Below are 144,179 nucleotides of genomic sequence, written 5' to 3'. Positions count from 1 at the left end.
CTCTTTTATTGTACTGGTTTTTGAGGCCTGATAATGGAATTTTTGATGGGTTCCTTGTATTGTCTCAGGCGAAGGAATTAGAAATTAGAAAAATAAGGAGACTGCAGAGGAAAATAGGAAGCTTGAGGAGCCCAAGGAAGAGTTGGGATATCCAAACTGCTTGCCAGGTATACTCCTCTTCAGAAGGGGATCTTTGCTACTCTTGAATTCCCCCCCCCCCCAAGTAGTTCTGTAACTGGACTGGTATTACTGGATCATCATTTAGTCTGTAGACCCCGTGCAACCTGTGGTTTATAGACCTGCCTAGGGATGTCCTGTAAAAGGGGGCTTAATTAGCACTTTTATCTGTCCATTAAGCAATCCAACTCAAGATCTCTTGCAATCAGGCTGGGTTGTAATGTTGAATCTTTAATAATCTCTAATTCATTTTAAGTGTTTCTATAATAATCCTTCTATTACACAGCCCGGTCTGCCATACCAGGACTCTGAGCAGCAATTTACTAGAAGTATTATTATTGCAGAAACAATTCTGTAACAGATTTGCAGCCCACTTTACTTGGATAATTATTGCTAAAGGCTGTTAAGGGTTTTTTTTTAATTGAAAAAAAGTTATTTTGTTTGATAGATGTGATCTTGATTTTGATCTCTGAGGTCACATTGGAGCTATCATCGATTTTCTCCTTGTCATTGTGGTGGGAGCTCTGCAGATAGAATGGGAAGGACCTGAGTTCACAGTTTGGCTCTGCCACTTGGCCAAGTCAGCCTTTCCAGGCCTCAGTTTCTTTGTCTTTAAAAGAATGGACGTTGGACGAGATGAACTTTAAGGTCTCTCGGCTCTACACCTAACCTCTTACTGTGATTGTACCGCCTAACCATTTTAACCTGGATTAATACCTGAAGAGAGATTTTTCAGAATAACAAGATTTCAGATTTGAAAGAACCCTCCAAGGGATTCTACTTCAACCAGTATCTGAGCAGGAGTTCCCTCTACATTATTCCAAACAAATGAACATTTAATTTTCCACTGGGAAAACTTTCAGTGTTGGGAGAGCTCACCATTTCCAGGGCCGTCCCATTCCATTTTTGGATTTCTTTATGGACAGATATCAAAGCTACAAAGATCCAAATCGAAACTTAAAAACCCCCCACAATATCAACAACAACAAAAAACCAATAACTAACATTTCTATAATGCTTACTATGTGCCAGGTACTATGCTAAGAGGTTTACAAATATCATCTCATTTGTCCCTCATGATAACCCTGGGAAGTAGGTGCTATTGTCATTCCCATTTTGCAGATGAGAAAACTGAGGCAAACAGATTAAGTGATTTACTCAGAGTCACACATCTAGGGAGTATCTGAAGTTGGATTTGAACTGAGATCTTCCTGCCTTGAGGTTCAGTGCTCTATCCAGTGTGACACATAGCTGTCTCAGACAATAGTGTTTGTTGTAATTTAGGGAATGCATTGGGGTTATGAACAAGTTATTCTTTTACCAAATATTTATTATTAACCTTTGTTGAGTCATTTTTCAGTTGTTTCCAACTCTTTGGGACCCCATTTGGGGTTTCCTTGACAAAGAAAGTAAGGTTCGCTATTTTCTTCTCCAGCTTATTTGACAGATGAGGAAACTGAAGCAAACAGGGTTAAGTGACTTGCCCAGGGTCATGCAGCTAGTAAGTGCCTGAGGTAGGATTTGAATTCAGGTCTTCCTGACTCCAGGCCTGGCACTTTATGCACTGAACCACCTAGTGCCTTATTATTTACCTGACATACACCAAGATCACATAGGTATATTGTTCTTCTCCTTATGGTTTATTTTGTATTATTGTTCTTTCTATCTCTCCTGTTAGAGTTTAATCTCCTTGAAGGCAGGGGGAGCATTTTTATTGAAGAATATCTTATTTTTTATTTTTTAAATTAATGTTAATTTTTTCCATTTACCAAAAACTGCTTTCTCTCTCCTCCTTTCCAATGAAAAAAAAAGAAAAACAAAGTCCCTGTGATGAATATGTACAATCAAGCAAAACAAAATTCTATGTTGACCATATGAAAAGGAAATATATCTCAACTTGTACTCTTGAGTTCATAACTTCTCAGTTAGGAGGTAGGCAGCATGTTTCATTATGAGTCCTAATGGATTCATGATTAGTCATTGTATTGATCATAGTTCTCAAGTCTTTCAAAATTTATTATTTGTTTACAATATAATTGTCATTGTATAAAATATTTTCCTGGTTCTGCTCATTTCACTCTATATCAATTCATACAAGTCTTCTCAGGTTTCTCTGAAATCATTTCCTATATAATTTTTTACAGCAAAATAGTATTCCATTATGTTTGTGTACTGTAATTTGTTCAGCCATTACCCCATTGATAGATTTCCCCTGTAGTTTCCAATTCTTTGCCACCCCAAAAAGAGCTGCCATAAATACTTTAAATCTATGGATTCTTCTCTGTTGTATTTAATCTCTTTGGTGGTATAGGCCTAGGAATTGTATTGTGATTCAAAGGGTATGCAATATTCCTGTCTTTTGAGGCATAGTTCTAAATTGCATTAAAATTTTTTTTTAAAGTTCTCTCATTGCCTCCTACCATGCTTAGCATGGAGGAGAGCCTTAATAAGTGTTCACTGATGAATAATAGTTGACATCTAGATAATGTTTTGGCTTTACATACACCATCTCATCTGAGGCTCACAACAGCCCTGTGAGCTAAGCCAGGAAACTGATGCTCTTGAGATGATGAGTGTCAAGCTCATTGTCCAGTGGGCATAGGATGCTTGATTTAAAACCAGGCCTTCTGCCATTTTATCTACTGTGCAGCTTGGAGAGAGAGATGGAGGCCAGATGATCTACTTCATAGTAGGGGGATAGGGAGTGGAATGGGGAATTCCTGGGTGAGGAGACTTTTTACACCAATGCAAGCTGGCATCATCTCTGCAACTTATGGTCTTTGAGACCTGCCCAGACCACCGAAGGGTTAAATGACTGACAGAGTCAGAGAGCCAGCATGAAGAAGAGTTGGTATTTGAACTCAGGTGTTCCTGGTTTAGATGCCAGCTCTCTGTGCGCCACACCACCTGACTTCTCTGAAGTAAAAATAATGGCTTAAGTAGATAAAGTACTTATCATGTGCTAGGCAGGTAACATGATTTTGTGGAGCACTATGTGCCAGGCACTGAGCTAAGCACTAGGGATAGAAATACAAGAAAGTGAAAGACAGCCCCCATCCTCAATAAGCTTACTTTTCTTTTCTTTTTTTTTTTTGTTTGTTTTTGGTGGGGCAATGGGGGTTAAGTGACTTGCCCAGGGTCACACAGCTAGTAAGTGTCAAGTGTCTGAGGTTGGATTTGAACTCAGGTCCTCCTGAATCCAGGGCTGGTGCTTTAACCACTGCGCCATCTAGCTGCCCCCAAGCTTACTTTTCTAATGAGGGAAGACAACGTGTAAAAGGCATAGAGAAATGTAGAAGTGAGTGGTGGGGAATGGGAAGAGAAGGAACCTGTGTGGCAGCATGGTGGGTGAGTTCCAGAGAGACAAGAGCACAGCTGGGAAGGGAGTGAAAGCTTGGCCAGCTTGGGCCTGTCCACAAAATGCAGGGCCCAGAAAGAACTCGCCAGAGCGAGAAGGTCTCAGGAGCAGAGGGAAGTCCCAGGGTGGGAAGGCACTATGCTAAAAATGGAGGGTACAAATACAGTCCCTAAAAGATAGTTCCTAACTGAAAAGAGCTATTGCAAGGGCTAAGACAGCATATTAAGGGGAATTAGAAACAGGGAAGCATGGCTACCAGCATTAGGGTAAGACTGCTAGACAGGAGTTGAAGAAGTTCACTTAATGAGGAGTGGAGCCCTGAGAAATGAAATGAAATCATGGTCTGGGCCAGGCACTCACCAGTCCAGAGAGTGGGCCCAATTGAATTTGTGACATTAATACCAAGTGAGATATCAAAGCAGTGCTTGCCAGTGTTGTTTGCCAGGAGGTCTGGCTCAGAGTTCACATAGAGGAGGGATTCCCTGTGGATGGTGAGAGCCTTCACACACTCCTGGGGGTGGATGACATCATGCTAGTTGCATGGAGCCCCAGCATGGCAGTGTTTCTTAAAGAGGGCCTTGGCCATTTAGTCAATAAGTCTGCACAGCGGAAGAATGAAGTGGATGAAGAATTCCTGTTGCTCAGATGACGGTGATTTGAGCAGGATCAGCAATCCACAGAATCAGTCTATCAGGACATGTAAATCTTGAATAGGCAGTATGCACCCAAAACGAGCTGGGCCCAAAAGTGAATAGGAGAGTGGGCTGGATTGCCTTTGGGACATTGCCCATTTCTTTTTATGACCACAAGTCTCTCCCGAAAACAAAGGTTCATCTCTTTCACATCAGTAATCTTTTGGTCATGGGAGTCATAGAATACCACAGTCTCCATGGGTCACTCAAAGGGCAGCAGGGAGAAAAATGCATAGTGGGCATAAGTAGACTCCAACTTATAAGCAATGAAGAATTACACGGACGAAATGGCTTTAAGCCATTACCTCCAGAGTTGGGGCTTGGGCCCTTAGGGAACGATGGCATCATCACGAGGGGATGGTGGTCTGACCCCAGTGAAGTGGGAAATGGATCACATCCTACCCTTGCTGTGATAGTCATGGGGCTCATCTCCATCATAGCCTCATCTAGCTTATCTCCAATTCCTCTGTTGCTCTGCCTCCTCCCTCTGCTGTGCAAGCTCCCAATCTCCCCCTGTTTGGGTGGGTTGTCAGCTCTTTGGGGGACCTAAAGTAAGCAGTACCCTCAGGGGCTGCATAGGGCCCCTTCTGGGATGGGCTTGGGGGGAAGAGCCCATCTCATCCATTTTCATATTGGGCAGGACAGAGCAAATTGCACAGTATGGGCAGGCACGGAGGGATGGCTTGTGATCCATGAATTTCTTGTAAGAAGACCTTTCAGAGAATGAGAACTTATCTTGTTCAAACTTTAAAAGTCAAAATTATAATATATTTAATAATTTATTAAGTTTTTTAAAAAAGAGCTATTGGGGCAGCTAGGTAGCGCAGTGGATAGAGCACTGGCCCTGGAGTCAAGAGTACCCGAGTTCAAATCCCACCTCAGACACTTAACACTTACTAGCTGTGTGACCCTGGGCAAGTCACTTAACCCCAATTACCTCACTTAAAAAAAAAAAGAGCTATCATCCCATTATCTTTCCCTCCAAACCCACTCGTCTTTCAGATTTTCCTGTTACTGTCAAAGATGCCCAGCGATCCAGGTTCTCTTGACCTCAGTGCCATGTTAGCCTTAAGCCTTTCTCTCACATCATAGCCACATATCCTGTGAATTGCTTTATCTTCTTCTTACTTCTCCTTCCACATCTCTCACATTGTGGCGTGGTAGATAGACCACTGGGTCTGGAGTCAGGAAGAACTGAGATCGAATCTGGCCTCAGACACTTACTAGCCGTGTGACCCTGGGCAAGTCACTTTGCCTCGATTTGCCTCAGTTTCTTCACTTACAAAATGGAGATCATAACAACACCTATCTTCCAGAGTTGTTGTGATGATCAAATGAGATAATAATTATAAAGCAATTAGCATAGTACATAAGAAGTGTAATATACATGTTAACTTATGTTATTGTGATCTGTCCTTTTCTTTCTGCTCACATGGCTGTCGTTCTAGTTTAGGCTCTAATCACCTTTCACCTGGATTATTGAAATAGTCTCCTAATTGGTTTCCCTGCCTCAATTCTCTCCCCTTTCCAATTCAGTTGCCAAAATAGTTTTCCTAAAGCACAGGTATGACTGACCATGCTTCTCCCTCTACTCAATAAGCTTTGATGGTTCCCTATTCATTCTAGGATCAAATGTTATTTCATCTTTCTCATCCTTTTAATTTCAATTTTGTAAGCTCTATAATACACATTATCGATATAGTAGCATATTTAGTATGTAATTCACAAATAGAATTAATTATAATGATAAATAAATATACACATATTGGGTGTGCATGCTCAAAAACTTTTTACTGATAAGTCTCCATGATCAAGAAAATTTGGAGTCATTGTCAGAAAGGTAGCATTGGAGGGATGTCTAACTGGAAAAGGAAGTGGATCAGTCACGTAGCAAAGGATAACAAACAGTCTGAATATACCATTGATACGCAGTGCCTCCAGGCTTGGAATGAATTCCCTTCTCACTTCTTAAGATTTCTTGTTTATTTCAAAATTCTGTTTAAGCACCACCTTCTCATAAGAAGGAAGCTTTTTCTTATCCTCCCAGATGCTATCCCCTCCCCCACCAAATTCAACTTGTATTTGTTTTGGATCTCTATATTTGATGTTGTCTTCCTGATTATAAGCCCCTTGAGGGCAGGAACCATTTCATTTTCATCTTTATATCTCTAGCTCCTAACACAGTGTCTGGCCTGGCACATAGGAGGGGTTTAATAAATGCTGGATGATGATGATGAAGTGAAGAAAAAGAAGGAGGAGGAGGATGACAACAACAACAATAACAATAACAGCAAGAAGGCCTGTCTTCTGGGATAAGGAATTTAGATTTTATCCTTTGAGTTGATATCATAGGGACTCTTAGAGATGATCAATTCCATACCTCTCATGTAAGTGTAGATGGAGGTTAAGTGAATTGCCTGGAGTCACACAGCTACTAAGTGTCTGAGGCTAGATTTGAACTCAGGTCTTCCCAACTCCAAGTCTAGGACTTTATGCACCATGCCACCCAGTTGTGGAAAAGCCTGATAGACCTATAGTAAAGAGACACCTAGATTCCAAGTCCCAGTCTTAGTACTTACTAGCCATAAATCACTTCTCCTGAGCCAACTCCTTTTCATCTGAGGATATGGGATAGCAATATCTATAATGTCTACCACATTGCATTGTGGAGAAAGCACTTTGTAAGCCTTAATGTGCTATAAATGAAAAATAGAAAACCATTAAGAGCTTACTGCATATGAAACATGCTGTGTCAAAGCATTGTTTATATATATTTAGATATAAAATTCATTGTTCATGTGAAAAATGAATTTTATATTTAGATATAAATCCATCATCCATCCATCTATCTATCCATCCATCTATCTGTCTGTCTGTCTGTCTGTCTGTCTGTCTGTCCGTCTGTCTGTCCGTCTGTCTATCCGTCTGTCTATCTGTCTATCTATCTATCTATCTATCTATCTATCTATCTATCTGTCTGTCTGTCTGTCTGTCTGTCTGTCTGTCTGTCTGTCTGTCTGTCTGTCCGTCTGTCTGTCTGTCCGTCCGTCTGTCTGTCTGTCCGTCTGTCTGTCTGTCCGTCTGTCTATCTATCTGTCTGTCTGTCTGTCTGTCTGTCTGTCTGTCTGTCTGTCTGTCTGTCTATCCATCCGTCTATCTATCCATCCGTCTATCTATCCATCCGTCTATCTATCTATCTATCTATCTATCTATCTATCTATCTATCTATCTGTCTATCTGTCTGTCTGTCTGTCTGTCTGTCTGTCTATCTGTCTATCTATCTATCTATCTATCTATCTATCTATCTATCTATCTATCTATCTATCTATCTATCTATCTATCTCCTGTTGTTATAGGTAGAGAGATGGGGCTAGAAATTGGGTCATGGCATCTTTTCTCCTGAATCCAAGATTAAATGGCAAGACTGGGGCTGGATGAGCCTTCCCACTACTTATTCCTGGAATAAGAGAGTACTTTGGGTGTGAAATAATTCCTTTTCTTTATTTTCTTAAGTAGTGAAAAGGACCCAAGTGGCAGCCCATTTGGGGGCAGGGATGTAGCTTCAGGAAAGACCCAGTTCCAGCGTTTTTCTCAACTTTCTGTAGGATGTGTACTTTTTTTTTGGGGGGGGAAGGGTTCTGCCTTACCGGGGATACCTGTTAAATGCTGGAGAGCAAGCAAAGGAGGGTACTTCATGGGAAGCACACTAAAATGGCTAGGAAAGTAATTTGAAGCATTTTTCCAATTTAAATGCAGATTATGTGGCACTTAGAAGGAGGGTTTGGGGGGAAATGTTTTGATTACCATGTTGACTAGAAAACAGGATAATTTGGAGGAAACAAATTAGATTTACTCAGGAAACCACAAAGACAGAGAAATAATAGTTGGGAGTTTTATAGGGTTATTTTTCTCTTGTTGTTTTGTGCCTTTGGCTCAGGATGCAATGTTCCCTAGATGTTTGTATTTATAAATTTACAAGCTGGAAGATGATGTCTAATAATGTGTTAAAATAAATTTTATAAGGCTTATTTCTTGTCAACTCAATATTTATCAAGACATTTTCCCTTCAGTAGCTTGTGAATGATTAAAAATTCTTACTTGGATAGGATTCTAATTAAAGAGAATTAGAAGAGAAAGGAAATAGACATTAAGGGGGAAGAGTCGGTGAACCCCCCAGCAAACCCAGCGTTCTAGGGATCCCTCATCTTTCTAGAGGAAAGACCTGCCCTACTGTTGAAAAGCCAGGGCCCTGCAATACAGCTTTTGAGCCTGTAACACCCGTCTGGCTTCTGAGAACAGGAAATAAGAGTGCCCTTGAAGCCGAACGAACCTGTGGGGTAATTCAGGGAGACAAGAGAGTGCTCTTAGGCCAAGAGGGGAAGAAGGGTCACCTCAGGGTGTGTTTTGAAAGTTCTGTTGAGTTTCTTAATGGATGTTTAAGGACATTAGTTCTATAAGTTGAAAGACATATCTCTAGAAGCACTCAAACTCCTTGGGCTCCTTCCCATTGGGAGCATCAGCATCATCTCAGATTTTGTTGATCTGAGTGGACAGCCAAAAGACCTTGGCCATCCCCCACACTCTGTTTCCCACCCCATTTCCCCCATGTCTATATTTGGAACCTCTGCAGCCTGGGTGGTCGGGTATTTTCTTCCTATTAGAAAATTCAGGAGATTGAAAATTACATAATTTGCCTCCTTGTTTGGGTTTGGGGGTGACCCCTCCCTATTCTACTCAATAGCTTCCTGGTTTGTTCTGTCTGGTGTGAAGAAGTGTGTGCTCTCCTTCAAACCTTACTCAGCTTTCCAGAATGGTTCCAGCTCCTTCCTGGAAAGTATGGGAGTGAGATTACTATCTCAAAAGGGGTTATGAAATCTTTCTCTTTTGTAGTACTTGTGCATTTTCCAGTTGATGCTGGATTCTCCCTTTCTAGGTAAACTGACAATCCCCATAGATAGGGTGTTTGCAGTATTTGTATACTAGGGAACAGTTTCGTCACCCCCTCCCCCTTTACCCATGCTATGTGATGAGTATTTTAGGCTAAATACACAGTCATGCAGTTACACACTTTGATTAACCAGTTTTACCTGAGATGGAAACATTTGCTGGGTTAAACTTTGGGAATTGAGGTTGCCTTGTAAGAGAATCTGGAAGGATGGCAGAGATGGGACAAGATGAGATTTCTTAGCTGCTCAGGTAATAGGCGTCATTTTGTTGTTATTGTTGACTGTGACCTGTGTGGGGGCTTCCCCACTCACTCCACTGATGTAGATGTCTATGTATGCCTTAGTCTGTGTTTTACTTAGCATCATAGATGGAGAGATGGAAGGGAGTTCAGAGGTCATCTAGCCCAATCCCCTTATTTTACAGTGTAGGAAATTAAGGCCCATAGAGCTTTATAAGGATTGGTAACAAAATGGCAGAATATAACCTTAGAAAGTTGCCCAAGATATCAAGAAATTAAATGACTTGTCCATGGTCACATAGCTAATATGTAACCTCATGGAGCACATATTCTACTAGCACACGCAACATAATCAACAATAATAACAACAACAACCCTAATAATAATGAGCATTTATATAGAACTCTAAGATTTACAAAGAACTTTACACATATCTCATTTGATCCTTACACCAACCCTGGGAGGCAGTTGCCATTTTTATCCTCCTTTTATAGATGAGGAAACTGAGGCAGACAGTGACTTGAAAAGAGATCTGAATTCAGGCCTTCCTGACTCCAAGTCCAGTGCTCTGTCCATTGTGCCACCCAGCTGCCTCTGTACATGTACACAAATGAGTAAATACAAACTAGATACAAACTAAAACAAAGTAATTTCAAGTGAGAGTGAGCATTAACATTAGGAAAGCTTGGTAGAGAGGGAATAACTAGCCACCAGTTTGACTAGAATGGAGCATGCATGGGAAGGAATAACATAACATAAAACTTGAAAAGTAGGTGGGAGGCAGATTGTGGAGGGTTTTGAATGCCAGGCTGAGAATTTTTAATTTTATCCTAGAGATAAGAGTAAACCACCAATTTTTTTGGGGGGGGGAGGGTGGTGGTTTTCAGGTGGGGTAGGGGATTTCCATGATCAGATCTCAGTATTAGGAATATCTGTTTGGCAGCTTTATGGAGGATAAGATGGAGAGAGGGAGGGACAACCAGGGAAAACGAGGCAAATTACAACATTTTCTCTGTCTATTGGACAGTTGATGTTGAGCCAAAATCTGTTTCCCAATTCATTGGTTGTATCTTCTAAAACCAAGTAGAATAAGTCTACTGATAACCTTTCACGTATTGAAGACAAGTAACAATGTCTTTTCTAAGTTTTATCTTTCCCCCAGTAAAGACTTCCAATTCCTTTATTTCATCCTCATGTGACATGGTGTGAGCCCCCTCACCTTTCTGGTTGCTTTCTATCTTTTCAGTACCCAACCTAAATTATGATGCCCTAAAAGGAACGCAACACTACATTTGTGGTCTGAGTACAATGAATGTATTACCTTCTTTGTTCTGTATACTAATGAGGTCTGAGATCATATTAGCTACCCACGGGGCACTCATATGAACTCCTTGCGGTCAACTAAACACCACTTCCCCATCCTCCTTCCCCCCCAACAAGGTTACTCACATTTTAGGTATCTCTGAATCATTATCTGCTTATCTAATTGAAGTCTTGCCCCTTCTCTCTATTCAAGGTTTATAGAAGCTAAAGGGAGAACAGACAAAGGGCAAAACTGCAACAATACAATAACTAGTAACTAGTTAACTTTATAACTAGTTTTGAACCTCAGGATGGCAAATTCAATCAAACAAGCACTGATTAAACATCTAGGGACAACTGTTAAAAGGAGTTTAGAGCTTAGCATCAGTGTCAAGAGAAGTGCTTCAAGTTTTAACTTTCAAGGGTTAAAAAAGTTTTTATTTTAAACAGCCATTAAAAAGAAAACCTCTAAGCAATCAAAGATACAAGATAAGGGGTTACATCCTACAAAATACTTAGCCTTTAGTAAGGCAGAACCCAATGAATTAACAAACAACAAAGTATTTTTGTTCTATATTTGAAGTTTGGAGAACTCTTGCTTCTTCCCCTTCCTCTCTCTCTCTCCCTCCCTCCCTCCCTCATTGTAGTCAGTGTATACAATTCTTCTACCTTTGCTATGAATTATTTCATATAAGTATTTCCATATGTAGCATTTTAATGGCACCATCAATACCCCTTCTATTAACATACTATAATTTAGTTATCCATTACCACTTGTTTACACATAAATAATTTCTACTATTTTGGCTATTACAAACAGAAAAGCTATGAATATTTTTCTTAATATGGGTCTTTTTCCCCCTTCTTAATGAAGTTTTTTTTTGGGGGGGGCGGAGAATGTTAGCTTGAGGCGGCTAGGGGGCTCCTGGGTAGAATGCTGGGCCTGGAGACAGGAAGACCTGAGTTTAAATTTGACCTCAGACATCCACTAGCTGTGTGACCCTTAGCAAGTCACTTAACCTCTGTTTGCCTTAATCTACTGGAGAAGGAAATGGCAAAACACTCCAGTATCTCTTCCAAGAAAACTCCATGAAGAATTGGACATGACTGAACAACTGAACAACAACCATGTTAGCTTAGCATAGTACTTGGAATATAGTAGATTCTTTTTTGGGGGGAGGGGAAGTGATTTGCTCAGGGTCACACAGCTAATAAGTGTCAAGCATCTGAGGCTGGGTTTGAACTCAGGTCCTTTTGAATCTATGGCTGGTGCTTTATCCACTGTGCCACCTAACTGCCCCCATATAGTAGATTCTTAATAAATGTTGATTGATGTTGTAGCAGTAAAATCAATAGGTTGAAAGCTAAAATCACTTTTGTGAGTCTGATTGTATGTTACTCCCTAAAATGTTTGCTCCTAAAGTATCCTTCAGGACAGTAAATTCCCATGCCTGTTTCCTTACAACCTTACTAAGCCCTAAGAATTTTCAGATATAAAGTCCTCAAGTCAGTATTTTAGAATCTGATCATTAGGGAGAGTTTATTTTCCTTTCAAATCAGAGCTTTGATTGAACTCAGAGACCAGAAGGGAGGAGCAAAAATAGGTGAAGTTACACAATGTCAGGGGATATAGACAACCTGCCACTCCTCCCCTCCCCATTAGAATGATATAAACCACCCTATTATCATTGTTCCAATTGCTACCTGTCAACACATACTTTCAAATTTGCATCTCCAGACTAGATTGCTTAGCTTCTTCCATATTCAATTATCTCTATTACATTTCTACTTCTGTGTCTTGAAAATACTTGAGACTCATCAAGTCTATAATTGAATTTGAATTCATCTACACTTATTCCCTCTGTGACTTTGGACAAGTCACATAATCTCTAAGGGCTTCCCTTTACTCCTCTGAAAAACGAGTTAGTTGGATTTGATGACCTCAGAGGTCCCTCCTTGTTTTGAACCTATGATGATCCTTACCAAGTTAATATTCTTTCTGTATTATTCTCACTGGCACTAAAATTCTCTCAGTTGACTAGGCTTGCAACCATGGACGAATTTGGGGAAAATTTTTTCCCATGGTCCTCTATATCATGAGTCACTAAATCCTATCAGTTCTTTTTCCGAAGTATCTCACACAGTCTGTCAAAGTCAGGGGGTATTTATGACCATGATCTTTAACTTGAACTACGTAAACAAACACAATGGGAATTGCCCTTCTTGATCAGAATGGTACTACAGACTGGCTTTGGAGTCAGAATCCCTGAGTTAAATTCCTGACTTTGGCATTTAGTACCTTTGTGACTTTGGACAGATCCCTTAACCTCAGTTTGCTCATAGATAAAAATGAAAGGTGTTGGCTTCCATGACTTCTAAGGTCCCTTCCAGATCTAATTATGTATGTGTTATATATTCCTCTTTTCTTTTCAAAATCAGCAAAGCTAAGCCCTCAAAGCCTGTGTCAAATATGTATTTTCTTAGACAAAAAATAATCACTTTTACAATATAACACTCATTTTTGAACATTGTATATCCTTCTTTCCTCCTGTACTCTATTAGGCATTCCTTATAATAAAGAATTTTTTTAAAAAGTGGGGGAGAATTGAGCAAAACAAAACAACACAATCCATCAACAAACTTTTATCAAGCGTAGACTATGTGCCAGGCACTGCACTGGGTGCTGGGGATACAAAAAGAAGCAAAATACAGTTTTTGCCTTCAAGGAGTTTATAATCTAATCAACTAGCAGCAAAGCTACTGGCTCCTATTCTGTGATGGAGGATTTAGCCCCTCTGTCATGTCTGATGTATGCGACATTTTCCACAGCTACAGACCCCACCTCTCCAAATAAAGAAGAGAGTTATGTTTTCTCATTTCTTTTCTATAGGCTGGGTTAGTCCTTGTAATGACACAGGGATCAGGGTTTTTTCTTTTTCTACTCACATTATTATAGTCATTTTGTATATTCTTTCCCAGGTTCTGCTTATGTCACTCTTCATCCGTTCATATGTCTTTTTTTTAAACTCAACCTGTGATTTGCCCTGTTTGGGGAGGGCCAGTAAGGAATTTCTGCCAACCATGTATGTAGTCCTAGAGAGCTGCCTGTGGCGGCCTGGTCATTGTGTGTCAGAAGTGGGACTTGAGCTCAGGTCTTCCTAACCCTGACGCCAGCTCTTCTTTCTTACACCACTTAGCTTCTCACGTATTCTTTTTTTTTTTTTTTTTAGGTAAGTTGGGGTGGCAGTGCATTAATATGATCTTTTAAAAACATTTTCTTTTTTATTGTAAACCAACCAATACAAATATTTTAATATAAAAAAGAATGAAAAAGGTTTGTATAAGAAGATGAATTTTTGTCATGTACTTAAAAGTAGCACATATATATTCAGTTTTACTTAAATTTGTTTAAAATTTTTTTAAAAATTTATTTAAAAAATTTAATTAATTTAAAAATTTTTAAATGTTTACTTTTATTTTTTAAAAAAAAATTTTATTGAGTGCTAACAAAGCTACTCAATTTGTTTGTGTGGGTTAACTGTTTGGTTCTGCTGAGCTGGAAAAAAATACCATGCCCTTTGCATTATTCGCTTCTCAGTCATTCAATAAACATTTATTAAGTACTTACTATATGCTGGGCACTGCACTAAGTGCTAGGGATACAAAGAAAGGCAAAAGACAGTCCCTGCTCTCTAGGAAGTATCTTGTTGCTTTACTTTGTCTTCAGTGGCACTGATTGTTTCTGTGAAATGGGCAGGGGGCTGCTCACAGACAGACCCACTTCGCTTCTTGGCAGTTGGTTATAAGGAGAATTTCTGTAGTAAAATGATATATTCCCATGTAATTCCATGATCAAATAAGAGATGTGATTAAGCTCCATAGTAAGGACTGAGAACTGATAAAAAATATAATGCAGGGAAACTTTTAAAATTAGGGGAATAAGTAATGGAAGGTGGTTTCCTGGAAGCATGAACTGCTGTGGCCAAGAAGGTCAACCAAATGTTGCAGTTGTCAAAGATGGTACAGAAACAGGACCAAAAAAGGTGAGTGTTGCTACTATATGGAATTAGGATATATCTGCCCCTAGAATATCCTATGTGCCTTCTCAAAGATATTCCTGGAGTGGGAAAAGTGGTAAAAAGGCAACCACAGTTATCAGGGGAATGGGCTGTGATAGGAGATGAGAACTCTATCTACATGGCTTTGTTTGTGAAATCCCAGGATCACTTGACCTATGTCTGAAGCTTAAAAGTCAGGTTCAAGATTTGTTTGTTTGTTTGTTTGTTTTCCGGGGCAATGGGGGTTAAGTGACTTGCCCAGGGTCACACAGCTAGTAATTGTCAAGTGTCTGAGGTCGGATTTGAACTCAGGAACTCCTGAATCCAGGGCCAGCGTTTTTTTTTGTTTTTTTTTTTTTTATGAGATATTTTATTTTTTCCGTTACATGTAAAGATAGTTCTCAACTTTTGTTTATACATGCTTTACAATTTCAGATTTTTCTCCCTCCCTCCCCTCCCTCCCCCCTCCCCTAGACAGCAGGTAATCTGATATAGGTTATATCTATATATCTCTATACATATACATATAGATATATATATACGCACACATATATATACACATAATAACATTAATCCTATTTCTGCATTAATCCTGTTACAAGAGAAAGAATCAGAGCAGTGATGCAAAACCTCAAAATAGGAAAAAAAAAAAACAACAGCACCCAAAACAAAAGAAATAATATGGTTCAATCAGCATCTATACTCCACAGTTCTTTCTTTCTTTCTTTTTTCTTGGATTTGGAGATCCTCTTCTATCATGAGTTCCCTGGAACTCTTCTGTACCATTGCATTGGTGAGAAGAATATAGTCCATCACAGTAGGTCAACACTCAATGTTGATGATACTGTGTACAATGTTCTTCTGGTTCTGCTCATCTCACTCATCATCAGCTCACGTAAGACCCTCCAGGTTTCTCTGAACTCTTCCTGCTCATCATTTCTTACAGCACAATAGTATTCCATTGTGTTCATATACCACAACTTGTCCAGCCATTCCCCAATTGATGGGCACCCCCTCAACTTCCAATTCCTTGCTACCACGTAAAGAGCAGCTATAAATATTTTTGTACATGTGGGTCCCTTTCCCCCTTCCATGATTTCTTTGGGCAAAAGACCTAAAAGTGGGATTGCTGGGTCAAAGGGTATGCACAGCTTTATCGCAGGGCCAGCGTTTTATCCACTGCACCACCTAGCCGCCCCAGGTTCAAGATTAATAAGCAGCTTAGTGTAGTTATTAACTTGGGTCATATGAACTTTAATAAAAAGTTTTGTTCACCATATTTCAATATTATTTATTTCCTTTGTGATCTCAGGGCAGCTAGGTAGCACAGTAGATAGAGCACTGGGCCTGGAATTGGGAACACTCATCTTTGTGAGTTAAAATCTGGCCTTAGACAGTTACTATCTATGTGACCCTGGGCAAGCCACTTAACCTTAGTTTCCTTATCTGAAAAATACTTTAAAATGCCTTGCGGGCAGCTAGGTGGCACAGTGGATAAAGCACAGCCCTGGATTCAGGGGGACCTGAATTAAAATCTGACCTCAGACACTTGACACTTACTTAGCTGTGTGACCCTGGGCAAGTCACTTAACTCTCATTGCAAATTACTTCTTGCTGAGCCTCATTGTCCTCATCTGTAAAATTGGATAGGAGGAGGTAAATGAATAGAAATAGATGATTGCTAAGGAATCATCTTCCTTGACTCTATGATTCCAGGATTTCAAACTATCTCTTTGATCCAAAAGATAAACTGAAGTTGAAAGTGTGATTATTATTATTATTTTTGCGGGGCAATGGGGGTTAAGTGACTTACCCAGGGTCACACAGCTAGTAAGTGTCAAGTGTCTGAGGCCGGATTTGAACTCAGGTCCTCCTGAATCCAGGGCCGGTGCTTTATCCACTGTGCCACCTAGCTGCCCCTGTGATATTTTTTAAAAAAGAAAGAAATTGGTTCTTATTTTTCCTCTGGTGAAAGTAACTACTTTCTCTGAAATATTTTATTGTGCATCTCAATTGTTTAAGAGCTCTTTTTTGTACCGTTGCTGGCTGCCATTCTATTTCATTCATACCTTCTGTAAATTCATAGGAGATGGGCTGGCTTCTATACACTTAAGGGGGTACGAGGTGTATTTAAAATATCATTCAATAACTTATTTTCAGAAGCCTGGTTAGGTTAGATCTCCTTTTTAAGGAGAACATACCTCTGTGTGGAATGAGAATTCATAGCTCTGGGAGCTCAAAAGATGTTACATGAGATAGAAAGAAATACCATTATTATCATCATTAGATAGAAAATTAGTATGTTCAAATGTTAGCGAGAGCCACTTGGGGTATTGTGAAAAGAGTAATACTCTGTAGTGTATGCATGGTGGGGACATCCTGAATGACCCTTATAGGTTATGGCTGAACATGTGACCAGTCACCAGTTGAATATCTTTGTCTCTTGGTTCCATTTCACATTAGCCAAAGGCCCTAGAGACAGCATCGTTCAGGAGGAAAGTTGCCCTCTTTCTTCTAAGTAAAGGCACTAGCTCTCCTGTCCCCTTCCCTCTTGTGTAATGGAACAATCCCAGGGGCGCATTGTTACTTCCTGGATATCTCCAGCTTGCAAGCCGTATGGCCCCTGTCACACCAGCCCCTTCTTGCCCTCCACTTCTACCCAATCAGCCTTTTGCCTTATGTAACAGTTGCTTTGAATTTCTCTTGGGCACAAATGGGGAAAACGTATTGTAATGTTTTAAAGTGAAGAAAACTGTGGTGTATTGTAAGTATTTTCATCTTCATTTTGATCAGTTGGATCGTCAAGGCTAAGAATAAATATTAGCTCATTAAGAATAGAACTTCAGGATCAGTTAAAAAGCACCTGACAGGGTATTGATAATCCAACAGGTTCCTGAACAGGAATTCCCAATGTAGTTTAAGATAACAACAGTGACCTTTAAGGCGGTACATATTATCACATCAGATCCTGGGGGGGGGGTGCTTTGATTGACCCTATTTTGCAGATGAGGAAAAAAGCTGAGAGAGGGGAAGTAACTTCCTCAGACAGAGCTAAAGAGTCTGCGGGTGGATTTGAACTTAGTTCTTCTAGACTCCAAGTCCAACAATCTTTATACTATAGCATCCTACTGTGTAACGTACGGTCACCCAGCCTGCTTCTTGAAGACCACCAGGGTGGTGTAACAGATCGAATTGTTAGGAAATAGTAATTCTTTGTGATGAGAGTTATACACTAATACAGGGGATCTTAATCTGGGGTCTATGAATTTTTTTCAATGAATGTTTTGATAACTATTCCTTAAAAAAAATTTTTTTAAAAACAAACATCTGCCTTTTCTCCCTCCTCTCCCCCTCCCCAATTGAGAAATCAAGAAAAGATAACTGAATTTCAATATAATTGGTTTCCTTTGTAATCATCAGTATTTTGTTTTGACATTTTCTGAGAAGGATTCTTTAGGCTTTACCAGACCTCCAAAGGGATCCAAGAACTGAAATAAAGATTAAAACCCCTACCCTCAAAGGTCACTGGCAAATAAGGCACTTGGAGGGCAAGGAGGTGGTCTAAATCCTAAAGCCAAGAACAAGACCAGACTTTTCCCTTCTGTGCTTTCTTAATTCTTGCTCCCCATCTTCTAGAGGTATCAGAATTTTACTGGTTGATAATCTCTTGAGTAATTCATTATACTGACTGGATAATGGAGAGAGGGGCAGGACTGACCTGGCCTGGTTTAGCCAAGGGCAGTATTGACATACTCTCTGACCTCCCCTTGGCATCTATTTGCCAGTTCACCTATGGCAACTAATTTTGGGACTTGGTAGCTCTATAATAATCTGCGATCTAAATCTGTAGTGAAGGGACTCAAGCTACCTTTCAGGAGCCTCAGCCACAGTCCACACATTTGTGAATGATGATTGAACGAAGGAAGATCTTGCCAGTCCAGTTCAGAACAATCTAATAAGCATTTTCAGGCATCTGCTTTGTGTGAGTTTCTTTGATAGGTGCAGAGGGTGTAAATAGTGACCTTTTCCTGTACTCAAGGAGTTTATGTTACTCTGGAATATCTAACAGGACAGGGCAGTTTTATATTCTTTAGTTCAACTCAACTTTAGTTAATGAAAGTCTAGTCTATGTGCTATGTGCCAGGTACTGTGCTAAGTGTTGGAGATACAAAAAGAGACAAAAGATACTCCCTTCCCTCAAGGAGCTTACAATGTAATGGGAGAAAATCTATCAAGTATGGTTAGGTAACACATAAAGGAGATCAGGAAAATTATATTTGCAGGAGGAAGGAAGCAAGTATATCAAAGCAACCATAGTCTCAAAGTGGAATAGTAATAGTAATGGTAATGGCAATGGCAATAGCAATGGCAACAATAATGGTAATAATAATGGTAATAATTAATAAGAATAGACATTGCTACAGTGCTTTAGAGTTTGCAGAGTACCTTTCCAACATTATCTCATTTGAGCTTCACTACTACCCTATGAGATAGATAATATAAGTACTATTAGTCTCATTTTAGAAATAAGGAAATACTGAGAGATTAAGTCATTTGCTCATAATTTCATTACCAATGATTACCAGTTTAAAAAAAAACCCAACAACAATTGAAGTCCCTTCTCTTTCTTGGGGGCCTCATCTCTAAGATGTTAACTCCTGGTCAATACTCCTTGGTACCCCATTTTCAAAGGCCAAAAGGTTGGCAAAGTGCTTCATACATATTATTACATTTCAGGCTTGTGGTCTGTTGGGTGGAGAAAGACACACCCCAGGGTCCTTTTTATACTTCTCTTAAGTAAAATGTGGTACGAACCTTGGAGTAAGTATTTGTTAAGTACCATCTCTGGGCAAGGTACTATGCTAGGACTGGGGAGGGCTACAGAGCAGAATTAAATGAAACCTTTCATAATGATAGTTAGCACTGATATAGCACTTTAAAATTTGCAAAATGCTTTACATGTTATCTCCTTTGAGTCTCCCAACAACACTGAGACAGTTAATCCCCATTTTAGAGATGGAAAAACTGAGGTTGAAAGGAGTTAAATGATTTGTCCAGGGTGGCACAGCTAGTAAGTGTCTGAGGCAAGATTCAAACTCAGGTCATCCTGACTCCAAGTCTAGCCTTCTATCCTCTGTACCACCTGACTGCCTCCATCCCCCTCTCAAAGAGTTGAAATTTCAGTAGGGAAGACACAAATCATCATCATAACAAATAAGTAGATAGGGGAGCAAATTTCTGTGAGATATCCAGGAAATGGGAGATCATTTAAGATTGGGGAGATTATGATGGTGAGATCTTGGAGGAGGGTAGGATTTCAGTTTGTAGAAATGGGGGGGGGCATCATTTTAGAAGCAGGGTGTGTCATAAAGGCAGGAAAAGACAGGAAAATTTGGGGGAATTAGCTCTTTGGGTACCAGAATGGTGTGTCATTAGGCTGGAGGCAGATTGTGGAGGATCTTGGAGGCTAAGCTATGGATTTTGAGTTGGAAGAAGGAAGGCTAGGTAAAAGTCCAGTGCAGTAGTCTATGTAAGCTATATAATGAGGTCCTGAACTAGAGCAGCAGCCATGGAAAAAACCAGGAGAGGAGGCGGAGAAACTATAGATGGAAGAATCAGGATTTGGCAAGTGATTGGTTTGGGGAGGTGAGAAAGGCTTCAGAGAAGATTCAAGTTTTGAGCTTGGGTGATGGGGAGAAAGGTGGTTTAATAGAAAAGACAGTAGGTAGGGGCAGGGTTTGAAGGAAAGTTGATAAGTTTGATTCCAGATATGTCAAGTTAGAGGTTTCCTAAAGCAGCAGGGAATTTAGGGGGCGATATCCCATAGGCAGTTGAAAAAAAATGATGTTCATTCTGATGTCTGTATGCTTTAGAGTTAAAAGGGACCTTAGAGAGCTTTTTGTCTATTCAGTTCATTTTGCTGACTGGGAAAATGATACCCACAGTTATTAACAAGATTAAGGTCAATCAATAAGCATTTATTAAGTACCTACTATGTACCAGGCAGGTGGTCATCTTCTTCTTCTTCTTCTTTTTTTTTTTTTTAGTGAGGTAATTGGGGTTAAGTGACTTGCCCAGGGTCACACAGCTAGTAAGTCTTAAGTGTCTGAGACTGGATTTGAACTCAGGTACTCCTGACTCCAGGGCCAGTGCTTTATCCACTGCGCCCCTGGTCATCTTCTTGAGTTCAAATCTAGCCTCAGACACTTACTAGCTGTGTGATCCTGGGCAAGTCACTTAACCCTGTTTACCTCAGTTTCCTCATCTATAAAATGAGCTGGAGAGGGAAATGGCAAATGACTCCAGTTTCTTTGCCAAGAAAATCCCAAATTCGGTCACAGGACATCCGACAGCTGAAAAAAGTATTAAACAACATGTGCTAGGTAATGGGGGTGCAGAAACAACCATGGAATAATCTTTCCTCTTGGCCCTAGCTTTTTAAACTGTGGGTCACAACCCCATAAGGGGTCTCGTAACTGAATGTGGGGACAACCATAAAAGGTTATGTCTACCTATTTTATATACCTATATGCCCGGAATTGTGCAACAATTTCTTGGGGGAAAAGGGCTCCCGAGTGGCAATAGTTTAAGAAGCCCTGCTCTAGGGAGCTTCCATTCTAGTAGGTCATACACATTAAGCAGCAGAGCTGAATGGAATCAGTCAAAGTACCACTGCCGATATTGAGAAGTGAGGGGTGGGGTGGGCTGAGGAGTTGGTGATGGTTAGTTTAGAGGACCCTGGAAGTTTGGCACTAAAGGGAAAGAGAGGTGGGCCACTGGCTTAGATGGAACAGGGTCAAGGCAAGAATTTTCCTTGTTGTCTATAACAGCAGAGAGCTGAGAGTGTTTCTAGGCCCCAAAGAATCAGAAGATGGGGAGAGATTCAAGAAAATTCAAAGAAAATTCAAGAAAATTCAAGAAAGCCAAAGGCTAATTGATGGGTCCAAGTCCCTAGAGAGGCAGGAGAGGATTAAGGGTGTAGGTTACAGAGGTGAAAGGAAGGTGTTTGACTTTCCCCAGAGTATTTAATCAGATAATCATGTTTAGGATAATTTGGATGGTAGGATTTAGAGCTCGAAGTGACTTTAGATATTATCTAATCCAAAACCTGAATTTCTAGAAGGGGAAACTGAGACCTAGTGAAGTGACCGGACCAAGGTCACCCAGGTAGTAAGTGGCAGGGAAGGGGGTTTGAACTCAGGGCTTCTGTGACTCCAGAATTCTTTCTATCACACCTACTGGTGCCTCTGGAATACTTTGAACAATGGTGGAATCAGCCAATCTCTTTCTCTCTCTCTTCCTCTCTCTCCCTCTCCCTCCTTTCCTCCCTCCCTGTTTCTGTCACTCTGTGTCTATGAATAGCAGTTGTCTAGTAGAAAACCCTTGGGTTTGGAGTTCAAATTCGGACTCCAATACTACCTGTGTGGCCTTGGACACATTACTTGGTCTCTGGGAGTCTCTCAGTATCCTCATCTGTAAAGTAAGGGGTCTCAATCAGATGACCTCAAGAGGGCCTTCAGCTCTAAGTCCTATGAATCCTGTCTCTTTTACCTACTTTGTGACCTTGGGCAAGTCATAATCCCTCTGGCCTCAGCTTCTTCATTTGTAACACGTTGGAGTTGTACTAGGTGATTCTAAGCTCCTTCTTAACCCTAAGTCTATAATCTTATGATTATGGATCCTGTGAACTTAAAAAAAACCAATCCAAGCAAGTCATATGAACTTTTTCTTCTGGTAGTCTCCTGGTGCTTATCACATGAGAGCTATCTGTGCCATTAGAGTTCACTGCTTCGTCATCATTTAGAAGCAGACGGCATTAATGGTGTTTATGATTTTGGTCTAAAATAATGGTAATTTGAAACAAAATTTTAGAGCTTTCACAAAAGTTCATGCATGGGTTTTTCACCCCCTACTTTTAATTTCTTTGTCTTCATTTATCCTGAATTATGCACTCTTCTCACCCTGAATCTGCCCTGACCTCCAAGGGTTCAAGTCATTAGAACTTGTCTAATCTAGGAAATCAGGATGGGGCTTGAGTAAACTAGATCATAGAATATAATTATTATTACTCTTACTTATACTGTTGGTCTTTGTGAAGATGTTTTGAACTCCTCGTATGACCCATTGCCTATTAAAAATACTTTTAAAAAAGGTTATATGAATATTTTAGCCACAGCCCATGATTACTGATGTTGGAGGACCTTCTCAGGAAATAGAAACGTTGGTGAACCATTCTGGGACATAAAGAATTCTTGGCTTAGGGGCAGCTAGGTGGCGCAGTGGATAAAGCACCGGCCCTGGATTCAGGAGGACCTGAGTTCAAATCCAGCCTCAGACACTTGACACTTACTAGCTGTGTGATCCTGGGCAAGTTTTTTGCCCTGCAAAAAAAAAAAAAAAAAGAATCCTTGGCCTAGACTATTCCAAGAAATTCAGGAAAGTTCAATTTGTTTGCAGACTGTAGTGGCCCTGAGGAAGGGATTGTTAACATGCTTTAGGGCAGCAGGGAGGGAAGGCAGAGAAGTCAGAGGAGGGCTTGAACAGACTAGAGATTGACAAGCAAGAAAAAAGGCACTTGCCAGGAGTAGCTTGGAACTGAGACCAGGTCAAACTGAAGTTGGGGCAGATGGTGAGAGTGAAGTTCACTCTTTTCTGCCCTTCCCCTCCCTCACTGCTACTCCCTCTTTGATTTTAAATCTCAACCATTTTTGTCAACAGTCCCAACTGACCTGCTGGCTGAGGGTAGGGTAGATAAAGGGAGAAAGTCAAAGAAGTGGCCATAAGTTTGTCATAGCCTTCCATATTGCCTTTGGAAAATGTTTATCTATGTTCCTATGTCATTTGATATTGCTAATAAATTACATGGCCGCTAGCTGTGTGACCCTGGGTAAGTCACTTAACCCTCATTGCCCCCCACAAAAAAAACAAATACATGTTCGGTAATAGTGATTTTGTCTAAGATAAGTCTATAAATTCATAACTTGGGATTGAGAGAGGACAATTGAGTCCATGGGAGAAGAGATTTCCCAATTCTGGCTCTGAGGTAGAGAGGTTTTCTGCATCTATGGTAATTTACTGAGAACATTCTGGAGCCCAACCACCAGGCTAGCTTTGAACCTGAAGAGAGATTTAGTAAGGAAGAAATCTGGAGCTGAGAGAGGGTGGGGCTGTCCCAGTGCATCTGAGAAACAGTGTTCTTAGTCTGCCCTCCCCACCTTCCCTCATTGCTACAGTTATCCTAGAAAGAACATGGCATCATGATGTGTGATTAGAATGATGGGCATGGAATCAGGCAGATCTGAATTCAAATCCTGCCTCCAACACCTACTAGCTAAAAAATCCTGTCCAAGTCACTTAGTCTCTGCCTCTGGAAGCTGAATCCCAACAACTAAGTCATTAACAGGGTGGTGAAGGTAGCTTCTATACCAGAATCAGGTATGATTATGTTGTCTCATATTCTAAGTAGAAGTTGGTCAAGACTTAGGATTTTATTGGTATAGAGAACTCTCCATGAGCAAACCCTCTACCAAAGCAAGTCCCCAGCTGTTCTGCAATTTATAGTCTTAGAGAATTTCTAGGTTCATTAAAAGGTAACATGATTGGCTTAAGGCTACATGGTCAGTAGGTGTCAGAGGTGGGGTTGCTAGGACCAAGGTCTTCCTGATTTTCAGACCAGCTCTCTATCCACTATGCATATTGCCACTCAAGTAGAAATTGGAATTTTTATTACATGATTTTAAAAATCCTTAAACACTAACAGTGTAGTGTAGTAGAGAGGATACTGAGTTTGGAGTCAAAGGACCTGGGTTCCAAAAAAAAAAAAGTCCTCTCTGGTCTCAGTTTCTTCATCTGTAAAATGAGGGGATTGGACAAGAGGATTTCTGAGTTATCTTCCAACTTTAGATCCTGTGTTCTTTTTTTTTTTTGTGGGGCAATGAGGGTTAAGTGACTTGCCCAGGGTCACCCAGCTAGTAAGTGTCAAGTGTCTGAGGCCGGGTTTGAACTCAGGTCCTCCTGAATCCAGGGCTGGTGCGCATCTGGAGCTTGGGCCTTTGCAAAGCTGGGGAAATTGAGAGGTGTGGTAGGGGAAGGGAGGTCTCAGGTCTTGGCTCATTTACTACTCATGTTTGATGGTAATTACTTAACATCTTGGTTACCTACACACAATGGTTGTATGCCTATTTTAATAATGGGAAAATGAGCATTTAAGATGTTTGACCAGTCATTATGTGGTTAAATAGTGACAGGTTTTGAATTTCACTTGTTGTATTTCATCGTGGACACTCATGTCAGCCAACTCTCCATACTATTTTCTAGGTGATTCTAAGCTCTGTATGAGTCAATGGTGTGTTGTCTCTGGCAAAGACCTAAAAAGGAGGCATAAAAATACTTTCACTATCTTGTGAGCTCCTTGAGGGCAGGGACTGCATTGTGCCTCTTTTTTCTTCTTTTTTTTTGAGGGGTGGGGGCAGGGCAATGAGGGTTAAGTGACTTGCCCAGGGTCACACAGCTAGTAAGTATCAAGTGTCTGAGGCTGGATTTGAACTCAGGTCCTCCTGAATCCAGGGCCAGTGCTTTATCCACTGCACCACCTAGCTGCCCCATTGTGCCTCTTTTTGTAACTCCAAAGATACATACTGCCTGGCACATAGGCACTTAATCATGTCTATCAACTGACTATCTGGGCCTTCATCAAATTGGTAACTCCCTGACACTGATGTAGATCTTTACTTTGTGAGAAAGGTTTCATGGATGATTCTGGCTAGACTAAAAACCATCCTGTAATGAGGTTACTATGCAGCTAGCTGCTCATCCTGTCTGTATCCGGGCAATCAGCACCGATTACTCTCTGCCAAGCAATTATTTCTCCCAGTGCCTCTTGGGGTTTAGGAAGGGCATAGAGTCCAGGACTGGGGATGGGGCAGAGTGTGGGATAGGGGAGGGTGATGATCATGTTGCTGTATCCTTCCCTGATCAGGCCACATCTGGAATATTCAATCTTGGGTGCTCCATTTTGGGAAGGCCATCGACTACTGGAATGTGTCTAGACAATGGCAACCAGGATGGCGAGGGGCCTGGAGATCATGCCTCTTAAGTATCTGTGAAGGAAGTGGGTTTGTTCAATCTGGATTAGAGGAGTTTGGGGGCCGGGTGGCAGAGCAGGGTGAGACACGACAGCTTTGGGAAGGGTGCTCATAGAGAAGCAGGGCCAGAGTCGTTGGCTTCATCCCAGAGGGCGGAACCACAAGTGATGGAGGGAAGTGGTCAAGAGGTAGATTCTACCTCCCTGGTAAGGAAGAACTTCCAGCAGGAAGAGCTGTCCAGAAGTGCAGTGGCTGCTTCAGGGACTGGAACTTTCTCATCATTTCAGGAGGAGTGTGGATGCACACTTGTTGAGGTTGTTGGGAATGGGCTGGGTTAAGTGGCCTCCCAAATCCCTTTTAGTTCTGGGGTTCTGTGACTTTGCAAGTCAGGAAAAAGTGGGAGGTAGGGGGGAGGTCCCAAGGGCATTGTAGTTATACAACCACATCTTTGGTATGAATTACTTCTATCCTGGTACATCACACAGTGGGGCATCCTTCCTTTAAAAGTAGAAATATTAGCATTGAAAATAGGTCCATTAGAGATAGAATTACAATGCTTTCCGAGAGGCAATGTGGTATAATGGATGGAGGGCCGGATCTGGAGTCAGCAGGATTTGGGGCACTTGCCAGTGGGCAAGTCACTTAACTGATCTGAGACTTGGCGTTCTCATCTAATAAAGGGGTAGGACTCAAAAGGCCTCTCAGGTCCCTTCTAGTTCTAAATCCTGTGTTCACATGATCCTTGGAATTTCACGTACCTTCATGGCACTTTGCAAAGCACTCCAATTCCCTGATGTCATGTGATTATCCTAACTCCATGAGGGAACTGCTACTGTTGACCCCCTTTTACAGATTGGGAAAGTGAAGCTCAGAGGAGTCAAGTGACTTATCGGTGGTCACCCAGCTAGAACGTGTCCGTGGAAGGATTGAAATTCAGGCCTTCCAGTGCTCCGGTACTGTTGCTATTCTGCCTCTTAATAATGTAATACATTCATTTCCGTTCAGCCTAAGGTGTTAGGGGCTGGGGTGACCAAAACCAAAAACAACAACAAAGCCAACCCCCAAACCAGCCTCTGCCCTCAAGGAGGTTACACTCTTCTTCCTAATAGCCAGGAACAAAACTAGGTCTATGAATTTGCTAATTGCTTCCAACATTCCTTCTGTGTGTTTGTCCTTTGGCAGAAACCGAGGCCTGGCTGTTGGAGACCCGTGTCTATAGTTTTCTCATGCATCGCTGCAGGGTTCACACACTCCCTCTCCTTCCAGGGCTCAGGAACCACAAAAACATTTTTTATTGGTCTCTTGGGGATGGTGGAGAGGGGTGGAGAGTAAGTCTTCTAAGTCCTGAACTCACTTGACCATCCATCCCCCCCTGTCTAAAAGGCTCAGATCTATTTTCCCCAAGTTTCCTTTGAAGTACTGGAAGGCTTTGTGTATGTAACAGAGAGAGACAGCTTGATGAGAAGAATAAGAAGCTGCCCCCCACCCCCACCCCTACCTCATTTGCCTTTTCCTGCCTTTCTGGGAAGGATGGATTTTGGCAGCATCCAGAGCAGCCCTGACTTCTGAGCCATAAAAAAGGGATAACTTTGCCCAACCAGATTAGAAAGTACTTTCAGTATCAAGGGTTTCCTGGATACTGGGCTACAGTGTCCTCCTGACACTGATGCAAGCCTTGCTTTAGAGAGTAGATGCTTTCATGAGTTACTGTGGCTGGCAGTGGGGGCTGAGGGATGGAGGGGGAGCAGTGCAGAGAAATCCTCACGTGATAGGATTAGTGTGCAGCTTCTCAGCCCTAGTCTGCAGCTGGACAAACACCACCACCATCACTTTCTATAAGTTACCTTTCCTAGTGCCCCTTGAAGGGAGAGGCTACTCTGGCTCCATTTCAGAGGAGGAAGAAGAACCAGGTAAATTCAATCGTTGAGCTCTGGCAGACTCATGAATGTGACTCCTTATCATAAAAGCAGAAGATGAAGAGCTGGAAGGGACCTTAGATACCGTCACCTTCTTTTGTGATTTGGACCCCTTTGGTGGTCCGGTAAAGCCGAGGTACCCTTTCTGAAAGTCATGTTTTACATGCATAAAATAGAATGTGTAGGGTTATAAAGGAAACCAATTATATTGAAATAAAGATGTGGTTTTTTTCCTTATCCACATTTCTGAAATCTACAATCTATTCTCATTCCCTTATTTTATAAAAGAGGGAGCTGAGGCCTTAGAAAGTTAAATGACTTTTCCAAGGTCACATAGCTAGTTGGGGCAAGGCTGGAATTTGTAAGCCAAGGATTGCTGATTCCAAGTATAATGTTCTTTCCACTCATTGTAGTATTATTTCTCTGCATCCGGGGCCATCTCCAGTCATCCTGATGTATATCTTGTCACTGGACCCAGATGGCTCTGGAGGAAAGAGTGAGGTTGGTGACCTCCCACAGCCCTCCCTCACTTAAATCCAATTCATTGCAAGTCATTGACATTGTGTCCTGAAGTCATGGTCCTTTCCAAGAACAAAGGACAAATAGCAAGCGCTATTTCTTGAGAGCCCCTTATTATTGAGAGGAAAATGATTTTCCTGGTGTATTGGTTCCAAAAGGCAAAAAGTATGGAAAGGAGGCAAGATAATAGTCATAGTTAATTAGGGCTCATTGGGTTGTAAACCTAGTTTCATATATTTCCAACTCTTTGAGTTCTTGTAAGCAACTAGCTGGCCTCCCATTAAAAATGAAAATGACGGTGCACCTGGTGGTCATTTCATAGATAAGTGATCGGATTCTTTTTTTTATTATAGAAAATATTATTGAGGTCTCTTGTGTATTTATTTCACCACTGCCCTTTCCCATTTATTTACCACACTTATTGAATCTTCAGTTGCAACAACAACACCACAAGTAGTTAAGTAAAACCAAATAGTAAAGCAACTGTATTGGACAATGTTTACAACACTCAATTACCATGGTCTCCTACCATCTAATGTGCATCTTTATTTGTTCTCTGGGATCAGGATTGATTGGTGACAGCATAGTTTTTTTGGTGTGTTTTTTTTGGGGGGGGGAGGCAATAAGGGTTAAGTGACTTGTCCAGGGTCACACAGTGAGTATCAAGTGTCTGAGGCCAGATTTGAACTCAGGTCCTCCTGAATCTAGGGCTGGTGACAGCATAGTTAATATGAACTTGTCTGTATTTTAGTGGTTTTTCTTTTTCATTTATATTTTTAGTCAGATTGTATATTCTCTTTGACTTCACTGTGTATCAGTTCATACAGTTCTTCCCATGTGTCTGAATTCTTCATATTCTTCATTTTTTCCCTTGTAATAATATGTCTTTTACTGATGTACTTCATTTTTTTATCCAAAAATGTATGTCCACATTGTTTTGAGGGTTTTTAAAAATTGTATATAGGCCCCTTCTTTCTGTCATTCACCTCCTTGGGATCTCTACCCAGCTGTGGAACCACTAGTTCAAAGGTTCTGTGGTATTCTGGTCATCAGGCAGGAAGATGCAGAGGGCTAGGAAGGCCTAGCAGATTTGGGAGGAGAGTTTCACGGCAGAGGGGGATGGTTAATTGTGTCCCAGCAGAGAGGTCGAGAGGATGAGAACACAGAAAAAAGACTTTGAGGGATGGCTCCTTCCCGTTTGGCAAGCTTTCCTTTCTACTCGTTTCTTCTTAAGAATTGTTTTTCACCTTGATTCTAGTTAGCCTTTACTGTTCTTCCTTGAAAATGCAAGCTCTTTGAGGTCCCTGAATGCTTTTTAAAGTTCATTTCCAACAAAGAAACACTGTGTGTAGTATAGTGAAAGCAACACTGGGCCTACATTTGGACCTAGATCCAAGTCCTAGCTTCAACGCTTTATTTTTGCGACCCTGGATGTTGTCTTTTAATTTCACTAAATCTGTTTCCTGTTGTTTAAAATAAGAATAGGGATACTTGAGGCAGCTCTAGTATAGTTAAAAGAATGGTAGTTTTAGAGAGCAAGTTCCAGCTTTGCCCTTTCTTCAATGTGGGAGCTTAGTCAAACCATTCCCCCTATCTGGGCCTCAGTTTCCTCATATGTAAAATAAGAGGGTCAGATTAGATCAGGGTTTGTTTTTATCTAGAGTCTATTGAACTTATTTAAAAAACACATTTTGGGGGGCAGCTAGGTAACACAGTGGATAAAGCACTGGCCCTGGATTCAGGAGGACCTGAGTTCAAATTCTGCCTCACACACTTGACACTTACTAGCTGTGTGACCTTGGGCAAGTCACTTAACCTTCACTGCCCTGCAAATATATATATATATATATATATATTTTTTTTTTCTTTGTCATCCGAAATATTTTATGTTATGAGTTGAAAAACACAATTCTGAGAAAGGGTCTCTGCCAAGGGGTTCAGGACATGGAGAAGGTCAAGAAACTGTGGGTAGGACTGGAGAGGATCTCTAAGATTCTAATGGGCTTAAAATCATTGATCAATGATCTCCTTGTCCAGCATGTTTCACAGGGTTCTGTTGAGGGAAGCACTTTGCACTCTCTGCCAATCTGCCGCTGTTATTGCTGATTCAATAGCACTCATCAGCTTAGTGTCTACTTGGTGTGTGCAGACTTCTTGCTGCCAGTACTCTGCTATTGCTTGAGCATGTGGTGTGAGGTCAGCAGAGTAGATCAAGATATTGCCCAGATACCTGATCTCCCTCTGGGATGGCCGTATGCAGGCAATACCTGAACAAGCAGAATGGCTAGATGCTCATGTTTGTTGTTGTTCCCACTGCCTCAGCAATGAGGCCTTCTATTCTTCATCTCCTTAGGAATATGGGTCAGGGGATTCTGAGTTCTGTCCCTCTCCCCCATTTCTTCCAGTCTGATTTTGTGAAAAGCTGGACTTCTCTTAACCCCTTTAGATCAGGTTCTGGTGATAGTTTGGTAATTGGGGAATAACCTTATATAGCCTGGTAATCCAGGGATAGCCTAGTAATAATGAATGAGTGAATTCCTTGGTTTTCTTCTTTACCAGTAGTGACAGGAGCATAGAATCATAAGGGAGCTCAGAAGCTATAGAATTCAATCAGAAACTAACCAAGAATCCTTTCTATAACATTCCATCCAGACTTTCCTTGCTTACCTTACTGAGGAGGAACCCACTACCACCCAAGATATACTATTCTACTTTGTGCCAGTGTTAATTGTTAGGAAGTTTTTCCTGCTACTAAACCTAGATCTGCCCCTCTGAAACTTGGACGCATCACTCCTAGTTCTGCCCTTTGGGGCCATGCAGAACAAGGTTGGTCTCTCTTCCTCATGGCTGCCTTACTTGGAGAAAGCTATTCTCTCCCTCTCCTCTTCCCCAAGTCTTCCCTTCTCCAGGCTAGATATCTCTAGTACTAAAGTCCTGTCAGGGCAGATATATGGCTAAATAAACCATGCCGAAGAATGATCTCTTGGAATTTCTGGTAGAACCTATGTCGAGTGATATACCAAGCATGCAAGATCTGGAACTAATTTAGTTGCAGAATTCTGGCCATGGCACAGGTCTTTGCTTCCTTGGCACTGAGATGGGAGGAGAACTCCTCCAGCCTGATCTGGCACCCCTGCCCGCATGGTAGAGGCTGCTGGTGGTGCCCAGGGAAGTTTAGAAGCACTGATGGGAATTGAGAATAATCTACTTGATGTCCCTGTATAGTTTATATAGTGTTAGCCATCATGCCCAGAAAACCATGGGATGCTGAGGAAGCCTGGAAGGTCTTATGAGGAGCCAGGTTTCCTAGTAATTACCGACTCAGGCAGGTAAACTGACCACTCTTACGAGTTATTAGACCTGACTAAAGTGGGCAGCTATCAGTAATGTTAATAATTTTGAGCAAATCTCTGAGACAGCTTGAGGTTGTTTCTTGTTTGGGACAATTTGAGTTTCATCCAATTGCCTAGATGGTCTGTAGCTCATTATCTTGGGATAATGAAAATAATTTTGTGAAGCTGACGGCTTCCCCTCAACTCCTGTAGATTAGAGTCTGGGAGGGGCCCTCCTTGTCATAGACAGTGATAGTTTGATAATTGGGGGATAATCTGATAAAGGCTAGTAATCCAGGGATAGCTCTGACTCTTGAGAGTTGGATAAATCAATCAACAAGTATTTAAAAAATTTTTTCTTGGTAGTATTATATTTTATTTTCCAATTACATGTAAAGATTGTTTTCAACATTCATTTTGGTAAGATTTTGAGTTCCAGTTTTTTCTCCCTCTCTCCCAATATGGCAAGCAATCTGATATGTTTTATATAGTACATATAATATGTACTATATATATGTATACACACACACACACAATTCATGTTGTAAAAGAAGAATCAGAACAAAAGGGAAAAACCACAAGAAAGAAAAAAATAACAACAAATAAAGTGAAAATAATATACTTTGATCTGCGTTCAGATTCCATAGTTCTTTTTCTGGATGTGGAGAGAATTTTCCATCATAAGTCTTTTGTAATTGCCATGGATCATTGATTAGGTTGCTGAGAAGAGCCAAGTCTATCACAGTCGATCATCTCACAATGTTGCTGTTATTGCCTACAATGTTCTCTTGGTTCTGTTCACTTTACTCATTATCAGTTCACTTTAATCTTTCCAGGTTTTTCTGAAATCTACCTGCTCATCATTTCTTATGGCACAGTAATATTCCATCACATTCATATACCACAACTTAATCAACAAGTATTTTTTAAATGCCTTCATTGTTCTGGGCATAGGGTTAAGTGCTAGAATGGACAGAACATTTATTAAGGGCTTACTATGTGCCAAGCATGGAAGACAGTCCCTACCCTCAAGCAAGTTACCTTCCAATGGAGATAATGAAGGAAGCCAATGAATAAACACTGGAATAGAGCGTTGGATCCGAAATCAGGAAGATGTGAATTTACCTCAGACACTTACTAGTTGGGTGATGCTGGCCAGGTCATTTAACCTTTCTCAGCCTCAGTTTCCTTATCTGTAAAATGGTGATAACAAAGCACCCACTTCCCAGGGTCATTGTGAGGAGGAAATGAGGTAATATCTAAACAGTACTTTACAAACTTGAAAGTACTATATAAATGCTAGCTATTATTATTGTTGTTATGTAGAGGAGCTTGAAGGAGACTGGGTGGCTAGCTGGTGCAGTGAATAGAGTGCTGGGCCTGGAGTCAGGAAGACTCATCTTTCTGAGTTCAAATCTCACCTGTGTTACCCTGAGCAAGTCACTTCACTCTGTCTCAGTTCCTCACCTGTAAAATGTGAGCTGGAGAAGGAAGTGGCAAACCACTTCAGCATCTCTGCCGAGAAAACCACAAATGGGGCCATGAAGAGTCTGAAAAGACTGAAACGACTGAACAACAGAAGAAGGGGCTACAGCGGTCAGGCTATGCAGCATATGGGGAAGTAAGTGGTGGTGGAGGGTGGGCCCTGTCAAGGTGAGACAAAAACTGTCCTATTACAGCTGAGGTACCCAGGGGGTAGAGTCTTGCTTACTACTTGGAAGAAGGTGGTAGAGGTCTTAGTAGAGACAGTGAGCCGGGAAATGGTTTTACAGAGGCCCAGAAGGGTGAGATCAAGTTCTTCAGCCACTTCACATTGGTTTCCTGTTGCATCTCTGCCATTATCCAGTCCTTGCTCATACCTAGTGAACAATCAGATGTTGCCTCATCTGATAAACACATCTTAATATATGGGGCCATAGCTCTAGGTGGAGTGGGATGGGAAGCTGCAGTTCAGTGTTTAGAAACAGTAGCCCAGGGCAGCTAGGTGGCACAGTGGATAAAGGAACTGAGTTCAAATCTGGCCTCAGACACTTGACACTTACTAGCTGTGTGACCCTGGGCAAACCACTTAACCCTCATTGCCCCACCGAAAGAAAGAAAGAAAGAAAGAGAGAGAAAGAAAGAAAGAAAGAAAGAGAGAAAGAAAGAAAGAAAGAAAAAGAAAGAAACAGTAGCCCACTACCAGGTCCTTCCTGAAGGGAAGAAGCCCCAGGGTCTAGTCTCTGTGGAGTCTGCTGTTTGTTTTTTTTTAACTTGAGTCACTGTGAGGCCCTTCTGGGCATCTTGATCAGTAGGAGTCTGGCTTCCCTGAGTAAAGACAGAAGTTACCTGTTCCATGGGAGTGAGTTGGAATCCGGCTTCACCTAATAGGATAGGCCCTTCAGGATGCCCTCCTCTGTGAAATGGGGACAAAAATACTTTGGTTCTTTATTTGAGGAATTGTTGTGAGGGTCACATGAGCTCATGGATGGCATCCAGTGGTTTCTGGGCATAAAAGTGTGAGCTGTTTATTCTTTTTTGTCATCGTTGTTCTCTGGAGCTCATAAAGGCACCCAGGTCCCTACCAATTCAGAAGTAGTCATTTCCCACACACCTACTAGGTGCCCAGCTCTGTGCTAGGTGATAGAGAGCCAAAACCAAAGATAAGATGGGCTCCAGGCCATCAAGTAGTTGACATTGGAAGTTCAGTCCATGACTCTGGCCTGGAGCCTTTGCTAAGGAAGTGCTACTGCATGGAAACAGGCAGAAGGGAGGCCCCTTTTAATGAGAACCTTTGTTTGGGACCTTAATGGTTTCCAAAGCACTTTATGCACACTATGATCTCATCTGAGCCTCCACAACCCTGAGAGGGAAGCAGTCTGGATATTTTTGTCTCCATTTTACAGATTAGAAAACTGAGGTTCAGGGAAGTGGAGCAACTTGTTTATGGTGACACAAGTTGTCAGAAGCAGGACATGAACCCCGGGTCTTCCTAAGTGCCATATACTACTCCACTATACTACACTGATTCTTTAGTTCTGAGATACCTAAATATATTCAGAAACTCCCTCTTTGTATGGTTCAGACAGTCAGAGGGCTCTTCATTCGATACTCAGAAAGTCCTAAGATTTGCTACCACTGAAGATATGCTGCCTCCCTCCCCCACCAAAACTGTCATACACATAAGGTACAAAATATGCTACTTCTCAAATTTAGGCCTCACTGGATCGTTCAATGACTGTCATAACCTAGCAATGGTCCATCTCTTCCCTGCTTACCACACCTTCCAACAGGTAGTTTTTCTTCTAACGAATGACAGTGTTTCCATCTGAAATTACACATCCAATAGTCATGAGGACAAGAATCTTGCTTCTAAAGCACTTTGCAAAACTTAAAAGTCCTCCATCCATCAATCAGTCAACATTGCTTAAGTACCTACTATGTGCCATCATTATCATGTGGAGATTGGTAAGGACACAAGCCTGTTTAAAATGTGGAGGCTTTGATGAGTAATCAGAAATCGGATTGGGAAGATGTCTAATTAATGTAGCCTCTAGTAGCAGAGGGCTGGATTGGGACTGATGGAAAATGGGCATGGCAGGGGCAAGAGAGAGCAGAATTACATGGAGAAATTATACAGGAATTTCCTTAGATGCAAAATTAGAAAAACAACCCCAACAGACTGGCCTCTGAAAAATGTAGCATACCTTTAGTGCATATAGAATCACACAGTTTACTATTCAAAGTAATACATATAACATATCAATGTGAAGATAATAAAAGTATAGACAATAGACATATAGAAGCAAAAGGCTCTGAAGCTCTGGTGCTCTCTGTGTTGGGGTGAGGTGGGACTGGGGCTGAGAACACATCAGAGGCCAGCCGGAATGATTTAGCAAGGTTTCCTCCATTCGATATCTGCCCTCCTCCTCCTTTTCTACCTGAACCCCTTTTACTTTGCCAGCATAGAGAAGGCAAGTGGTTTGCTCAGCATCATGTTTCCAGTTAGCTGCAGAGCTGGGGACCAGAGCCATGGCTTTTTGACTCATCTCACAGTGCTTTTCTCAATATCCTTGTTCCATCCAGGCAAGATGTAGGACTCAGAGTTGTTTGCCTCGAGCCTAGGGTGGGGTGGGGGGTGGGGTTTAATGATGGAGAAGGCTTGGGAGAGCATCCATGGGGAGGGAGCCAGGGAATTGATGAGGGATGCAGTAAGCTTGTCTTGTACTGGATGGGGCCAAATTGTAGCTGGAAAGCAAGTACTTCTAGAAAGCCAGGTCTGTTCAGCATTGGGATTTTCTCCAACAGTACTTCCCAGCCAAGCAGATCGAGCCGATGGTGGGAGCAAGCCAAAGTGGAAGAAGGGTGGAGGGAGCCAGTGAGGAGAGCGGTTAGTGCTGAGAGGACAGACTCCAGTGGAGTCAAGGATGGGGAGGCAGGGACTAGACTAATCATTTTCATATCTCTCCACAATGCCTAGGGCATAGGAAATATTCAATAAATATTTGTTGATTGAATGGTGGCCAGGAGTTTATAACCATTGTGGGTTGAAGAGTCAGCAGAATGGAAGAGATGAGGCTAGATAAGAGTTAGGGCAGAAAAAAATCTAGAGCTTTTAGGGGCCTGTAAACTCCATGTGTACCAACAGTGTGGCATCAGTGAAGAAACCTGGTTTGATGAGCTAGCTTGCCTTTGGGGTCCCTTCTAATCCTGAGGCTCTGTGAGTCTGTGTCCTCAGGATGAAAGAGGGTGGGATGGTCTTGCTCTTCTCCAACTAGAGTATTATGTTCAGTTCCATCTGCTACTATTAAAGGAGAGGACATTGTGATAGTGGAGCTCATTCTGAGAAGGGCAATCAGGGTGTCAAAATACCTTGAATTCATGCCAACTGAGCATGGCCTGAAGGAACCTGGGAGGGGGGTATTTAGCCTGCAAAAGATGAAGACTTATTGGAGACACGATCATGCTCTTAACATATTTAAGGAGCTGTCAAATGGAAGATTTCTTGTTATTCTGTTTGACCTCTGAAGGCAGAACAATGGGTGCAAATTGCAAAGATGCTTGAAAAAAGTTGCCAGCAATGAAAGCTTTCCAGGATGAAATGGACTGCCTGCTTTGGGGTAGGGCCTCAGGTGGTGGTGATTCTTTCTCTTTGTTCTTCAAGCAAAGGTTGGATGACCACTCATCAGAAAGCATGTAGATGACCTTCCAGGTGATCTAGTCCAACAGTTCTCAGAGTGTGATCTGGGGAGCCCTGAGACCCTCTAAGAAGGTCCCTGAAACCCTTTCCCTGGGTCTGTGAGGTCAAAACTATTTTCATAACAATACTAAGATGTGTTTCTTTTGCAGATTAAGAAATTTCAATTGCCAATATGATAAATATTCATAGAGATAACCCACGTGACCAAAAGCTCTTTTTGGGAGATCCTCAATAATTTTTAAGAGTATAAAGAAATCCTGATTCCAAAAATATTTGAGAACCACTGATAAACTCTTGTATTTTTCAGAGGTTAAAGCCGAGGCCCAGAGAGGTTAAAAGTTTTACTAAAGAACTCAGAGGGACAAGGTAAGGATATTATAAAGGTGTATCCTTGTTCAGGTATTGAGTTATTGAGTCCAAGGAGCTTTCACCAGATCTGAACACAGCAACAAGAAACAAAAACAAAATATATGTGTATGTGTGAATATATATAATACATATACACATATGTGCATTTGCATATATGTAGTAGTAGTAGTATGCCTCCACCAGTCGAGGACGACCATGGATCAGCGCCTTGAAGAGCCACAGGCCACAGTGTGGCTGTGCAGTCTGATACAGGAGCTGCAGTTCCTGAGTGACTTATAACCGGTAACTGCCGCATCCTGTGTTGTATCTACCCCATGAGGAGTAGCTGGAGTGTCCTCTCCAGGGTGCTGGCCTGGGCGGATGAATAGGGAAAACAAGCTGTTGCCCATGCGGCAGGTTTTCCCTCTCCACGACATTGGTGGATCCAAAGGAGAGGCAGAGCCAATACAGTTTGGCACCAGTGCCGCTGCAGGAGTTGCCAGAGGGATGTGATGTCCAACATCCAACTGCCTAAGGGACTCTGACTCCTGATTTTTCCTCGGTGTTAACTCCCGAAGCCTTTCCCATATATGGGTATAGCAGCAAGGCAGCAGCAGTTTAAAATCAGGGTTTCCTTCCCCTAGGCGGGTTGCCCCACCTGCCCGAAGCGACTGGTTTTAAGGCGCCAGTGACTCACCTTCGCCCCTTCTCCTGTTAGTGGAAACAGTTCAGCACTCCCCTTGATAAGGATGGAAGAAGTCTTAGTGGCCTTTACAACACATACGGTTAAGGCATTGCTACCTACTCTGTGGCATCTAACCATTTTGCATATATGTACACACAAGTATATGTATATCTATGTGTATCACTATATGTACCTATGTAGATATGTATATGTGTTTATGTATATATCCATCCATCCATCTATTATCTATCTATCTATCTACACATGTATGTGTATGAATAAAAACCTTTCCTCAGGATGTGTTGTCCCTGTTTTTTCCTGTAGTGTCCTATTGGAAACTGTATCAGAGAGTGGACTGTTCCAAAGAGGATCCTATTTTTCCATAGCAATAGCTGGGATCAGGGCAGCTAGATGGCACAGTGGATAAAGCACCAGCCCTGGATTCAGGAGGACCTGAGTTCAAATCCAACCTCAGACACTTTACACTTACTAACTATGTGACCCTGGGCAAGTCACTTAACCCTCATTGTCCTGCAAAAGAAAAAAGAAAAAAAAAGAAGGAATAGCTGGGGTGTGGGGGCAGGGAGATGGGGCAACAAAGGGGAGGGCATTTTATTGATCATAGATAACATGTAAAATAATTAATTTAGGAAGTTCAAGAGAGAACAAAAAATTCCCTTAGATATAAAAAATTACATGCAAAACATTTCCTTAGATGTAAAATTAAAGTGCCTAGCAGATTAGACTCTTAAGAATATAGCAAGCAAGTCTTTTTGTGAATATAGGATCTTGAAATTTACTGTTACTACCAATAACTAGTATCTAGACAACACTTCAAAATTTGTAAAGCACTTTACATATGTTGCTGCATTTGATCCTCACTGCAGTCCTGGGAGGTAGGTGCATCAGTTTCCCCATATGCAAAATGGTGACAATAATAGCACTTACCTCCCAGTGCCATTGTGGGTATAAAATGAAATCATTAAAAAGTTCTTTGCAAATCTTAAAGTGCTCTATAAATGCTATTATTATTATTATTATTATTAACATTAATATTATTATTAACATACTAGATGTAGAACATTGGTACCAAGATAAATGGAAGGTAAATAATACATGGTGCTCTACTCCTGGGGAGTTTAGTCTTGACCTAGTATATGTCTGAGTGTGTGTGTGTGTGTGTGTGTGTGTGTGTATGAACTGGTAGGGGGAGACTTCGTTTCTATAGAGCTGGAATATAGAATGGAGCATAAGGGAAGAAGAGAAGTAGAAACAAAGGGAAAGATTGTTTCTGGCTGGAGGTGGGGGTGGGCTGAAGGGGCAGAATCCTTGAAAGGGGAAATAAGTCACAAAAGGTCATGGGGGTGGGGTTAGTCATGCTCTTTTTACTTTGGTGTTGATGTGTGTTTATGGGCTGATTGTATGACTATGAGGTGGATTTTTTGAAAGTCCTGGGAAATTGTGACTGCCGGTACATGAGTTTATAGTAAGATAGATATTGAGGTTGGTTGCGATTGCCAAGGACAAATTGCCAGCAAGAAACAACAATATCATCAAAGAGGTGTATGTATGAGCTGAGAAGGAGGTGGGTTGCCCATGTTGGCAGGACAGATGGCAAGATGCCCAGATCACAGTACAGGGCTGGGTTTCCTAATGGATGACTGGATGGGATGTGGAGTGTGGTCTGGGGTTGGCTAGATGTGGTAGGTTGGGTGAGTTTGTACTAATTTGCCAATAAAGACTGGAATTCTGAAACTAAGTGTCTTCCCCTTCCCAGGGAGGGGGGAGAGGATGGTCTCTGAAGGTTTGGTGAGTAGGGTCATTGTTCCAGGTGGGCAGAAAGGGAGCAATGCCAAGGCAGATGGCAAGATGCCCAGGTAGGCCCTGGCTTCTCATTGGATGGCCTGATAGGATGTGAAGCATTGTTTTGGGGCTGGTATGATATAGTAGGTCATAGATGTAGGGCTGGAAGAGACTTTAGAAGTCAGCCACCCCCTCATATTATAGATGAGGAAAGCCACCCTCAGAGAGACTTAAATGACTTTACCAAAGTCACAGAAGAAGCAGAGAAGGGATTCAAATCCAGGGCCTCTGGTTCTAAATTTAGTTGTTCTACCCGACTATCCCACTGAAAAGGCCAGTGGTAGTATTAAATGAAGAATAGGAGATGGGTTGATTGGAATTTTTTTTAGCAGGGAAATGTTGTGAGAGGGGAATGATGGCAGGAAGATGATAGATAGCAAAGGAGATTATGAAGCCATACCCATTCCCAGCCTCCACCTCCACCTCTGCCTGGCTCCTTCCCTTTCTCCTAGGTTGTAGATTCTTAACCTGGGCCATGAACTTAAAAGTAAGTGGGTAACTGTACTTTAGTGTAATTGGTTTCTTTTGTGATCCTATTTTATTTTATACATTTAAAAACATGATTCTGTTAAGGTGTCCATTGTCTCATCAGACTGTCATAGGGGCCAGGATACAACAAAGGTTAAGAACCCTTGCCCTAGGTAGAGATGGGAACTCAAAGGTATTTTTCTCCCCCCCCACCATTTTGTTTTATTTTGTTCTTTTGGAAAATATAGTTCTCAAACCAGTTTTTGAGTTTGATGCTCCTGCTTTAGGAAAGCCTTTTATTTTGCCTTATAAAAACTTTAATTAAAAATGATTGGAATTGTAAATAGAGAAGATGGAGAGAGAAGGAGGGGAGAAGAGAGGGGGGAAAGAGTGGCATGAGTGAGAGGAGGAAAGGAGGAGAGAATGGGAGGAAGAGGTAAAAGGGGAGAGGGAGGAAGAGGTAAAGAGGAGGGAGAGAGGAAAAGGTAAGGAGAGAGAGGGCTGTGTGACCCTGGGCAAGTCACTTAACCCTCATAGTTTTACAAAAAAAAAGAGAGAGAGGGAGGGAAAGAGGAGGAGAGACAGGCAGAGTTAATGACTTTGAGATTAAGACATTTACTCTTCTCTTTTTGGTCACTTCTGCATCCAGTATGAAATTCTGCTTTGTTGGAAGTTTCAGGATAGATCCCATTAGTCCTTAATTTGCCTCCTGTTCAAAGATTCTCTAAAATCTAAATAAGATTGAGCTTTGTCATAGTACTCAAATTGTCTAGATATGAGCCATGTGCAAAAAATATCAGAAGTTAGTATGAGAGGAGATTGTAAAGAAATTCTCTTTTAAGTTAGGACAGTTAAGGTAGTTTCATTTGGGGAAAATCTTAGTAGTGGATCAGGGCATACTTCCTGTACAGTTCCATCCTGATAGTTTCAGATAACTTTTTGTTTTAGCAATATTATTTATATCTTTCGAGAAGTATAGTAATACTGTGTAATTTATTTTAGAATAAAAAATTTTCTTCTCAATGCATTGAAAAGTTTGCTGTATTTCTAAGAAGCCAGGATTTTTGATTTATAAGACTATTTCTTGTTCTCCTGGGATTTAATGGGAAAGTAGGGCTTTTCATTACCATTTCAGGAATGGATTCATCCCATATTTAAAAAAAACATTTTTATTTAAAGTTTTGAGTTCCAAATTCTATCCCTCCTTCCTTCCCTCTCCTCCCCCCTCCCTGAGGCAATAAGCAATCAGATATAGGTTATACATGTGCAATTATGTAAAATATTACCACATTAGTCATTTTGTATAAGAAAACTTGAATAAATGAAAAAAATGAAAGAAAGTGAAAAATATGCTCCAGTCTGTGTTCAATCAATATCAGTTCTTTCTTTGGAGGTAGATAATATGATTCATCAATAGTCCTTTGGGATTGTATTGGATCATTGTATTGTTGCGAATAGTCAAGTCATTCACAGTTCTTCATCAGACAATATTGCTGCCTCTGTGTACAATGTTCTCTTGGTTCTGCCCACTTCATAAAACATCATTTCATATATATCTTTCCAGGCCTTTCTGAAGTTATCCTGCTTGTTATTTTTTATAGCACAATAATATTCTATCACCATCATATACCACAGTTTGTTTAACCATTCCCCAACTGATAGGCATTCCTTTGATTTCCAATTCTTAGCCAACACAAAAAGAGCAGCTATAAATATTTTTGTACAAATAGGTATTTATCTCTTTTTGGGTATGTCTTTGCAATATAAACCTAGCAATGGTATTGCTGGATCAAAGGGTATGCACAGTTCTATAGCCCTTTGGGAATAGTTCCAAATTGCTCTCCAGAATGGTTGGATCTTTTCACAACTCCACCAACAGTGGATTAGCATCCCAACTTTCCCACATTCCCTCCAACATCCAATATTTGCCATTTTTGTTATATTTGCCACTCTGATAGGTGTGAGGTGATACCTCAGAGTTGTTTTAATTTGCATTTTTCTGATCGATAATGATCTAGAGCATTTTTTCATATGATTATAGATAGCTTTGATTTCTTTGTCTGAAAACTGCCTGTTCGTGTCTTTTGACCATTTATCAATTGGGCAATGACTTGTATTTTTATCAATTTGATGCAGTTCTCTATGTATTTGAGAAATGAGGCCTTTATCAGAGATATTTGTTTCAAAAATTCTTTCACAGTTTTCAACTTCCCTTGTAATCTTGGTTACATTAGTTTTGTTTATGCAAAAACTTTTCAATTTTATATGATCTAAATGATCTATTTTACATTTAATCTTATTCTTTATATCTTCTTTGGTCCTAAATTCTTCCCCTGCCCATAAATCTGACAGATAAATGATTCCATACTCCCTTAATTCACTTATGGTATCATCCTTTATGTGAAAATCATGTACCCATTTTGATCTTATTTTAGTATATGGTGTGAGATGGTGGTCTATACCTAGTTTCTGCCATACTGTTTTCCAGCTTTCCCACCAGTTTTTGTCAAATAATGAGTTTTTGTTCCAAAAGCTTGGATCTTTGGGTGTATCATATCCTAGATTACTCTAGTCATTTACTATAGTGTAATTTCTATCTATTCTATTCCACTGATCTACCTATTTCTTAGCCAGTACCAGATTGTTTTGATAATTACCACTTTATAATACAGTTTGAGATCTGGTACTGCTAGACCACCTTCTTTAATATTTTTTTCATTGATTGCCATGATATCCTTGATGAATTTTGTTATTTTTTCTAGCTCTATAAAATATTTTTGATAGTTTGATTGGTATAGCTCTAAATAAATAAATTAACTTAGGTAGGATTATCATTTTTATTATATTGGCTCTGCCTACCCATGAGTAATTAATATTTTTCCAATTGTTTAGATCTGACTTTATTTCTGTGAAAACTGTTTTGTAGTTCTGGTCATATAGTTGCTGTGTTTCTCTTGGGAGGTAGACTCCCAAGTATTTTATATTGACCAGTTATTTTAAATGGAATTTCTCTTTCTGTCTGTTGTTGCTGGACTTTATTGGTAATATATAGAAATGCTGATGATTTACATGGGTTTATATTGTATCCTGCAACTTTGCTAAAGTTGTTCGTAATTTCAAGTAGCTTTTTAGTTGATTCTCTAGGATTTTCTAAATATCTACTTCTATATTTTCTTTGGTCCTAAATTTTTCATCCATCTATAAATCTGACAGATAAACTATTCCCTGCTCTCTTAATCTGCTTATGGTATCACACTTTATGTGTAAATTATGCACCTTATTTTAGTATATGGTGTGAGGCGTTGTCTATACCTAGTTTATGCCATACTGTTTTCCAGTTTCCCCAGCAGTTTTAGTCAAATAATGAAGGTTTTGTTCCAAAAACTTGTATCTTTGGATTTATCATATACTAGATTACTATAGTAATTTACTATAGTGTAACCTATTTTATTCCACTGATCATCTTTTTCTTAGCCAGTAGCAGATTGTTTTGATAACTACTGTTTTATAATACAGTTTGAGATCTGGTACTACTAGACCACCTTCTTTTGCATTTTTCATTGATTCCCTTGATATCCTTGAGCTTTTGTTCTTCCAGATGAATTTTATTATTTTTTCTAGATCTATAAAATGTTTTTGATAATTTAATTGTTATGGTATTAAATAAATAAATTGAGAGTTAGGATTGTTATTTTTATTATATTGGCTCTGCCTACCCATGAGCAATTAATATTTTCCCAATTGCTTAGATCTGATTTTATTTGTATGAAGTGTTTCCCAATATTTATTTGAGAGAAAATCTGCAACCCTCCCCCCCCCAACCCTCCCCCCCAAATACACTATAGCCATCAATTTAGAACTGATAGGGACCTTAGAGGACATTAAGTACAGCTTCATTTTGCATATGGAGAAGTGGATTCTGGAAGAGAGAAAGTGACTTGCTTAGGGTTACACAGGGAGTATCTTGGCTTGGGTCAAGATTCAAGCCTGTGTCTTGACCTCCAATGTCCAGTGTTCTTTTCACAGTGATGTGGTTAAAATCAATGATATTTTGGTTATTTATTTGCTTCTCTGGATTAAGAGCTTCCTTTTAGTGTAAGATAGTGAAAGCTGAGGATGAAAATGTGGCATTTAGAACATCAGCTGCCCATTATATTGTAAGCTCCTCGAGGTCAAGGGCTGGATTTGCCTTCCTTTGGCTCCCCATGGCTTAGCATCATGCCTGGCACCTAGAAAGTACTTAGAAAATGCTTGTCGACTATCATATCTTCTGCTTAAATCCACTCCCTCCTATAAACTTACTTGTTCAGATTGAGGGTATCACCATCTTTCCAGTTACCTAGATTCATAATTTTGGAGTCATTCTTGACTTTTTAAACTTCCCTTGACTCCAATATCTGGCCATTTGCTGTGTCTTGTTATATTCTACTGCTATGATAGCTGTCCCATTCATGGAAGCCACCTTGGTTCATACCCTCGTCCCTTGGACTGTTGCTACAGCCTCTGAATGAGTCTCCCTGCTTTTCTTCTCTCCCCTTTCCAATCCACCCTCCCTGCAGCCACCAACATAATCTTCCAAAAGCAAAGTCTGACTATATCATTATCCTGCTTCAGGATCTTCCATCTCTGTGATAAATTTCAGCCTCCTCAGTCTGGTTCCAGCCTAACCATCCAGACTTATTTCATATTACCTCCTCCTCATATACTCTGTATTCCAGCCAAAATGCCTCACTGGCTGTTCCTGGAATTGTGTTTCCTTCCTGCTTGCCTTTGTATGTATAGGCTGTCCCCCATGCCTGGAATGTACTTCTTTTTCACCAGCCTCTTAGAGTCCTTTAGCATCCTTCAAAGCTCAGTTTGGGTGCTACCTTCAATGAGAGGTCTTTCTTACTCCTTTTGTTAATGTTACTTAGTACATTTAGTTGCTAATGTATTTACCTGCCTGGGGGGCAGCTAGGTGTAGCAGTGGATAGAGCACTGGCTCTGGAATCAGGAGGTCCTGAGTTCAAATCTCACTTCAGACACTTACTGGTTCTGTGACCCTGGGCAAGTCACTTAACCCTAATAGCCTTAAACTTCCCCAGCCATTGCCAGTCATCCTGATATATATATATATATATATATATATATATATATATATATATCTCACTACTGGACCCAGATGGCTCTGGAGGAGAGAGTGAGCGTGGTGAATTTGCACTTAAATCCAATTCAGTGCAAGTTATGACATCACCCCAATGCCATGGTCATCTTTGAGAAAAAGGAGAAACAACAACAACAATATATCTGTCTGGATAGAAGTTGTATCATTCAAAAGAATGCTCTACAGAACAGAGATTGTTTCATTTTTGTCTTTGTATCCCCAAAGCTTTGCACATAGTAGGTACTTAGTAAAATTGGTTCAATTGAATTCAGAACCACCCATCCTTTGGATGATAAGGGAGAAAAGCTGGATTTGCAGCAAATTGCAGGAGTGGCTACAGCTGGGCAATCACCAGCAGCCTTGGCTTAGGTCACCTTCATAAGACTGGATCGGAAAACTCTCTTCCCTCCCTCTGCTTCTGGGGATTTTTCTTTCCACTTGAGAGAAGAGGAATTCCCCCTGTTTGTGTAGTTGCTGCCGAGTCCACTTGGGCCTGGGATGCCCCCCTGAGCTCCTTCTGCTGCCCCACTCCTAGAAGGAGCAGGGTCTTCAGCTGGGAGACGCCCTGCCCTCCAAGTGGAGGAAGCTGAGAGAGTGAGGAGGGCAAAGGGTCAGACCAAACCTGTGTGATGCAAATGAACGTGACCTCAGCCTACTCTACGTCTGGCCCGGGCAGGCCAGGCTCTTCCAGGCCTCACCTGGGAGAATAGAAAACCACAAAGCCGACTAAGAACAGACTGAGCCTAGTTAGAGACCAGGGTTCTCTCTGGGGAAGGCAGGAAGCCCCAGGCTAGGGAGAGACCAGGAAACAGGGCCTGAAGCCTAGACACAGCTACAACTGAGCTGAATTTGCATCCCAGAGAAAACCAAAGAGTACTAACTGAGAGACTTTTTGAAACTGGAACCTGTTGGTGAGAGAAAGAGAGAGAGAGAGAGAGAGAGAGAGAGAGAGAGAGAGAGAGCGAGCACGAGCGAGCGAGCGCAATGAGAGAAAGAAAGGGGTGAGGGGGGAAGGGGACAAGCTTTTATTAAATGCTAATTATATGCCAAGCACTGTGCTAAGCACTTTATAAATATTCTCTCAGTTGATCCTCACAGCAACCCTGGCAGGTAGAAGCTATCACTATCTCCACTTAATAGTTGAGGAAATGAGGCAAGGAGAGGTGCGGGTCATACAGGGTCATACAAATAGACAGCACTTGAACCTGTGTCATCCTGACTCTGGGTCCATAGGCCTATCTATCCACTGTGACAACTGCTTGCCTGAGGACCCCTGGCGATGTTACTCCAACCTGTTCCTTGAGGCACAGAGCACTGATTGCTAATGCCAGGGTCAAGCCTTGGAGTGGCAGTTGCGGATCAACTGAGGAGAAGCTTTTGAAGCCCTATAGGAATGGATCCTGGGGCAGAGGATCTGGCCAACCCCACCAGAAGCTGACAAGGCTGCTGCCAGAGGAATGCTGAAGGCAAGGCAGGCCCTGCTGGACTGTGGCTGGAGTAAGGGGCCGTGAGGGGGGTGGAGTTGGGGAGGAAGGTGGGGGTGGGGTAGTAGCTGGGGGGAGAAGTGCTAGTATTTTAATAAATGATTCTCCACCCATTTGTTTCCTTGACTTCCTTCCAGATTCACCTCAAATCCTACTTTCTTCTCTTGAGGCCTCTTCCCGTCCTTCCAGGTGTCTATGCCTCCCCCTCTGAGATTTCCTTCCTTCTCTTGTATTACCCATGTTCCCTGAGGTCTTTGTTTCTCCCCTGCTCACAATAATGCCCTTTACATTTCACTTGGTGATCTTGTCTCTTTAGTCTGATAGACTAAAGGTTTAATAAATGTGTATAGAATATTGGGCTGCGAGGCGGAATTGACGCTAGCCCCTGGAGTCAGGAGGACCTGAGTTCAAGTCCAGCCTCCAACACTTAGTGGCTGTGTGATCCTGAGCAACTCACTTTGCCTTGTTTGCCTCAGTTTCCTCATCTGTAAAATGAGCTGGAGAAGAAAATGGCAAACCCCTCCATTACCTTATCTTTGCTAAGAAAACCCCAAATGAGGTAACGAAGAGTTGGACATAACTAAAATGACTCAACAACAGCAACGACATAAACCGTAAGCTCCCTGAGGCAGAGATTGTTTAACATTTTGTGTTCATCACTTAAGAGATACTTGAAAAATGCTTATTGAATTGGTTTGTTAACATTTTGTTTACAATGCTGGGGAAGCATATGGTATATCTTAAAATATTTCTAAAAATACTTGAAAACCAAAGGAACCATGATCTCGTCAATGTAGAATTTCCTTCCAATGATGCCGATTGCAATCCCTCCAGGCCTTTCCTCCAGGTCTTCCCACAAGTTCACCGCAGGGTGTCCTTTCAAGGCTCCAAGAGCCTTCCTTCAATTCTTTGGACAAGGGGAGGGATGCCTGTGGAGCCTGTGAGCCTGTGAGCCGCCCACTGATTTCTCTCTCACCGTATGATTGGCTCCATCTTTTTAGATCACTCCTTTCTTTGATGCTTTTCTTCAATAGCTTTTTCATAATTCCTCATTTGTAAGATATTGCCACCTTCCCAGACCCACCAAAAGCTTCTCCATAACCCATTTGACCTGATACTCGGCTTGAAGACTACTGGATTTCATGACTTGTGTCCATTTTCATAGAAACCAACAAACCAACATACCTTTGGTGTTTTACTTGTGTAAGAAATTCTACTTCTATGGGATTTCTTTTCTTCCTAATATCAAGCAAGTGCACAGCTCCCTGTGACCCTGTAGGACCAGTAATTCTTGGGTGTGAAACCTCTTGGCAAGACTGACACATCTTCTCAGAATTCATTTCCTGGGACTGGGCTTATCCAAGCTGCTTCTGGGAAAGCCGTATTGTGGTTGAGTGGTTAGTGGTATTCCTCTTCTCCTTATTCTTTTTTCAATGTTTTAATTTTGATTATAGGTCTTCAGCTCTGTGGGAAGTCCTTAATAGAATTTGATTTGACATTTTTGGAGCAGAATTAAAACGGTATGATATTGTGATCATAGGATCAGTTCCTCAGTGAGGCCTACGAGGTTCTTAAACAGAGATTTAAATATGGGTCTTGAAGTGAGCAAGGATTGGGGTATATATAGAGAAAAGCAGAGCACCAGGGATTGAGCTGTGGGGAGCCCTCAGTGGTGACTTCTTTGGGAGGAGGAGAGCGCATTTGCAATACCATCTCCTCAGCTTGGCAGGCAAAATCCTTCACAATTGCCTCCACCCTACCTTCCCAGGCTCAGCTCAGGTCACTCTCCTCCATTCATTCCACATTCTGGCCACACTGGATTAAGAGCTGCTTCTTGAACTCTTCCTTCTGTTTCCTTCCTCATGCCCTTTAGAATCCTTAATTTCCTTTAAGTATCTTCCTTTCAAAGGAAGCCTTTGGGAGGAAAGTTTTCTCCTAGCTATTAATGCTCTCTCTCTACTACTAAAATTATATTTGGAATGGGAAAAGGACTGAACCTGTGATGTCACTGATATGTGAAACTCCCAGTGAGAAAACTCTCCTCTACCAAAGCAATTTGGTACCTCACTGCAACAAGTTGCTTAGCTAGAGAGGTTGTGACTTGCCCACAATAATGGCCACCAAATTAATTAACTTGTCTTTGACTATGTTTTGTATATATTTATATGTGTACTTGTTGTTTTCCCTCACAATAGTATGTAAACCCCCTTGAGACCTTCCAAATCCCTCACATAGTAGGTACCACTTAAATGCTTGTTGATGTATTGATAACAACATGCTCATGAAATGATATGGTGATTTGGGGTTTGCAAAGGGAAAGGGAAAATGACAGTTGTCCCACAGAAGAAATATTTGACTTGTCTTGCTTTGCTAGGGTTGTAGGGGGAGTAGGAGGAGTGGGTGGAAGTCACAGAGAGACAGATTGAGGCTTGCTATCAGGGGGGAGGGGGAACCTTTCTAATGGCCTGCCTCGGGAGGTGGTGGATTTCCTCTCCCTGGAGGTCTTCAAGTGGAGAGTGGATGACCATTTGTCAGAGATGCAGATGATCTCTGAACTCTAGTGGGTAGGGAGAGCAAGTATCACCCCCATTTCACAGATGGGGAATAGCTAGCACGCGGCTGGATCCTCAGCGATTCCCAAGTCCAAAGCTCTTGTCAACGTCCATAGAAATTGAATCACGGCTGTAATTAATTAAATGGGTAAAAGTGAAATTCCACTAAGTGAATATCCCCACCTGAGGTAACTGATAATTCATTTTGTATTGGTTAAGTAATTTTCAGAACTGAATGTATCAGAGATTCATGGCCTCATAGAATTTTACAGCCAGAAGGGAACCTTAGGAATAACCTACTTTAGTCTAACTTCCTGATTTTACAGGTGAGAAAGCTGAGGCCACCAGAGAATTATGCCAGCTGGTGAGTATGTGGGCAAAGGATGAATGATGAATTAGAAATGGCAGGGGCGCTTGGGGCCCAGAGAGTTGAAAGGAGTCACAGAGTCACATCGGAAATAAGTGTCTGAGGTAGGTTTTGAACTCGGGTCTTCTCGACTCCAAGCCCAGCACTTTCTGCCTCTGGCCTGTACACCTGAGGCTGCAGAGCCATGCAGCTGCTCACATCTTCTACCTATTCCCTGGTCTTATTTCAAGGCTGAGCCTTCTACTCTTATTACCCACAGTGGAGGAAGCTGTAAGGGAGTGGAGAGGAATTGAAAACTTGTGAGTTTATGTCCAAGAGACATAGTTGGGGAGAGAGCTGGTTGGTGTGAGGTTTGCATTCTCATCAGGGGCCCTGGGACTCAGTGGAAGCAAGCACTGTGCTGCTTGTCCTAGTGCCCCCGCACCATCCTGGGCACAGGGATGCCAGTATTGGGGGACACAAAGGAGAGGCCTTTCGGGTTTTCTGGGGCGCAGCATAGCCCAGTGGCAAGATTTGGAACTTAATGTGGTTGCTGCAAGGAAATGGTTGAGAGCCTGAGATGGGGGTGGGGGTGGGGGTGGAGGAAGGTGAAGAGGGTGGAAACAGTGTGACTAGATTGAAAGGTCAAATACCCATCAAAAGCTGGAGCAACATGACCTTAAAAAAGGTGACCTTCCAGAAACCCATGTTTTATAATCACCTTCAGGCCATGGTGGCATCTGTCTATTTCACTCTTTTCTCCATGAGTTGGTTTTTTTTTGGGGGGGGAGGGTGGGGAGGGTGGGGTGAGGCGAGGTCTGATCTTGTGATTCCATTGGTGTAAGGAGCCAGAAACTCATGTCACTTAAAGTCTTAATTTCTGGGGATACTGAGAGGTGAAGGGATTTTTCCCAGGGCCACTTGAGCCATGTAACCCAGATGTGGAACCTGAATTCAGGCCTTCCTGAACCTAGGCATATCTGTCTACTACACCTGAAGATAGAATGAGAGGCAGTCAACATGCATTCATTAGGTGCCTACTGTGTGGCAGGCCCATAGGTGATAAAAAAGAAAGGCAAAGGCAGTCCTTGCCTGCAAGGAGCTCCTGTTCCAGTGGAGGAGACAATGTGCAAATGGCTGTTTACAAATGGACATCTTTGTCCTCAAGGATTTGAGTATTCCACTTGGGGGATCCATAGTGGTGTGCTGGTAAACATTTAATAACAGGCTCTCAGGAAAGATGTATTGTGACACACTTTTAAATCTGGTCTCATCATTCATTCACATTTTATACACCATTTTAAAAATGTCTAGTCAATCAACAAAAGAATAAATAAAGCTCTGATTCGCATCATTTGCCCTTTTCTGAAGAATAAATTTCACTGAAAATTTGACAATTGGCTCTCTTATGCTTAGAGTTGACTTCAGCACACCCCTACTTAGATACACATATATATGGATAGGAAAATGCAAAGCATTGTCTCATACTTCCCTTTGTGTGGTCTTTCTTATAAAAAAAAAGAGAAAATTTTTGTTGATGATTTAAAAAAACCATCCTTGTAATTTCCTCATTACTTTATTTTTCCCCCAGTAGAACCGTTGATTATTACAAAGATACCCAGTTAAGTAAAGGAAATCAGTGCAATGAGGCCATGTCTAACACTGCATGCCTCATTTTGTATCTGTAGGCTACCACTTTTCTAGGGTGGGAGGCATGTCCTGTGTTTTCAGAGGTCTTCCCTTGGTCTCCATTCCTCAATATCTTCCTTTTTTTTTTTTTGGTGAGGCAATTGGGGTTAAGTGACTTGCCCAGGGTCACACAGCTAGTAAGTGTTAAGTGTCTGAGGCCGGATTTGAACTCAGGTACTCCTGACTCCAGGGCCAGTGCTCTATCCACTGTGCCACCTAGCTGCCCCTCCATTGGGTTTTGACCTTAGTTTGGAGGCATCCAGGTGCTGAGAAGTGTGCCCAGGGAAGATCCTCCCATCCTTATGTTCAGAAGAAAGGCATTCTAGGCCACTTTTGTTCCTCTCACAGAAGTTACCTGGGTGGCATCTGCTACTAAAAAGTGATATTGCATCTTGGTATCCCTCTGGGACCCCAGGATAGCCTTGGGCAGAGGGCCCTGGGTGAATGCCAGGACTTGGAGGGCCATATCATGAAATGGAGCTTACATTGACCAGACATCAGAGCAGAAGGCAGTGTGGGAATCCAAGTGGACCAGATGAGACAAGTGTTGAGAAACTTCAAGTTGTCAGAGGTGGGAAACAGGAAGGAGGGTCAAGGCAAACACCAAGAAGTAGGTAGCCTTTACTGATTAAGAAGAGGCAGGTCAGGGGGGCAGCTAGGTGGTGCAGTGGATAGGATACCGGCCCTGGAGTCAGGAGTACCTGAGTTCAAATCCAGCCTCAGACACTTGACACTTACTAGCTGTGTGACCCTGGGCAAGTCACTTAACCCCAATTGCCTCACTAAAAAAACAAAAAACAAAAAACAAAAAAGAAGAGGCAGGTCAGGCCAAGCTCAGGGTCTGAAATACAGGCAGGTTAGTTGGGCCCAGATCAAGACAAGGCATTTGTGCCTTCTAGGCAGGGTTTGAAAATTGCAGTTCCTTCTGTCTAGTCACTGGAGGCTTTAACCTTTTACTGTAATGCATGCAATTTAACTTATAACAAAATAAACGCCTACTTACCATAGAGAGCACCATTTTCTGGCATTAAATAAAACATTATGCTAAAAGTGTCCCTTGTTATGTTCTGGGAGATTGCCTTGTTCATCTCTAGAACTGGCTATGTTCTCTGTTGCTTTGAGGAGAAAAAACCACCTCCACTGTCTGGCATTTCAAGCTCTCTGTGATCTGTGGCCAATGAACCCTTCCAGCCTTATTTCTCTTTATGGTCTGATAGGTATATGGAGGTGAATGAATGAATGAATGAATGAATGAATGAATGAATGGAGGGTGAATTGGGCCAGAGATCAGTTCGAGGTATTTGGAGGTTATTACATTTTAGGTGGAAAGAGATGAGAGACTGAGTGAGGTATTTTCATTAGGAATGCTGTGGAGAGAGATCCATAAGGCAAGAATGGGAGAGATGCTGTCAGGATGGAAAGGACAGGGCGTAGGAACTGGTTGGATGTGAGAGACGGTGGGGGGAGGAGTAGGAGAAACAGACATTACTTTGAGATTTCCAGCCTGGGCATCTGGGAGGATTGCAATATCATGAATAGAAATAGAGAGAAGTTAGGGGGAGGAGCAGGTTGAGGGGCATCTTCCTAGTCACAGATTTAGAGCTAAAAGAACCTCAGAAGTCATTGAACCAACCTCCTTCCTCCCTCTTACAGATAAAACTGAACTCGGGGATCTTGAATGACTTGCTCTAGGCCACATAGGTAACAGAGAGCAGAGCTGAGATTTGAATCCAGGTCTTCCAACTCCAGATCCAGTGTGGGGATTCACTGGATTTGTGTTTCCACTGGATCTGTGTCATATAAGAATGATTGTGGGGCAGCTAGGTGGTGCAGTGGATCAAACACTGGCCCTGAATTCAGGAGTACCTGAGTTCAAACCTGGCCTCAGACACTTGATACTTACTAGCTGTGTGACCCTGGGCAAGTCACTTAACCCTCATTGCCCCACCAAAAAAAACCAAAACAAACAAACAAAGAATGATTGTTTGCATCTTGAGGGGTTTGGGTTTAGGCACAATTCATTTTTGTTGTTGTTCAGTTGTTTTCAGTTGTGTTTGACTTTTCATGACCTCCCTTGGGATTTTCTTGGCAGAGATACTGCAGTGATTTGCCATTTTCTTCTCCAGCTCATTTTACAGATGAGGAAACAGAGGCAAACAGGGTGAAGTGACTTGCCCAGGGTCATACAGCTAGTAAGTATCTGAGGTCAGATTTGAAGTCAGGGAGTTGTCCTGACTTCAGGCCTGGCACTCTATTATGCACTATGCCACCTAGTTGCCCTCATTAATAGCATCTTGAGTAATAATAATAACAGTGTCAGAGGGGTGTGAGAGGGTGAAACAAATATGGAGAAGATATTATCTTGTCTTCATGAAACTTTCATCCTAGGATTCATTCATTCAACAATCATTTAGAGTTCAGGGGTAGGGGACTTTGGAGACCATTAATTTCAGCCCCTTCATTTTATAAATTGGGAAATTGAGTCACAGAGAAATCAAGTGATTTGCCCAGAGTTATACCATGAGTAAGGATCTGAGATGGGATTGAACTCAGTTCCACTTGGCTCCTATTCCCATGTCTCATCCCCTACAGCATGTTGTCAAGCATAATGCCAGGTATTAGAGATACAAAGACATAAATAAAACCTTGTGCTCTCAAGGAGCTTAATTAAGTGACAAACATGTATTAAGCACCTGCTGTGTGCTGATAATGAAGTAGGCCCTGGGGACTCTCTCATCTCAAGGAGCTCTCATTATATTGGGGGGTGGTGTTGGTGGAGAAGATGCCTTACACCCCAACAAATACCAAATGTGTATAAAGTAAATTCAAAGTTAAGGAGGAGAAGGGAGAGAAAATCTCATGTAAAAGATGCCACAGCAGGGGCAGCCAGGTGGCACAGTGGATAAAGCTCCAGCCCGGGATTCAGGAGGACCTGAGTTCAAATTTGACTTCAGACACTTGACACTTACTAGCTGGGTGACCCTGGGCAAGTCACTTAACCCTCAATGCCCCGGAAAAAAGAAAGATGCCATAGCATGCCCGAGAAACTCCCAGATGTCAGCCCCATGGCATTTGCTAGGGGAGCTTGCTCACCAGTCTTCTCCACCTGGGGAAGCCCCTTCCTCCTTACCTACCAATAGCAAAGGACTGAAAGGAATGGCAGATTCTGGACAATAATAATCACAACTGGCACTTACAACAACCGTGCTTTTGAATTTGCAGAAGCAAATTATACATATTTTCATTTGAACCTTATAGCAACCTGTGAGCTAGGTACCGTACTGTCATGGGGACAATGGCCAGACTTGGGATTTCACTGTTATATGAAATTAGCTCCCAGGTAAGGAAGAGGTCAATGTATCTTCTCTGAAACTTAGTCTTAGAGAGCTGCTTGGATCGCTTAAATGTTAAGTGACTTGTTCAAGGTCAAATAGTCAGCATGTTCAAGGGCAGGGCTTAAATCAAGTCTTTCTGGGCATGGGGCTAGCTCTACCCACTAGACCATAGTACTGTCATTAGTATTAATGACTATTATTAGTCTCATTTTACAGAGGAGGAAACTGAGAATTGAAGAGATAATGTGACTGAGTAGTGGTCAGGTAGCTTTTAAGTGTCAGCGTCAGGATTCCAAGTCCATTTCCATTGTAGTGGCATCATGGATAATTTCTGAAGTTATATAGAAGTCATTTCATCATCATTGCAGGGTAATGAGAGTTAAATGACTCGCCCAGGGTCACACAGCTAGTAAGTGTCAAGTGTCTGAGGCCAGACTTGAACTCAGGTCCTTCTGAATCCAGGGCAGATGCTTTCTCCACTGCGGCACCCAGTTTCCCCCATGTAGAAGTCATTTTGTAGGTCACCCTAATGGATGGATGGATGGTGGTAAGTGAGCAGTGGACTTTGGGAAACCTTTGGTTAAGAAAAGTTTTGACCATGACCAGGATTCTACTGGAGATGGGCCCCCAGTGTAGTGCACCTTTGAGACTCTGAGGATGAATGAACCTGCCTTGGTGACTGAATTCTCACATGCTTTCCCTGGATTCCCCCTGAGGAAGAGAAGTTAGCTTGTAGGAGTAGAGATATAGAAAAGGAGAAAACTGAACAGTTACTGTAGTCTTTGCCACTTGAATGTGACCATGGTCTCCCCAGGATGATCAGTTTGGGACATTTCAGCAAATCTTCAAAGAATGTAATGTTTTCAATGACTTAGAGAAAGTGGGAAGCCAATCAATTCATCAACACAGAAATCTGATGGGAAACTCCAACAGGGATCAAAAGTCCCAAGAGACTTGTGAATTCACACCTCTCGAAAAACATATTTACTCTTATCTGACCATAGATATCTCTGGGCAGGACCTCTCTGGTAAAGACAGCAATCCAGAAGTGGAAATCCCCAGGAAAAGCCATGAAGTCGGTTGAGAGGCTTTCTTGTTGAAAAACAAGGCTCCAAATGTATCCTGCCTGTTACACAAACCAGACGAAGTCAACACAGCTTGGCATTTCTTTCTATTTCTACTTTGGCCATGACAGAGATGGTGAATTTAAGGTAGCTCATTCCCTGATGCTTAAGAAAGCTACTGTTTATGGCAAATTCTTGATAATTTACTCTATTTGCTACATACTACAGGCTCTACTAATATTAAAACCCAATTTTACACACACATATTTTCAGGAACCCATCTATTTTGTAAAAGAAAGTTATCAGGGTACTCTAGTTTTTTCATTTCTTCAATCCTCATAACCTCAGGATATATAAATCAACTTAACCCCCCCCCCCCCCATCCTTATTTTGTAAGAGATGGATTGGGGGAAGAGTTGGAATTAAACCGAGAAGAATCCAAAGGCCTTTAGCCCCAGGGGGTTAATGCCACTAGTTAATGTTTATTTCCGGAAGGCAAGCATGGGCCATATATAGTCCAGACCTCTGTCTGTCTTCATCTCCTTTTGTTTTTAGCTTCATCTCCTTCTACCCAGCCCTCCCCCCAGTTGATACTTTAACAGCCTGACTCTCTGCCCCTTATTCAGCTTAGTCCCACGAGTTATAATTGGCCAGCACAGTGGAGAGTCTGTGGGTAGGAGCCCTGAGGTTTGGCTGTTTTTGCCTTACTTGGCATGGTTGAGGGGGTGACCTACAATGTGAGATACCATGCTGTGTTGCCTGAATTGAGTTCTTAACCTGAGTTATTTGCTTTGATCTGGTAAGACTATAAAAACTTATGGGGCAGTAAATTACCCCTTCGACATAAGCTTAATTTAACTAGGGTTTGGAGTTTGTGTATCCCTTGGGGATGCTTCTGGGTATTTCCTTCTCTCTCGTCTCAGAGAGTGACATATTTTTGTCCTAAAAAAGATCGCCACCCATTGAGCTGCTCACGTTACTGCTCCACACCTTAGTTTCCTTGCCAGCAGAGTCAGGGAATGTAATACTCCTTCATAAAGACCCTTTGAGGTTCTTGGGTTGAAGATCCCGAGTCCCTGCCAGCTTGGGTGGCCCCAGGAGAGGAGCAAGATTTCAGGAACAGGGCCAGCAAGAAGAGTAGAGAGAATGGGCTTCCACAGGCAGCCGTTTTCTTTCTTCATTGTCCTCCTTTTTGCCTCTGCTGATGGTCAGCGTTCCAGAGCCAGACCTCTGCTAGGATGGGGTCATGCGGAGAGAGTCTCTGTGGGGCCTGGACCCCTTCCAGACCTCTCCTCCCCACCCCCCTCCAAAGCAGTCCATTGGGTATTTGCATGTAGATGTCTCCCATTTTTCCTGAAACATGGTTTGAACAGTTTCTTGCCCGAGGAGATACAACGAAGCTGACGGAATCACAATCTAGCGTTTGGAGACGGTCTCTCAGGCCATGATTCTGCTCCTCTGGTCCTGGAGGTGGGCTTGATGCCCAGTGCCTTTTGCCACAGGATCTCAGTGCAAACAGAAGGGAGATGCCTCTCACTTGTCTCTGTGCCGTCTGCCCACAGAGGGGAGGGTGGGTGGATGATCATGGGGCCAGGATCATGGATGGACAGTCTGGTGCTCCTGGGGTTGGGGTGGGCTTATAGCCATCGGAGGGACAGCTGCCTAACCTGACTTAAAATATGTTGTAGTGATCTGGCCTCTCTAGTTTAGGTCCACTGGGGATCCGAATAAGCTGGACCTTATCCAGAGGCATGTGACCAAATGGTGAGGGGGCCTTGAGATCATGCAACGTAAGCGTCATTCGAAAGAGTTGGAGATGCTTAGCCAAGCAAGGAGAAGAACGAAGAGGGGACGCAGTAGCTGCTTTTAGGTCCTGAAGGGCTGTGCTTTGGAAGAAGGACTAGGCGTGTTGTGCTTGGACCCAGAAGGCAGAACCAGCAGGAATCAATAGAAACTGTAGAGGTAAATTTATGGTTGCTGTCAGGAAAATCTCCTAACAATTAGAGCCGTCTAAAAGTAGAATGGCTATTTCAGGAGGGAGAGGCTTCCCCAGAGGCCTTGGAGCAAAGATATACTAACAATGTGACAGCTTTGTTGTAGGGGGATTCGTGATTAGGTATGGGCTGACCCAGGTGGCTCTTTCCAGCTCTGACATCCCATGCAGTTTTGCTCACTGAATGATGTGACCAGCCCCTGGAAGTCTGGAGCTCTGGTGGGGAAATGGGTCTCTCTCTTAGAGTAGGTACAGTGGCATATAGGTTTTCTTTGGGCTGACTGGCATGAATCTGACTGGGCATCTTGACAGGGGAAGGGGTTTCTGGGTGAGTGATTCTGTTGTACAGGCAGGCTGGTGAACTCCTTGATCTAATATTGTTTGTCATTCCTCCTTGATCGGCGGAGCCAACAGAAGCCTCAGCCTGTTGGAGTCCAGAGTAGGGTGGCCAGGCACATCTATTTACCTTGGCTGCTGGGTGATCTGGGTTTATTTTACTGGGGCAGCCACCCCTAAAGTGTTCATTGTCTGTTGATAGGAACTGAGGTGGGTGGCAGGCTAGGGGGGATGTAATTCAGTCCTGTCTTGGCATGATGTCCTGTGCGTCAACAGGCCGTAACTCAGACAGTTGCCGATTGTCACATTGTGTGTGTCTGTGTGTGTGTTTTAAAAATAAAGACCTACTTGTTTCTAAAGAAGACTGGCGTTGGTCCAGAAAAGTCTGAGTGTAAAAGTTCTCTTGAAGGGGAAGACACCTTTGTATTTGGGACAGTTTCAGTGTTTATGAAAGAAGCTAAAAATGCTGCGCAAAGACCAGCTGAAATTTGGGGCAGGGGGCTTCCTTTGTGACTGGGCCATACATGTACTTCCAGGCCTTGTCCCCCAGCTACTGAAGCAACTATGGCAGGCAGTCTGCCAAATGTGTAGGGAGGGAGTAGTTTATTGTCCATTGTGATCAGGAGACAGGTGGATAGGGGCAAGAGAATGATAGAATTTTGCATACTATTTCTAAACTACTTTAACAGGCTTTCAGAAGAAATGATTGAGCCTTGACTCAGGAAAGACTTGGGCAGAGAGCAGTTTCTCTCTCTCTCTTTTTGTGGGGGCAATGAGGGTTAAGTGATTTGCCCAGGGTCACACAGCTAGTAACTGTCAAGTAAGTGTCTAAGGCCAGATTTGAACTCAGGGCCTCCTGAATCTAGGGCTGGTGACTTATCCATTGTGCCACCTAGCTGCCCCCAGGTTCTCTTTTATATTATGTGGATGGTAGCCAGGATGAGCCCTAAGAGCTGATCTAGTTTTAAATGCTGTTAGCAAGGTAGTGGGGTGATGTAGTGGGTGACGGAGGAATGTAGAAGGGACATTCCTCCTTTTCTTCCCTAGGAGTGCCCTTTTCTACTGAAAATACAGCTGGAGGATCCCCCACTGATGGAAGGATTGGGGATTTCCTGCATTTGCTAGCTCTTTCTTCCTCAAATGATCTCGTTATTTGTATACATGTTGTGCCATCACCAGCCATCTCTCTTCCAAACTAATGTAACTTCCACTTGAAGAATGAGGTTTTTTTTACAATACCTTTGATAAATGATCTTCTACATTACACTTGACATCCTCCCATGACAGCTGTCCCGAATGGGATGGCCTTTCTCCTAACATAGTGGTTTCCCTCAGGGCACTTTGTGTCCTTTGCCCCTATCACATTTTCCTTTGTCTCATATTTATTTGTGTACTGACACATAACTAGGGTGGGACAACTGGGACTTTGCCCAGGGCACTGGAATTTAGAGGTTACTACTAGCTCTTAGAACTCCCAATGAAGAATTTCCCTCTGCCAATGTAAATGACTCTAGCTTGTCTGGAACCAAGCAGTTGTAGGAGAGTTGTTTGGGGACATTGAGAGGTTGTGACCTGTCCAAGGTCATGCAGTCAGTATATGCGTGAGGAAAGTCCTGAACCAAGTCCCCCTGACTTTAAGAATGTCTGTCTCTAGTACAGGGGTCTTTCACTTTCTTGTGTCATGGACTCCCTTTGGCAGTCTGGTGAAGCCTATGGGCTCCTTCTTGAAATAATGGTTATTATTTGGTTATTCTTCAAATAACCAAAGGAAATATGAAATTTCAATTAGAGGCTAGTGAAAATAAAGATGTGATATTCCCCCCATCCAAGTTCATGGACTCCTTGAAATCTTAGCATGGACCCCAGGTTAAGAGCCTCATATCTGCTAAGAATAATTATATATTTTTTATTTTTGTGGGGCAGTGAGGGTTAAGTGACTTGCCCAGGGTCACACAGCTAAGCAAGTATCCATTGTGAGGCCGGATTTGAACTCAGGTCCTCCTGAATCCAGGGCCGGTGCTTTATCCACTGTACCACCTAGCTGCCCCTGCTAAGACTAATTATAACAGAAAACTAGTAGAGGACTTGTTTCCCATTCTCCTCTTCTCCCTACTCCTATCCCATCTCCCATGATTTTACCCCAAGTGAGTTTCCTCCTTCCCTCTCCCTACTTCTGCCTCCAGGCCTCCATGGCAGTGGCCTTCATAGTGTCTTATAGCCACCTCCTCTCTATGGGGGCTGCTGTTCCAGGGCCTCTTCTCCCATCCCAATCTTTTCACACCTTTCCAATTTTTTTCTTAAAAAGTTGATTAGGGGGTAAATTTTGTGCTGAGTATCCTGGATATTACCATTGCTAGTTAGAATTCCTTTTTTGCACAAGAATGATCACCATATCACTTCTCTCCCTCTCAATGAGATTGTCATTTCCCTGAGAGCAGTAATTGTGTTGTTTTTCATCTTTACATCTCCAGGGCTCAGCTCTGCACCTTGTGCAGAGGTGTTTAATAATCATTTATTGGATAGAAAAAATTATTGAATGAGTTATTGCTTATTAATAGGATACTGGCTAAAAACATCCCTGGTTTGGAGGTAGAAACCTGTAAACTATAATAGAAACTAATGTCATCTCCTTCTCTACCGTAGACAACACAGCTTTCCAAGAACCGAATTACTCATGTCACCTAGACAGGATGTCCCCCTCTCCAGATAGTCTTTTGGTTACACTAGCATTTCTGCCTTTCCAGGGCTTCCAGGTAGTCAATTTCATCTTGTAATGATATGATTTCATGTTTTTTGTATATGAGGTTTCACTAGAGTTCATGCATTAAAACATTTTTTCAGTTTCTATATAGATCTCTTTCATGTTAGGTCTTCTCTTGAATAGTTCTAGGTTAAAATGACCAGATTTCACATATTTGTTCATGCCAGATAGAAGAGATTGGACCTATAGAATCTTGGCCTTGTTGCTGGGTTTCCCCTGGATGTCCAGCCTACAGAAGTTATGTAGGAGAAGCTGGGTTCAAATACCAAAATCTGAAATTTACCAGCTGCCCTGGCCAGGCCACTGAACCTCTGTGTACCTAAAGGGACTCTCTAGGATTTACCTTCTAAGTTGTAGATGGTCTGACATCCGCAGTGGTGGAGGGATTTCTCTATAACAGGCTCATGTCTATAAATTTGGAGGTAGAGGATATTGGTCCTCTCTTATTGGTCTGTACCGTCAAGACAGGTGATAGCAGCAATGACACACTTAGTATGGAAATAGACCTTTAGAATAGAAACCTAGGGGCAGGTAGGTGGCACAGTGGATAAAGCACTGGCTCTGGATTCAGGAGGACCTGAGTTCAAATCCAGTCTCAGACACTTGACATTTGATAGCTATGTGACCCTGGGCAAGTCACTTAACCCCATTTGCCCTACAAAAACAAAACAAAACAAAAACAAAAAACAAAATAGAACAGAAGCCTTCCTAATCCTGTTGCTAGGATTGTGGTATCATAGATCTAGAGATGGAAAGGTCATCAAGTCCCGCTCCCTCATTTTATAGAAGAAGAAACTGAGGTTCTGAGATGTTATTGTTGACTTGCTCAAACTAGTTATGAAGTAAGTGGCAAAGTTAGAATCAGAATCCACAAATGTTGTCCTCTTTCCATTGCCCTATCACAGAGTGGGGTGGCATTGACTCATATTATAGACTAATCAAATTCTATCTGTGTACGTGTTATGTTTCAGGGCTGTGCCTTGATACCTGATAAATGCATTGTGCAAAGAGGGAGCCAATGGAATAGGAAATGGCATGGCCCTAGGTTAGTCTTGACTCTTTACAAAGCAATATAATAGAGGACGGAGTGGGGGTGGGGGAGAGAGAGAGGGAGAGAAGGAGAGAGAGAGAGAGAGAGAGAGAGAGAGAGAGAGAGAGAGAGAGAGAGAGAGAGAGGGAGAGAGAGAGGGAGAGAAGGAGAGAGAGAGGGAGGAAGAGAAGGAGAGAGAGAAGGAAAGAGAGAGGGAGAGGAGAGAGACAGACAGAGACAGAGAGACAGAGACAGAGAGAGAGACAGAGAGAGGAGAGAGAGGGAGGGAGGGAGAGAAGGAGAGAGAGAGAGGGAGAGAGAGAGGAAGAGAGAGAGGGAGAGAAGGGGAGAGAGAGAGAGAGACAGAGAGACAGAGACAGAGAGAGAGACAGAGAAAGAGAGAGAGAAGGAGAGAGAGGGCGGGGAGGGAGGGAGTGAGAGAGAGAGAGAGAGGCAGGCAAGGGCAGAGGCAGGCAGAGGGGGGGTGGGGGTGGGAAATGGCACCCAGGAACAGAATAAGTTCACAAAAGATATTTTCAAAAGAGATAGGAAATTGAAAGCCGGAATTGCTCGACCATTGTTATCTCTGTAGGCTCCTCCACTTACTGTATTTCCTCATCTATTTTCTCCCCTGGCATATTTTCTTCCACTGCTGCCCACTGCATTTTGAGGAGAAAAGCACAAAATGTTTTCCCTAAATAATGCTTCCTTATTTCCTTCTGCTTTATAATGTGCCCAGTGCTGAAGGCAGAGGAACACTCAATTCAACTACTTCACAGATGCAGGCAGAGTAATTGAGATGAGAGTGAACCAATTCTTCTGGTTCCTCTCCTCCCCAGTAATGCCATTAAGTGGCTTCTTTCAGCAAAATAGGCCTTGGGGAGAGGGCAAAATAGACTGAAGGTGAGATTAAGGAAGTATCACCTGCTGGTTGTCACCACCTGGGGGACCTGAAGTGCAGTCTGAACTCCTACTGGTCTTTGTGTCTCACTTCTGGTGCCTCTTCCCCCTTGCCATCACCTTTTCCTCACTAGGGCTCCCAGGTGGCTCCTGAAGGCTGGATGTGCTATCTGGAATGAGCCTAGGGTTTGCCTCTTAAAGAAGGGCCTGCCCCAATAGACTTGTGGGGTCTGGAGGCTGCGGGTAGTCTTGGTGCCCGACTTTGTTAGCCTCCCAAAGGAATGCTGATCATCCTGGAGGAGCTGCTACTCAGCCCTTCACCCATCAGTGCCTCTATCAAGCAGCAAGCATTTATCAGGTGCCTACTGTGGGCAAGGCACTGGTAGAATAAAGACAAACACGAGACAGTTGCTGCTCTCACAGAGCTTGTCTTCATCTGGGAATGCAAGCCATATGCAGATAAATATACAGTATGTTTAAACACACACAGATACATGTTATTTCATCTTTGTGTTTTTTGGGGGACAGAACCTGTGATTCATTGATATAAGGAGCTTCCAGTGAAGAGACTCCCTCTGCTAATGCAGATGGACACCTCCTCTGAAACTTCGTATCTCTGAGAGTTTCCTGGAGCCCTAAGAGATTTAAGTGATTTGCTCAGGGTCACACAACCAGCACATGTTGGAGTCTTCTTGACTTCTGGCTTGACCTTTTGGCCATTATGCTGGGCTGCTCCTCTGTAGGTTATATGAAAATACATATAAGGGATTTGGAAGGGGCAGTAACACCTGGGGTGTGGAGAGGTCAAGAAAGAGTTCTTGAAGGAACTGCTATTGGAGCTGAGGCTTAAAAGGCATTTAAAATGTCATTTAGAAGGCTACTTTGGCTGGCTAGAATCCAGAGGATGGGGGTAAGGAACGTAGTGTGTGATTAGCCTGGAAAGATAGGTTCTTGCTAGGTTGTGAAGGGCCACTGAAGGGAGTGAGTGACATGGGCAGACCTGAGGTTTTTTTTTTGTTTGTTTGTTTTTTTAGTGAGGCAATTGGGGTTAAGTGACTTGCCCAGGGTCACACAGCTAGTAAGTGTTAAGTGTCTGAGGCTGGATTTGAACTCAGGTCCTCCTGACTCCAGGGCCGGTGCTCTATCCACTGGCAGACCCGTGTTTTAGAAATATCATGTAAGCAGCTAAATGGATCCGAGACTGGATGAGGAAGACTCCTAATTGATCTTCTAATTAGGAGTCTAGTACCATAGGCCAGGTGAGAGGGGCTGATCAAGGGTGGTGACTGTGAAAGGGAACTGATAGGAAAGCTGTTAAAGAGGTAGAATTCATGAAGCTTGGCTGGCAGCCAATTAGAGATGGGTGTGAGCTGTGCTGACCCTACAGTTGAATTCAGAGGGTAGTCTTCTGCTTTCTGCTTTTTTTGGGGGGGGGGGGAAGGGCAATGAGGGTTAAGTGACTTGCCCAAGGTCACACAGCTAGTAAGTGTCAAGTGTCTGAGGCTGGATTTGAACTCAGGTCCTACTGACTCCAGGGCTGGTGCTCTATCCACTGCGTCACCTAGCTGCCTCCATGTTTTATACTTCTGATGAAAATCTTTACCTGGTATAGACTGGTGTATGCCATAGACTCTCAGCAGAATTGGGTTGTGCCGAGAGTGCTGGACCAACCTGGGTTTGAATCTTTGCCTGGTTACTTCCTTCCTACCCGTGTGTGACCTTAGGCAAGTCACTTCATTAAGCTCCCCGTGTCTTAGTTTCCTCATCCATAAAATGAGTGTGTGATGATGGTGTTGGCAATGATGGGGAAGTACAGCCTAGAATTCTAGCTTTAGAGATGAAGGGCCCTTAGAAGTCATCTGGTCCATCTCTAGCTTTAAATCTTTGATCACAGTACACACGTGTGTACACACACCTTCAGGACTTCAGACAGCATCTAATCCTCTCTCTGCCCCTCTATGACATTCTTCAGAGTGGTCTCTCAGCCTTCACTTGAAGATCCTTAGTGGGCTGGGGGTGGTACCACCTCTCAAGACAGCCATTGTGTCGATTTCATCGGCTCTAATTGACAGGAAGTTTCCCTTTCTATTGATCCTATTTATTTATTTATTTGAAGTTTTGAGTTCCAAATTCTATCCTGCTCTTATTCCCTCCCTCCCTCCCCTCCCCTCTCCCTGAGGTGGTGAGCAATCAGATATAGGTTATGTGCAATTCATTCATTCATTCATTCATTTTATTTATTTGTTTGTTTATTCGTTCCCTCATTTATTTTAGAGTTTTAAATAGGAGTTTTTATTTATTTATTTTTGCAGGGCACTGAGGATTAAATCACTTGTCCAGGGTCACTCAGCTAGTAATTGTCAAATGTCTGAGGTCAGATTTGAACTCAGGTCCTCCTGAATCCAGGGCTGGTGCTTTATCCATTGTGCCATCTAGCTGTCCCCTCCCTTCTATTGATCCTAAATCTGCCTCTTGGGAGCTTCCACCAATTTCCCTTAGTTCTGGATTTTGGAGACAAGCACAGCAAGTCTAACCCTCTGCCCCCGCTCTACTCCAAAGCACATGTGTACTGATCCTTTTTCACTCTTTATGTCAAAATAGTTGGCTGTATATTTCCAGGCCTTTGGACGACTTTCAGATATTACTTCATAGAATCTTCTCTTCCCTGGCCATTTCTTGTGTATTCTATGTCTCCAAAGCTAGTTTGTGAGTTCTAAGAGGGGACCTACCCTATCTTTTTTCTTGGTGGGGGGACATCTCTCAGAAGGCCCATCCATTGCATTGCCTCACACTGGGGTACCTAGGAAACAAGTTCCTAACTAACCACTCTCTAAAGGGGTTTGATTTAAGGCAGAAGTCAATTTTAGGATTCATTTTAGAAGTACTAAGATCATAATATAAAACCCCAGCAAAGAGAAATGAAGCTGCTTTCAATCAATCAACCAAGCAATTAACCAGCAAAACAATTATGTGCTGACCATTTGAAATGATCAAGAATATGATTTCCCAGTCGCCTTTCTTGAACCATGAGTCTCAGAGCTGTTCTTGTTCAATTGTCTCTGACTCTTCATGACCCCGTGGACCATAGAGTGCCAATACTGTCTATGGGGTTTTCTTGGCAAAGATACTGGAGTGGCCTGCCATTTCCTTCTCTAGTGGGTTAAGGCAAATAGAGGTTAAGTGACTTGCCCAGGGACATACAGCTAATAAATGTCTGAGGCTAGATTTGAACTTAGGCCTTCCTGACTCCAAGTTCAGCATTCTATCCACTAAGCCATCACTCCGGTGACCCATACCTGAACAAGAATACTCAACAACAGAGCTGTCAAATGATGACAGGTAATGGCTGGAACCAAATAAAAATGTAATTGGGAAGTTTTTAACAAAATAAAAAAAATACAATAGATAATGTTAATTCATGGTTTTCTAAGTCAATGATGCTCTGCAACATAGCTCGCAAATGTCCATCAGATCTTTGTTTGAAGACCTCCCAGTGAGGGAGAACCCATCCTTTCCTGAGGCAACAACCCATCCCACTTGGGAGAGCTCTCATTGTTCAAAAATTTTCCACCTCATATGAAGCCTAAATTGACTTCTCTGCTACTTGAATTTTAAGTATTTTGTTCAGACACATTCTCCCATTCTAACCAGGATGACTAGAAAATCGACTAAGACCTCTTTAGGTTAGAACAGTCTTCATGATATTTTGTCAAATGTTTTTCCTAATCCGACGGAGCCTGCCAAAAGCATGGCATAAAACAAAATGTCTCTTGTCATGCCAATTTCAGAAAATCTGAGGATTGGTGAAAATTAAGAGTTCACATTTTTATTAAAATGCAGTGTGGTGTCAGTCAGTCAACCATTAAACATTTATATATTGCTGGCAAGATTTTTGCCAGAGTCCTTTTTAGTCAGCTGACCCTTCACCTGGAAGATGGTCATCTACCTGAGAGCCAGTTTGGCTTCAGAAAGGATTGAGCAATGCTTCATATGATGTTTGCTGCTTGACAACTCCAGGAGAAGTGCTGGCAGCAGAACAGAGGTCTGTATACAATGTTCATCGATATGACCAAAGCCTTTGATACTGTCAGTCATGAGGGCTTGTGGAAGATAATGGCAAAATGTGGTTGCCCAGAGAAATTCATTAGTATTGTACACTGGTTTCATGACAGCAAGCTTACCCCGGTTCTGGATAAAGGATGATGCTTTCACGATTTCCCTGTCACCAATGGAGTAAAGCAGGAGCTGTGTGCTTGCTTAACATGATGGTTTTTTTCCCTGATATTGTCAGACACCTTCGATGAGGATGAAAATGGCATCAAGGTGAGCTAATGCACAAATGGTAAACTATTTAACTTGTTTAGAATTTTTATTTTCCCAAATTACATGTAAAAACAAATTTTGACATCAATTTAAAAAAAATTTTGTGTTCCAAATTCTCTTCTCTTCCTCCCTCCCTTCCCACCCCACCACCCAAGAACTCAAGCAAATTCAATATGATATATATATATATGTTAGTCATGCAAAACATTTCCACATTAGCCAGGTTGTAAAGGAAAACAGACAAAAGCAAAACTTCAGATAAAGGAACTAACAAAAAAATTATGCTTCACTCTATATTAAGATGCCATCAGTTCTTTCTCTGTAGATGGATTACATTTTTCTTAAGTCCTTCACAGTAGATCATCTTACAATATTGCTGTTATTTTGTATATAGTACACTTCACTTTGTATCAGCTCATGTAGATCCTTCCAGGTTTTTCTGATAGCATCCTTCTCATCATTTTTTTTTTTTTTTTAGTGAGGCAATTGGGGTTAAGTGACTTGCCCAGGGTCACAGAGCTAGTAAGTGTTAAGTGTCTGAGGCCGGATTTGAACTCAGGTCCTCCTGACTCCAGGGCTGGTGCTCTATCCACTGCGCCACCTAGCTGCCCCCCTTCTCATCATTTTTAATAGCAAACTACATTTATATAGTACTTTAAAGAGAGATATCCTTACAATAAACCCATGAGGTTGATTATTGCAACAACAGTGATGGATAACATTTATATAGTAACTTATACCTGACAAAGAATTTTCACAATAGCCCAGCAAAGTATCATCCGTTTTATCATCATCATCAATCAATCCTCATCTTCATCCAATTGTTATCAATCCATCCATCCATCATCATCATCATATTTATTTATTTATTTGTTCATTTATTTATTTACTTATTCATTCATTCATTTGTTTATTTATTTATTGCAGGGCAATGAGGGTTTTAAGTGACTTGCCCAGGGTCACAGAGCTAGTAATTGTCAAGTGTCTGAGGCCAGATTTAAGTTCAGGTCCTCCTGAATCCAGGGCCAGTGCCCTATCTACTGTACCACCCAGCTGCCCTCATTTCCTTAACTTTTAAATGGAGACAAAAATACCTATAACACATTTCTCACAGGATTTTTGTGAGGTTCAAATCTGATAATAAATGTAAAATGCCTTTCAAATTTTAAAGGGAGAATATATAATTTACTCTCTAGAACAATCCCCTTATTTTGCAAAAGAGGAAAGGGAGGCATTAAGTGACTTGCCCAAAGTCACACAGCTAGTAAATAGTAGAGCTGAGATTAGAACCTAGGTTACCCAATCAATCATAGACTTTCAGAGTTGGAAGGGACCCCAGCAGCTCCCTAGTCCTAACCATACCTGAAAAATAACTTTATGACATATGTGTCAAGGGTTGTCTTTTCTATATAGTCCTAAAAGAAAGAGCATGCAGCAAGTGAGAGTGAGGCCAGAGAGAGAGAGAGAGGAAGAAGAGAGCAAAAAGAGAGGCTGACTCTGGTGTGGTCAAGGGTTTTATCCTCCTTAAATCTAAGCCAGTTGGTTAAAGTGTCATTCAGTTCCGTTGCTTGACACACATTGAGGGTGGTCTAAAGAACATGCAAAAGGGCAAATTCCAGCATCTAGGTGTGCTTCTTCACTTAGGTAAACAAAAGAATCAATCTCGATTTCTTTTGTTCACCTGGGCTTGTTCCTGACAAGATTTGAACTTTCTGGGGTAAGGGAGAGTGAAAGCCATAAAACTGATCTCTGAGTCTCCCTTAGAAATGCATCATTAATAATTATTTTCTCACAGGGTTCATTTAGCTTCTGCTTAAACATGGCTATTGAGGAAGAACTCTTCATCCCTCAGTCCACTTCATCCATTTCGGATAATTCTAATTGTGAAGAAGTTTCTCTTTACATTAAATCTAAATTTGCTGTTTGGCAACTTCTACCCTTTGCTCTTGACTCTATTAACTGGGTGAGAGAGAATAGGGCACTGAACTTGGAGTCAGAAAGATTTGAGTTTAAATCTAATCTCAGACACTATCTGTATGAACCAGCACACATCATTTCACCTCTCTCTGCCTCAGTTTCCTCATCTGTAAAATGGGGATAATAATAGCACCTTCCTCCCAGGATTGTTTTGAGGATCAAATGAGATGATATTTGTAAAGTGCTTGGCACAATACCAGGCACATAGTGGGTGTTTAATAAATGTTTGTTCTCCTCTTTCCCCTGCCCTTGAATCCAACGTCCTTTGAACTCAGGCCCACTGTCTCCTAATTCAGTGCCCTTTCCACTGCCCTGTATTGCCTCTCAACAGAATACTGGATTATTTGCTTCTTCCGTGTATGGTAACTTTGGTTTTACTCTGTAATAACCTGGTTGTGGTTCCAATGGGTATTTTGTTCATTGACCATGGGGCTAGGGGACAGCAGGGTATTTTATAAACATATCCATTTAAATCGCTGACTTCTTCAGTTCCGGCAGTTTCCTAAACTGATAAAAACAGGTAGTTAGTTCAATGTAAGCCACTGCACTGAAAACAGCCCTTTAGCCCAGTTTGATATTTAATGCTTCAACTTAACCATAAAAAACACAATTTATGCTAATATGTGCTGTTTAGGGCTGTTTCTGACAAAGCCTGTAATTTTAGCCACTTCATGTTCTTGCAACTGCTGTTTACTAATGCTTAATTTCGGCAGAAAAGCCACTTCTTCCATTCAAACAGCAAAGAAAATGGGCATTTTGAGGGGAGTTAGTCATTTTGTGATTTTAATCTTGAAACTCCAGGTTGGGTGCAGGTTTTTGATCACTGCCACTATTTACTTTGCTTTGGGTTATGTTGTGGGTGATCAGGGTATTCTAGAGGTGTCTTTCTGTGGTCTACAGTTGGAGAAGACTGGCCTGGATTTCATTCATGTGCCTGGCTGTCAAGCCAAAGATGAAAAGTGAGACCCTTCTCCAAACAGGACTTGGGGGGAAGGACAAGGTGGCATAGGAAATGGATAAGCTGAAGCCATGGGATCCTAGATTGAGAGATGGAAGGGACCTTTTTAGTTTTCTTTTAAATTTTCTTTTTTCTTCATTCATTCATTGTTTATTTTTTTATATGCGTTTTAAATTTTGAGTTCCATATTCTCTCCCTCCTTTCAGCCCCTCTCCCACCCACTGAGGAGGCAGGCAGTATGATACCCATTAAACATCTGAAGTCATGAAAAACATATTGGGACTTTTGAAATGGATCAGGTACAACTCCTTCATGTGACTTGCCCAAGATCCCACAGGTAGTAAGCTGCAGAGCCAGAATCTGAAGCCAGGTTATAAGGTCATAGATTTAGGGACCTTGGTCACTCTCCAGTCCAACTCCTTCTTTTGACAGATAAGGAAAAAGAGGCCCTGAGATGCAAAGTGACTTGTAGTTCCTAAGTGGGTGAGCTGGGATTTGAATCCAGGCCCTCTGACTCTCCACCCAGTCCCCTTTCCCTTGTACCAGGACCTAGGACTCCCAAACCAGGACTCTTTCCATTGGACCCTCTTATTTTTTAAAGCCTATTTCCATCATTAAACAAAACCAATATAGATATTTTTGTACTAACATTTAAAAACTATTTGATGCTGATGATCATAGTATGTTTTTTTAGGCTTTTAAAAAATATAGTCGGGGGCAGCTAGGTGGCGCAGTGGATAGAGCACCAGCCCAGGATTCAGGAGGACCTGAGTTCAAATCTGGCCTCAGACACTTAACAATTACTAGCTGTGTGACCCTGGGCAAATCACTTAACCCCAATTGCCTCACCAAATACATACATACACACATACACATACACATACACACACACACACACACACACACATATTTGGGCCTTTCTTCCCCCCAAATCTTTCTCCAATGCTCCATCTTCACATTAAGTTGACCATGGGTTCTCAAAGGCTTTGCCAGTGGAGGCCAAGCACTGGCAGGTCCTGTTAGGGGGACAAAACTTTGAGTATGTGTTTGGTGTTTCTGTCATCTAAGGACCAGCCTAGCTAAGTGCAGAGAGGCTGTTTCCTATGTTGGACATTCCCTCTCCCACTACTCTGCCTTTGCTTAGGCTGTGCCCTGTCATCCCTTCTGCCTCTTAGATCCCTAGTTACCTTGAAGACTTGGCTCAACCAAAAAAAAAGATAGGAGAAGACCCCTCCCATTACTCCTTTAGCCTTGGGTAGAATGTCAAGTGGTTTTTTTTCCTTTGATGATAGAATAGGTTTTACAAAAATCTTTTTTTTTTTTCAAAAAATTATTTGATATCAAGCATGGCTCTTTGTTGGGGGGGAATACAGGACAAAACTAGGTGATTAAAAAAAGGAGTTATCCATAAAAATCAACAAAGTGAACTCTTTCCTGCCCCATCCCCTGCTCAAGTTGCCAGTGCTCCAAGATTACTCTGTTTGACCTTTGTATATCCTTGTAATTGACTTCTCTGTCTTTAGGTTATGTCCTCTCCGTATAATGTTTTTTTAATTTGCTTTTGTCCTTACAGTGTTTGACACATAGTAGGCCCTTAAGTACTTATTGAATGAACGAATAAACCAGATGGCTGCCACAACATTTATTTATTTTTTTGACTCACAGACCATTTATTTGAGGTGAAGAGGGTGTGCTGGTCAACAATCCCCAGCACAACAAAATCGTGGAAGCCTCAAGGAAGTGAAGCCTTTCTCAGTTCCAGAGACTTTTCTTCTCTGCCAGATCCATCACAGCCCTTTCATCGATAAAAAATTTTTATCAAGTTCCATTGTCAGGCCTCTTTCCTACAGCTACTCTTGTAGGTTATCTAGTATAAGAAAGTGGGGTGGCAGGCCCAAAGGAAGTAGATTCCTAGGTGAAAGCAGTTAGGTGGCACAACGGATAGAGGGCTGGTCTTAGAGTTGTGAAAACCTGAGTTCAAATCCTGTCTCAGACACTTAGTGTGTGAGTTGGGGCAAGTTAGTTCAACTCTTCGAGCTTCAGTTTCCTTATCTTAAAGCAGAGATAATAATAACACCTACTGAATAGAGTTGGGGGTTTTTGTTTGTTTTGTTTTTTGCAGTACAGTGAGGGTTAAGTGACTTGCCCAGGGTCACACAGCTAGTAAGTGTCAAGTGTCTGAGACCAGATTTGACCTCAGGTCCTCCTGAATCCAGGGCCAGTGCTTTCTCCACTGCACCACCTAGCTGGCCCCTAACAACAATTATTTTACAAAAGGATATTTAATGTGTTTCTTAGCAAGGATTTACAAAAACTCCCCCTGCCCCCAAGTGTACTCTCTTCAATATACCCACTTGATCTCTGGGGAGAGTGGGCTCACACTTAAGGTGGTTGCTACAAAATATTCTCCCCAAAGTCTGGGGCATATTCTCCAAGTATATATTGAGTTTAAGGGAAAGTACATTGAAACTTAGCCCATGTGGTAAAGGAATAACTCCTAGATCCTAGTTAGATGGAAGTCCTTTTCTCCCTTCATGAAGTTTTTTTTTTCTTCTAAAGTTGTATCAAGGTGTTTTGTTTTTACATTACAAACATTTCCAAATTGCCTTCATTCCATGAAAGCTCTCTTGCAACAAAGTAAAACAATCTAGTAAAATGTATAATACAGTGATCTCATCTGAAAATGTGTCAGTACACATCAGTAACCTCCCTCCATCCAATCTCTCTATTTTTAAAGTGTATGTTTCTAAAAAAAATGAACAAAAATCTGTTTTCTTTTTCTCCTACTCTTTATTGGAAAGAAAAGAGAAAAAAATGAATTATTTGTAACAAATACGCAGTCAAGCAAAACAAATTTTCTCATTGGCCACACACAAATATATATATATATATATACACACACACACTTTAAATATCTCACTTCTTTGTTAGCAGGCGGATAGTAATGTGTCTGATGCAGATACTGCTGTCAGTTGTAGCCATTGGGGAAGCCAGCTACCATCGCTGATGAGAAATCCAAACCTTCCAGCCTTTTGAAGGCACAAGGTTTTCTTTTGGTTAAGGCTTAGTGTAAGAGACAGTCTCTGCTTTTGTCCTTCTTTCCCCTAGTCTCAAGCAATTCCTCCTTTTTTCTTTTTAGAGTATTTTGGTTTTTTTCTAATTTTATGTAAAAACAATTTTAACATTCATTTAAAAAATTTTTTTGAGTTCCAGATTTTCTTCCTCTCGCTCTCCTCCCCTCCCTAAAACATTAAGAAATTTGATATAGGTTATGTATGTGCAATCATATGAAACATTTCCATATTATTCGTGTTTTGAAAGAAGAAACCAAACAAAAGGAAAAAAAAAACCATGAAAAAATAAAGAGAAAATGTATGCCTTAATCTACATTCAGACGCCATCATTTTTTTCTCTGGATGTAGATAGCATTTTCTATCATGAGTCTTCTGGAATCGTCTCGTATCATTGTATTGCTGAGAAGAGCTACGTCAATTACAGTTAATCATTGTACAATATTGCTGTTACTGTGCACAATGTTCTCCTGGTTCTTCTTCTCACTTCACTTTCAAGCACTTCTTTCTTAAGGGGCTTGGCTTGAACTGTTTAACCACTAGACTGGTATGAGATTGAAATCTTGGATGCTGAACTTGTTGCTGTTTTTATCTTAATTACTAGAGAGCATGATTCCCAATACATTTCCTGTGTAGAATAATTTCATCTCATTCAGAGACTTGAAGCATTTCAGGCCTTCAAAACATTCAGGTCTTTTCCCCCTTACCTAGTTTATTCCTTTGATTTGTGGAATCAGGGAATTGTCCACACTTATTTTATACCTTTGATTCTGTATCTCAAAGAGACATTCTTACTTGGTCAAGGAGTCAGGCCTTTAGGACCTTGTTAGTTGGAATATGGGTGACTGATTTTGTTGAGGACTCCAGATCTTTTGTATTTGATTAGATTCTGACTCTCTCTCTCTCTCTCTCTCTCTCTCTCTCTCTCTCTCTCTCTCTCTCTCTCTCTTTCTCTCTCTCTCTCTCTCTCTCTCTCTCTCTGTCTCTGTCTTCTCTTTCCTTTTAAAAACAAGCAAACTACATAACAGAAGTTTAGTTTCTTATGCAATCCTCTTCTTTTTATGTTGGAATGTTTGTGTTTATTGATAATTAAATTCATGATAAAAGAAAATTTAATTATTAAAAAAGAAATAGAAATCATTAAAATTTCAGATAGTTATGATGAAAGATTTTGTTTCATTCATTCAACAAACATTTATTGAGTGCCTAGTGTGTGCATAGAGTCTTGGTTCGGGCACCGAGGAGATGTGAAGTTTAGAAAAGAACTGGTTCCTATCCTTATAAAGATCAGTAGTCTAGAATCCTTCTTAGAAAAATCAGTGCCGCTCTCTTGATCTTGCTTCTCTGATCACAGATGAGCAATAGCTAATCTGGGTTGTTGTGATGGAACTTAAGGAAAAAGAACTCTCAGAGCTTAATTTTCTGGTTTAGAGGCAGGACTTTCTCAGCCTGAACCTTAGTGTACAGGCCAGTTTTAAGGTCACAAGGGTGTAGTGTTTGAGAAATGACCCATTTTTCCTGGAATCTTCCCAACCAGTGTTCTAGGAAAGCCCTGGGAACAGCCTATGCTCCAAGGTTATATAGGCTGATGGTGACAGGCACATTTTGGAATGGTGGGCATCCTAAGTCCACATTGGCCTCTTCTTCACTGAGGGATTCCCCTAAATATCCTGGGTTGTTCCACACTGTTTATTTTACAACCCCATCAGGATGTGTCTGCTCTCTCTTTGTGCTCTCTTCTTTTCCATGACTGGTTTTCCACTTATTTTCTTTCCAGTGGGTCAGCATCCATTTTACCTAAATTGTAAACCTCAGCCTAAAAATCTTTGGGGAATAAAATGTTGAGCAGAGCATATTAGTATGAGGAATTTCCCCATGGGAGATTTAATCTCAGGGTCTCAAAATTGAGAGGACCCTGGGAGGTCATCAAGACTTTTTTTTTCAGGGCAGTGAGGGTTAAGTGACTTGCCCAGGGTCACACAGCTAGTAAGTGTCAAGTGTCTGAGGCTGGATTTGAACTCAGGTCCTCCTGAATCCAGGGCTGGTGCTTTATCCACTGCACCACCTAGCTGCCCCCTAGACTAGAGATTCTTAACCTTTTTTGTGTTGTAAATCCCACGGGTGGTCTGGTGACGCCTATGGGCCCCTTCTCAGAATAATGATTTGAAATAATTGAAGGAAATAATAAATTTTAGTTTAGAGGTCAGCAGAAATAAATAAGTAAATAAACAAACAAACAAATAACCAACCAAATAAATAAATAAATAAATGTGTGCACACACGCATATGCATTCATTTATTTACTCATTTATTTATTATTTGTTCATCCATCCATCCATTTATTTATCCATTCATTCATTCATTTAATTAATTATTTATTCATTCATTTATATATATACACACATACATACATACATACATATATACACACACACACACACACACACACACACACACACATATATATATATATGTGTGTGTGTGTGTGTGTGTGTGTGTATATTCCAATCCATGTTCTTGGACCCTCTGAAGTCTCTCATCAGGCTAAGAAGCCTTGATCTAGACCAAACTGTAACTTAACAAGAATTCATGCTACAACATTCTCAACAAGTCATTATCCAGCTTCTTCTCGAAGCCCTCTAAAGACTAGACAAGGACTAGCCACCTCCCAGGGTGGCCTCTTCGGTCTTTGGACTGCTATTACTGTTAGAATGTTTTCCTTTACCCATACCCTTAATGTGCAGCTTCTACTCATTATTCCTAGTTCTGTCCTCTGGGGCCGACCAGAGCGAGTTCAATTTGTCTTCCATCGGATAATGGTCTTCAAGTGTCTGGAATCGTCTTCTTCCTGTCTTCCCACCAAGGCTTCTTTTCTGCAGACTATTCCGTATTCTGGCACTTAGGGGTTGGCGTGACCTCGGTCAAGTGATTCAGCCTCCCTGGATGTCCATTTCCTAATCTCTAAAATAAGGCAGCAGGACTACATGACTCTTGAGGCCCTTTACGTCTGGTTCTATGGCAATGTGGTCCTTCAACTTATCTCTGCAAGGGGCTGATCTCCATCTCCCTCACTCTTCTCTCCATGCCCCAAAGCTTGTTAATATTTCTCCCATAAGGGTCCCCAGAATGGAACACAAGATTCCAGATATAGTTTAAGAGGGACAGAGAAAGTGAGACTATCAGAGGCTCATAGACTTAGAGCTGGAAGGGACCTTAGAGGTCAACCCCTCATTCGACACATGAGATAAGTAAGACCCAGAAAAGCAAAAGGACTTGCCCAAGGTCATACAAGTAGTAATGAACAAGACCAGTATTCAAGTCCATGTCTTCTGGCTCAAGAGCCAATGTTCTTTATCCCCTTCATCCTTCTGGGCACTTTGCCCTTGATAAGACAGCTCAAGCTCATATTGCCTTCTTTGGCTGTCACATTACCCTTCTGATTCATATCAACTTCACCAAACCCCCCAGGTCTTTTTTAGACAAACTGGTGTCTTTCCAAGGACCTTGAATCAATGCAGATTTATTTGGACATTTTAAGTGGTACATTTTTCCAGTCCTTCTAGGAACTATTGGGAATTAACTTTTTCTTTCTTTCTGAAATATACAGGGACGGGAATTTTCCTCAAGCCCTTGAGAAAATATTATAAAATCTGAGATATCAATTATGATAACTTCTATATCTATAGTACTTCAAAGTTTGAAAAAGAGCCTATGTCATAACAATTCTGAATAGAATCTAGTACTGCAAATGTGATTTGTTGTTGTTGTTCTGTCATTTTACATGACCCCATTTGGGGTTTTCTTGGAAGAGATACTGGAGTGGTTTGCCATGTCCTTCTCCAGCTCATTTTACAGATGAGGAAACCGAGGCAAACAGGGTGAAATGACTTGCCCAGGGTCACACAGCTAGGAAGTGTCTGAGGCCATAGTTGAACTCAGAAATATGATGAGTCTTCCTGACTCTAGGCCCGGTGCTCTATCCACTGGCCAGCTACCTGCCCAAATGTTGTTGTTGTTGTTGTTGTTGTTATTATTATTATTTGGTGGGCGATAAGGGTTAAATGACTTACCCAGGGTCACACAGCTAGTAAATGTCAAGTGTCTGAATCTAGATGAACTCGGGTCCTCCTGAATTCAAAGCTGGTGCTTTATCTACTGCACCACCTAGCTGCCCCCATTGCCCAAATGTTATTATGCCTGTTTTATAAGGGAAGAAACTGATGCATCATGGTACAGTGGATATTCTCTCTTCTCTGGGTTTTCTTATCACTACTGAATTGGGTAATCTACTTTCTGACTGCTCCTTTTCTTAGATCTTCATACATTTAATGTCTCCTAACTTTGGGGGTTCTCCAAAACTTTATTCCAGGCCACTTCTCTACTCTATTCCTGATCTTTTATGGGTTTACTTGTCCTCTTCAGGCACAGAGATGCCCAGTCTCTCCTCTTAGTTTCAATCCTGTGTCACCAACTTCCTATCACACATTTCCAACTAGATGTCCCCAAAACATCTCAAATACATGATGTTTGAAACAGAACTCATTAATTTCCCCCTAAATCTTTTCTGTCAAAAGTACCACCATTCTTCAAGTCTCCCAGGGTAATAACCTCAGCATCTTCCTTGCTTTCTCCCACTCCCTCACTCCACATATCCAATCAGTTGTCAAATCTTGTTTCACAACATCTCTTTCATTTGACTTCTCTATTCAGTCACCCTTGGGGCAGCTAGGTGGCACAGTGGATAGAGCACTGGCCCTGGAGTCAGGAGTACCTGAGTTCAAATCCCGCCTCAGACACTTAACACTTACTAGCTGTGTCACCCTGAGCAAGTCACTTAACCCCAATTGCCTCACTAAAAAACAAAAAACAAAAAAAAAACCCAGTCACCCTTTAATTCTGGTCCTTATCACCTCTCACTTAGACTATTACAGCGACCTCCTAAGTGATCTCCCTGTCTCAAGTCTTTTTCTGCTTCAGTCCATCCTCTGCACTGCTGCCAAAATGATTTTCCGTAAGTGCAGATCTGACCGTGACTCCTACCCAATAAATTCTAGCGACTCCCTATTGCCTCTTGGTTAAAATATAAGCTCTTCTGTTTAGCCTTTAAAGTCTTTCAAACCTGTCCCCATCCATCTTTCCAGCCTCACTGTCTCAACTCTGAGGTCTAGCCAAACCACCCTTCTCTCTGTTCTTCACACATGACACTCCATCTACCATTTCCATGCCTTTGTACTGGCTGTTTCCCATTCCTGGCATGTACTCACCTCTGCCTATAGGAGACCTCTCTTCCTTCAAAACATAGCTTAAGTACCTCTCTTGTTTTTTGTCCTTCATTCTCAAAGAGGACCATGGCATCAGGGTGATATGACTTGTAGTAGATTGGATTTCAGTGAGAGAGGGCTGGCTGTGCAAGGTCTCCAGCCTCACTCTGTCCTTCAGAGCCATCTGCCTCCAGTATTAAGATTCACATCATGGGGCAGCTAGGTGGCACAGTGGATAAAGCACCAGCCCTGGATTCAGGAGGACCTGAGTTCAAATCTGGCCTCAGACACTTGACACTTACTAGCTGTGTGACCCTGGGCAAGTCACTTAATCCTCTTGCACCTCAAAAAAACACACAAAAAACCGATATACATCAGAGCGACTGGAGATGGCCCGGGATGTTCAAGAAAGTTGAAGTTAAATGACTTGCCCAGGGTCACACAGCTAGTATCTGAGGTAAGATTTGAACTTAGGTCCTCCTGACTTCAGGGTCAGTGCTCTATCCACTGTCCCACCTAGCTACCCCCAGCTTAAGCACCAGCTTCTTCATGAAGCTTTTTCTGGTCCCTTAACTGCTATTATCTTCCTTTCCCCCACTACTTTGTTTTTAACTATGGCATATTTATTTGTATTTTCTTTATTCTTTATACACTTATACCTGTTGTCTGCTCCATTAGAATGTAATCTCTTTGAGAGTAGGGATTATGCCTTTCTTTATTTTTATATCCCCAATGCTTAGCTTGGTGCTCAGAATGTAGTGGTGAATTAGTAAAGGCTTGTTAATTTATTAATAGCAACAACGTTAAAAATAAAAATGAACAGTTATACGTCTTAGTAATTATTTATAGCTGTATTTACTTGGTAATTATTTACATTAAATTAATTTCAGCACATAAAGGATGATGGCACTTTTTCCGTCCCTCTCTAAGTCTCCATCAATTCTTAGTTCATTCGCTCTCCTTTAATTTTTTTTTCATAGCTCATGTGGACAAGATGGAAGAAAGTCAGCTCAATGATACTACCATTACACAAAACTAATTGAATGACCAGGACAAAGGAATTGATGCTAGCTTGAAGTGGAATGCTCCAGGGATTGATGGTTGGCTATGTCCAGCTTTATCAGGGGCTTATATGGAGACATAGAAAGTATGCTTATCAAATTTGTAGATGAACTGAAGCTAGCCTATAGGGTGCCAAGATCCCATAGGCTAGAATGATATGCCAAATATGATAAAATTTAATTCTGTAGGAATAAATGTCAAGTTCTTCCCTTGAGTTCAAAAAATCAATTTCCCAAGCATGGAAGGTAGAGGATTAACTAGACAATAGTACAAAGGGTCTGGGGAGTTTTTAATGGACTGCCAATTCAGTATGAATCAACTGTTATGTGGTTGTCACGAAGAGCTAATGTTAAATTAGGTTTTATTCAAAAGTTAAATGTCTGGAATGAAGGAGGTGTTGGTCTCACCACATTCTTCCCAGTCAGACCTCATCTAAATACTGTTTTCTGTTTTAGGCATCATAGTTTAGGAGGGACATTAACAAGCTACAGTGTGGGTAGGGCAACAAGGTTGGTGAAAACCACAGATCATGCAATGCCAACATCATTTGAATGAGTTAGATATGTGCTCAGCCTGGAGAAGAGGAGACTTTGAGGGAGACATGACAGCAGACTTCAAGTACTGAGAGAACTGTTTCATGGATGAGATCTTGGACTTGTTCTTCTTGGCTCCAGGGCAGTCCAGTAAAGCCAGTGGAATGAATGCTTTTAAGTTCTTAAAGTAAAATACATAAGATTACAAAGGAAGCCCAGCACTTAGCCCAGGGCCTGGCACATGGGAGGCACTTAATATGGTTATTAATTGATACCGACATATGGTTATCAAAATATTTTTTTTAAAACAAGCTTACATGCCCCAGATTAAGAGCCCTTATCTTTTTTGTTTTGTTTTGTTTTGTTTTTGTTTTTGTTTTTGTTTTTTTGCTGGGCAATGAGGGTTAAGTGACTTACCCAGGGTTACACAGCTAGTAAGTGTCAAGTGTCTGAGGTCAGATTTGAACTCAGGTCCTCCTGAATCCAGGACCAGTGTTTTATCCACTGTACCACTTAGCTGCCCCAAGAGCCCTTATCTTAAATGACATCTAATGTCCCTTCAAGCTTTATGATACACATAGTAAGCCATTTAAAAATCTGATTGATTGATCCTATGATTCCTCTTTCTTGTGATCCTACACAAGTGGTGGTCCTAGCTGTGTGATGCTGAGCAAGTTAATTAACCTCTATCTTTTTCAGTTTCCTCAACTGTTAAGTGTGGCTGACACAATAGCATCTGTCTCCCAGGGTTGTTGTGGGGATCATATGACAGAATGTTCATAAAATGCTTAGCATAGCAACTGGTACATCATATGGATTTAATAAAGACTTGTTCCTTTCTCTCCCCTCTTGCTCCTCCTTCCTCTTTTTATTTCCCAAATTTTAGAATAAGTAATTTATACTTACTGTATAATGGCCTTCAGCCGTTTGAAGGTTATCTTTGGTCCTCATTACCATAGTAAGTTTCTAAAACATCACCAGACCTAGAGGATTTTTTTCATCCCTCATTCTTCTTGACCTCTTTGCAGCACCATTGACCATCCTTGATGCTCTCTCTTGCCTTTAATTTCTGAGTGACCACAGTCTTCTAGTGTTTCTCTCACTTCTTTGGCTACAAGTGGATTGTAGGTGGCTACTTGTTGGGGGGGGGTGATCAGAGAGTCCACATTTGGACAGCTCTAAACAAATTAGGTACCTCAGCCAAACCTGAAGCATGTCATTTTTTTGGTGTGACTGTTTCCTCCACCAATGTAGAGTATAAGATCTCTCACATTTTAGTGGTCAATATTGTCAGGACTTTCTGTCAGTAGAAATAATAAATTATCCCCTGGTGGCCACTCCTGTTGATATGCCTCTCTAAACTTAGCTAGTTTTGTCCTGAGAAGACAAGAATCATTTGCTATCTCCTGACATTTCTTTTGCTAAATGTTTATAGGAAAAATAGGAGAGGGAACAAGCATTTATGAAGCACCTACAGTGTGCCAGGCCTTTATAAATATTATCTCATTTCATCCAGATAAGAACTCTGGGAAGGAAGTGCTATTATTATCATCCCCCTTTTACAGTTGAGAAAACTGAGGCAGATAGAAGTTAAGTGACTTGTCCAGGGTCACACAGGTACTAGATATCCAAGACTAAATTTGAACTCAGGTCTTCCTGACTCCCTGCTTGGTGCTCTGTGCATGGTGCTCTATCCACTATATGAGAAATAATTCTCTGCCCAACCACACAGAATACCTGTGTAAAAAATGCTCAGTGATTGTAGAACAATAACTGCAAGATTAAATAAACTGTTAAGTGCCAAGAAGCTTGGTAAATGACATATTTAAGCTGTTGATGTGATTCACAAAGCAGTAGCATAATGTTGCTTTGATACTTGGGATGGGATTATTTACTACTCTGTATGACTGGAGATCTCTATTCTGAACTGAATGGTGCCATATTATGTCTTCCCCAGCATGGGGCATGGGACAGGGCAGGAGGAAGGGATAGGGAGAGGCTATCAATAGGAATTCAAAACCCCAAAGAATTGCCACCACAACATTTCAAAAGCTGCCATATGTAATTAAGGCTGTTTTCTTTTATTTCTCCATTACCCTTCTGCTGCGATTGTATTATCATTTCAGACAGTGCTTTGCTTTGCTACTGGTAAATAAACCATCTCCTTTTCACAAACCACCTGTTCTTCCCTGCTCCCCTCCCCATTTACTTTATGTGCTCATCACCTTGCTGTTAACTACAGCCTTGACTGAGACCACTTCCCTCATCCTTCTTTCTCAACTCCTACCAATGCCTTCCCTTACAGAGGCGGAAGCTGGACTTCTGGGTTCACTCCACTCTGTATCTACTGCTCTGTCTGGTTTCAAGTCCAAGGAACAAGATATCCCCATGCTGGGTATCTCCCAGTGCTTGCCTCCTTGTGTATTTTCTCTCCCCCAATCCCCATTAGATTGTAAAGCTCTTTGAAGGCAGGGACTGGTTTTCTTTTTATCAAATGCATCTTCAGCATTTAACACACTGCCTGGAACATAGAAGGGGTTTAATAAATGTTTATTGGATTAGGTGTGCAGTGGCCCCAGGATACAGGGTCATGGGGCATAAAGTGGTGACTGGAAAGAATATGGGACTTGAGGGGCAGCTAGGTGGCACAGTGGACAAAGCACCGGCCTTGGATTCAGGAGTACCTGAGTTCAAATGTGGCCTCAGACACTTGACACTTAACAATTACTAGCTTCGTGACCCTGGGCAAGTCACTTAACCCCCATTGCCCTGCCAAAAAAAAAAAAAAAAAGAATATGGGACTTGAGTTCTAATCCCAGCAGGATGGCCATGAGACAGTCTGGCATCAGATGGGGGGTGAAAGACTCAAAGAGAAATGGGCCACATATTTGTGTGTGTGTGTGTGTGTGTGTGTGTGTGTGTGTGTGTGTGTATGGATATGGATCCCTGCTGTCTACATATTAACTTAGAACACCATAAACTAACACTATCTATGTTTTATTGTATTTTACTTATTTTGTTAAATATTTCCTAATTACATTTTAATTTGGTTGGAACCCCCTGCATAGCATTTGTTACCTCTGGTGTAGTGGATAGAGTTCAGTTTTTGGAGTCTGTTTGGTCAGCTGTTTGACTGTGGGCAAGCACAGAACTCCACCGAGCCTCAGTTGCCTCATCTGTAAGCTGATTATAATAATTGCAGTACCCACCTCCCAAGATGCTGTGAAACTCAGAAAAGATGATAATGGATATAAATTATTTTGCAAACCTTAAAGAACTATAGTAAGGTCAATTATTAAGTTCTAGTTCTATCAAACTGTGATTCTAGATGTTACTTCTTGGGCCTCAGTTTTTCCTATCTGTAAAGTGAGGATGGATCTCTTCTCACTTTGATGTTTTATGAAGTCTCTCTCTAAGATTTCCTTATCTTCACCACCCTTCATTCTCTCTACACTCTCCTTTGCCTACCCAAACAGTCGTCTCTCTTTTCTAATTAGTTGTTTTAATTGTTGATGCCTCTTCTAAGAATGAATCATTTGCCTCAGATCTAGATGAAAGGGACTTTCCTTTGCCAGGAGACCTTTTCCAATTAAAATGAACCAGTATCATCAAACTATTAAAGTAATGATGAGTTTGCTGTTTTTCTCATTTTGTCTGTTTTTGAAGTTTCATTGGGGCTTCTTCATTTTAACACCCCTCCCTCCACATTGAACCCTACCTTTTAGTAAAGAGAAGACAGCTAAGCCCAAGCAGCTAACGAGGTGGTCACATGTGACAGAATGAGCAACGCCTCATACCTCTGGCTCCCCACCTGCACAGAGAGGAGAGGAGTTATGTTCTGTCACCTGTCCTCTGGAACCTCAAGTGGCCATTGCACCCACACTGAGGTCTGCAGCCCTTCTCTGGCCTCTTCATTTATGCTATTTTAGTTAGTGTGTACCTCATTCTCCTGTTTTATATTTTCTCCATACTGAGTTTTACTATTTTTTAAAGTCAGTTTTTGGCTGGCTATCCACAGCTACTGCTTGTCACTTAACACTAAGGTCAGACCCTGTGGGATGAACAGTACAGAAAACTGAATAGCTTCTACAGCTGGGTGGATTTAGACAGATTCTATCTTAGGGGAGTAAGCTGGAGAGTAGAGTCAACAGAATAAGGGAATGTGGTGAGGCCTAGAGGAGTGTTCTGAGGTATTGCAGACTTGAGGAAGGGAGGCCATTGTGGGTGAAGAGACCAGGAACAGAGGGAGAAAGCTAAGGAGATAAGCTATCCAGATGTGTGTGAGGGTTCTGGGGATGGGTTGCAAAGTTGAGGGAAGAGCAACGGTATAGGCAGACACCAGGTAGAGGAAGCACACAGGCCTATCCCTTGCTTGGCCCTGTTGGCTTAACATTTTTACCAGTAACTTGGGTAGACATTGTTAGTGTGCTCCTCAAATTTGCAAACAGAACAGCTAGGAGGCATAGCTAGCTAACTCAGTGGATGATGGTCAGAATCTATCATGATAAGCTAGACCACTGGGCTTACTTCAATAATACTTAATTCAACAGATGATCAATGTAAAATCTTGCTCTTGGGTACAAAAAATCAACTACACAAGTCTAAGGTGGGGGTTAATAATGTGGTTAGAAAGTAGTTGTTCTGAGAAAGACTTAGGGGTTATAATGGCTTCTAACCTTCATGTAAGTCAGAAATATGATGTGACACAAAAAGGCACAAAAGCAAATGGAATCTTGGGATACATTAAGAGGGGACAATAATTTCACTCTATTCTGCCCTTGTCAGACCTCGCCTGGAATATTGTGTTCATGTCCTGCATGGAGGCTGTTGAGAAGCTGGACAATGTCCAGAGGAAGGCAGCCAGAACAGTGAGGAGCCCTGAATCCATTGCCTGTGAGGATTGATTATAAGAACTGGGCATGTAGCCCAGGGAAGACAAGACTCAGGGTGGGAGTAGGTTATGATGGCTGTGTTCAAGTATTTGAAGGACTGTCCTATGGAGGAGGGTCTATGCTTGTTCTGTCTGGCTCAGAAGGCAGAGCCAGGAGTAATGGCAGGAAGTTGCCAAGAGGGTTTGATGTCAGGAAATACTTCCTGATAATTAGAGCTGTCCACACACAGAATGCCCTGCTTCCAGGGGATGGAGAAGGGAGGGGATTCCTGCCTTTTTAGAAGTCCTCAAACAGAGACTCGAGGATCACTTTTAGACTATGTTATAGTAGGGATTCCTTCTGTGTCTGGGCTATATTAGTTGGCTGATTAGGTTCTTTCCTCTATGGCTGGGAATTTGGACTCTGAAAATCAATGAATAAACTTTTATTAAGCACCTACTATGTGCCCAGCATCATGCTAAGTCCTGGGGATACAAAAAGAGGCAAAAGACAGTCTGCTCTGAAGGAGCTTGCATTGCCCTGAAGGAGCTTATATTCTGCTAGGGGAAAACAACTTGTATACAAACAAGAAAATATGGAATACAAAGCAATTTGAGGGGGAACATCATCCCCTTTTATAAGTGAGGAAATCTAAACCCAGAGAGGGGAAATTAATTGCCCAAAGGCACCCAAGGGATCTGTGTAGAATCTGAGTTTGTTGGGAGGAAAGAAGAGGAGGAAGGGTTAGGAGAATGGGGTACACTCTGAGCAAGGGAGTAGGGGAATATGGGTGTGTATTTCTATATATTACCAACAAAACACAGTTGGAAGAGATGGAGAGAAATTCCATTTAAAACAACTACAGAATGTATTGGCTACCCAAACACATGCAGGAACTATACAAATACAACTGCAAAACACTTTGTGGTAATAAAGACACAACTAATTGGAGAAATAGCCATTGCTCATGGGTAGGATGAAGCAATAAAGTGAAAATGACACTACTATATAAATTAATTTACTTATTCAGTGCCATACCTATCAAATTATCAAGAGGGTATTTTATAGATCTAGAAAAAAATACTAAAATTCATCTGAAGGAATAAATGGTAAAGAATTTCAAGAGTAATAATGAAAAAGTGAGAAAGAAGAGAGCTTTAAGTACTAGATCTGAAACTATGATACATAAATGTAAATATAAAGCAGTAATCATCAAAATGATTTAGTACTGGTTAAAAATAGAGGTTTATCAGTGGAACATATTAGGCATATGATTCATCACATCAAATGAAATTAGTAGCCTAGTGTTTGATAAACTCAAAAGGTCCCAGCTACTGGAGTAAGGATAAAACTTCTGGGAAAATTGGAAAGCAGTTTGAAAGAAATAGACCAAGATCTCACACCATATACCAATATAAGCTCCAAAGGGTTATGTGACTTAGGTATTAAAAGTCATGTAAGCAAATTAGGGGAACAAAGAATAAATTAGCCTTCAAATCTATGGCCAGGAGAACATTTCATGACCAAACATGGGGTAGAGAGGATTGCAGAAAAACAATAGGTTTTATATAAAATTTTATATCAAATTTAAAAGTCTATATCAAATTTAAATATAAAATTTATATAAATTCTTTATATAAAATTTAAAAGTTTTTACACAAACAAAACCAATGCATCTAAGATTAGAATAGAAACATTCAATTGGGGGAAAACCTTGACAGCAAGTTTCTCTGATAAAAGTCTTGTTTATAAGTTATCTGAGGAACTGATTCAAATTTATAAGAATTAGAGCTATTCCCCAAATGATAGATAGTCAATGGATATGGATAGGCAGGCTCTTATAGGAAGAAATTTAAGCTATTAATAGGCATATGAAAAAATGCTCCAGATCACTTCTACTAGAGACATGCAAATTGAAGCAATTCTGATCTGAGGTCTCACTTCATACTTATAAGATTAGCAAAATTCACAAAAGAGGAAAATGATATATGTCAGAGAAGCTGTGGGGAAACAGGTGCATTAATGCACTGTTGGTGGAGTTGTAAATTGGTCTACCAGTCTGGAAAGCAATTTGGAACTCTGCCTCAAAAGTTACTAAACTGGGCAAAACCTTTGAAACAGAAATACCACTACTTGGTAGATCAGAGAAAATGGAAAAGGACCCACATGTACAAAAATATTTAGAGTAGCTCTTTTTTCAGTGACAAAGAACTAGAAACTAAAGGGGTGTCCATACATTGGGGAATGGCTGAAAAAATTTTGTTGTGCTGTTAGAGTGTTGACAAGGGTGGGTTCAGAGAAACCTGAGAAGACTTCTATGAGATGATACAGAAGGGAGCAGAACCAGGGGAACAATATGAACAATAACAATGTTATAAAAAATATTTTGAAAGAACTATACTCTGATCAATGCAATGTTGTTGTTCAGTCAGGTCCAACTGTTCATGACCCCATTTGGGGTTGTTTTGGCCAAGATACTGGAATGCCTTATCATTGCCTTCTCCAGCTCATTTGACAGATGAGGAAACTGAGACAAACAGAGTTAAGTGACTTGCCCAGGGTCATATAGCTAGTAAGTGTCTGAGGCTAGATTTGAACTCAAGAAGATGGGTCTTTCTGTCTCCAGGCCCAGAACTATATTCACTGTGTCATGATTCCAGGGGACTCATGATGACAAATGCTATTCACCTCCTGATAGAGGAGTGACAGACTCATGGAGCAGATTGAGACACGTATGTTTTTGGGATATGGCTAGTGTGGGAATTTGTTTTACTTGACTATGCATATTTGTTTTAAGGATTTTGTTTTTGCTTTTGTTCTTGAATAGGGAAGAGGCAGGTAAGAGGGAGAGAAAATAGATTTTTGTTAATTGAAAAATTTTATCTTAAATTTACCAAGAGAATCTGCCAGAAGAATGGGAAAGAAAGGTCAAGGAGCAAAGGTAGGGAGTTGGAGAGGAGCATGATCATGTATTAGCCTCTAATAGGGAGGAGAAAGGTGATATAGTCTTGGATCACATTAACTGGCATTTACATGGTTATTTATAGTTTGCAAAGTGCTTTGCATACTTCATCTCTCTCTCTCTCTCTCTCTCTCTCTCTCTCTCTCTCTCTCTCTGGTGAGGCAGTTGGGGTTAAGTGACTTGCCTAAGGTCACACAGCTAGTAAGTGTCAAGTGTCTGAGTCTGGATTTGAACTCAGGTCCTCCTGAATCCAGGGCCAGTGCTCTATCCACTGTGCCATCTAGCTGCCCCCATGCTTTATCTCTTTTGGGCCTCTAAGGAACAATAATCCTCTGGGAGTAGTTACTACAGGTGTTATTATCTCCATTTTAAAGATGAAGGAACTGAGGCCCAAAGGGAAGCAGGGATTGCCCAGGGTCACATAGCTGCTATCAGAAGCAGACTTTGAACCTGGGGCTTCCCAGCGTTCTTTGTATAGATGACACTGGCACCAAATCCTTTGGCGTTGCCTTCCAGTTTTCTCATCGGCCCATTCAGTAGCACACTGGCTCCTCTGTTGTCTAAACCAGTGGTGTCCAACTCAAATAAGAATCAGAGGCCACTAAATTGTTCACAAGGATCCCTGTGGGCTGCGTATTGACTTAGAAAACCACACATTGATATATTTCTTTCTTTATTAACCCATCAACACATTAAAATCAGGAATTACATTTTAATTTGCTCTGGGCCACACTGGGGAATGCTGTGGGCTTCATGTGGCCAATGGCCATGTACTTCACACCGGTTTAAGTAATTAATAAAAATGTTAAGTGTCTTGTGCTGGATGGGACCCATGCAGAACTCCATTTGTTGCCTTCCCTGAAGAAGACATCAAAGATGGCCTTCTCACAAACTGGGCCTTGAAGTACGTCACACAAGCTAAAATCCAGATCCTTGCTTTTGTCAAGATGTATTTGTGCCATAGGGGGTTAAGTCTGACAAGATTTCTTATCTATAAAACTATTTTAGTTTTTACCTTGTGTCTTGTTTATAAAATATATTTAAAGGTTTCATTAAAGACTTAACATTGAACATAATATAGCCAATTAAAACTTGTTCTGTAGTTACATACCTTTAAATGAATTTATTTTAGTACATGGGAATATTTCAGCTACTTTCTTTAGTTCTCCTCAGGATTCTTCGACCATTCTTTCCTATTCAATTTTCCTCTTATATAGTTGTTATTGATGCCGAGTCTTTATAATCGTGTCCAATTCTTTGCACATCCCCGCACCCCCCCAACCCCCCCATTTGGGATTTTTTGGGCAAAGATACTGGAGTGGCTTGTCATTTCCTTCTCCAACTCATTTTACAGATGGGGAAACTGAGGCAACTAGGGTTAAGTGACCTGCCCAGGGTCACACAGCTAGTAAGTGTCTGACACCAGATTTGAACTCAGGAAGATGTCTTCCTAACTCTAGGCCTGGCACTCTATCCACTGTATCACCTAGCTGCCCCTACTTTTAAAAAACATTTGCTTTATTTTGTAAAAGCTTTGGTTACTTTTTATTGTTCATACTTGTTGGTTTCAGTTTCATTGTGGTATATGATTGCATTAAGACAGGGAGTTTCAAACATCTTAGCCCTACATATCACAATGCATAGTACAATGCATTTCACTATTCCCCTATTGTTAGTGTCTTGAGATTTTTCTAGATCTTTGCAGATTGTTTTTCGTCATGTGTTCTGCTACTGTTTTGGATCCGGAAGCCAAGTAGATTGGGTGGTAATCTCTACATTGAAAGGCAGACATTTCATTTGTTGTTTCTGCTCCAGTTCTGAGGTCTCAGAATTGTAGAGTCACAGACTCTCAGAGTGGGAAAGGACCTAAGAAATCGTACAGTCCAAGCTATACCTAAAAAACTAAGCTCATGAAATGTTCAAGGGGACCTATAAAAATGGATGAAGTAGGAGAGACTATAAGGAAGGAAATCAACTAGGAGCCCATTGAAACAGTCCAGGAGAGAGATGATGAGGGTGTGAACTACTGGTAGTGACTATGAATGGAGAGGAAGGGATTGTAAGAGATCACAGAGAGGTCAGAACTAAAAGACTGAGCAGTGGGTTGGATACTGGGATGTGAGGAAGAAGAACAAGTTGAGGGTGATTTCTAGGTTAGGAACCAGAGTGACTAGAAGACTGATGCTCTCTAGAAAGGAGGAGGAGCAGGGTGGAGGAGAGTGGTTGCCCATGTTGAGTTTGAAAACCTTAAGTGATATCTGGGTGAAGATGGCTGATAGGGCTTTCTTGGCCTCCTTTAAGACTCAGCTCTGATCTCTCCTTCCACGGGAAGTCTCTCATGTCCCTTGATTCCCTTCCCAGTCCCTACCTGTGCCCCCCAGTGCCTTCCCTCTAGTATTAATTTACACTGTATATGCCTTGGATATACCGAGAGTCATTTCCATGTCATCTTTCCTATTAGACTATAAACTCTTTGACGGCAAAGACCACGTTATTTGTATCTACAGGCTTTGGCACCATGTATGAGACGTAGTAAGCAATTAATTGCTGTTGACTGATACAGGAGAGATAGAACCAGGAGAGAGTTGAGGGCTGGATGGTACAATGGAAAGAGTCTTTACTCTAGAGTTAAAGGACCCTAATTCAAATTCTGACTATCCTACTTACTACCTTATGTAGTCTCAGACAAGTCCCTTAATCTCCCTGGGTTTTGGTTTCTTTATCTGTTGAGGGAAGAGGGTAGGATTCAATGACCTTTGAAGTCTCTCTAAATCAATGGTCCTGTGATCCTGTATATGGATCTTGGTGCCATCTCCATAGAGATGATAGCTGAACCCTTGGGAGCTGAGAAAGTCACCAAGAGAGCATTAGAGAGAAGAGGGACCAGCACCGAGCTCTGGGATCATTCAGACCCAGGAGGTGAGGCTCTAGCAAAGGTGATTGAGCAGGAATGGGAGGCAGAAATGAGGCCTGTTGATGCTCGTTGAAAAAGTGGATGCATTCTGTTAATAAGACTTTGAAGTAGGATGGTGAAGCAGCAGATTTTGAATGCAACAACTTTAAATGTTTTCTTACCTGTGGGTGTCTGGTGGCATTTTTTTTTCTTTTTGAGGTATAGGATTTTCCCCCCCTTCCTTTGCCAGATTTGCTGCTCTGTAGTGGATTGCTGCAGAAACTAGAAGGAACTGTTTGGGTCAAGCATCACAGGACGATACCTTCCGGTTGCTTTCACTTGGGGGCAGGGACCCTTGGTTTTCCTTATCTGTGGCAACCAAACTCACCTTGTTATGGGGAAAGAGGGGGACAAGTACAGAACTCTCTCCTATCTTCAGCCGTTGGGGACTTTGGCTTGAGAAATTTGGGGACCTATCTAGTTAGGGGAGATGGGATGTATTTATTTAAGGGTACACCAGCCCCTATACCTGAGGGATGTCTTTTTGCTAGACTGTCTCCTGACCCATAGGTTATAAGAAAAAAAAAACTTTTGAAAATCTTGATCTTCTACATATGCCCAGGAGGTATCTGGCAACAGCCAAAGTAAAGGCATGTGTTATAGTAGGTGTGCATTTTGAGGAGCTGCCAAGACTAAGTTGTTTAAACTTTTACAGTTTAATTCCAGCTGGGGGTGGATTATATAGCTAGGGGCTCTGCAAAGCTGTCTATGATGGGAATAGATGGGCAAAGAATACAGAATGCCTTTCAGATTATCCAATGCCCTGATACCCATCGGTCTTTCTCTAACTGCAATGCTGGTTTCCAAAGAGAGCACAGGATAGGATTTCCCCTGCTCGCCTTCCCAAAGTCCTAACAGGGTGGTAGAGTGACCTGGAGATGAACGAAGTTTTGCCATTTATGACCTTTGTGACCTTGGGTAAGTCATTTAACCTCCTGAGCTCCGGTTCCCTCTCCTGGAAAATGGAGGCATTGCACTGGATGGACTCTAAGCCCTTCCTGCTCTAGAGTTGTGATCCAAGATGAAACTAGGCATAAAAAATACCCTAACATCTTTTTTCCTTCTTTTAAAATTTATTTATATTTAATTTTTCTCAATTACATGTAAAGATATTTTTTGAGTTCCAAGTTTTTCTCCCACCCTCCCTTTCTTCCCCCCTCCAGAAGCCAGTAAGCAATTTGATATAGGTTATACATTACAATCATGTTAAACATATTTCCACATTAATCAGAACAAAAGGAAAAAATGCAAGAAAAAACAAACAAGAACAAAAACAAAGAAGCAACAACAAAAGTGAAAATAGTTTGCTTTGTTCTGCATTCAGACGCCATAATTCTTTTTCTGAATGTTGAGAGCATTTTTCACCATGAGTCTTTTCACATTGTCTTTGGATCATTGTATTGCTGAGAAGAGCTAAGTCTATCACAGTTGATCATCACATGGTGTTGTTGATAATGTCTCCTGGTTCTGCTCATTTCACTCGGCATCAATTCATGTTAAGTCTTTCCAGGTTTTTCTGAAATCCATCTGCTTATCATTACTTAGAGCACAATAGTGTTCCGTTACATTCATATACCACAACTTGTTCAGTCATTCCCCAATTGATGGGCATCCCCATAATTTCCAATTCTTTGCTACCACAAAAAGAGTAGCTATAAATACTTTTGTACATGTGGGTCCTTTTCCCTTTTCCATTATCTCTTTGGGATACAGACCTAGTAATGGTATCCTAACATCTTAAAAAAAGGTTTATTGATGTCTTTAATTTTATGCCCCATAATCGTGTCCTCTAAGGCAGGGTACCTTAATCCTAAAGTTCCATCCATCCCAAACCCTGGCATGTCACAATAGCAGCAGCAGCGACGAGGCAAAGCCAACCCCCACAGTAAGGATCTCCCCATTTCACATCTGTAGGCCCTGTTTTTCTGCTGAGAGGAGGAAGTTATGCTTCTGAGTTCTCTAGAACCCAGATTATTCACAATTCACCCAGATTCTACTGCTTCTTAGTGTGAATGTTTACTGTCATCATACATGTATGTTGTATATCTTACAGATGTGATGATGGTTTGCTGTTTTTTCCTTTTATTCCTCATACCTCTGGGTCCCTGTAGAAAATAGGCAGTCCTGACATTATTAATTGAGGAATTCGCATTTCCTCTGTAACCAGAGGGCAGTGCAGTGTATCGGGCCATGCTAGATGTAAGAATTGGAGGGAATATGAGATTGAGTCCCAGCTCTGAAACCAAGCAGCTGTATTACTATGGCTAAGTCATTTCTTGGACCCGGTTTCCTCACCTAGAAGTTGAAGATAATAGTTTTTGTGTTGCCTGCAGGCTTCTTGTGAGGAAAATGCATTGGAAACCTTAAAGCTTGGTGGAAACCGGAGCTTTTGTTATATAGAGGGAGATTCCCTAGATGTAGGATCTGAAGCCCTTTTGGCTTCCTTTTGGTGTGGGTTGGATTAGATGACCTTTGAAATCCCTTCCCATTCATTTCCTAACAGGGATCTCTTCTTTTGACGATCTTTTTCTTTTGATGCGGCCATCACACTCTACCAGGAATTTTATTTATCTGTGAACTTGTCATCTCTCTTCTTGTTTTTGTTCAGTTGTGTCCAATTCTTTGTTTGCCCATTCTTGGCAAAGATACTGGAGCAGTTGGCCATCTCCTTCTTCAAAGGCTTAGGCAAACAGAGCTTAAGTGACTTGCCTAGGGTTACACAGTTATTGAGTGTTGGAGGCCAGAGTTGAATTCGGGTCTTCCTGACTCCAGGCCTAAAACACTATCCGCTCAGCCAGCTACCTGCCTATATCCTGCTTGGTAGATTGTAGATTTAAATTCAACAGATACTTTTTTAAATGCCTTTTAATTTTTTATATTACTATAGTTTTAAAAATGTTGTATGGTTATTTGTTATTTTTATATTTTTATATTACTATAGTTTTCCCTAGTATCCCTCTCATCCTCTTGGAGAGCCATCCCATATAATGAAAAGTTTTTTTTTTTTAAGAATTAAAAAAAGAAGGAAAAGTTGCATAACTGATCAATACATATTAAAAAATCTGAAAATATGTGCAATGGGTAACACTTGTGAGCCTCCTACTTCTGCAAAAGGGTGGGGTGGGAGTATCTTCTTTTATCTTCTCTTAATTCATGTTGTTCTTTATAAATTTGCAACATTTACTTTTGCTGTTTTTTTTTTTTTTTTGCGGGGCAATGAGGGTTAAGTGACTTGTCCAGGGTCACACAGCTAGTAAGTATCAAATGTCTGAGGCTGGATTTGAACTCAGGTCCTCCTGAATCCAGGGCCAGTGCTTTATCCACTGCACCACCTAGCTGCCCCCACTTTTGCTTTTTTTTGTGGTCGGTTTTTACACTCATATTTTTTTCAGGCATTGTATATATTTTCTTGACTGCTTCATTCTGCCTTAGTTAATGTAATTTCCATTTTTTTCCATGCTTCTGTGTACTTATCATATTCATTATTTCTTTGCAGCAGAGTAATATTCCATTACATTTACATACCACACTTTGTTTTGCCATTCCTCAAATGATGTGCATTTACCTTGTTTCCGGTTCTTTGCTTTCACAAAAACCCGATGCTGTCGGGGGCAGCTGGGTGGCATAGTGGATAAAGCACTGGCCTTGGATTCAGGAGGACCTGAGTTCAAATCCTGCCTCAGACACTCGACACTTTGTTGTGTGACTCTGGGCAAGTCACTTAATCCTCACGGCCCCACAAACAAACAAACAACCCCCCCCATGCTGTCAATATTTTGGTGTTTGTGGGGTCTGTCTTTTTGTCAGTGGTTTCCTTGGGGCATCTAGGTGGTGCAGTAGAGTGCTAGGTGTGGAGCTAGGGATATTTGAGTTCAAATCCGGCCTCAGACATTTCCTAGGTTTGTGACCCTAGGCAAGTCACTTAGCTTCTATATGCCTTCCTTCCCCATGTATAAAAATGGTGATAATGATATCATCTGCCTCCCAGAGTTGTTATGAGGATCAAATGAGAGAGTAATTATAAAGTACTTAGCACAGTGCCTGGCACAAAGTAAGTGCTATAAATAAATGTTACTCGTTATTGTTTTCCTTTGGGTATAAACCCAGTAATGGAATTTTGGGGTCAAAGGATATAGACATTTTAGCCACTTTATTTGAATAATTCAAATTATTTTCCAGAATGGTAGTACAGATTAACAACTCCACCAACAGCACATCAGTACACCTACTATTTTACAAGCCTCCAACACTGATGGCTGCCTTTGTTTTTTTGTTTTTTGTTTTTTGCCAATTTGCAGAGTGTGAGGTGAAACCGCAAGATTTTGGTAGATATTTATTAAGTTCCTATTTTGTGTAAAAGACTGTGTCCCATGCTGGGGATACAAAGTTAAAAAAAAAAAGTCTGATGCTGTAAGAGGCTTAACTTCTTTTTTTTTTCTATTAAAATTTTTTTTCAACTTTAATAGTATTTTATTTTTTTCCAGTTACATGTAAAGATAGTTTTCAACATTTGTTTTTATAAGATTTTGAGTTCCAAATTTTTCTCCCTCCTTCCCTTCCCTCCTTGCTCCCTAAGACGGCAAGCAGTCTGATATAGTACAATCTGATATGTACAATCACATTGAATGTATTTCTGCATTAGTCATGTTATGAAAGAAGAATCAGAACAAGAGGCTTAATTTCTCCTGGGGAGGGGCACAACATGAGAACAGATAATATAAAACATACATAGTATTTTTTGCAGGCTTTTTTTTCTTTTTTTTTCATAATATATTTTTATAGAGGGAGAACATTAACAGCTGGGTTGGAGATTGGGGAGGGGGTGGAGCCAGGAAAGGCTTCATTTAAGTTGTGACACCTGAATTTCCCATGTCTTAAAAGAACTTTAGGGATTATATGAGGCAGAAGTCAGGATGCAGTGGATTCCAGACATAGGGAGGGCCATCTCTACAAAAGTGCTGAGGTGAGAAGTAGAATGTCATTGGGTCATATATCTAGAGGTGGAGGGGACCTCCTTCAGAGACCCTTTGATCCAACCCCCTCGTTTTTTATTTTGGTGGGGCAGTAAGGGTTAAGTGACTCACACAGGGTCACACAACTAGTAAATGTCAGATGTCTGAGGTTGGATTCGAACTCAGGTCCTCCTGAATCCAGGGCCGATGCTTTATCTTCTGTGCCACCTAGCTTCCCCCACCAACCCCCTCATTTTAACCTGGGGAGGTCAAACCACTTGCACAAAATTATACAAGTAGTATCAGAGACAGGATTTGAACCCACATCCTTTGAATGAGTGCCGGTGACAACAGAAGAGCCACTGGTTCAATTTGTCTGGAACAGAGAGTGATTCTGTGTTCCAGCTCTATCATTTATTATCTTTGCAACTAGGGCCAAGTCATTCTGAGCCTTGGTTTTCTCTGTAAAAAGAGGCTAGTGCTGCCACTACTTACCTTGTCATTACAGAGAAAACACTTTGTAAATTGGGCTCGATAAATAGGAGTTCTTATTTCCCAAATACTAGTACCTTTCATTTCTTTATGCTTTTCAAAGCCTTCCCTGTTATTCCATCTGATTCCATATAGTCCTCAAGGGCAGAAACCTTGCTTTATTTAATCCTGGTGTCCCTCTGGGCATTTACAGTAGCACTGTGCTCTGTTGGTAGCCAGTAAATGTTTATTGAAACAGATAACTGCCTGGGATCCCTCTGGAGACATTCTCTTCCCTGCCTGCTCCTTGTCACCACTCCTCCTCCGTGTTTACTTCCACAAAGGCTGTTGCTGGCAGTAACAATTTCCAGTCTCTTCCTTTGTCCCCCCAGCCTAGAACACCCCGAGGCCCTCCTTGAAGCTTGAGTTTTCAGATTAGAGGAATTCATTTTCTGAGGCTTGGATAAACTTTTTAAGGAAAAAAAATGGTGATCAAGTGTTGTGCCTCCCCAAAATACACTGCCCCCCTCTTGTAAGACTGAACAGATGCCAAGCTACCTGTGGGAGCTTGCTCCCTCTGCAGCAGCCTACCTCCCAGTTTCCCTTTCTCTGTGGCCTTATGTAACCCCGGCCTCCTCTTCTCCCATGGGGATCAGTCCTGCTTGTTTGTGGCATCTTCCCCACTCGCCAGTGCTGGCACATTTGCAATGGCAATGGTTTTTCTCAGAGAGCCACGGGCCCTGGAGTTTTCTGCTAGCATTTCTTAGGCCTGGCCATCGGTATTCACCATCTCACCCCTCTGGACATCTGCTTTACCCTTTCTTTGGCTTCTGTGTCTTTGGCGGAGGAGTCATGCAGGTTCACTCCTGTATCACATTCCTCAGGGAGTATTTGCCCACTGGCAGGATCCCCATTCTCGCTCTATGGGTCCTCCAGTGGGTATCTTTCAAGTAGTTTTAAAATGGAGAAAACCTTAGGTGAGTGCCCAGTTCCCCTCTTCATTCCGGTGTTGGGGCAGATTAGCATTGAACCCATGGGTTTATGCAGATGGTGCTCATGAGTTTCAAGTGGCTCCATTCTTTTATTATTTTCTCCCTCTCTTTTGTTAAAGGCCAACATTGAGATGGGGGCATCTTATCTACTCATCTGGGCACACTGCCTTCTCAAGTTGCTTTCATTTGTTTGCTTGTTCCTTTATTGATTCAGCATTCATTCACCATTTATTATTCATTCATATAGGCAACTAGTTTTTTGTTTTGTTTTGTTTTGTTTCTGGGAGGCAATCAGGGTTAAGTGACTCTTCTAGGGTCACACTGCCTATTAAGTGTCTGAGGTGAGATTTGAATTCAGGTTCTTCTGACTCCAGGGCTGGTGCTGCAACTAGTTTGTTTGTTTTTTGCTCAGGGGAATGAGGGTTAAGTGACTTGCCCAAGGTCACACAGCTAGTAGGTATCAAGTATCTGAGGCCTGATTTGAACTCAGGTCCTCCTGAATTCAGGGCTGATGCTTTATCCACTGCGCCACCTAGCTGCCCCTGCAACTAGTTTTTAAAGTGAATAAGGTGTTTGATACAGTTAGGAAGACTTGATTTCAAATTCTGCCTCAGACACTTACTAGCCCTGTGACCATGGACATCATTTAATCTCTCTCTGGAACTTTCTTTACTCAAATGTAAAATGGAGATAATAATAGCACCTTGGGCATAGGATTATTGTGAGGACCAAGTGAGATAATAACCTATAAAGTGCTTTGCAAACTCTAAAGTGATACAGAAATACTAGCCACTATTTTGTTCCATGGCTTTTGTTCCTACTTTATTCCAGACATACAATTCCTTAGAAAATTAAAGTGTACAGCTAGGTTTCTATTACTGCGAATAATGAATTCCCTGAAGTGGTCACATGTATTGGAAATAGCACTATTTGAAGTTACAGTTATATAAAAGCTGGTTATTGGTTTTAGCTCAATGGAAATATGCAGTGTAAATTTGAATATTGCTTCAGGGGATTCATCATTCTCAGGAATTGGATGTAGTTGAAATAAAATAAATTTTGAGAATGTTTATTCATATATGGCCTTGTTGTTTCTCCCATTATAACAGGAAATGCCTTGCAATTAGGGATTGTTTCATTTGCTTTCTTTGTATTCATTGCACTTAGCCCTGGGCCTGGCACAAATGCCTAATTGATTAATGGAAGGCAGGTGGAATAGTAGAGAGTTGGATCAGGAGTCCAAAGGCCCAGGTTCAAATCCTAGCTTTGCCGTAAGAAGATCTTTATCCTTTCAGGGCCTTTTCTCTCCATATGTTGGGTGATTTTGTGACTCATCTCCTTCCTTAAAGGGAGGCACATTTCATCTCTCCAAAATATGATGGTGAATTGGGGGAGATACACCAAGCCTGAATGAATGTGGGACTCTTAGTCATTCAACAATAGAGTAGAAACCTGTGGGAGTTGTTTGAAATACAGATGTTTGTAAAGCCATCCACAGGAAGGCCACTAGTGTAAAGGTGATCTGTGTCCAACTGAACCAAGTGGGGCAGATGATGGAGAAGGCCCTTTAAAACAAAAGACTGGGGCTGTGGAAACACTGAGGATGGAGGGACAGAAGAAGAGAATAGGTAGGGAAGGGGGGTGGTTGTAGGGTGGGATATTGCAGAACCTCTCACAGAAGCTACAGATAGCAGGAAGTCAGAACTGATTCCTTGGGGACAGAGGACCTTAGGACACCAGCCCTGTTGGTAGGGGGTTAGGGTGAAGAGTGTTAATGAAATCAGTCAGCTTTTACCCATTTGCTGAAGAGGTAGACTCAGGGATCAAGAGGAGACACCCCCAGGGGGCAGCTAGGTGGCGCAGTGGATAAAGCACTGGCCCTTGATTCGGGAGTAACTGAGTTCAAATCCGGCCTCGGACACTTGACACTTACTAGCTGTATGACCCTGGGCAAGTCACTTAACTCCCATTGCCCCGCAAAAAAAAAAAAAAAAAAAAGAGGAGACACCCTCAAGGACTGACATGGAGTCATATCAGGCAGTTCCTAGCAAGAGCTATTTAGTCCTTTAAACTGGAACTGTCATCTGGAGTAGCAGTGGGGTGATTAAATGTCCTGAGCTGGACCGGTTCCCTTAACAGCATTAAATGGTGCCCGGGATATTCCTTGATTGTTAGTCTCTGGCTGGTGACATTCTCATGCCCGAGTTAGTTTGCACTCAACCCATGCATGTGCATGATACTGCTGGTTATAAGAAAGGGGAGAGAGAGCATTGTTGCTGGAGAGGCAAAATGTAGGAGGGAAGGAAGACAGAGACTCTGTGGTGGGCTGATGGTCAGGTGCAGCATGGATCAAGCACATGATTTAAAGTCAGAAAACTTTGCTCTAAGTCTACAACAACAACATTATTACTTTGGGTAGGACCTGTGATTTCATCCATGTAGGGAACTGCTGGTGCAGAAGCTCTTTGCAGCAATGTAGCTCAGCAATTGCTCTGTAACTTGGAGCCTTAGAGTTCCCTGGCACACTGAGATGGTAAGTGACACACCTAGCATCACCTAGATAGCATATGTCAGAGGGAAGAGGACTTGAACCCAAGTCTTTGCCTATGAGGATGGACTTCTGTCTGCCAGGCCATGCTGCCCCTTATGATAACAATAAAGAGAGGGGCTCATGATGCTGATTTAACATCAAGTCATTATCACCAGAAATGAAATGAAATTTATCGATAGGGAGCCCAGACTTATTGATCTATGCAAATTATGTTTGCCATCTTTCATTACAGACCCCTCGACTATCCTTGAGAATTCAACAAATGAACTATGATGGAACTGGATTATTATTACAAATGCCCAGACATAACATTGGCTCATAAAAATCTGTTATTGTTGTTTGATCATTTCAGCTGTGTCCAACTCTTTGTGACCCCATTTGGAGTTTTCTTGGCAAAGATAACTGGAGTGGTTTGCTATTTCCTTTTCTAGCTTATTTTAGAGTTGAAGAAACTGAGGCAAACAGGGTTGTGACTTGCCCAGGGTCACAGAACTACCAAGGGTCTAAGGCCAGAATTGAACTCATGAAGATGAGTATTCCTGATTCTAACCCCATGCTCTATACATTGTGCCACCTAGCTGCCCTCCATTAAAAAAAGTCTAAGAACATTTAAGATAGGTGCTGTCATATAGAACACTCATATTTTCTATACTATAGGAATGAAAAACTTTCATTAATTCTCTTGATAGTCTTGACCTTTTGTTCTTCCAGATGAATTTTGTTATTATTTTTTCTAGCTCTATGAGGTAATTTTTGGTAGTTTGATTAGTATGAAATTGAACAGGTAAATTAATTTAGGTAGAACTGTCATTAAAAATTTTTTTTTGTGAGTCAATTGGGGTTAAGTGACTTGCCTAGGGTCACACAGCTAGTGCTAAGTGTCTCAGGTCGAATTTGAACTCAGGTCCTCCTGAATCTAGGGCCAGTGTTTTATCCACTGTGCCACCTAGCTGCCCCTAGAACTGTCATTTTTTATCATATTAGCTCCACCTACCCATGAGCAATTGATATTTTCCCATTTGTTTAGATCTGATTTTCTTTCTTTTTTTTTTTTTTTGGTGAGGCAATTGGGGTTAAGTGACTTGCCCAGGGTCACACAGCTAGTAAGTGTTAAGTGTCTGAGGTCGGATTTGAACTCAGGTCCTTCTGAATCCAGGGCCGGTGCTCTATCCACTGCACCACCTAGCTGCCCCTAGATCTGATTTTATTTGTGTGAAAAGTGTTTTGTAATTATGTTCATACAGTTCTTGGGTTTGCCTTGAAAAGCTTTCAAAGTATAAAGACTTAGAGGAAGAAATCAAAACCATGTGGGAACAGGGTGAGGTACAAAGTATCCCTGCCATCCTTGTCTGCTGCTAGAGTTGTCCCAAAGATACATTCATAGAACCTAGGGAGGAGTTGCTGACATCCAAACACTTTACTTATTTATTGAAAGGTTCATGCATTTAAAAAAAAACCTGGTCATGGAGGGGGCTGAAAAACATTAACTATAAAAGAGTAATAGCAGGATAGACTTGCTCCAGGACCAGTGATACCTGAATTCTACAGAAACAGATAAGAATGAGATTGGTGATGATGAGAAGGAAGAGGATGATTCATCCGCTCTCCAGACTCTCCTCTTTTGTGCATTGAGGAAAGCTGAAAGAAGATTTGTCTTTGTAAGACTTTTCTATTCCCTCCGTCTAGGAAGGCAGCTCCAAGGTGATCTCCCTCCCTGTGTGAAAAGAAAAGGAGAGCCCAAAGGGCAAGTGAGAGTCTGTGTTTGTTGTGAGGTATTTGTACAGTACGTTGTGATGTATTTCCTGTATCACATTACTGTAAAATGAGACATTCAGATTAGATGTGTCCCTTCTAATGTTAAGATTCCGTGACTTCTGTGATGTTCAGAAATCCCAAGTGACAGCATTTTAAAACCTAGAGGACTGATCTGATATGCAACATTTGATAGCTCACTGTACAGATTTTGATGTTCTTTCATTGGTATTCTAGTAAATGAATTTCTCTGAGTTCCGGATTCTTAAACTAGGGTCCACAACTTACCCAGGAATCGGTGGATAAATTTCAGGGGGTTGTGACCTTTGTTGGGAAGAAATGATACCTTTACTCCCTTTGACCTCTAACTGAAACTGAACATTTCCTTCCATCATTTGAAAACATGATTCTGAGAAGGGGCGTCCCCAGGCCAAATGAGGCTCAAGACACACAATGTTAAAGAATTCTTGATGTAAGTGCTGCTCTTTTGTCTTTGGCTGTTTGCACATTTTTCCCTTTAGCCCAGGTCAAGCCATTTATTTCTAAAACCCCAAATCTTAGGGAGCATGGTTGATGCTGCCTGGTAAAAACTGGATGGTGTTTTGATCTAGGATGCTGGACAGGTGGAGGTGGTATTGTTATAAACTGTGGTTCTTTTCTTACTTTCATGTAGTCAGTTATGGAAAGGTGTCTTTGTTATTTTTCCTTTGAATTCTTGGATGCTCCTGGGCAAACATTTAAACAAAAACCAAGGTATTTTGCATGGATATTTGTGCGAGTTATTTTGATCACTATTAATATTTTATTAGGAATGATCATTTTGCCTGTTAATGTGCGGCCGTCTTTCTTTTATCCTCCATCGCCTGAGGATTGATTTGTCCAGTACCGTGCTTGTTTCTCCAGTAGGACCTTGAGCGTGGTCACACTTTCCACTCTGCCCCAGGCCCAGCAAATCACCTGGAGTAGAATGAGTCCTGGGTTCAGAATTGGAGGACTTGGTTGAATCACAGGCCCACCACTTACTGCTTGTGTGACCTTGGGCCAGTCATTTGTCTTCTCTGGGACTTAATCTCTTCATCAGTAAAATGAGGGTGTTGGCTCTAAATCAATGATACTAAATGAATTGACAGACAACACACCAAATTGTATGACCTCTGCAAATCTTGACCTCAACTGCTTTTAAAATGCTTTAAAATACTTGATATAAAATAATTGATATCTTTGGGTTTTATATCACCTATATTTTTATAATGTATCCCTCCCTCTCCCATTCTTAGAGATCCATTGAGCTTGGTCAGGCAGAAGTAGTAAATAATCAGCTAACAAGTCATATTAACAAGCATTTATTAAGCATCTACTATGTGCCAGGCACTTTGTTAATCTCTAGGGGTGTACAGAAATGCAAATCAACAACAACAAAAATAAAATCAGTCTCTGTTTTCAAGGAACTCACAGGGAAACAGCAAGCAAACAACTATGTACAAAAATAGGACAAATTGAAGATGATCAACAGGAAAGGCTCTACTACTAAGCTAGATCTGTAAAAGACTTCTTTTGGAAGGTGGAATTTTTCCTAGAACTTGAAGGAAGCCAGGGTGGAGAGATGAGGAGGGAGAGAATTCTAAGTGTGGGAAATAGCCAGGGAAAAGATATGCAATTGGGAGGAGTGCCTTGTACAAGGGACAACAAAGAGGCCAGTGTCACTGCAGTATAGAACACAGTATGTGGAGGGGAGTAAGGTATAAAAAGAGTGGAAAGGTATGAAAGGGCAAAGTTATGAAGGGATTCTATTAAGCATCTATTAGCTGTGTGTCCCTGGGCAAGTAACTTAACCTCTGTCTGCCTCAGTTTCCTCCCCTGTAAAATGCAGATAATAGCATCCATGCCTAGGATTGTTGAAAGGATCAAATGTAACATGCTCAGTGCAGTGCCTGGCACATAGTAGGTGCTTAATAAATGCTTATGTCTTTCCTTCCTACTATATACCAGTCAGTATACTAGGTATTGGAGATGCAAAGAAAAAATAAACGATCTCTGCCCTCACAAAATTTGTTTTTAATTTAAAAATTTTAATAGCGTTCTATTTTTCAAATTATATGTAAAGACAATTTTTAACATTTATTTAAAAAATTTTGAGTTCCAAATTTTCTCCCTTCTTCCCTCACCACCCTTTCTCTAACATGTTAAGCAATTTTGTATAGGTTATGTATGTCCAATCATGTAAAACATATATATTAGTCATGTTGTGAAAGAAGAAACAGGCCAAAGGAAAAGAATCATGAAAAAAATAAAGTGAAAATAGTATGCTTCGATCTGCATTCAGACTCCACAGTTCTTTCTTTGTATGTGGAGAACACTTTCCATCGTGAGTCCTTTGGACTTGTCTTGCATCATTGCATTGCTGAGAACCAAGTCTATCACAGCTGATCATCACACAATGTTGCTGTAATTTTGTACAATGTTCTCCTGTTTCTACTCACCTCACTTTGCATCAGTTCATGTAAGTCTTTCCAGGAAAAACAAAACAAACTTCTTTTTTCTAATAGTAGGATGCTATACATACATGGCTTGAGAAGAGAGTTTTGGTTTAGGCAGTCACAGGAATTGTGACTAGGGCAATGTGCCATTCAGTTGTCACATGCCCTTTCCAGTAGCAAAAGTAGTATTAATTTAATGATTGTTTCCAGACAAAGAGTAAGATGTAAAAAACATTGTGGGATGGGAGGAGGGAATGAGTAACATCAGCGCAGATAGATAATAAGATCCTTATACTAGTCAGGAAGGCTTGGTATTTTGGTGCCTGGCCAGATGAAATGTGAAACATGGTTAGTTTTCATTTCATTACCCACCAATCAGAATAACTTATGTTCAGAGTGGAGTCTCACAACTAAGTAGATTAATTCATCTAGTCCAGAAGTATTCCTGTTCCTGATGTGGAACATTTCCAAAGAGCTTTAAGGACAAACAAGTCCCTTTCCTCTCATAACCCCGTGAGGCATTATGGTACAATGGAAAGAACTCTAGCTTCAGTGTCAGACCTGGGTTCAAATCCCATCTCTGCTGTTTACTACCTGTGTTACCTTAGACAAGTCACTGAACTTCCCTGGGCCTTAGTTTTCCTCATCTGTAAAATGAGAGAGTGGAACTATCGAGTCTCTGAGGTCTCTTCCAGCCTAGGATCTATGATCCCATGATATAGGTATGGAAACTATTATTATTACCATTTTATAGATGAGGAAACAGAAGGTTAGAGAGGTCAAATGATTTATCTGAAATCTCATAGTATGGTGGGATGTTGGTAGCCTAAGATAGATTTAAACTTAGGTCTCACTACACTTCAAATAGAGTACTGTTTCTTTAAATAAAAATATTGTTATTTATATCTTTTATTTTTACATTCTAGATTTCCCCGTGTCTCTTCTTTTCACTTCTCCCAGAGGGCCATTCTTATAATAAAGAATTTTTAAAAAGTCATTAAAAAGGGGCAGCTAGGTGGCCCAGTGGATAGAGCACCAGCCCTGGAGTCAGGAGTACCTGAGTTCAAATCTGACTTCAGACACTTAACACTAGCTGTGTGACCCTGAACAAGTCACAACCCCAATTGCCTCACCAAAAAAAAAAAAGAAAAGAAAAAGAAAAAGTCATTAAAAATCAAATAACACATTTTTTAAAAATCTGGTGTTATATAGTTTTCCATACCTTTGAACCCCCAAACCTGCAAAGGATTTCGGAGAGAGGAATGTCTTCTCATATTTCTTCTTTTAGGTATAGCTTGTTCTTTATAATTTTGCAATATTCAATTTTGATTTTTTGACTTTTTTCTTTCCATTGACATTGTTGTCATTGTTTATATATTATTTTTCTGACCTTGCTGACTTCACATTGCATCAGTTCCTATATATTTTCTATTCTTCTCTGTATTCATCATGTTCATCCTTTCTTACATCAAAGTAATATTCCATTACATTTATACACCACAAATCTGTTTCACCATTCCCCAATTGATGGGCATCTCCTTTATTTTCCTTTCTTCTCTTCTGCAAAAAAAAAGTGCAGCTACAAATATTTCAGTGTTTGTGGCACTCTTTCATCAATAACCTCCTTGGATATTTGCCTAACAGAGGAATCTCAGGGTCAAAGGTTATGGACATTTAGTCACTGTATTTACATAATTCCAAATTACTTTCTAGAATGGTAATAGCAATTATTTTCACTGACAGGTAATTAGTGTGACTGTCTTTCCATAACCCCTCAGACATTGCCTAGTACTAGTGGATGCATGGTAAAACCTAAGAGGTCTTTTAAAGAAAAAAACACCCTTACATTTCTTTTATTATTAGTGATTTGGAGCATCCTTTGATATGGTTGTTAATAGTTTGCAATTCTTTTGAGAACTCTTTGTTCCCATCCTTGGATCACTCCTCTATCGGGAAATGGATTTGGTTTTTTGTATTTTTTTAGTTATCTTTAAGTCTTGGCTATTAAATCCTTAACAGAAATATTACATGGAAAGATTTTTTCCCCAGTTAATTGCTTCCCTTCATGTCCTAAAAGTATGAATGTTGTTTGTGCAAAAACATTTCCATTTCATGTAATCAAAATGTTCTTTCTTTCTTGTTGGTTAATAATTGATCCCTGACCCATGGTGGTGAGTGGCGTATGCTCTGCTTCTCTTAATTTTTTCATGGAATGATCTTTCATAGTCAAGTCATGTATACATTTTGACTTTATTGTGAAAAATGATGTGAGTTCTTGGTCTCAGCATAATTGCTGCTTTTCCAGTTTTCCTAGCAGTTCTTATCAAATAGGAAATATTTTCCTAGGTAAGTTATAGTTTCAAAGTGATCAAAAACTTGGTTATTGAGGTCCATTCTAAGTACCCCTTCAAAACTGGGATGCATTGAGAGGCAAAGCTTCCAAGAATAACAAGATGGTCATCCTGATGTATTCTACCCTGGTCAAACCGTATTTGGAGTACTATATTTAGATCAAGATATAATTTAGAAACAAAACTGATAAGCTATAAAATACTGAAGGTATTTAGGTGTTATAGTGGATAAAGTCCTGGGCTTGGAGTCAGGAAGACCAAACTTCAAATCCAACCTCAAGGGCAGCTAGGTGGCACAGTGGATAGAGCACCAGGAGGACCTGAGTTCAAATTCGGATTCAGACACTTAACACTTACTAGCTGTGTGACCCTAGGCAAGTCACTTAACCCCAATTGCCTCACCAAAACCAAACAAATCCAACCTCAGACACTAACTGTGTGACCTTGGGCAAGTCACTTAACCTCTATTTACCTGTTTCCTCAATTATAAAATAACACCTACCTCCCAGGGCTATTGTGAGGATCAAATGAGATTATTGTTGTAAAATACTTAGAACAGTGCTTGGCCATATGTACTATGTAAATATTAGCTATTGTTGTAGATGTAAAGAAAAACCTCCCAACAATTAGAGCTATTGAAGGTGGACTCTCCTGGGAGGCAGTGGGCTTCCCTTCCTTGGCAGTCTTCCAGCAGAGAGAACTGATGACCTACTGTCTGGTAAGGATTGGACTAGATGGCCCTTCTGTCTCTGAGACTCACTTCATACTACCTCCCAGGGGCAGAATTCCAATTTCACCTCAGACACTTACTAGCCGAATGACCCTGTGCAAGTCACTTAACCCCAGTTACTTTAAACATCTGGGGCTATCTCCAGTCATCCTGATATATATCTTCTACTGGACCCAGATGGCTCTGGAGGAGAGGATGAGGTTGGTGACCTTGCACAGCCCTCCCTCCCTTAAATCTAATTCACTGAAAGTCATAATATCATGATGTCACAGTCCTCTTTGAGAATGAAGGACAAACAATAACAACAACAACTACCTCCCAAACTTTCTTTTTTTAAAGTAGATTTTTTACTGAATTTTTTTGTTTTAGTTAGTATTGCCTATTTTTTCCTGGGATCTTTCCTCCTTCTTTGCTCACAGGGAGCCATCCCTTAGAAAAAAAGAATCTTTTAGGCGGCAGCCAGGTGGCGCAGTGGATAAAGCATGGGCCCTGGATCCAGGAGGACCTGAATTCAAATCCAGCCTCAGACACTTGACACTTACTAGCTGTGTGACTCTGGGCAAGTCACTTAACCCTCATTGCCCCTCACCCCCCCAAAAAAAGAACTTAAAAAAGAAAAATAGAAAATATTCAGCAAAATCAATCATCTTACTAAAAAAATCCAACATCACATTGAATGTTATTCACCTATGGCCCTGACCTGTTGTCTTGTATCTCATCTTTGGGGCCAGGTTTGGTCTTTGAGATTTTACAGCACTTAGCTTTGGTCATATTGTAGATGGTGTTCTTCCTACTTACATTGTTGTCACCATTGTGCACGTTATTTCTTTGGCCCTGCTTACCTCAAAATACATGTGTTCATATAAGGTTGTCCACATTGCTCATGGTGTTCCTTGTTTCTTTCATGTCAATAATATATCATTACATTCTTAGACCAAAGTTTGTCAAGCCTTTGTCTACTTTGTTTCTAGTTCTTTGCTACCACAAAATGCTTGTATAAACATTCTGGTGTATATGGGACCTTTCTTTTTGTTAATAATTTCTTTGGGGTACATGACTAGCAGCAAATTCTCTAGTCAGAGAGAATGGAAACTTTAATCATTTTATTTGCATAATTCCAAATTGTTTTCCGGTACTGTTATATGAATTCAGAGTCCTGGTGGTGAAATTTCTTTTTTCTATTTTTTCTGGTGGTGAAATTTCAATGACTATTTGAGATAAACACATCAGATGCTTCTTGCTTTTTACTTCTGTTGGTCTTTATTAGCCATAACTGCCATGGGAGATGATGAATTGAGCATGATGTAGACAAAAGGTGAAGAAGCAATGGCAACCAGAGCCCAGCAGAATCCCTGTTTGGATGGATATTCATGATGGTGGAATTATGGTTGATGTGCAGTTGTCCCTTCAGCTGTTGCACTGTTCAACTTTTCACATGAAAACAATTTGACCTTGTGTGACTTCTGGCTATGTTCCAGTCAATGAGGCTCTGTAGTTACCCTTCTACTGAATTCTACTTAGACATTTGGGGTCAGTACACTTGATCTGTGATCACAGCATTGCCATGGTCACCTGATTGGTTTGCCTGTCAGAGGCAGTTTTCTACAGAACATCTGTTAGCTAATGGATCAATGAATCTATTTGTATGCTCTCATATTATGGCCATGAGTTGGTACCAGGACCAAGACCTTGGAATTCCTAGGCCATATCACTGTTGTTTTTTCCCCAATCCTTAAACTGCCAACTCTTTAATCAAGATTTCATAGAATTGGGGGGAAACTAGGTGGTACAGTGGATAAAGCACCGGCCCTGGATTCAGGAGTACCTGAGTTCAAATCCAGCCTCAGACACTTGATACTTGCTAGCTGTGTGACCCTGGGCAAGTCACTTAACCCCCATTGCCCCGCAAACCAAACCAAACAAAACCAAACAAAAAACAAACAAAAGATTTCATAGAATTTCATAGAATTAACTTTGTTGTTTAGAATTCCCAAGGGCATCAGACATTCTGCTGTCTTTTCTACCTACACTCAACAGTGAGGTGAACAATACTGTTGTGGGGTATCCTTAGTTTAGCCATCTTGGGAAATATCATAATTAACACCTGTCATCATGGTAACTTCTATGTCTTTGAAATTGAGGGTAGGGGAGACATAGAACAATCTACCTCTCCCTCAAATGACTCCAGCTAGGACAGGAATGAACCCCAATGAGTCATAAATTGAGTCAGCTTTTTATAATTGGTTGGGCAAGACCTCTTTAATTCAAAACTGTAGTCCCCACTAAATTATTCAGACTGAATTGGGGAAATGGTCCCTTCATTAATGGAATAAGACCTTTTCTATTAAAAATTATTACTTTAAAAAATTAAAAAACAAAAAAATTTTTAAAAAACAAACAGAAAAATTCATTACTTTTTCTTGGGAAAAGGAACACCTTTTCCATTGTCTTTAATAGAGCTCAGAATGGAGAGAAGATACTGCTTCACCCTTGGGGAAGCAGCCTTGGATCCTGGCAAGAAGGAATATGACTAATAAAGTCAAGTCAACAAGCACTGATTAAGCACTTAATGAGTACCAGACACACAGTATGTAAAATGTTGAGGATATAAAGAAAGGCAGAGATAGCCCCTACCTTCAAGAAGCTCACAACCCATTTAAGAAAACAGCTTGCAAACAACTGTTTGCAAAGAAGATATGTACAGGATAAACTGAAGGAAATCCAATGGCCTTAACTAGGATCATGTAACCTAATTCGAATAGCAGTAGTGGACGGGGTTTCGAGACAGACTTTCTTTTTGCCTCTGGTTGGGCAGGAGACTGGATCTCCCTTATCTGCCTACCTCTCTTCTCTTCTGGAGGATGGAGCAGCAGAGAGCTCAGTGGCTCCTTGACTTCTTTGTGCGCAAAGATGGAGCATAATTGAATCAATACCCTGATTGCTTTGGAGAGAGCATAGCAGTCTTCTCCTGTATGTCTCCTGTCATCCCTGCTACTTTCCAAAATGAAATATTCTTTCTCTGCCAGCCTGCCTATGCAGGAATAATGATTGCTAATATTTACGATAGTTCCTATACTTCCAATACTTTAAGGTAGATACAAGTGATTTAAATTATGCAGTAAAGTGGTAGCCAATGCTATAGATAGAGAGCCAGGGAAACCAGGAAGACCTGGGTTCAAGTCCTGCCTCTGACCCATTCTGTAGGTATGACCCTGGCAAGTCACTTAACCTCATTGCCCCCAGGAATTCTCTGAAACTTTTAAATTACAGAGAAGGTACGGACTTGCTTTGGTAGGAGGTGTTTTTTTTCTTTTTCTTTTTCTTTTCTTTTCTTTCTTTTTTATTTTTTTTGGTGAGGCAATGAGGGTTAAGTGACTTGCTCAGGGTCACACAGCTAGTGTCAAGTGTCTGAGGCTGGATTTGAACTTAGGTCCTCCTGACTCCAGGGCCAGTGCTCTATCCACGGTAGGAGTTTTTTTCACTTGGGGATTTTGTATACCAATGCAATCACAGGTCCAGTCCCTAGGCTTATCTTAAATTAATCAAATAAACTGTAGTTTGGTAGAAATTCTTATGGAACGTGCCAAAGCAAATAGAATGATTTATGATGAGAAAGTCTTTTTTTTTTTTTTTTTGGTCTGCAATAGGTTCCTGTTAAGTACCTAAAAGTACGTGGCTATTTTTTCCTGATTAATTAGATGGCTCTGTGATCTTCATGTGGTTATTCTCTCCCCTGGTAGAGATCACAACCAGCTCCCATGCTTTTCTGTTCCCATGGGATTCTCTTTCATATCTTTCTATAAATCCTCCTCAGCTCCCTAGAGGTCTTTCTGTAGGTCATTGCCTGTCTCCTGGTTACCAGGGCAACACTCAGACTTTCTACCTGTGGTCTTGTTATAGGATTGCACCACCTCCTTTCCTGATCAGATATGTCCTTGATGATGGTTTTATGCCCCATCTCATAGAAATATACAAGTTGCCCCCTTTATGATAATCTGCAGTCTGCCTATACTGCCCCACCCCCACCCTCCTGCCTTTCCCTTCACCTGTGGTTTAGATTCTGATGTCCTATGCCATGTAGTCCCAGTGTATTTTCTGTGTGAAAGAGATGGCAGTGAAAGTTGGGGAGGGCTACAAGGATGACAGTTTCCCAAATGCGTCCCAGGCCAAATTTATTTCCTTTTCAACCCAGGGTCCTATTTATTGTCCATCTACAGTGAGTATCCTAAGATATACAAACTGATGGCTTAGCTTGGGGGCGGGGGTGTCCATCTAGTTGTTTGAAAATCTGGGCTGTAAATATTCTTCATATATTTTGTTTGCTCTGGAGTCATTGCTCAACTATTTCTTCTATGAGGCTATAGTTTAATTATTCTCCTCAGAAACCTTAAAAATGGCAAAAGAAGCAGCTAGGTGGCTCAGTGGATAAACCATTGGCCCCGAATTCAGAAGGACCTGAGTTCAAATCTGGCCTCAGACACTTGACACTTACTAGCTGTGTGACCCTGGGCAAGTCACAATTCCCAATTGCCTTGCTGTCATCAGGATCATGATGATGATGATGATGATAATAATAATAATAATAATAATAATACTTTAAAGATAGTAGAAAGACAAACTTAAACTCAACCTTGGTCAGAATTAGCCACATTTTGCATGAACATTGGCTGAAGAAGAGGATTTATAATATTTTCAAGTACTATCACCCAGGTTTCTGGCTTTCCTAGATGTTCCTTATTTATTTGTTTGTTTTTGTGGGGCAAAGAGGGTTAAGTGACCTGCCCAGGGTCACACAGCTAGTAAGTGTCAAGTGTCTGAGGTCGGATTTGAACTCAGGTCCTCCTGAATCCGGGGCCAATGGTTTATCCACTGAGCCACCTAGCTGCCCTTAGATGTTCCTTTTTTAAAAGCTCTTGCAGATCTGTGATTGAAGCAAAAGCTCAACTTGATGCTGTATTTCTTTCTTTCTTTCTTTTTTTTTTAGGTAATTGGGTTAAGTGACTTGCCCAGCATCACACAGCTAGTAAGTGTTAAGTGTCTGAGGTCAGATTTAAACTCAGGTCCTCCTGACTCCAGGGATGGTGCTCTATCCACTGCGCCACCTAGCTGCCCCTGATGCTGTATTTCTGAGGGTCTTATTGTCTTCTCACTTTTCCTTCCTCTTCCTCATTTAGTTTTCTATTTCCATTTATCTAAGTTTTAATGATGAGACCTGATCCAAGACACATAACTATTAGATAGACCCGTGTTTATGATGCTTGAAAGGGCAACATTGGATAGTCATATTGGCCATTTATAGCCTTCCCTACTAGACTGTATGCAACTTCCTCTAGGGCATCAACCTTGCCTTATTCCTTCTTCTCATCATTTCCCACCTGGCTACTTTGCTGGACTTTATCATCTCCAGAAACTCATCCTTCCGCAAGACACCTCCTCAACATCCCCTGCCCTTGGGGGCCCCTCTCTCCCTCTGGTTGTAGAGGGTGAATCGTGGACATTGGAGACCTCTTCCCAGATCCTGCCCATTATTGAAGGAGAGCATCCAGGGAATTCTTATCATTTCCCACCTGGCTACTTTCCTGGACTTCATCATTGCCCCAAAGTCATCATTCTGCAACTCAGAAACTTCCCTCCTCAGATCATTTCCCACCCCAGTGGCATGACTTCATCATGCCCTCAGGCCAGGACCCTTTCCTCAACACCCCTTCTTCCTTCAGTTTCTTTTTATATATTAGGGATAAAATAGATTTTTGTGAGCTCCCTGCGGGTAAGGACTATTTTATGCCTTTTCTTTATATTCCCAGCCCTTAGCACCAGGCCTGGCACATAGTAGGCACTTACTAAATGTTTATTGACTCTTTGAATCCCACCTAGTAGCTGACAGGGCAGAGGCACTACCCAAGACAGGGGTCAGTAGATAGCAGTTGAATGGATGAATGAGCAGGAGAGCTCACTAACTTCTAGATTTACAGCACTTTAGCTTGAAGAATGTTTGTGGGCTCTCTCAGTGAGTTAGTGTAAGTGTTGGCACAGGAACCAAACTGTAGTTCTGATCACATTATTACATACTCAGAAATCTTTGGCTTCCCATTGTCTGTTTAGCCTGGCAGTCAAAGCTTTCTATAATTTGGCCCCATCTGCCTTTGCCAACTTCTTTATTGACCGCCCTGCTATTCCACATGCTCCAGCCAAATCAGACCAAATTGTTCCTGAACCTACCATATGGTTTCACATCTTTATGCCCTGATTCCTGTGCTTAGGACAGTGTCTTGCATATAGTAGATGCTTAATTGAAGTGCTAATTGACTGACTTATTTCACTCATAGTATTCTTTCCCCTTGAAATGCTCTTCCCCACCGCTCTGCCCAATTCCTAGCCCCTCCTTCAAAGTTCAGGGAAAATGCCCTTTCTTCCTCCTCTGGACAGACGCAACAGAGTGTTTATACCTCTCCTGTATGTCCATCACATTACGATTTCATTGGTGTGGGCATGATCTCTGCAGATGCAGATTACAACCCCTCCACATCTTTCTAGGTAGCCTCCATAATTTTCTGTGGCCAAAAAGATTTGGGGAATAAGCATCCCAGAACTTGATCTGGCTCGTCTTTGGCTGACAGACATGGAGTCCTTCACTGGGTGTATGTACACTGACAAGTCATATGATTCTGGACTTAGAGATGGAAGGAATCTTTGAAGTCATCTAAGAGTCCAACCCCCTCATTTCGCAGATCAGGAAACTCAAGACCTTGAGTCCAGTGTGCAGGACCCATTAGAGTCTGAGGTAGCCTTAGATGTAGTAGTGCCCCATTACCCAACTGGGTATATTATGATTATTTTGTATCATGTCTACATTGGTTATTTTACCCACCAGAAGAGGCCCTCGCTATTGCTTCACTGCAAGGGGAGGTGACACCAGGGTCTCCAAAGCTAGGCCATGGGAGGGAAGCTGAGCCCAGTAACAGAAAGTGGCTGGGCTATAATACACACTTAATGAATGCTTGTTAAGTGATTGATTGTGTATCTGCTGCTTGAAGATCAGCCTGGTTCTACTCAGAAAGGATCATCACCACGTTAGCCGTGGGGAGAGAAGGTCTGTTTTTTTGTTTTTTGTTTTTGTTTTTGTTCTTAACCATCAAAACTCATAAGGGCCATCTACCAAGTCATAGAGAGGCTGTGATCAGCATTAGGGGAGAGAGGACACACCCAGTGCTGGGATTTATCATTGGATCGTAGACTTAGAACTGGGAAGGGCCTTGGAGGTCATCCACCTCATTTTACAGAGGAGGAAACTGAAGCCCAGGAATGTGAAGTGACCTAAACAGAAGTAGAAAGTGACAAGGGCGGGATTTGAATCCACATCCCTTTATTCCAAGTCCAGCACTTGTACCACCTGTACCAGATTGTGAGAAACTTGGAGTATTGGGGTTCACTGTTTTTTGTTTGTTTGTTTGTTTTTCTTTTTGTGGGGCAATGAGGGTTAAGTGACTTACCCAGGGTCACACAGCTAGTATCAAGTGTCTGAGGCTGAATTTGAACTCAGATCCTTCTGAATCCAGGGCCAGTGCTCTATCCACTGCACCACCTAGCTGCCCCCAAATTTCTGTCAGAGTACCTGCCTGTTTTCCCAGCAGTTTTGTTTTTTTTTTGTTTTTGTTTTTTGGTGAGGCAATTGGGGTTAAGTGACTTGCCCAGGGTCACACAGCTAGTAAGTGTCAAGGGTCTGAGGCCAGATTTGAACTCAGGTCCTCCTGAATCCAGGGCCAGTGCTCTATCCACTGCACCACCTAGCTGCCCTGGGGTTCACTGTTTTCTAAGTGTCTTTTATAAATTCAAAACTAAGCTGTAAGTTTCAGAAGGGCACCATCTCTTTTTCTTTCTCAGGATCCACCTCAGCAGAGGACCTTTTCACTTTGTACTTTGACTTTTCCATCATTCCTTCATGCCCCAGGAAATCTCATATCCCAGGAGATTGAATCAGCCTGGGTACTTACATCTCAACCCTCTGATTAGATCCTCTGACTGGAAGGCAGAGCAATAAACTCCAAAATCCCCATTAAGGAAGGTACCCTCCTCCCCATTGCCTACCAGCTGAACAGCTTCTGGATTTCTCAATCATGCTCCCATGCCTGGGTACCTTGCCCCTTGCCCCTTGCCCCCTCTACAACCCCCTTTAGTGTATATCTTCCCCTATTAGATTGTGAGTTGCTTGAGAGCAGGGACTGTCTTTTGTCTTTTTTTTTTATCCCCAGCTCTTAGCATAGTACTTGGCACATAGTAGGTGCTTAATCAATTTTTTTGACTGACTGATGATAGGTGCTTAAGAAAAGCTTATTAATTATAATTATATTGTGTGTATGTATATGGGGGATGTGGGAGGGAAAGGACCAAACTTATGACATGATTACTGTGAAAACTCCCTCTATCGATGCAGATAGTGACTTACTTAGAGCATTTGAGAGATACCTGGGGCACTGAGAAGTTGAAATAACTTTGCTCCTGATCACAAAGGCAGTTTGGATCAGAGACAATACTTGAACCTGCGCTCTCTGCTACACAACATTGCTGGCTCAGTGGTCAATAAATATACTAAGTGCCCGCTCTGTGTAAAACCCTACATTTGTCTGCATAACCTATCATTACTGAGACACTGAATGCAATCAGAGTGGACATGGGATATTGTTTTTATTCTCTCTCTCTCTCTCTCTCTCTCTCTTTCTCTCTCTCTCTCTCAGGGGAATGAGGGTTAAGTGACTTGCCCAAGGTCACACAGCTAGTGTCAAGTGTCCAAGGCTGGATTTGAACTCAAGTCCTCCTGAATCCAGGAGCTGGTGTTTTATCGACTGCGCCACCTAGCTGCCCTAGTTTTCTTCTTTTTGCTGAGGCCAAGAGGATATTTGTTTGATTTTTTTTCTTAATAGTGTGACTGTATTTTCCCTTTTTCATCCATGCCCTTCCTGAGTCTGGTCTTCCTCATGAGTGAGTGTTCTCCATTGTCAAGATGGCCACTGGTAGCAATAGAGTTCTGTCCCGGGGTTCTGACATCAGAGCATATTGACTGACTTACACAAACCAGGAAATGTGGCTGTGGAAAATGTGCTGGAATTGTCAGCCAAAGGCCTTCTCTGAGCTTCTTCTCCATCCTGGGCTTCAGACTGCCCTCTGGAAAAATGGGGAGGACCTGGTGGTCTCCAAGGTCCCTTAGGTTCTGTGAAGCTGCTCAAACATAAATGATCTGCCTGCCTGGGACTTAGTTGGTAAAACTCAAGGAGGTGTTTAAAACACATAGAGGCTAAAAGATTTGCAGTTAGGTGGTATAGTAAGTAGATGGACTGCCAGGCCTGGAGTCAGGAGGCCTTTAGTTCAAATCCAGCCTCAGATATTTACTATCCGTGTGACCTTGGACAAGTCACTTAACCCTGTCTGCCTCAGTTTTCTCAGCTGTAAAATGGGGATAATAATGGCACCTACCTCCAGGATTATTGTGAGGATCAAATGAGATAATATTTGTAAAGTGCTTAACACAATGCCTGGCACATTTATTAACAATAAATACTGCTTTTCTCCGTTCCTCCTTCCCTAGGTTAAAAAAAAGTTTTTATTATAAACAGCCATTAAGAGAACCTCCAAGCAATCAAATAAAGATACAAGATAAGGTGTTACATCCTACAAAACTCAGTATTTAATAAGGCAGACCCCAATGAATTAACAAAGTACTTTTGTTCTATATTGAAGGTTTGGAGAACTCTTGCTTCTTCCCACCCTCCCTCCCTCCCTTCTTTCCTGTGCCTACAATTCAGTGGATATAGTGATTAAATACACACACAGACACACACAAACACACACACATACATTCTGTCCCTTACATCACACTACAAATGTGTTCCTTTTTATGCTTTTAGAGAAATGACGTGAATCCTCCCTCTGGCCCTCCTCCTGCCATTAAATGAAATAAAACTAATCAATAAAGCTGTAATTCTAACAGTTTGGTTGAGGATAGACCTGGATATTATGGGTCCCACATATAATCCCTCTGCTGTGCTACTAAGGACCTAGATGACCCTGGACAAAATTGTCTGAGCTTGAAACACCTGCTTCTTTGGTTAGATAAGAGGACTAAAAAAAAATCTTATATTTAGCATGATTCTAATTCTTCATCAGAAGAGTCTTCCCCACCTGGCCCCAGGGTGTTTTAAACTGATACCAAAATATAAACCCCCTGAAGAAAGGATTTGTCATTCCCAGGCTTATATCTGGGACTTGAATTCATCGATTCATTCTAGCAACAGGAAAAAGTAGTAGTTTCCCCAGACCTCTGAGAAGAATAATTGAAATGCATCTTTGAGCATGAAGGTTTCTTTATGTGGTTCTCACACAGAGCTTGAGAATTGGCTTCTCTTTTTGTTGAGAAGCCCCCTATCCAAATGACAAGCAGTCTAACATATAACAATCCACACTTTCACCCAGGGCACAAGTACCCTGTCATATGTGTTTGCCAAATTCAGCCCTTCACTGCTCCCTGGAAATACTTCTTGCTTCCCTGCCTCTATACCTTTGTTCATGCCTTCTGCTCCACTTGGAATGATATCCCTTTCTCTGTGCCTATTGAAGTTCTGTCGAGACTGCTTCAATGACAACTCTTCCGGAAACCTTTTTAGAAATACCCCCTACCAACCACCCCAAAATAGATGTGATTTCTTCCTCCATAGAAACCCATAGCAGGTTATTCATATCTCTGTTGTGTTGCTTAGCATAGCCTTGGACTTCTCTGTGTGCTTGCATTAAGATGGTAGGCTCCTTGATAGCAGGGGCTATATAACCTAACACATTTAATAGCTAACATTTACATGGTGCTTTAAGATTTGCAAAGTGTTTTATGTATGTTAACTCATTTGGTCATGGTGCAGGAACACATGGAAGTTACTTGGATATCTGATGAATGAATGAATGAATGAATACAGATTGTTTCTTTTAGAGACACAACACAGTAAGACAGAACTTATCTGCTAGGCGAATGCTGCCCATTGTCAGGAGTCTGTGTGGGCTGCCCAGTCTTATCCTGAAGGGATCTATCTATCCCTTTAAGACTAACTCACACAAATTGGATCCTCCTGGCTCCCAGCCTGGTGTGATAGTTATAGAGTGTTTGGTTGGAACCCATCCTTAACTTATAAAAATTAAATCTTCTGGCTGATTGGAAGATGACAGTGTTCCAGATACTTCTGGGTTCCAGTCATTGCATGTGGGTGTCTCTTGATGCAGACCTAAAGAAAGAATTCATTAGAAAGAATAGAGGAGGCCAAAAGGCCCTGCCCACCTCAGATTTGGTAAGAGTGCCAGCATCCTTCTTAGGCACTTCTTTGGATGCTTTTCTGTTATGTAAAACCACACTTGTATCCTATAGACAGAAAACAGAAAGCTGTTCCTGCCCATGGTGGTTGTGTTGTCCAATGAGACAGCAGGAAAGGAGCAAAACTTGATCCCTACTCTATGTCAGGCACTGTGCTTTACAAATATTACTTCATTTGGTGCCCAGTGAATGTAGTTCTCAAAAATTTTCACTGTGGTGGGGTGGGAGTGAGAGAAATTAACTTCAAAACCGGAGCACAAATTGTAGGAATTTTTCATGAAATGTTCTGTTCCAACTCAACTTAACTTCTAAATAAAAACTGGTTGGCTAGGTAACATTTCTTTCAAAAATGCTATTTGGGGGTTCCAGACTCTCACTTAGATCTTTTGTCCTGGGAAAGCCAGGCCTTCTGGCTGAGTCTTACCCTGTATAAGCCCCTGAGTCTGTGGTTTGAGGTTTGGCACCACTGAGGAGGATGTGTCTGTCTCATTCTCTCACATGTAGAAAAGCATCTTGGGTTGTTCCTGAGCTCATGTCCATAAATATTTGTTATCTTTTCTCTCTTGGACTGAGGCTTTGTCTTCATATCTTCTTAGCTTCAGTGTTTCTCTTGGTGCCTTTTCTTTTACAGCCCTGATATATTGCTTTGAGGGAATGATCTTCCTGCCTCCTCTTTTGGGGGGATCCTTTAAAATTCCCTTATCTCAAGGGACCAGCAAATGGTCTAAGTCCTCAGAGTTATTATTAGGGTGGGAACAGGGCATCAAAATTTAGAGCCCTCTGGAAGCATTTATAAAAGTATAGGAACGGGGCAGCTAGGTGGCACAGTGGATAAAGCACTGGCCCTGGATTCAGGAGTACCTGAGTTCAAATCCGGCCTCAGACACTTGACACTTACTAGCTGTGTGACTCTGGGCAAGTCACTTAACCCCCATTCCCCCCCCCCCACAAAAATAGGAACAAATGAGCTCAGCATCTTGTTAATGAGAATCATTAATTAAAATAGGAAGCTTTCATCCTCTCCTCCGACCACCAAGGGGCAGTGATGGTGGTATCTTATAGTATCCTCCACTGAATTTGCCTCAAAACATTGATGGGAGGGGGTGAGTGTTTTGTGCTGTATTCCCCTTGTTCCAAAATTGCTAGTGTCTCTGATAGGAAATAGCCGTTGCCATGAATACTTATGTGCATCTTTAAACTTACATCAAGGAGTGTTGCACAGTCTTACTGCAGGCTCTTATGATACTCTTCAGCAAAGCTGTTCTTCACCCTTCCTGGGGGCCACAGAAAATGAAACCAGCCCAGCTAATTGGGATCAGTTGGGCAGAAAGTCCAAAGGGGGAGAAGATTTCCATGTCAGTACATCAGGAGGTCTTCACTGGAGTAGCCCAGGGATCCGTACTTGGCCTATGCCATTTAACATTTTTTTGTCAGTGGCTTGGATAAAGGTATAGATAGATAGTACCATCATCTGCTATGGAGAAGACACCAAACTGGGAGGGGTCGCTAGCACACTTGATGACATAGTTAGAATCCAAAAGGATCTTGACCGGCTAGGGCACTGAGTTGAAACTGATAAGATGAAATTCAATAGAGATAAATGTAAGGTCTTTCACTTGGGTACAAAAAACAAGTCCACAAATATAAGATGGGAGTGGCATGACTAGACAACAGTTGTCCTGAAAAAAAATCTGGGGGTTTTAATGAAGTGCAAGCTCAGTATGAGTCTGCAGGGTGATGTAGCAGCTAAAAAAGATGAGGTAATTTTGGGCTTCCTTAGGAGGGGGGGTGTAGCTTCCAGGAATAGGGAGGTGATAATCCCACTGTCCTTTGCCCTTCCTTGTCAGAACTCATCATCTGGAGTGTTATGTTCAGTTTGGGGCCCTGTGATGAATAATTTGGAGAGGGTCCAGAGGAGGGCAAGCAGGGTACTTTGGGCTTTGGGTCCATGACATAAGAGGATCTGCTGAAAGAAATGGACATGTTTAGCTTGGAGAAAATACACACAGGGGACATGACATCTGTGTTCAGGTATTTGAAGGTCTGTTGCATGGAGGAAGGATTAGACTGATTTTTTGGGGGGTGGGGCAATGGGGGTTAAGTGACTTGCTCAGGGTCACACAGCTAGTAAGTGTCAAGTATCTGAGGCCGGATTTGAACTCAGGTCCTCCTGAATCTAGGGCCTGTGTTTTATCCACTGCTCCACCTAGCTGCCCCCTAGATTAGACTGATTCTGTTTTGCTCCTCCATGCAGAACCGGGAGCCATGGGTGGAGGATGTAAAGGAGACCCATTAAGGTTTGTTTGTTTGTTTGTTTTTTAGTGAGGCAATTGGGGTTAAGTGACTTGCCCAGAGTCACACAGCTAGTAAGTGTTAAGTGTCTGAGGTCGGATTTGAACTCAGGTACTCCTGACTCCAGGGCCGGTGCTCCATCCACTGCACCACCTAGCTGCCCTGGCCCATTAAGGTTTGATCAGGAAAGAGTACCTATCAATTAGAGCAGCCTATAAGTGGAATGATTCATCTCAAGAGCTGGTGGGCCCCCCCTCAGTGGAGGTCTTCAAGAAAAGGCTGGGCAACCGTATGTTGGGTATATTATAGTGAGATATTTCTTTCACATATAGAGTGGAGTAGATGGTCATGGGGTCTCTTCCAACTCTTAAATTCTGTTATGCTAATCTCATCAGGACAAGGGAAACAGCCGTGAGGAGCTGTTCCCAACAGTAATAATGTTCACACTTGCCATTAATAATGAGGGTGAGGATGAGGATGCTAACAGCAAGGAAGATGATAATAAGACAACCTATTTTATCTCATTCTTTGGAATCGTCAAATCTCCTTGGAGTAGGCACTTTTCCCAATGTTTTTTCCGCGTGGTGTTTAATAATGCTTCACACCCTGTTGGCATCCATAAGCTCTGATTTCTCACTAAAGCTCTCAATGGGGTGTTAATTTGATTGCGTCTACTTAAGTGCTTCAGAAACTAGAGCACATTGAAGGTAACTAGGTCTTGCCTAAAGTCATACATTGAATCAGTGACATGAAGGGATTAGAACTCATAACTTCCTCCTTCTGGGTCCAAGGTTTAGAATGATGCATAACCTTCTCTACTCTTTCTCTCATTGCGCTTCTTCCCCTCTGTTATTTTAAATGCTAATAGGAGACTATTATCCAGGAGCTCCTTGGAAGCAGGAACTAGTTAATTTGGTCTATCTACAAGGCATGGCACACAGTAGGTATTTAATAAATGCTCGCTCATTTATTGTATTTTACCACTAGCATTTATAAACAATATCAAATCATTGAACATCATACTTGGAAGGAAATTATAGGGGTTATCTAAACCTCTCAGCAGTACAGTGAATAGAGCACTGGGCCTAGACTTAGGAAGACCTGAGTTCAAATCCTGTCTCAGACACTTACAAGTTCTGTGATCCTGGGCAAAGCCCTTACTTAATCTCTGTCTACCTCAGTTCCTCTTTTGTAAAATGGGGACAATGATAGCACCTACCTTTCAGAGTTGTTGTGAGAATTAAATAAGATAATATTCATAAGATGCTTTCAAACACTGAAAGGCATTATCTAAATGCTTTACATATGTGTGTCATATATATAATTAGCTATATTTATAGATAGCTATAATTAAAATGGTTTCTAATAGTATTTTATTTTTTCCAGCTACATGTAAAGATAGTTTTCTTTTTCTCTAATAATAAACATTTTTATTTATAGTTTTGGATTCCAATTTGTATCCCTCTTTCCCTCCCTCCTCCCTGAGGCAGCAAACATTCATATATGGGTTCATTCTTTCTTTCTTTTTTTTTTTGTTGTTGTTGCAGAGCAATGAGGGTTAAGCAACTTGCCCAGGGTCACACAGCTAGTAAGTGTCAAGTGTCTGAGGTCAGAATTGGACTCAGGTCCTCCTGAATCTAGGGCCGGTGCTTTATCCACTGTGCCACCTAGCTGCCCCTGGGTTCATTCATTTTTTTTTTGTGGGGCAATGGGGGTTAAGTGACTTGCCCAGGGTCACCCAGATAGTAAGTATCAAGTGTCTGAGGTGGGATTTGAACTCAGGTCCTCCTGAATCCAGGGCCGGTGCTTTATCTGCTATGCCACCTACCTGCCCCTGGGTTCATTCATTTTTGAAAGATTTTGAATTCTAAATTTTTCTCTCTCCCTCCCTTCCCTACCTCCTTCCCCAAGACAGCAAGCAATCTGATATAGGTTAAACAGTACAATCATGATAAACATATTTCCGCAGTAGTCGTTATGAGAGAAGAATCAGAACAAAAGGGAAAAATGAGAAGAAAGAAGAAACAAAAAGCAACCAAAGTGAAAATAGTCTACTTGGATCTGCATTCAGACTCCATAGTCCTTTCTCTGGATGTAGAGGACATTTTCTGTCCTGAGTCTTTATAATTTTCATTTCCCAGATGAGATATGAGTCCTCAATAGGCCTGAGAATCATAGGATTATAGGTTCAGAGCCAGGAGGGATCATACATAGCCACCATCTAGTCCAACCCCTGCATTTAAATGGGAGGGAACTCAAGCCTACAGAGGTTAATGTGCTGGAGGGGCACAAGTAGTCAGTGGAAGGACTAGTCTCAATCAATGGGTTAATGAGACAATATATTAAAAGGTTATCTTACACTAGGCACTGAGCAAAATCCTGGGATTATGAAGAAAAAGCAAAACCCATCTCTGCCCTGCCCTCAAGGAGCTTCTATTCTAGGAGGGGGAGGGAATGTGGGTACACACCAGTCTCAATCAGAACATACAAGATAAATGCAGAGTAGGTGCACGGTCACCTTAGTGTGGAGGGCACTAGCAACTGGATGGACCAGGACAGGCTCCCTGGAGGAGGTGGGGCTTGTGCTGAGTCTTGCAGAAAGCCACAGATTCTAAGAATCCGAGGTTGGGAGGGAGAGTGTTCCAAGCATGGGGAGCAGCCAGGGCAAAGGCAAGGACCAGAAATAGAGTCTTATGCAAGAAATAGCAAGTAAGCCTGCTTGTAGAAGGTGCAGGGGTCAGGAAAATAAAAGAATACTGGCAAGGTAGGGAAGGGTCAGATTGTGAAGAACTGTAGATGCTGGACAAATGACTTTGCATTTTATCCAGAGGGGATTCTGGAGGTAATAGGGAGCCACTGGTGTTTATGGAGCAGGGGAAGGGGTGGGGGTGGGGTGGGGGTGGAATTGTCAAATTGCCATTCGAGCCCAGGTCTTCTGATGTCATATTCAGCTCCCTTGGCCAATCCAGAGCCTGCAGGGAGAAGCTGGTGACTGACAACCATCTCCATAGCGTAGGTGACCGAGCAGTCCGATCCCTGCTGACTTTCCTTTTGGACACTTTCATTATTGGATTCTTCTTCTCACTTTCTTATACTGTATTACTTCTTTGCTGCCATTCACCAGTGCTTAGCATTATAGGAAAGAGCTCAAGCTCTGTGTAAACTAGCGATTTGGGGTAAAAGTGTTGGCTCTGTTTGGACCAACCGTCATTTTGTAGTTGGAGAAATTCAAGCACAAAAGGTACCTGAATTTACAAGGCCTCCTAGTAGCATAACTAAGGCTAGAAGTCAGATCATTTGACTTCCAGCCTCTTTTTTTGTTAGACCACTGTAAAGGCAAAGCTATTTATGTGTTGTGTGTGGATGGATTTGCTCAGCCTTGAGAATGCCAGCTGTTGGCCATCTTTAGCTCTTCAAAGAGGAGGCTGTGACCCAAGTAACTGCAATGACCAAGGACAGGAATCAGTGCCAACATACCCTACCCTGACTCAATGAGTGATTCATTTGGAGAGCTGGCTTACCCTAGTGGGATATTCGGATTGTTCTTAGGCTCTCTTGGGCTTGTATGATCTCCTTCTGCTAAGAATAGGCTGGGGTAGGGACCGAATCTTCCTGGAGCCTTCCATGTCTACATTTTTAAGTTCTTTCTTTTTCTATACCTTGTCTTTACTTTTGGATTTAAAAAAATCCAGCCTCCATTCCACCCATTTATTCCTTGAAAGTTGAAGTTTTCTTTGGTGTTTTTCAATCTGTGGAAACATTGAAGAATAGTGGGCTAGTTGCTTGCACCCCATAGGCATAGCTGCCAACCCCAAAGAGTGAGCATTCTGAGGCTGGGCTATAGAGGGCCCCAGGTGGAGGGGGCGGGGCAGGCTGTACCTAGTCCTCACACTAGAATTTTCAGGAGTCTCAAGGAGGCCCCATAAGATTCCTTTGGAAAATGTTATCATTCCTCTCCACTGGCTGGCGGACCATTTCTCTAGATAGGCATGGGTAAAGAGGACTGGATTTGGTGCCAGAGCACCTGGATTCCAATCCTGGCTCTAATACTTACTTACTGGGAGACCTTGGTATGTAACCACTTCCAGACTCACTTTTCTCCTCTGTAAAATGAGGGGAGTCTTTTTGTAGCATGGACTCCTTTGGCAGTCTGGGAAAGCCTTTGGACTCAGTCTCAGAATAATGTTTTTAGAGGAAACCAAGTATTTTGAAATACAATTGTCAAAATAAAAAAAGTCAGTGGACTCCAAGTTAAGAATCCTTGGACTGGATGATCTCTTTCAGCTCTAAATCCATCATCCTGTGATCCTTCAATCTTAAGAGGATGTCCTTTCTCCCCACTGTACCGTCCCTCCTCCCTCAGGGTCTTCCCTGGTCTCTCTCTGCAAGAGAACCTCCTCTGGCATAACCTGCTCTTTGTCCTCTATCTTGCATCTGGGAGAATCGGCTGAGAATTCCAGGAGACTGCCAAGAGCCAGGCTGCATGAAACTGGGATGGGCAGATTCCTCTGAAATTTTGCCAGAGGGCTGGGGTCCTAAAAATTTCTTGTAGTATTACTAGGTGCTCCAGTGTTTAGAATGCTGACAGATCCCACCTCTCCTGGGCACCCTGATTTTCTTTCCAGTAGTAACAAAAACAATAACAATAGGTAGCATTTATTTATTTATTTTGTTTGGGGCAATGAGGGTTAAGTGACTTGCCCAGGGTCACACAGCTAGTAAGTGTCAAGTGTCTGAGAGGTCGGATTTGAACTCAGGTACTCCTGAATCCAGGGCCGGTGCTTTACCACTGCGCCACCTAGCTGCCCCCAATAGGTAGCATTTATAAACACTTTTATTTATGGGATCTCATTTGGTCACTGTTGTCCTAAGGCCTGTCCTAGGAGGAGATGAAGGGATTTAGGGTGGGAAGTCTAAGAGGCAGTGGATCCTAGATACAGCTGGAAGGGATCTTAGGGGCCATCCAGTCCAATGTCCTTTTTTTTAAAATTAATAAAGTATTTTATTTTTTTCTGTTACATGTAAAGATAGTTCTCAACTTTTGTTTATACAAGCTTTACAGTTTCAGATTTTTCTCCCTCCCTCCCCTCCCTCCCCCCTTCCCTAGACAGCAGGTAATCTGATATAGGTTATATATATATATATATATATATATACACACACATATATATATATATACATATATATACACATAATAACATTAATCCTATTTCTGCATTAGTCATGGTATACATCATTATAGTATGGTACATATCAGCATACAGGAGAAGATAAAGAGTAAGAGACATCAATTAAATGTCTGGTGTACGCACAACACTGTGCTGTGGCAGGGATGCCAAATGTTGCTTAGATGGGCCCTGCCCTCAAGCAGCTCACAGTCCAATCAGAGGTTTTGACACATATGCCTTTAACTATAGTGCAAAAATCACACATCAGTATATTAGAGAGGGACAAATAGCAACAGTTGGCATTTCCAAGGCCCTTCAAAGTTTGCAAAGTCTTGAGTAGCTTTTCTCATTGGATCCTCATGATGACCCTTTGAGGTCAATGCTCTTACTGTCTTTGGCTCAGAGATGCAACTTTGGCTCAGAGAACTTCAATGCCTTAGGGAGGGTTGCAGAGCTAGCAAGTGGCTGCAGTTGCCTTCAAACACGGGTCTTTTGGACTCCAGATCCAATACTTGCCTTCTCCCATGCCTGCAAGCCCGCCTACTTCATTTTTGCCTCCTGACTTCCCTGGTTCCCAAGTGTCCAAGAAACCTTAATTCTTCCTTCTGTTGATTATCTCCAACATATCCTGTATACACCTAGCTTGTACTTTGCCATTTGCTTCTTGTCTCCTCATTAGACTGTGAGCTCTTTGAGGGAGGGGCTGTTTTCTGCCTTTTTTTTTCTATAGCCCATATGTTTTCAGGGTTGTTTTTTTTTTTTTTTTTTGGTTTTGCCGGGCAATGATGGTTAAGTGACTTGCCCAGGGTCACACAGCTAGTAAGTGTCAAGTGTCTGAGGTCGGGTTTGAACTCAGGTCTTTCTGAATCCGGGGCCGGTGCTTTATCCACTGTGCCACCTAGCTGCCCCTGCCTTTCTTTCTATCCCCGTGCTTAGTAAATTAAATGCTTCTTGACTGACAGATTATTCTTTCTAATACACCATGGTGCCTCTCACCAAAGTCCTTGGCAAAGCAAATACTCTGAGCTCTCCATGTTTACTGATCGCAAAAGGCAAGGTTGAAGGACAGTGGACTTCAGAGGTTGGGATGGAAGGGCCTCCCTCAGAACTCACTCGGACTTGGTATTTAGACAACCAGCATCTGAGTCCTAGCTTTGAGACTTGCTACTTTTATGACCTTGAACAACTACTTCAGCTGTTTTGGACCTCAGTTTTTTCATCTGTGAAATGGAAAGGGTTGAATCAAAGAGTGGCCTAAGGCTCTTCCTGTTCTGACATCCAAGGATTCTATGCCTTGGTCCAATGAGAGGGGTGGCTCTGACCGCCATGTATGGGCTCAACCTCAAAGGGCAGGAGGCTGGTGAGAAGGATGAGACAGGGATCTAGCCACACTGGAAGCATGTGTTCCTGTGAGCTTGGGCACATGCCACACACAAATACACACACATATGTACACATACATTTAGAAGTGGGAGGTGGGGGCAGCTAGGTGGCGCAGTGGATAAAGCACTGGCCCTGGATTCAGGAGGATCTGAGTTCAAATCCGGCCTCAGACACTTGACACTTACTAGCTATGTGACCTTGGGCAAGTCACTTAACCCTCATTGCCTCATAAGAAAAATTAAAAAAAAAAAAGAAGTGGGAGGCACTTTAGAGATTAGCTAATCTAATCTCATCCTATTTTTGTCAAAACAAGGCATGGTAACCATAGGCATTTAAAAGCCAGGAAGCATAAGCAATAATAATCACAAGTGCTCAGATTTATGCAGTGAGTTAAGACTCTTGCAAGCACTTTTCGTGTTGTCTCATTTGAACCTTGTGATAATTCTGTGAGGTAGGTGCTATTATTATCCAGATTTTACATGTGAGGAAACTCAAACTGAGAGAATGACTTGCCAAAAGTAGCTGGTAGCGTCTAAGATGGGATTTGAACCCTCAGATCCACTCTCTAGGCCTGGGAAGGGAAAGAGCAGGATTTGCTATTGCTGGTCAGATTCCCTTCCTCCCAATAAATAGTTCAGAAGACATTTATCACACTTCTACTATGTTTTTGGCACTGTGGGTGCAAGAATGATATCTATGAGCCCATGACCTGTGACCAAAATGAACGGGGCTTTGCTCTCAAGGGGTTTACAGTTGTCAAGGAAGACAACATAGATGCGTGTTAAGTGTACACACAATAAATACAGGCTGAGGTTGTCAGAGAGGTGTTGCTGGCTGGGATATAAAGAAGGATCACCCCCACCATGTAGGGAGATGATGCCTGAACAGAGCTTTCAAGGAAACTAGGGATTGTAAGAGGCAGAGGTGAGGAAGGAGTGCATTACACTTGTGGGAGAGGCACGGAAGCAAGAGATGGGATTTCCCATGTGGGGAACACCAAGATGGCTAGTGTGGCTAGTCTACAGTGCATGAAGGGGAGTAGTGCATATAATAAGATAGCTTGGAGCCAGCTTGTGAAGGGCTTTAAATGTGGTTCAGGGGTATTTGACCCTCAAGGCAATAAGGAGACACTAAAGTTTATTGAATTGGGGAGTGACATGGTCAGATCTGTGCTTTAGGAAAAATCACTGGGGCATCTGGCCTCTTAATGATGGATTTTTTTGTTAACTGAGTTTTTAAATGGGGGAGGGGAGTTAGCAAGAGCACCATTTGTTTTTGAAGTTAATTACTGGTTCGTGCTAGAATCAGGGCAGTAGAAGTCCCTGACTTTAATTGAATTACATTTGACATTCAGCTCTCGGGTTGTTTTTTTTTTTTTTTTTTTGCCATCAGTATTGTTTTAGCAAGTGATTAAACTCTAATGGAAAATGGTGCATTGGCTGCTGTGGTTTTGACTTCTTTGTTGATAGAATCACTCCCCCTGCTTACTTGCTTTCTAGAATGTAGCAGCCTTGTTTTTGTTGTTGTTCATCCTTCCACCAAGCAGATGGAGCTGGAGAAAAAAAGAAATTGACCCAGTCTTAGCAAAGACTTCTGGATGGCAGCATTTAGCTCTTGGCCCTGATTAGACAGGATTTGTCCCTTTCGAGCATGGAGTAGGAAGAAGGGAGGAATCATAGGAGCAGACATGATGAGGACACTGAATACCTTCCAGCTCTGACTTTTGTATCTTGCTTAAATGCCAGAATTCCCAGAACATCCATGTCCATATTCAAACAGAAAACCTTACCTTGGGTCTCTTAAAATCTCTCACTTCCTTCAAGACTCAACTCATATGCGATTTCGTTGGAAGGAGGGCTGGACTTTCAAGTCAAAAGAGATGGGTTCAAAATCTGCCTTCACAATCATGAGACTTTGGCTGAATCACTCATGTCCCTGGGCCTTAGTCTCCTTATCTGAAATGAGAGGAATGAGTCATAGGACTTCTCAGGTCCTTCCCATTCTAAATCTATAATCTGTCTCTTAAAGAAGGAGTCCTTAACCAGGGCTCCATGAATAGACTTCAGTGAGTCTATGAATGTGGATGGGAAGAAATCCATCTTTATTTTCACTAACCTCTAACTGAAATTTAGCCTTTGCTCACTTATGAATGTAGGCAACAAACATTGTGTAAAGAGTCCATAAATGGGCTTCCCCAAGGAGGGCAGTGACAGAAAAAATTAAGAACTCCATTCCTAAGGGAAGTCCTTCCTGGTCCCTGCTCCTTTTACTTGTTGATGATGGTTTGTTCCTCTTCTAGATAATATGCTGATTTATATGTTATATCCCCCTGCCCTGGTGGAACGTAGCTCCTAGAAGACAGAGACTGGTTTTTCCTTTATCTTTGTATTCTCAGTACCAAACCCAGTGTCTTGCACATAATATGCCTTTGATAAATACTTATTGGGTTGGATTATTGGGAAAAAGTATTCCAGGGTCTCATAGAAGTGTGGGGAGAGTGATGGAGTTGGAGCCAGAAGATCTGCATTCAAGTCCTGCTCTTCTTCTTTTTTTATATAATAAACATTTTTATGTAAAGTTTTGAGTTCAAAATTCTATCCCTCCTTCCTTCCCTTTCCCTCCCCTCCCTCCTCCCTAAGGCACTAAACATTTGTTCTATATGTGGAATTATGTAAAACACCTGCTCTGTTTCTTAGGCATTGTGTGATATTGGACAAATAATTTCCCCTAGTTCAGTGGCCTTAACTAGATTAAAATGTAATTTGGAAATATTTAACTTTTTTCTTTTTTACTGGTGAGGCAATTGGGGTTAAGTGACTTGCTCAGGGTCACACAGCTAGTCAGTGTCAAGTTTCTGAAGCTGGATTTGAGCTCAGGTCCTCCTGACTCCAAGGTCGGTGCTCTATCCATTGTGCCACCTAGCTGTCCCCAGAAGGTACCAAATTTTTACTGCTTCTATCTTTTAACTACCAAAATTCTCATTCCTCTCTGTAGCAAATTGCAGTATTTGTGAGCTTGCTTTCTTGGCTCATCCTCATTGGAGTGTAAGGAGATGTAGAGAAACATTCCAAAAGCAACTGGGAGGACCTTTTTTTGACATGGTACTTTTCTATCCTCATATTGATATTATTCTACATTCAGTAGGCATTTCATAAAGGCTTCTGAATCAAAGCTTTTGAATAGTAATGAATATTATCACAATTATATTCACTATGATAATGGTTGCCTTTGTTTGCATTGATGGCCAGAAATCTCTACAATCTGTCATCTATTTGTATTATCGGTCTTATTTTATATCATTCCACTCCTTCTCCCCTCATCTCCCTCATGTCAGGAATTTGATCTTTCATTACTCTCCCAACTTAGATACTTAGTTTCCATTTATTAAGCACCCACTGTATGCAAGGCACTATGCTAGGCTCTGGAGATACCAAGACAAAAATGAAATGGTCTTTGCCTCCAAGTAGCTTCCATTCTATTGGGAGGGATGGGTGCACAGAGAAGTAAATACACAATCTATATACAAAGCAATCTTTCAAGAGACAGAAAGTACCCTGAACTGAGGAGATCAGAAAAGGTCCCAGTGTAGGAGATGGTTCCTGAGCTCTCAGTTGAATGATGATTGGGATAGCAGGAGGTGAAAGTGATCAGTGAATGTGTTCCAAATATTAGGGACAACTTTTGTAAGAGCACAAAGGTGGGAAATCATTTTCAGGAGAAAAGGACATTTCCTGCACCACCGAAGTAATCAGGAATAACTTTGGACCTAAGTAGCCCCTCAATGACTTTACCCTTGCGTGTTGTTAGTGTTAACAGTTGGGGATACTTGGTTCTATGTAGCCCTGAGGAAAAAATCAGCTTCAATCCCCTTTTGGAGGAGGGGAGAACTTCAGTGGCTGTGGAAGGCCCCCAGCGTTCCCCTTGTACATCCTGAATGCCTTTTTTTCCCACCAGAAAGAATGCCAGCCTGTGAGACAGCCTTCTAACGACTTCATCTACTGTCATCCCTGTGCATTCCTGTCTCCCACATGCACACAATGACAGTATTCCTCTGTCCAATCGCTCTTTTAATTATGCGTTTACTCCATGGGTTTTCCTTTTGGTTTGCTTGTTCCAGTAACTCATTAAACGTCTCAGTCACATGTTCATTGTTTAAGCAAGGAAAAAAAGAGACATTGAGAAGAAGCTGTGCCCCAGGAGAAACTTCATGGTAAATTACTGGAGTTGAGTAGTAGCTGAATATTTGTAGACTGTGCCAACATTAGTAAGATTCCCCATCCCCCACAAAAGCCCTGAAGTGTATCACAGATTCAATTCAACCCAATCCAACAAACTTTATTAAGTTCCCACTATGCACAAGGCACTGTGCTGAGACTGGCATGGAAACAACAGTCCCTCCCCTTAAGGAACTTCTATTTCATTGGGCATGTGGCTGGGATACAATTGGTATGTAGGTTTAAAAAAAAACCTACAAGGTAATTTGAGAAGGGAAACAACACCAACTTCTCAGGGGATCAGAGGAAACTTCCTGAAGGAGGTAGCACCAAAGTTGTGTCTTGAAGGAAGATGACAATTCTCAGAGGTGGACATGAAGAATTATTGCATTTCAGGCATGGGGAACAAGTTGTGTAAATGCTTGGAGGCTGGAGATGTATTGAAGTTGGGGACTAGCTAGTAATCTACATTGTTTGAAATGGAGAATAGTGTGAAATAAGGATGGATAGGTAGGTGGGAGCCAAATTGCAGAGAACGGAAGGAGCTTATGTGTTATCCTCCAGGCAGTGGGAAGTCACTGACCATTTTTGAGTGGAGTAATAACATGGTTAGACCTGTGCCTTGGGAAGCTTATTTTGGCAGCTGTGAGGAGGATGAATTCGAGATAAGAGAGACTGGAAGCAGGGAGATCAATTAATAGACAATTACAGTACTGTAGAGGCAAGAGGTGATGAGGAGATAAAAAAAGGATTATGGGAGTTGAGACAAAGACATGGAAGGGAGAGGTGTAATGGAAATGAAATCCGTAACAATTGCAGAGGACTGATGATGAAGCATGCTACCTACCTCCTGACAAACAGGGGATGGACTCGAGCTGCTTTAACTAGACACATATTTTCATACATGGCCAATGCAAGAATTTATTTTACTTAACTATGCATATTTGTTATAAAGGCTTTGTTTTTCTTTTTCAGTGGAAAGGGAATGGGAGGGAGCTGTCGCGAAAAAATTTTAAGTCCGACGGAAAAATGAAAATAACAAAGTTTCCAGGCTGAAGCAAATGGGTTTATTGAGAGAGAGCTCGTCCCTCAACAAAACCGGTCATCCAGGCTTTGGGCCTGAAAGACCCAGAAGTACAAACTACATAGGTTTATATACCCTGGGGGGGGGGCATTATCTAAAATTAGGACATAGTCTTGAGTAATAACAAGGGATCAGCACTATGATATCAATAGGGTGGATCATTGTTAGGCCAGTGTAAAGCGACGTGAACAGTGGGCCAGTGTAAAGCGGCGTGAACAGTATTACTGACCACCTACAGACCCTGTGACATTTCCTAGGGCGGATATCACAAGATCTACTACACTGTGTCATAGGAAAATTGAGAAACATGGAAAAGGACTTGACCTACTAACCTTATGCAATCTATATGAATCACAATTATTTTTTGTTAATATATTGAATATTATTTTAATTAAAGCACTTAAAACTATAGTAAATCTCTTATAACTAAGGGACAGGGAAAATCTCACTCACAGAGCAAAATAGATGTTTGATAATTAAAATAATTTTTGAAAAGTAAAATCCATAAGGCTCCTCGACTGGTTACATATAAGCATTGAGGGAGAGGGCAACATCAAAGAGAACCTTTGATATTTAGAGCTGGAAGGCTGGTGCTGGTCTTAACAAAAATAGGGTTGTTTGGAAGGGGGCAGGGTGAGGAGGGAAGATACCTACCAGTGTGCAAGTCCTAGACCAACTTTCTGAAAGGGCTATGTAAATGTCAGCTATTACTCTTTTTAAAAATATTTATTTTTAATTTTGAGTTCCAAATTCTCTCTCTCCCTCCCGTCCCCTAACTACTAAGAAGGCAAGCAGTATGATATCAATTACACATGTGAAATCATGCAAAGCATATTTTCATATTATCCATATTACTGCAAAAAGAGAAGAAAAATAAGGAAAGTGAGAAAACTATACTTCAATTTGCACTCCGAGTTCATCAGTTCTTTCTTTGGAGGTAGATAGCATCATTGTTCTTTTGGTAATTTTCTTGGATTATTGTATGTAAGTCTTTCGCAGTTGATCATCATTACAACTCTGGTGCTACCTCCTTCAGGAAGTTTCCCTAGAGAAGTTGGTGTACAATGATCTCCTGGTTCTGCTCACTTCACTTTGTATCAGTTCATTATAGATCTTGCCATGTTTTTCTGAAACCATCCTGCTCATTAATTCTTTTACCACAGTAGTATTCCATCACGGTTGTATGCAATACATCGTTTTGCCATTCCCAATTGAATCCTCTGATTTCCAGTTCTTTGATACCACAGAAAGAGTTGCTTTAAATATTTTTGTACATAGAGGTCCTTTTCCTTTTGAAAAATATTTCTGGGGTACAGACCTAGCAGTGGGTCAAAGGGTATGCACATTTTTACAGCCTTTTAAGTAAGCATAGTTCCAAATTGTTCTTCAGAATGACTGTACCAGTTCATAACTTCACAACAGTGTACGTATTTTCCTTCATCCTTTCAGGACATGTATCATTTCTGATAGGTATGAAATAGTACCTCAGAGTTATTTTAATTTACATTTCTCCAATCAATTTAAAGCATTTTTCATATAACTATAGATAGCTTCGAAATCTTCTTTTGAAAACTACTTGTTCATATCCCTTGATAATTTTTCAGCTGAGGAATGGCTCTTATTTTTTAGAAATTTGACTCAGTTCCCTATATATTTGAGACAAGAGGTCTTTATTGAGAAACTTGCTATAACATTTTTATATTACTTCACTGTATATGTTCCCTTTTATCAAAATGTAATTTTCTTGATTATCTCTTTTAATTAGGTCTATTTTTGCTTTTGCTTTGTCTGAAATCATGATGGCTACCCCTGCCTTATTTACTTCAGCTGAGGCATAATAGATTCTGTTCCATTTCCTTATTTTAACTCTTTGTATGTCTTTCTGTTTCAAATGTGTTGCTAGTATACAACAAACATGTTGTTTTTTGGTTTCTGATCCATTATGCTATCTGCTTCTTTTTCATGAGTGAACTCATCCTATTTATATTCATAGTTATGATTACTATATATTTCTCCCCATCCTATTTTCTTTTATCCTCTCTCTCTTTTTTTATCCAGTCCCCCCTCAAGAGTATGTTTTACTTCTGAACACTGCTTCCCTTAATTTACCCTTCCTTTTTATCATACCCCTCCCTTACTCATCCACTTTGCCTCCTATTTCCCTGTTAGGTAAGATATATTTCTATAACTAACTGAGTGTGTATATATTGCCACCTTCTCATTTTCTCCTCTACTGTAAAAACATGCCTCTTTTATGTTAGATATTTCCCTCCATTCCACCCCTCCCTTCCTTATTCTCCTAGTGCATCCTTCTTTCTTACTCAACTTTTTTAAAAAAGATTATCCTAATATAACTGACTCACACCTGTGCTTTCTGCCTATGTGGGCTGCTTCTAACTGCCCTAATAATACTAAAATTCTTAGGAATTACTTGTATTATCTTCCCATATAGGAATGTAAACAATGATTTCTCTTTCATGTTTACCTTTTTACACTTCTCTCGAGTCTTATATTTGAATGTCAATTTTTCTATTCCTCTCTGCTTTTTTCATCAGGAAAGTACTCCATTTCTTTAAATATCCACTTCCCCACTGAAGTATTACATTCACTTTTGCTGGGTAGGTAATTATTAGTTGTGATCCAGGATCCTTTGCCTTCCAGAATATCATATTCCAAGTACCCCATTCCTTTAATGTGGATGCTACTAAATCTTCTGTGATCCTGACTGTGGCTCTATGATATTTCAGTTGTTTCTTGCTACATTCTTACAATGTTTTCTCCTTGACCTGGGAGCTCTGGAATTTGCCTATAAAATTCCTGGGAATTTTCATTTTGGGGTCTCTTTTGGGAGGTGATCAGTGGAATCTTTTAATTTCTATTTTACTCTCTAGATTTAAGATATTGGGGGCAGTTTTCCTTGATGATTTCTTGAAATATGATGTTTAGGTTCTTTTTTCTTTTGCATCATGGCTTTCAGGTATTCTAGTAATTTTAAAATTAGCTCCCTTTGTTTTTCCAATAAGATATTTCACTTTCTTTCTTCCTTTTTTTTTTTTTTTGCTTTTGACTTTGCTTTATTTTTTTCTTGATTTCTCGTAGAGTCATTAGCTTCCTCTTGCCCAGTTGTAACTTTTTAAGGAATTATTTTCTTCAGCGAGCTTTTGTACCTCTTTTTCCATTTGGCCAATACTGATTTTTAAGGAGTTCTTTTCTTCAACAAATTTTCATGCCTCTTTTATCATTATTTTATTTTATTATTTTATATTATTTTACCATAATTTTTTTTGCATCATTCTCATTTCTTTTCCCAATTTCCCTCTATCCCTCTTATTTCTTTAATTTTTTCATGAATTCTGGTTGGCTTGTGGCCAAGTGACATTTTTCTTTGAGGCTTTGATTGTAGCTATTTTCATATTGTTGTCTTCTTCTGACTTTGTGTCTTGGTCTTCCCTGGCATCATAGTGGCTTTTTAATAATCAATGGGGAGACACTATTCCAAGCTTCAGGCTTTTTTGTGCTGCTGTTTTCAGAGCTATTTCTGGTGGTCTGTAAGTTTTCAATGATTCCAAGGTAGTGAGATCTGGGGAGAAGTATGGTCACTGCTTTCCTAGTCTGTGTTCTGGTATTTACCCAGGAAGGACCCCTGATCCCTTGAACTATAAGTATTAGCTCTCCTCTTGGCTCTGTATTTGTGACCAGGGCCCCTTTTTTCTGCATCCACAAGTTTTAGTGTTCCTCTCTTGCTTGGAACTGTGACCAGGGCTCCTGCTCCCTCCTGACTGATCACAAGTGCTCCTCTCTGCCCTGGAACTGTGATCTAAAACTGCATATGGACAATAGTGTGGCTAGTCAGCACCAGCTATATCCAGTGCCAGCAAAGGGTCCCTTGTAATATCTTCTCTTACCATTTCTGGGCTGAGAGCTCTTGAGGCTGCTACTGTTGCCACCAATGGACTTTGTTGCTACTGCCTCTAAGGCCTGCTGTTGGTGCATGTGTTCTTTGAGCCAACCTCTACCCTGGTGTCATAGACTTCTCCTACCAACCTCCAAAGTTGTCTTAGTCTGGAAAAGTGCCTCACCCTGACTTTTTGTTGGCTCTGCCACTCCAAAATTCACTTTGAGGTGTTATTTTAAAGTTTGGAGGGGAATGTTGGGAGAGTTTAGCTGGGTGGCTGCCTCTCCTCTTCCAACTTGGCTCCACCCCAGCTATTACTCTTAGGAAGTATAACTGCCCGAAATGTTTCCCAGTAGAAATAGGCCCAGTATTTCTTAACAATGAGAGCTGGAATGAGCTGCCTTGGGAGGTAGTAAATTTCCTTCTCTGGAAGTATTCAGGGGGTGGCTACAGGGGATTCCTATTCAAGTACAGGTTGTGCCAGATTGTCTCTAGAGTTCCTTCCAGTGCTGAGATTCTGTAATTCTTATTTTCTGATCTAGAAACTGTTGAAATGAATCTGGAACAATGATGAGAGCATTTTTCTTTGTTTTTAGTGATAATGCTTTTCCTGGAAGTAGGGTTAGATTTATTCTGTTTGGCCCCAGTAGTGGGGATTGCCATGGAGTACAAAGGCTTATTGTAAAGAAAACCTTCCTAACAATGAAAGCTACCCCTTACCAGAATCCCTTACCACCTCAGCAGGTGGCAGGTTGTGCCTCATTGTTGTTTAGTCATTTCTGACTCTCCATGGCCCTATTTGGGGATTTTCTTGGCAAAGATACTGGAGTGGTTTGCCATTTCCTTCTCCAGCTCATTTTATGGGTGAGGAAATAGGCAAACAGGGTGAAGTGACTTGCTCAGGGTCACACAGCTAGTAAGTGTCTAAGGCCAGATTTTAACTCAGGGGGTTAAGGCTTCCTGATTCAAAGCTCAGTGCTCCATGTACTGTGTCACCTAGGTGCCCCAGATCCCTCAGAGGTCTTCAAGCCAAAGTCAGATGGCCATTAGTGGAGGATGGAGTACAGCAGATTCTGTTATAGGGTTAGCTTGAACTCAGTAGCCACTGAGGTGCCTTTTCTGATGTGATTCTCCTGTGGCTCTTTGATCAATAAGATATGATGTTTTGTGCAAGATATGTGTTTTGTGCCTATCTTCCACTGTGATCAGTGACCCACATTTGCAAGGTGACCAGTCTGGGTTTGGGGTAGTTGGTGGCCATGCCAACTGACGCCCCGTGGGAACTAAATGTATGGCCTTGGCATTAGTTTGAAATTGAAGGCAAAGTTTAGGAAGATTAATTTGTTTTTATACATATTACAAGTATTTTAAATAATAAAAGCCTCCTGTCTCCTTCCTAATCATCAAAATGGAAACTTTAGTTCTCCATTTCTGTGGGAAATAAAGCAGCTCACATGTCCTCTTTCCTTAATGATGATGTTAGTCTGCCCCAGCATCACTGGAGCAGGAAAAACTTCTCTTGAAAATCAAGCTTCTTCAGTTTCAAGGGAATGTCCAAATGGCAACGGGATAAATTGGATTAAGTGACAAAAAGTGACCACACATCTAATTCTTTACAATCGTCCTTGGTGATTCAAAGATGAAGCCATTGACAATTAGTGCGTGGCTGGGACTGACAGGGTCCCTTTCTATCCTCTGTGTACTTACCCTGGATTTACATACATTCTTCCTAAAGTATCCCATGCTTACATTACACAATCATTGCTGAATTAACACAGAAGCCTCTTCCCCAGAGCTTCCCTCTTTGCACGGGGCTTCAGCTATACAACAGGCTGTAGGGAAGATCTTGAGCTGTACCTAGAAGTTCTATGTCTAAGTACATAAGAATAGGGCAGCTAGGCGTCACAGTGGATAAAGCACCAGCCCTGGATTCAGGAGGACCTGAGTTCAAATCTGGCCTCAGACACTTGACACTTACTAGCTGTGTGACCCTGGGCAAGTCACTTAACCCTTATTGTCCCCCCCCCCCAAAAAAAAATTATCTAAGTATATAAGAATGGATGCTGGTCCTGTATGATCGATGCCTGATTCTCTGTTCTTTTTTTTTTTTTTTTTTGTGGGGCAATGGGGGTTAAGTGACTTGCCCAGGGTCACACAGCTAATAAGTGTCAAGTGTCTGAGGCTGGATTTGAACTCAGGTACTCCTGAATGCAGGGCCGGTGCTTTATCCACTGCGCCACCTAGCTGCCCCCTGATTCTTTTAAGATCATAGTATCAAACATCAAGAATTTTCTAACTCAACAACAACAGCTAGCATTTATGTAACATTTTATAATTTGCAGAGCACTTTCCAAATATTTTCTAATTCAATCCTTATAATAACCTCAAGTAGGTATAGGTGCTACTATACCCATTTAACAGATAAGGAAACTGAGGCAGACAAAAGTGTGATTTGCCAAAGGTCACATAGCTGAGTAAGTGTCTGAGGCTGGATTTGAATGCATATCTTCCTGTCTCCAGGTCCCGCACCCTATCCCCTATACCATCTAATTGGGATTTTAGAATTGAAACTGGAAAGGACCCCAAAGGGCAACGGGTTTCAGGGAGATTAAATGACTAGGACAGATCTAGTATTTGAGCTGAGCTTCTCTGGCTCAAAATCTAGGGCTCTTTCTGTGGCACCAATAGTCATTGAACATTATTCTTAGGCGAATAAGCAAAGTATCTGAGGTTTTAAATCACCATGGGGAATTCCTGGTGTGATCATTTCTTGTTGACTCTTTGACTTGTCTTTGTATCTCTCTCTACCAATATACATCCCAAGCACTCTGACTTAGAAGATAGCCGCTAGGAGAGTGCCTTAGATACTTAGAAGTTAAGTACATAGTTACATAGCTAGCAAGGGTCAGAGGAGGGATATGAACCCAGGTCTTCCAAATTGAAAACCTAACAATCTTCATGTAGTAAGAGGAAGTTTCATGAGAGAGACTTGGCTGATTCCTTCCTTCCTTTCTGTTTAGAGTGTTAGAGATCCAGGTTTGAATCCTAGCTCTTCTGTTTATTGGCTGTGTGACCCTGGGCATGTCACTTAGTGTAGGTTTTCTCATCAATAAAATGGGGCTACTGATACTTGCACTACCTACTTGACTGGGTAATTATGATAAGAACGTTTTGTAAGCTTTTAAGCCTAAAGAAATAGGAGTTATTCATTCAACAGATTTCTCCACCTATTGCCAAAACTAAGTTGGAAGTAGCATGTAGGTGGCCAGAAAGAGTATGAGACATCAAAAAGGAAGAGAGCCTCTTCTATCTAGGGCTTATAGGATTTCAGAGATGGAAAGACCTTCAGAAGTTCTCTCTCATATGATATTGAGGATAATGTTTCTACTAGTTCTTTTGTTTGGACCCAGTCACACATATGTTCAAAGTAGACATTCTTTCCAGCAAAAATCTTTCTCCTGCTGCTTCTAGAGGTGGAAGTGCAGCCTGGTTTGGAGAATTTGATCAATGGTTGGTGATTTCTTGTGTTATTTGGAAATGAGAATTAAGAAGGCTCATTTCGAATTTGTAATCCAGGTATCTAAACCCACTCCCCCACACTAAAATATATCCAGGCATCTGAATGTAGATCAAAGCATTCTATTTTCACTTTATTTTTTGTTATTTTTTTCTTATGTTTTTCCCTTTTGTTCTGATTCTTCTTTTACAACATGACTAATATGGAAATATGTATAACATGGTTGAGTGTGCATATATGTATATATCATATATATCATATATACATATATATATATAGAGAGAGAATAAATGTGATTTCTTGTTGTCTTGGGGAAGGGGGAGGTAAGAAAGGGAGGGAAAATTTAGAACTCAAAAACTTACAAAAATGGTTGATGAAAACAATCTTTACATGTAATTGGAAAATAAAATAAAATACTACCAAGTTAAAAAAGAATACATCCAGTCAAATTAGACGAGGGATAATGGCTGCTAGTTCTACTTTCCACAAGAAGCCTTCTCTGATCTCCCTTAATGCTAGAGCCTGCTCACTGTTGATTATCTATAATTTATACCGTCTACATCTTGTTTGCCTGTTAGACTGTAAGCTCCTCATAAATAGCAACTGACTTTTGCTTTTCTCTGAATTCTCAGAACTTGCCACAATACCCAGCATATAGTAGGCACTTAATAAATGCTAGATAATTGACTATCACAAGCATTGCTTCCTTCCAATTTTTGGCCAGACGATCTACCTGTTAAATGAAAGATGTTGCATTATTAAACAACCCTGATTTATCGAGTATGCATCCATGATAGCATAGGCAGGCTTAGATATACAGCATCCAGTAGAATTTGCTGGTTAAGTAAAAAAAAAAAAAAAACAACCAAGACTTATAGAATTGAAGTGACCTGTGGAAGATCACAAAAATATAAGTGTTGAGAATTTAAAGAGCAAATGTGGAATTAAAAGACCAGGGTTAGAATGCTAACTTTGCCAACTGCTTCCTGTGTATCCTTGGGCCAGTCACTTAATGTTGCTGGTGTGGTTCAGTGCAATGAATGCTGGATTTTGACTTAGAGAAACTGGATTCAAATCCCACCTGCATCTCTGCCTTTGTGACCTGAGGCAAATCACCTAATCTCTCTGAACTCCATTTCCTCCTGTTTCAAATGAAGAGGGTTGAATTAGGTGATTTCTAAGGTCCCTTTCAGCTCTGGAGCTCAGAGGCAAGGTCATTAACTTCCTTAAATCATTCTTGTTTTTTTGGTTTTTTGTTTGTTTTGTTTTGTTTTTTGGTGAGGTAATTGGGGTTAAGTGACTTGCCCAGGGTCACACAGCTAGTAACTGTTAAGTGTCCAAGGCCAGATTTGAACTCAGGTCCTCCTGAATCCGGGGCTGGTGCTCCATCCACTGTGCCACCTAGCTGCCCCCTTACATCATTCTTAATACTCTTTCCAATTTTAAAGTCTTATTATCCCAATCCAATAAACATTTATTAAGCACCTACTATGTGCCAGGCACCGTGCCAAGTGCTGGGGATACTTTAATAAAAAAGAAATACAGTCCTGTCCTTAAAGAATTTATAATCCAAAGGGGAGACAACATGAAAAGGGAGGCAGGAAATTGGGGCAGGGGTAACTCAGAATGGGGGCATCTTGTTCTATACAGTTGAAACCAGGCAAGGCAGCAAATGCAAAGTGGAGTGAGCTGAGTTCAGTTTCTGCCCCCTCTAAAAGAAGGCATTGGGAGGAGTTTGGTACTCTGCCTTCCAGCCTTCCAATCAGAGGAAAGAAGAGGCTTTGGGAGGTTGAGTCAGTCAAGGCTTAAGTTAACAGCATGGTGGTGAGTTTAGAAGTGATGAGCTAGGGGGTAGCTAGGTGGCACAGTGGATAAAGCATCAGCTATGGATTCAGGAGGACCTGAGTTCAAATCCAGACTTAGACACTTGACACTATCTTTGTGACCCTGGGTAAGTCACTTAACCCTCATTACCCTGCAAAGAAGAAGAAGAAGGAGGAGGAGGAGGAGGAGGAGGAGGAGGAGGAGGAGGAGGAGAAGGAGGAAGAAGAAGGAAGAAGGAGAAGAGGGAGAAGGAAGAAGAAGAAGAAGAAGAAGAAGAAGTAGTAGTAGTAGTAGTAGTAGTAGTAGTGAGCTAAGCTAAGCTTATCCTGAGAGGGCATCTGCAAAGTAGAGATTTACTGTTCCTATAATTCCTCTTTGTAAAAAGAAGCACCAAGGTGACAAGTAAAGCTAGACATTGCCATCCATGATCAAGAGTCAGTATTAGAATCTTACAAAAGGAATTTTCTTAAGCAATTCTCAAATACAAAAAAAAAATTCTGGCTACATGAGACATGATGCAGATAGCTGGCCACAGGAGGCCCCATAGGCAGATGGTGTGTATAAAGAACACACATCCCTGCTGGGAACATGTTTAGGGAACAAAGCAGACCTGATGGTGCTCCTTGCTACAGTTCTTATCTCCCACAGTTCACCTTAAGAGGAAGAGGCTTTGTTAATGAATACCAGCAAGTCTCTTATACAGTGGTAATATAATAAAAGAATCCTCTGGAAACAAAATCTGTTTTGAATCAAGACCACAGTGTTAAGACAAACACAATTTAAGGATTTGTGGAAGCTTGGCAGCCTGGGAAGGGAATAGCAAACGAGTGTACAATTTTCTAACCATTGTGGCGCTGTCCATACAAAAGGTGCTGATACGTATCACCATTCCCAGGTAGAACCAGAGGGGCCACAAGCTACCTGCCTTGCCTAGAGGCAAGTGGGATAATTGTTGGGACTTTTCTCCTTCATTTCTCTATAAGGCCCCACAGGACATCCGCTCCTTGCACAGAATAGTTGTTTAAGTGTTTGCTGAATTGAATCGGGAACCGGTAACCTCACATTTAGTGTAAAAGTGGTTTCTATGGTTTCTTCAATGAATGACCATTGGTATACTATACTATTGGGAGGGCAGCTAAGTGGTGCAGTGGATATAGTGTTGGACCTGGAGTCAGGAAGACCTGAGTTCAAATTTGGCCTCAGACACTTATTAGCTGTGTGACCCTGGGCAAATTACTTAATCTTATTTACCTCAGTTTCTTCATTTGTAAAAATGGTCTGGAGTAGGAAATGGCAAACCACTCCAGTATGTCTGCCCAATTAAAAAAACCCAAATGAGGTCATGAAGAGTTGGTCATGACTGAAACAACTGAACAACAACAATAAACTGCTGGGAATACCCTGAAGTAGAAGGCAGGAGGGACATACACTGACCCAGAGGACCACAACATTGTATGATATAACACTATAATCTAGTTCACTAATGATTATTGAATTCTGCACAAGAGGGGAGGGAGACGTTGGTTTTAAAATGAAGGATTTTGACGTCACAGAATCATAGACTTAGTGCTGGAAGGGACATTAGAAATTATATAGTTCAGGGGCAGCTAGTTGGCGCAGTGGACAAAACACTGGCCCTGGATTCAGGAGGACCTGAGTTCAAATCCGACCTCAGACACGTGACACTTACTAGCTGTGTGACCTTGGGCAAGTCACTTAACCCTCATTGCCCCAGCAAAAAAAAGAAAAAAGGAAAAAAAATGAAAATAAAATAAGAAATTATATATTTCAGTATTCTAATTTTACAAATGAGGAAACTGAGGCCCTGAAAGCTGAAATGAATTGTCCAGTGTCGTGTAGCTAGTTTTGTCTGGGCCTTGATGGGAGCCCAAGTTTTCTGATTCCAAATTCAGCACACTTTCTACTGTACTGCATTGGAGGAAAGATTTGCCAATCAAAGGAGAGGACTGGGGAGATGATTTCCTTGTGGTAAGCACATAATCTATTTGAATATAGCATTAAATATAAAACTCCCCCACCATTTCCCCAAAATATTTAGCTTAAGTCCTACTTTCTACATGAAGCCTTTCCTGACACTCCCAGCTGCTAGTACCCTCCCTCCCTAAAATAATTCACATTTCTTTTGTTTACATTTTGTATATATTTATATAGGTCCCTGTTATCTCTCCCAATAATCATAAGCTTCTTAAGAATATGACCCTGGGCAGCTAGGTGGCACAGTGGATAAAGCATTGGCTCTGGATTCAGGAGGACCTGAGTTCAAATCTAGCCTCAGATACTTGACACTTAGGAGCTGTGTGACCCTGGGCAAGTCACTTAACCCTCATTGCCCCCCCCCCCCAAAAAAAAAAGAATATGGCCCTTCTCATTTTTGTCTTTTTATCCTCA

The 144,179-nt window shown here is 41.5% G+C and overlaps 1 pseudogene; it reads left to right on the top strand.

Moving 5' to 3' along the window:
- The first annotated feature begins 37,861 nt into the window (after positions 1 to 37,861).
- LOC122752431 lies at positions 37,862 to 37,978 on the top strand (annotated as a pseudogene).
- Positions 37,979 to 144,179: the final 106,201 nt, after the last annotated feature.

This window comes from Dromiciops gliroides, chromosome 3 (genome assembly GCF_019393635.1).
Source record: "Dromiciops gliroides isolate mDroGli1 chromosome 3, mDroGli1.pri, whole genome shotgun sequence".
Taxonomy (NCBI): Eukaryota; Metazoa; Chordata; class Mammalia; order Microbiotheria; family Microbiotheriidae; genus Dromiciops; species Dromiciops gliroides.
The sequence above is the reverse complement of the archived record's forward strand: the minus strand, read 5'-3'. Positions and strand labels throughout refer to the sequence as shown.